The sequence below is a fragment of the Oenanthe melanoleuca genome, chromosome 6, assembly GCF_029582105.1.
Source record: "Oenanthe melanoleuca isolate GR-GAL-2019-014 chromosome 6, OMel1.0, whole genome shotgun sequence".
Taxonomy (NCBI): domain Eukaryota; kingdom Metazoa; phylum Chordata; class Aves; order Passeriformes; family Muscicapidae; genus Oenanthe; species Oenanthe melanoleuca.
Genome location: NC_079340.1, coordinates 9,070,549 through 9,197,585, shown reverse-complemented (window position 1 = coordinate 9,197,585; position 127,037 = coordinate 9,070,549). Strand labels below are relative to the sequence as shown.

The following is a 127,037-nucleotide window of genomic DNA, read 5'->3' as shown; positions in this document are numbered from 1 at the left end:
TCATCTAATATTTAAATCTGAGACCTAAAAACTTTAGAGCCCAGACTGAAAAACCACAACAAATGGTTCAGTCAGTTTTCAAAGGAGAGGCTTTGGGGGTTTTCCTAGGTAGACATTTCAAATACATGCTAAAACCCTTTTTTAATCCCTTTTTTTGGTCACCAAATAATCTATCAAGCTTTTCTCCCTCTCCAGTCTTACATAAGAGAAGTATTTTAATTACATCTGACACTTCCTGCAGAAAAGTTCATATGAGGAATGCCACATGGGTTATTTCTGTTCTCTTTGCTTTTTAAAACTTTGCCTCTAAGTGTCATAAGCTTCAGTAATATCCCTGACTTCTGTGAATAAACCTGCCATGGTAAAGAAGATGTGCTGCTGCATGTCTGAGGGACAGAAAAGTCAGTCCCAGTTTCCCACAGCTCCTTACTCTGTGCAGGTTAAATGTGAGGCAGCAGGGAAAGCCAGCAGCATGCTGGGCTGTGCCAACTGAAGCACAGCCAGGAGCTGGAGGGAAGCAATGCCTGCCCTTTCCTCAGACACAGGGGGAACCTGGAGGGAGGGAGTTCAGCAGGAAGACAGAGCCAGCAAAGCCAGGCACTTCACAGTGCTGCATGGCAGGAGGATAGATGGTGAAATAGAAATGGTTCAATCTAGACACAAGGAAAACATTGTTCACCCAGAGGATAAAAAACATCACAATGGAGACCCAGAAACATGATTCCATCTTTGGAGACATCTGGACCCAGCTGAACAAAGCCCTGGACAGCCTGGTGTGACTCCAGTGTTGATCCTGCTCTGAGCCCTGGATGACCTCCAAGCTTCCTTCCAACCTGACTGAAGCACCTGATTTGTACCAGTTTCACAACAGAAATCATGTCAAACCTAGGGGTAAGCAGAGCATCATTATTTGGTCAACAGACAAGTTCATATTGATAGTTTGAGCTGATAACAGCTATCTTGGGTTTACTTATTTTCTGCCCTAAAATTTCAGGCTATGATGCTCGGGAGAAAACAGGTACAAGTACAGAGTGTTTTATTGGAAGACCAGTAACACCCAAGACTTCTCCATGATTGATTCTGTCCAATAGATCATATCCAAGTGATTTTATTCTCCAAATATATTTCTGGATAGAATCAAACTGCAGGAGCCCATTTGTCTAGCCACAGATCTGTTAGAGAGAGACAAGCTAGACAATGGAGCTGATTGAAAATCAGGAAAACACAACTTCTACTTGGTGATTTCCTAAGTCTTTCCTAATAAATTAGCCCATTACAGCTACAAGAACAAAATCAACTGTTGCTGTAATTACTTCTTTGATACCTCACTGTATTTTCATTAAATTCTTAGAGTAAACAATTAACTACAGTATATACAAAGCAGCCAGTCAGTAAGATACGTAGGTTAAGGAGGAACTCTGGCATACAACATTTATTATAGCTGCCAAATAATGAATTCATGTGGAAATTAGCAAGAGCACTAAACTTAATTTGTCCCACTATTTTAATGGGAGGTTAGTACATTGGCAGGCAAAACAGCAAGAAGTCTTCCCACTAACTGTGGAAACAGATCACCACTGGCACTGCAAAAGAGCCTGCCAGCATTTGGCACAATGACAATGAGCAAAGTGCTGCCAACTGCCCTTTCCTCAACCAAGAAAGAATTGAAAATATCTTCTTCTTCTTCTATTTTACCAGTGGATTAGGAGAAAACTGCTAGAAAATTGTTTTCAGTATTTGCAGGTGTTTCATTAGAGAATTCTAACAAAAAAATTTTAAAAAAGAATTATTTTTGATAACTTTCTTTTGGCTTCATCTAAAACACACTGCATTTTGTCAGATTGTTGCTTTAGGTAACAAAATTTTAAGGTGCCCTAACTTCATCATTCTCAACTGGAAAATTATCCTCATCTCTTTAAAACTGTACCACTGGCTATGTTTTCCTCAGGAGGATCTATTTTTGATTTTTAATGCTATTTATCCAGATGAAGAAATGTGTAATTATCTTTCATTTGGAAGAAAATAAATAAGATAAGACAGTTCTCCATCAGCTAAAACTTCTGGGGTATCTGAGATTTACAGCTCTCACTAGGAGCAGGGTTTGCTAATGAAGCTTTTGAAGCCACAGTGGCAGTGTCTGATTGTAATTGCTGAAAGGTGACTCTTGAAGAGCTTTATTTGCACTAATCAACACCACGTTGTGCCTCAAAGCTAGAGTTCCCTTAGAAGCACTGTCCCTACTGAGTTATTCTGCAATAACTAAACAGACTTTTCTGTTTACTTCTGTTTTTCAGAAGTAAAAACTTATCTATGTTTTTCAATGGGATTCTTTGGAGCTGCACTCCAAACCTGTTGTGCAGTTAAAACTCCATAATTTCTTTCTGGCATTCCCAGCCCTTTCTCTTCCAGTGCCAGAGCCAAAGGAATCATCTGCAAAAGTATTGATGTACAATACCCAAGGGCTGAGAGGTGGCCGGGGAATATCAAACCTGCTAGATGTAGAGTCACAATAATTTCTTACTTTCCTGACAGGGGCCATTTGGAAACATTACATTCACGGTGATGAACTCAGCTGGACAGTATTAGAGAGTGATTCTGCTTCACAGCTGAAGCAGCTCTGTGCTTCCTTTAAGTTTAGTTGCCAGCAAACTGTTCAATTGTTTACCTGTGAAGAGGAAAGCCCTGTGAGGAACAGCTGAGGGAGCTGGGGTTGTTCAGCCTGGAGTAAAGGAGACTCAGGAGTGACCTTATCACTCTCTATGACTCCCTGAAAGGTGGCTGTAGTCAGGTGGGGTTGGTCTCTTTCACCAGGCAGCAACTGATAGAACCACCAGGACACAGCTTTAAGCTGCACCAAGGGAGATATAGGTTGGATATTAGGAAAAAGTTTTTTACAGAAAGAATAATAAAGTATTGGAATGCTTTGCCTGGGGAGGTGGTGGAGTCACCATCCCTGGATGTATTTAAAAAAAGACTGATGTGGCACTTAGTGCCATGGTTTAGTTGAGGTGTTAGGAGTTGGTTTTGATGATCTTGGAGGTCTCCTCCAACCCAGTGATATACTGTGATACTGTGAAACACCTGAACTGAGTAGATGTGTGAGCATCTCAGTTACCAAGGTGAGCTTACTGTTCATGCTTCATAAGGACACTTGATCCACTAGCAGCCACATCACCAAATATATTTCCAGAAAAATAATGCTGGTACCATAGAAAAAATGCAACAACTCACCCCAGACTTGCCCCCAGTATGTAGTTTTGGTCTTGTTTTATCATCTTGGAATAAACTGTTTTTACTCTCTCTAAATTCCTTTCAGAACAGTTTGCTGTGCAGTCCATGTCACAGGAAAACAGGAGAACCCCCTGTTTTACAAAGTCCTTACCCATGGATGCTGAGCTCACTGAATTGTTCTAATGCTTATGAACACGAGGCAGTAGTGGAGCTCAGCACACAGCACCGTAATGGTGTCTAGCACTCCAGTCTCTGCAGGCCACTTACCAGTGGATATCCGTGCTTGTGTCATGTATGTGAAAAGGGTATCTCTACAGCTCCATTTGAAGGATTTTGAGCTGCATGAAAGCCTGGTCTGATGAATCATAATATCTCAATGCACAGAACACTACATGAAGAACAGCATCATTAAGTGAAAGGCAGGACCCACAGTGAGATGACTTTTGGCTGTAATGATGCTAGGTTTGGAGTTTTAGTGCTATTGCTGTGACAGCCTAAGGCAATTACAGATGTTGCCTTAACAAACAGACCTTTCCTGCATAGACCCATTCCCTGGATGTGTATAGTGCCTGCGGGAGGCTGTCACTGAAGCCAATTATGGAAAAATATTGAAAAGTCTGTAAAGCTGTCTGGAAAGTGAGAAATAAATCCCACCTGTCATTTCTTACTCAATCCTGCTAGCAAATCATAATCCTCAGCCATCACTACCTCGGACCTTAGAGTGGGGAAGGATCTAGCTATGAAGAGCAAGGATTGCACGGCACTTTGGGGACTGCGATTAGCCCAAGTCTGAAGTAAATGAGTTTGGATCTGTCCGTTCAGCCAGTGCTGGCACAGGCTGCGACAGCGGCTTAGCGGCGGCGAGCCCCAGCCTGAATTACGGCTCCTCCCGCAGACAGGGCGAAGCTCTCGGGCGAGGCTGAGCGCACCGGCAGACGCTGCTGCAGGAGCCATCGACCCAGAACTCGAATAGAAGACAAGCACTTCAGTAAACAAAGAGGCTTTTGCGAGAAATTAACACCTTCTCGAGCGTGGGACAAAACACACACGGGTCCCAGCCACCAGGGCTGGATGTAGAGCAGCGTGTTTGCCCTCTGCCAGGAAAAGGTGCTGCCTGTGTGCTGAGCACTGCCTGAGCAAGGGATAAAGCACACTTACACAGATCCCTCACTTTTCCCTGGCTCGTTCTTTCCTTCAGCTCAATTCCCCCCACCTGGGCACATTATCAATACTCGGTTTTGGAAAGGTTTTAAGACACAAACCACCAATTACATTATGATACTTGGGCCACTAGTTGCTGTTTGTGTTTTGTCTCTCAGCCCTGGAGAAATATTAAGGAAGCAGAGAATACCTGGAGATCAGAATTCAAAATTAGATTTAATTCCCCTAAGACACAGTTCTGTCAGGTCATTGCCACATGAATTTTCAAAACAGCAAAGCCTTCCCTTACTCATTAAAGTATACAAATGCCTTATTTTGGTCATAGATTAGGCATTTCTCATGGGTACAATTTTACATTGGATTGTAACAAAAACCAGTCTCAGAGGCTCTCTGAAGGTCACATGTGATCAAGATTGGAGGCAAAAAGGAGATGTTTGTCTAAAGCAAAAAGAAATTTGATTTGCCTTGAAACCCTGCAAACTACTGGGGCCAAAGCCTTTGCTAGTAGGCAAAGAAGGTTCCTGATGTAAGTCAGGGTAACAAACCCCTTCCAAAACTGACATGCAGAAGGTGCAGGTTCATCTGAGTGTTTCTAGATCTCATGCCAATGACTGAAAACAATTTTAAGACTTCAAAAACTTTAGAACAAAACCAACCCCAAAAAAATCAGTTAAAAGACTTAGAGCCACAGATGCTGAAGCCATATTACTTCAGGAGGTATTACTTGTCATTAGAAACATCTCATCCACATGATTGCTCACAATCAAGTAGTCCAATTTCAGATAAGAAAAAAAAAACAAACTCCAAAACTATTGCATTTTAAATTCAATCTGCTAGGTTTGGCTGCTGGTTTTTGTGTACGTGGAATTGGCAGAATGAGGAAGGAGTGGACTCAATCAATCAGGAAGTCTTTTTTTTTTTTTTCTCCATCTGAATGCCCAGGGAATTGTCATCACCAACAGTAAAGTCTAAATGCCCCTTAGCTGAGATTTAAAATGTGGATGAATTAGTAACTTCTTTTTCTCAAAGATGTGGTATGTTCAACCCATGTCCAGAAGACACTGATTGTATTTTTTCTCAGCTTTCTCCTCAAAATGCGGAAGTTTTGATTTTCCACAGAATGTAAAATCAAGCATCCCTTCACTCCTGACCTACATTTGCTGCAGGTCATTTAATTATGAATGAAAATGCCACTTCGTTTATATGAGTTCAATTTATGACAGAGATTAAGTTATGAAATTTCTTCTCCTGGCATCTTATTAATACTGCTCTGCTGTAAAATTCCTCAGGCAACAGGCAAAATAATGACTTAAAACTGCAATGAGATAATTACCTAACAATGCAGGCATTTTGAAGATAGACATAATTCTGGACTTGAAAATACAATTTTTAGGACCTTATCCTTTATATAAAAGGGTGTGAAACACTTACAATTACCTTAATTTATTGTCATGACATTTTGGTTTAGACCAAATCAATTCCTAGTACATTAAAGAAAATTTTGTCATTATTCAATAACAGGATTTAGCTATTCACAGCAATTTTCTTAATCTTTAATTTTGAAAAGGTAAGTCTTCAAATCTTGGCAAAATTAACTTTGTGCCATGATGAAACACTTTGATCTATACTGTTCCTTTATTGCATCTGGTATGCCAAGATGCTTTGATGAATGACAAAAAAATGAGCAAATTCAGCACTTCCCATCAACTTCCAGCTGAAAGGCAGTTGTACATGTGCAGAGAGCCAAGTCTTCACTGATGCAAGGCCATGGAACAGGATTTTTCTGAAGCATCTCTAAAGCAGATGTCATAAACTACATCTAAATCTTAAGTGGACACAATTAATTAATTGATTTGATTTAGCTCCCTTCCCTTTCAAATGGAAGTAAAAAAACCCTTCTCTCTGCTTAGTGATAATTCACAGAGCTCAGGATCATGAACTTTCCTAAGTGTCCCTATATAGGCAACACCTGATGTAGAAATAGCACAAGAGATTAATACACAAAAGTGGAGTGACTTAAACTCCTGGGAAAAGATCTTTAATATAGTACTTTTCCCCCAGCCAGTTCTGCAAAACAACTTGAACCAACCAGGCAGCCTGCAGAAAAGTTTCCATATTTTTCTTATTTCAATTCTAAACTTGCAAGATTCTAGACATGTAAGGTGCTTAACTTTGTCATTTCTCCACACAGCTCCAGAACAGATATGACTTACTCAGACACTTATGGCCAGAGCTCACCAGATGGTGATGGTTGGTGTTTTCAGAGAAACATCACCCTTGTGTTTTTTCTCCCCCATAAGGAAAGCAGAACTACTATCAGGATCCAGTCAGGACAGTCTTTCACAAATGAAAAACATCAGTGAAACAGGCACCAAAGGAAAGCCATACAGGTGTATGGGTTTCTGCTTGGACACCAACATATGAGAGATGGCAACTCAGCAAATGGGAACACAGAAACAAAAATCAATTGCCCCTGAAAGTGTTTTCTGCCTTTTTTTTCAAAGGCTTGCAAACTTTGAAACTAAAGGCTAATTTGGAACATACATCCCTACCCCCCTTATAGATGGTCTTGATGATGATTTCTGAGAGAATCTAAGCATCACATTTAGAGAGCATGACTATAGAAGATCACTGTAATAAATTTGAAAACATTGAAGTTTGCCCCGATTGTCTTTCCTTTATTTTTTTAACAGATACTATTAGCAATTTCCAAGAATAAATAAATCAAAATAATTTTCTATCTCCATCAAGTGAGTGTAAAAGAAAGGTGAAAGCACCATCTTTGAGCAAGGAGATTGCAGTTTTCCCCTGCAGCCTCCCAGCACACTCCACCACCCTGAACATTTCAGATGCTCAAAAGCCATTACAGAACACATCCAGACAGGATTTACAGGGGTTTAATTCCTCATGCACTCTAGATGTTGTTCTGAGTGCAAATTAGAGTTTATAAAAGCTAGCAAACATTTTCCTTCCAGGCAAATACACCCATAATGCCCATAACGTTTACTAAGGTCAGAAATATTAAAGAAGTGATGACACGTGGATATATTAAAACAAACAGTTTGTAATTTGTCATTACTGCCTCCCTACAAAAATAGCCTTGGAATGAAAGTTCAGGATTTGCACAGAGACAGTGATTAGATGCTAACACACATACAGATGTCTTGGATCCAAACTAGTAACATCATGTGTGGCACCGCATTCTTGTTTCTTGATAACTCTAAAATTGAACTTTTAAAACAAACCTTTCTCACTGATCCTTTGTTCCCTTCCTATTTGGCAAATGCAGCTTTTATCTGTGCAGAATCTCACTTTGATAATATTAATTACAAAAGGGAGCAGCTGTAGTTGGTATAAAAATTCCAATAAGTTACAGAAGGCATCCCTAAAAAGCAAACAAAAAGAGAGATGTTACTGAGCTGGGCCTTCCAACTGAAAACAACTGAGAGCAGAGCAGACAAAGCCTCTGTTCTGCAGAAAGTTCTGTACAGAGAAAGTAGGTTCTTATCTGCTTGTTACATGAATTTTCCAAGAGGAGATTTACACAAAACAATTCTTATCACTTGGGCAAAAGGAGGTGAGGTCTATCAGTAACCTTTCCCCAACCAGGCATACTCTTACTGTTTTAGACCCAATGCAGAAATTGTATTCCATTTCTTTAAAAATTTGAACATCATAGTGGTCTTCTTAGCTATTCAACAATTAAAAATAAAGGGTAAAAAAGCTGCATATCTTTAAAATCACCTGTTCAATTTACTGTTAATTAATGAATAAAAACCACAGCACAAAAACTTGTCATTTTTAGGCACATCAGCTATGCAAAGAGTTTTCAGTTCAATCCATAGAGAGAGGACAGCTGACTGCAAAAGGCTGTGTGTGAACACAGCCAGCAATCACAGCCAGCTTGTAAAGACAGTGCAAGACTCTCTCTAGGCTCCTGTCCCCTGCTTCCCAGGTTTACAGCTGATAAGCTACATTAGCAATGATCCCCACTCCAGTAGTTCATGGCAGCTTCTTTAAAGCTGCTTCAACGTGTGTGCATGTACAGCACAGTGTGCACACATGCACACACATCCCAGTGTCCCACAGTGTCACCAGGAGGACTTGGAACACACCAGTGCCTCCTTTAACTGCAGACCGAGTGCCACTTACCAGGACCACGCAATGAAAGTCTGGCTGACAGCTCAGCTCTGCAGAAATTGATGGTATTGCTGTAATGGAGTTATCAGTGACAAATACCTCCTATGCAACTTCCAGGTCACACTCACTTAAGCAATGATAAATGAGCATGAAACACTGTTAGCACAAAACAAGATCATAAATACTCAATTCTGAGCTTAAAAAACCCAACCATTTCAGACAGCTGTTGGATCTTGCAGTCTCCATGATTTTATGGATGTTCTCACTCTTGTCAGAGAGGTGCCACAAAACAAAAGATTACTTATGCAGATATAAAAAAAAAAAGAAATTAAAAGAAAGAAAAAACCCAAGTCATCCATCCAGAGCATCACCCTACACTGGCTAATATACAATCACCTCAGTGAACCTGACAGAGTTTGTAACAGCTTTTGGAATCCCAAGGTATGACATCCATCTGCCCATCCTTCTGTCATAGAAAGCTGCTCAGGATGAGAGGGTGTAGATTATGAACATAAACATGTAAAGTTGTGAAATTCAGGTGTCTGAGATTCCTCTGTCCAAACACTGACATAGTGGGAAAACAATGGAGAAAACCAGGACAAGTCCATGGTGAAGCAACTCTTGCAATTGTGCTTTATCCTCAGGGTTATCTCCACAGGCTACAGTTGTTTTTCAGAATTAACAAAGTTCATTCCTGAGGGTGTTTGCTGATTACAGTGAGATCAGTGACAGCTTGGGACAGACTGGCAGCTGCTCTGAACTGCAGCAGACAATGGGAGCACCTTCTGCCTCCCCTGCACCTGGGATTTCCAAGGTACGATGCAAAGGGCATCAACCCTTCTGTCCCTTCCCAGCTGTCACGCAACCAAAGCCCACCACCCCTAGCTCATCCAGCACTCAGCCAAACACTGCTCGTGAAAATGGGATCCCTTTGGCTATTTCCAGGAGCAGAGTTATCTGGGAACAGTGCAGGAAGCTCCCTGCTCAGCCACAATCCACCTGCTCATTCCTGCTCCCCCAGTTGTGTCTGTCATCACCATCTTTGCTTCCATTGCTTCTCTTTGATGGATGAAATCCTTTAGTATCAACACATCAAACTTCATAAGCACAGCTACATATAAAACCTTAGAAGCAATCAAATTATATTTTTATCCCATTTTCCTGTAAGGCTAAAAAAATTAATTCCTTACTGGCTTAAAAGAACATTTTGAAAAAAGTCTGAAATGGTTTTATTTAGGAGGATCTCAACCCCACTCTTACAAACATAAAAACCCTTACGTAACATCTTCATTATTTATATATTTTTAGGGGTTATTTGCTTTTATTAAGTGACATTTCCTTCATGAAGTTCCATGAATAATCCAACACCTACTTGCTTACCAAAAGCCTGGGAATGTCAGAATATCTGCATATGGCCATACACATGGATGAAACCTCACACTCACACTGACACCCTTCCAATTTACAGTAGCTAATTACATTTTACATTGCAATGCAGACAGAAGCAACCACCACAATACTGTACAGGAAGAATTCTCAGCTCTGTGTTATGTGTCAATTTACTGCTAGAACCATCTGCAGTATTATGCCCTGTGCATTCAAATGTGCTGAAATTCTTTTGTCCTGGAAAGTATATTAAGTGACAAATTACACAACATGTCTTCAGTCAGAATTTTTTTATTGTATTCCTACAAAATTATGTAAACATTAGCATACAGGTCCAGAAAAATCAATACAATATAATGGTGCATAAACTGTAAGTTTAGAAGAATGTCAGGAACACTTCAACAGTTTATAAATTAATATATACAGTATTGGATACTCCTCATTGGATAAGGAAACCTCAAAACTGAGCAATTTAGGTGCAAGAGCTGTAGAACAACAGAAGTGCTCAGACCAAACTTGACTATGGAGGCAACATTGCAATCTACATGACTACCTGTTGTTTCATATTAAGCATTCGGTTTAGCTGCTAAAAAGTATAAAACAAAAATTTTGGTAGGAAGTTTATTTTTATTGGAAATCATATAGCAAACATCCCTAAAATAATAAAAAATCCCAAACACAGAATACTCCATCATCAGGTTCCTGGAAGAGTGAAACTGAAGTTTTCTAGGCTGCACAAGGAGATCACTGGCATCTCCATTCCACACTACTTCCCCCAGAGCACCAAAGGTATTGCCAGCTAAAGGAAACGTTTCAGGGAGTTTGGAAAAGGGGAGTGGTGGGTGGGGAGAAAAAGAATTGGGCTGATATGCAGCAATCTGGGCAGTTCACCTCTTTACTGAACTAGAACATCATGGGAATGTAACATCACTGTTAACGAATTCTGGGCTATTTTGCTTTAAAACAAAACAAAACAAAACAAAACAAAACAAAACAAAACAAAACAAAACAAAACAAAACAAAACAAACAACAAGAAAATAATCTTCAGCCTACCTGTGATCAAAATCATATTCAAAGCATTCTTACAATGTTGCCTTTTACAAGATCAGGAACAAATAATAGAATCCAGGCTATATCACTCTTTTTCAGACAACACATGAAATGGAAAAGGAGTTATTTTCCTTTGTCTGTCCATACAAGCATAATTCACAAGAGAAAAAAGTATGGTGAACATATTCTAATGAATGATCTCAAACAAAAGGCATTCTTCCCCATATTGGAAAACGCTCAGTATCACTGTGAAACTACAGACTGCATAAAAAGACTAGGATTATCCTGGAAGCACTTGACACTGCAAGAACTCTTCTAACTGCACACCTATAATATGATCATCAGAGAATCTCTTCAAAGTTGAATTTTTCTTTCTCTAGAGTTGAAGTAGAATTTCATTCCATCATATTTGGTACATTTTTCATACCTGACCAATCACTTCTCACAATGACAATATTGCACTAATGAGGAAGTATTTATATATAATAAAGGGGAGGTTATTTCTAGCCATCTAAAGCTTTTTGTTGTATTCTTTTCCAGTTGTTTAGGAATAAATTCTGTTCATCTCTTTTATATGAGACCCTGAGTAGTAACGTGAAAAAGGTTTGGCTGATAGCACCAGTATTCCATCACTTGCCATAATTCACAGGGTACATCTATTATCAGCAATGCATCTAGAAGCACTATCATACTTGAACCTAAATGCCCAAATAAGAGCTAATAAAACAATTATTCCTATTGCCAGAATCCGAGCCAACACTGAAACACCAGGAGCAGGAGAAAAGATTTCTGCTAAATCTGAGGACACAGGTTGCAAACACAGAAAAAAGCCTGAAATTCTAGCCAAAATCTTTTCCTTATAATGGATGGACGTGGAGAAAACTACAGCTGGTGGGAAGAACAGGAAGATAACTCTGTGTCCATCACTTCCCAAGTAACACACCTGCAAGCTGCCCACTTAGAATTAATGCCAAGGTACAGCAGCCTGAAGGTGTTGAAATGACCCAGACTCTTTTCTGTTGCTTCCCCCAGAGCAGATCAAGTAGTGATTTATTCTAAGCCAGACTGCCAACAGTTTCCAGCATTTAATTACCATAGTGTGTTTGAGGTTTGGAGAGTTTTATCTGACATAACTCAAAAGGATTCATTGATTAAGAAACTTAAGTCACTACATTTTCTGCTGCAGTATTCACTTGTATTGCTAACTTGTAATAGCAATGACAGACAAAAAAAAAAAAATCTAACACAGAAGAGGTTAAATTTAGGAATCTGGGCTGAAACTTAAACTGGGCTTAAACTACAAATAGACAAAAGTCTCACTGAATTTGCCCAGTACACAGACCTGAAAAAGTTTTATCACAGATGTATCTGCAGTTTTGTGTAAACTATTAATGTACTACACCAACACTAATTTGGTATTCACAGATAGTAAAAGCATGGGGTTTACATGTTTTGCCAACTCTTCGCTGTTATTCCCATGTCTAAAATGACACAGGCAGAAACTCCTAACAAGACCTCATGTTCTTAACTGTAGCCTGCAGACTTTCCTCCCACTGATATGTGATTTGTTTCAAACTCACATATCCCATGGGGATCTTATACTCACATATATGCATTCTGAGATAAGGGAGAACTGATATGACAGTATAAACACAACTAGCAGACCTTAACTCAAATATTGCCAGCAGCACTGAACCTTGAGAAACCTCCAATAGACTAATGTGTCCAAGACCTTGTTCAATGTGGTAACAGCACTAACAAAATGGTATTGAAGAGTTTAATGTGAAAATCTTTCCCTCTGCTTCCAGCTTTGGTAACATTCCTCATTTTCCCACTCTTGTTGTTTTTTCTCTACTTCTTTATGCTAATTTTTATGTCTAATTTGGTAAAGACCATGCAGTTGTGAAATGCATCCTTGGCTCCCCCAGAACTTCTCAATTTTTAACCATTTATTAAAAAATAAATTAGACCCAGGACATTTTAAGTTAAATGAATGAAAACTTTGGTGAGAACACCGATGCTACCTTGGCACTTTTAATTATTATGACAATTTTCAGTAAGAACAATCATCAAAATTCTTCTCTCTAACATCATCTGAGTAGTTACATGGCTGTCTGTACTCCAGCTCTAAGCCTCCATAAGAAATCTACGTAAGAGCTCTTAAAAATAAAGGCAAAGGAGTACAGGAAAATCTGAAGTTTTTCAGATATCTCAGTAAAATATACATGTGTACCAAAATATTCTACTTAACAAGGTATAATGCAAACCAGACTTACCAAAGAATTTTCTTCTGTACACACATGAACAAGGTTTTCATGTATGAAACCATCAAACAAATAAATCTCGTCTCTCAAAGGTGTTTGTGGGTTTTTTGTTTGGGCGTTATACATAACTACCAATGCATCAATATAAATTAAGCCAGCTCATTCATTATGTCCAGCAATTCACACAATATACCAGTGGGAGGATATAAACATAATTCTGATCAAATACATTTATTTTAATCTTCAAAACACACCCCTTTTTCTTCATCCTCATCATCAGTAGAATCTGCATAGGACTCAATGGTGTTGTATATGAAAGAGTACAGCTTGACATCTGGTCCTGAAGTAGAACAGTTTCTGCATTGTTCATTGTAGTATCTCAGCAACAGCCTATAAATGTCCCCTTCAAAAACCAAAAAGAAATCATTAAACACCATGTAAGAACAAGCCATATGAGCAATGTCTGATTGCAAAGGAAGGCTAGAAAGGCACATGCACACTGAGATAGTGGCTAGGAACATCTCTAAATGAGCAGTAAGAGAGGAGACAGATGAGAATGTCTGCAGGCTGCTCAGAACATAGGATGGGCTCCCTTAACTTCCTGCACAAGCTATCCTAACATTAGGCTTGCATACACATTACTTACAAATGTATTGCCAATTACTCAGCTTTGTTCTTCTGGCCCAGAAATTAAATTACAGTAGGACAATGGATACTGCTTTTTTTGTATTGCAACTGGACAACACGTCAGACCACATCTTGCAGAATCAAGACAGAACCACTAGAAGACAAATGTATATCAAGAATGCCTAAGCAGGTTTTCCCTTTTCAAAGCATTACTGAGTTATATCAAAAGCTTTTGCAAATCTTCTACGGACCACATGTATCTGCATTTTTCAAATTCTACAGTATAAATCCTAAGTGAATCAAAAAAGCATCTAAAGTCTTCTAACTGATTAGCACTGTGCAGTAGACCCTGAATCAGAAGAGTTCCCCATTCTGAAAACAGGTATAAATAAACTGAGACCCATTTGCTTGTGTTCAGGAGTTAGTGGCAAGAATTCATATTGGAGAATTTCTACTTCTAGAGATGGTTATGTCTCTTTTTGCACACAAAGATTTCTTTTTGCTCACCAATAGTTTGACCCTTCTCACAGAGAAAAGTATGCATGCTGTAAATGTCCCGCATCAGCTCCACATCTCCAAAGGTAAAATAAACAATATCACGTCCGGCCTCAGCAGCTGCCAGTATCTGAATTAAGGCTGAAACAACAAAAAAATATTACACATGAACACAGGATAAAATAATTTGCTGAAGAAAAAAAAAAAACCAGCTTAAGTTTACAGCAAACAACCATAGCATCTGTTTCCATGTGAATGCTGCAAAGCAGTACAAACAATGGGTAGATAAGTATTGCCTCAATTTTTTAAATAAAGTAAAGAACACTGCGCACTGCAGGTCAAGATGTTAAAGCATTCTGCTAGGGCTGTTAGTAACAGATAAACAATGTGCTTAAAAAAACTGAGAGGGGTTTATTTTGGTCTGTGTCTACTCCCAAGCAGCATGCAGCCATTAATTAGCCAATAAATGCCTGTGGCAGCATAAGGCAACAAAGCAGCACCTTCCATCCTGGCTTGTGCTGCCCATACAGCCACAGACAGCGGGGTAAAAACAACCCATGAGCACTTGGCAATTTCCATTCTGTGCCAGCTGTAAGAAGGAATGGAACCAATCCTTTCAATAGGTAAGCTTTGCAAAGTGAGAGCTGACCCAACTTTTAGCTCCAAGAGAAGAACTATGGTTCTGCAGTCTCTTCCTGCATAATTTAAGGTGCCCATCATATCTACAACAGAAGTATGCAGCATGGAATATGATGGCTTATTTTGACCTGTGAGGGGTGATATCAGCAATGCAATTCATGTTATTTAACTTCCAGCTTTCTGTCCAAGTCATTGCCCAAGCTGCATCCCAAGTTCTGCCAACAGCTAACATTACAATATAGACAGACTTGGTTCCTCTATATGCAAAAGAAAGAAAAATGTTTCCTATCTTGGACAGTTTTTTGAAAATTTACCTTGAGAAATCATCTGGACTACTGATTCAGCAGTGCTGCTGAGCCAAGCTAATGACCCACTGCAATTGGAGAAAGTAGCTCTGGTCCACTTCTCACCCAGCTCCTGATTTTTCTGCAGCTCTCTGGTGCTCATCAGATATCACTGTGCCAATTTCATTCACCAAACTGGCAGAAAAGTTATAGATGAAGAATAAAAACTAATTGTTTTCTGCTAGAATGGCAGTTGAATTGGCACAGTGAAGGGTTTGGTAAGAGGCAGAGCTGAGGCAAGAGAGGGCACCAGACCACAGAGCCAGAAACAACAAAGGGGAGAAGAAACAACAAAGGGGGAGAAGAAAAGCAGGACCCTTTTAGGCAGCACCAAACTTAGAAGAGTGCAGCTTTTTCACCAGCCAGCACTGCCAGGCTGGAGTGTCACAGAGGCGTGCAATCAATCACAGGTTCATTTCAGGGAACTACAACAGCCCAAACAATGGACCCCAGCAATTATTTCATCTGCTGCAGCCTGTCTTAATTCACAGCCTGTTGGTGCAGCTCTGATATTAATACTTCCTTTTTCTACCCAGTAAGTAGAGTTAGTTAAAATGTGATTAATATTGTCTTTGTAAAGATTAATTTTAAATAAAACAGTGTACATAGTGCATTACCACCTGCTAGTGAAAGCTAAATAGAAAGCTGTTCAGAGCTCAGCTCAAAGATCTTTCACATTTTTAAACACAAACCTATTAAAACACTGAATTCCTTAATGGAAAAAAACCCCTCCTCTTGTAAACCCATAGCCAAAATTATAAATTACATGATTCACATGTGAAATTAATCTCAATCTGGGAATGATATTTTAATTAAACTACTGAACCAGCTGTGGATTTAGTAAAGCTTCAGTAGTTCAGCTTTTAAAGAGTCTAATTAACTAGCTTGCATAGGGGAACAGAATCTAATGAATCTTATTATTCATCCCCCCAAAAAATGCAGTTTCACTTTATAAGATATTAAAAATATCCTATCATTTATTCTGAATTGCTAGAGATCTTATGAAACAAGGATCAAAATTTCTGTCAAGAATCAGACTTCACAATCTTCTGGACATTAATGATACACAATACTATGGGAAATTTCCATGCTACTGATACAGGAAGAAGCATCACAGGAAGAGCAACAGAGCCTGTGGTACTGGGGTCTGGAGGGATCTGAGCCCCTTGAACCTAGCTGATCCTACCTAACTTCTGGACTTGCATCTGAGGCAATGGATGTACTGACATCCCTTCTTCTACTTTAAAAAACATACATGGGATAGATATTACAGTTCAGATCCCAGATCTTATGCAAATTGAAGTATTTATTAAATCTTCCTAACACAAATCAAGTATGCTCAGATCCTACAGTAAATATTAGTCCTGATATTGATAAGATATGCATTTGGCAGCCTATTTTATATAATGGAAATTAAAAAAACCAACTGCCAGGAACTCAATGAGTATTGAGAAAAACATAAATGCTTTATGAATTAAACACATCAAGAAAGAAATGAAGCCTTATATCTGTCTCACTGTAGCTACCTACATCTATTTTGAAAAGCAAATTTTAAATACTCTCCAAATGCTTGGAAACAACAAAAAATGTAAATTCCTATTTAGGATTATATGAACCAGCATTTGAATTTATATGTCAGGATCCATCAGCTCCTAAATTGATGGAGAAGGTCTTGAATGTAGGCATGTAGTATCTGCTGCAGTATAAATATTCTAATTAAATATAAAAGAACATGAGAAAGTGAGTGATATAGCAGGCAAGTCAGGAAAGAAAGCAGCATGACTGAGTGAGTGGAAACCTCTCTGGCATACAGCAATATATTAAGAAGCAAAACCAAACATTAACCATTGCCAGCAAATTTGTGAAGACTTGCAAATTACCAGGTACTTTAAACAGCTTTGCTGAGATATGAATTTTTGGCAGAATCTAAAAAGTCTGCTGCAGAAAGGTCAACTGATTTATATGACTGACTGCAATGAACATGCTCTTTTGTGAACTAAAGCTGCATGTTTGTGTTTTGGAAGGTTTCAGTGCTACAAGTCCTTGCAAACCCAGCACTTCACCATCACCTGCTTGCCCCAAACTTTAAACTGAAAATAGCATAAAAGTCCAAAGCACAAAGAATAGAATTGAATGCCTTTTTATTGTTTAAGGCCATGTTACCTCACGGTCTAAAGATCAGCACTAATGAACCAATTCTATAGACTGCCACTTCTTGGCAAAAATGTATTAATTAGAACAAAAGCAAAAAATGTACTTGCATAAAAACATATGGCCCAGGATCAAAATGTAAGTTATTTGATTAATTTGAACATTAGCTAATTGCTACAATTCACCTTTTAATCGGGAGTCCCCTCCAAAGGCACCACATCCCCAGTTTCCTGTGGCTATTGCAGAGAGATGCTGAGGTGAAACGTTGGGTCGAGAGAAGCCACAGTAGGCCTGCATGCACACAAGAGTCAGAGATGGATTTGAGAGACAACCTGGTGCAATACTTTCAAACAATAAAATTATAACAAAAATCAGTATTGTCTTCTAGCAATAACAAATTCAAACTGCTTCAATACACCAACAATCTTCCTTTAAATTTAACATCAATAACCAAAAAATTGAAGGCAGGAAGACTTTTGCCTTATTTGGACCAAAGTTAAAAATTAAGATACAGGTCTTGAGTCCCAGGCATTTCATCACAGCTACAGGAAACTTTTCAGGATAGCCTGAACAGAAAATTAACTCAAGACTTGAAATTTTCTTTAAATACTATTCAGTCCTCATTAAAAAACATCAGCCAAACCAACATATTTATAAATCTTGAAGTGATCTACCATAATTCATTTTAAAAATCCAAACCAAATCAATACACTGAAAACCGTAGGCAGATCATAAATTCACTGATGTAAGTAATTAGAATTTTGTACTAAGATACCAGTGAAGTTTACAAACTGTACTTAACTGTCTTTTTTAGGGCTAATTTCATTACCAACCATGAAGAAACAAGCTGATGAATATGACTTTAGTCAAGATGCTAAGGTTTCACAACTAATTTAAATTAGTCCTTCAGTACTGTACATCATTTCAAGAGGGTGTATTCCCTTTCCAGCTGAGAATTAGGGCAGTATGTTCCCATGTTTGAATTTATTCTAAATGTATCCTACATTATTCTATACCCTCCTGTATTGCAGAAAGCAGGAGGCTTTAACAACAGTAGCACTGAGTTCTTATATTCAACACCCAAGCTAAAGCAGAGGTCCACTGCATCTGTAAACGTACAATCACACTAAGGAGACTCATCAGCACATTTTGATCCCAAAAACTAGCACACTAGCAGAGTATAAGTGAATAAGCATTCTTGTACTCCACTGCCCAGTAAAAACAGCACTGCCACTGCTAGAACAGGCCACACACCTCTCACTGCCTATGCCTTATGCTGGCCATGCAAGGCCCTAAGTCTGCCCCATTAACCTCCTTATTAACAGGAGAATCTGCTTTGTGTACTGGAGACTGATTCCAGACACAGCATGCCAGCAGATAAAATCTGTGCATAGGATAACAGCAAAGACTGGCACAGGTTGAAAGCTAAGGTCTCATAACCATAAACAGCTCACTGATGGCAATTAATACTCCCTGTAAAAGTACAACCTTAGAAGCAGGGAAAAGGCTGCTTTAGCTTCAACAAAAGAGCAGCAGCAAAACAAGAAGGAAAACAAGTGACAGGAGAACCTCGGCTATGCAGGTGATAAAGCACCTGTCACAGCTTGGGAAAGTAATCCAATGTTCCCAAACATTATGCAGCATGTAATCCAGGGCAGAGACCAAGGACTGGGAAATATCTCAAATATTTTACTTAAGGACAAGATCCCAAATTAGGGATGGCAGAGAAGAGAAAAAAATTATGTCCACCACAGTTCCAGCTTCCCTGTCAATGAGCTGTTCAGCCTGGCAACTTTGATGTGTGAGATTATCAAGGACCACAATCACTGAAAAGTGCAGCTTTGTACACTCACAGCTGACTTAAGCCAGGGTCAAGGACTGACAGCTTTGAATATATAATAATGATATAATGATAATGATTAATTATATGAAAAAATTATTAGTAGGAAGTGTGCTAGTTTTGAATGTCAGCCCAGAAGTTTTGTTTGAAGGATGAAAACTGGCCTGTATTGTCAGTCTTCTTGAAGACTGTAAGCTCTGACTGGCATGTATACACACTTGTATACATGTATACAACAGCCCTTACAACTATTATGAAAATAAAGGGGATTTATGAACAGCTGGATCTAAAGAAGACATAAATGCAGGAAAAGGTAAACTCCCAGGCAATATGTCAATACCCCAAGAGCAAAGAAGAAAGGTGGAAGAAAAGCAAATGGCACCACATTTATGCATATGTTGGAACATGAATCACCTCCTTTTCCACCTTGACTGCACAGCTGAGTAGGATTCAACAGCACAAATCATAGGGAAAAAACTTAGATTCGTCATTTAGAATAATAGAATAGCTTGAGTTGGAAGGGACCTTAAAGATGACCTCATTCCAACCTGCCTGCCATGGGCTGGGATGCCATTCACTAGCTCAGGCTGTTCAGGGCCCCATCCAGCCTGGGACTGGGGCATCCACAGCCTCCCTTGGCAACATGTTCCAGTGTCTCACCACCCTCACAATAAGGAATTTCCTCCTAATACCTAATTTAAACCTGTCCTCTGTCAGTTTAAAACCACTGCCCCTTGTACAGTCACTATCTGCCCATACTAAAAGTCCCCCTCACTTCTTTTTATAAGCCCCTTTAGGTACTGGATTAGTAGAATAAGGTCTCCTTGAAACCTTCTCTTGTCCATGGTGAGCAACCCCAACTCTCAGCCAGTCATTTGGAAGCAGGACAGGGAAGAGTTAACAAAATGTATACCCAACTTTCATTTGCATTTTTGAAAGTTATATAAAATGCACCTTTGAATAGCACATCAAAGGACAAGAAATATATTTGACAATCTTTTGCTTTAACATTGAACAGCAAAGGTCTGTCATATAAGACACAACTAAGCAAGAACTTCCTTAGATGAAGACAACATAAAAATATTTGAAAAGGTTCTATAAACATTAGACTGCAGGCTGTTGTAAGAAGTTACTGGCCTTGTTGAGCTCTCTTCTAATTTTCTCTGGACCAAACTGATCAAGGAAACGTCTGAAGTGAAATGCATCTATAGCAACAATTTCAGTGTAGCGTCTTTGCCATTCATCCCTAAAATTGGAGGGGGAAGAAAGTAGAAGACATTAGTTGTTTAATATCAGTCATATAACCCTGATTCAAAATTAGCAATTCCCTTCAGAGCTTCTCTGGTAGAAGCAGCTGAAAAGGTGAACTCAGACAATGGAATACTTTTTCTTTGTGGGTTGGGAATGAAAGCAGAATCAGAAATGAGACAGGCCTCCCCATAAATTTAGAAGTACTCTGGCTAGACTTTGGGCATGAACGTGAAATAAATCTAATTACACAGCACTATTTATCAAGTATGTAAGAACACTGCAAGGTCAGTGTTTCTCTGTCTTCCTCCAACATTTAAATGAGAGTACACTGTGTATGTTTCTATACCAAATGAGTAATTTTGTGTATACACTCTAATGACATTGCTGGAGAAATAAATTCAAGAGCTCAGAGCTTCCTACTCAGATTCATGGTAATGATTCTTATTTAGCCACAAATCAGCTGCACTGTAGCATCTGAGGTATCGTTATCAAACTTCTTGTGACTTTGCAAACCACAGTTCAGTCAGTATCTTAACAAAAATGTGCATTAAATATGCATATCTCTAAACTGCAAGAGATGTTGATCTAAGAACCAACATAAGGGCAGGTACCACTTATTAGCGTTACTATGGCATTAGCAATATGGCATCACTTTGTTTGTTTGCTCTACTGAAGAGAGCAACATCAAGCAAATATCCTATTAAGGCAAATGCTAGGAAATACTTAAAAGTTTTCAAATTTCTAACATTTACTTCTTCCTTCACTTAAAATACTTATGTGGAACTTTACCTAGGGGTCTTATCTTCGTGGCTCCTTGCCCAGCGGTAAGTCTCTGCATAGCCTGTGTACTCACTGTACTGCTCAGTACCTGAAAAAAATTATTTTCCACGTTACATGTAAAATATATACATATTTTTTTCACTTGGCAAATCTTTGATAGGAATCACTGCTTCTCCAAATGAACATTCAGCTCTCAGAAGCAATGGGAAACATGGAATTTGTATTTGTACCATGAGTACAAGATTTCCTTGCAAAGCTCCCTTGCCACAGGTGATGAGCAGCACCCACCACAGAACATGAGCGCAGATCTATGTATGCTGCCCAGTATATGATGAGAAGTGGTCAGCACCAACAAACCACCTCTGTAAAAGAACAAAGACCCAAAGAACCACAGTCCGGAACATATTTGGCTGCTTTTGAAAAGGTCCAGCAAGGTATCTTGGCAAGTACTAAAGGCTGTCAGAAAGCAGATCCTTAAGGCCACCAGTAATTTTAGCTACCTTGCTCTCCTATACCAACTCCCTTTCAAAGGTTTATCCCAAGACAGAGTGTATCTTATCTGAGACAAGGATCATAGCCTTTCTAAAAGGCTGTCTTTCACCTCATTTAATAGACCTTCAGGACCTTGCTTCAAAACCTGGGCATTGCACAAATGCTTTAGAGAAATACCCCTGAAGTAATGCCACAAAATCACACCTTTTCTGCCTGTTCTGAGCTCACATCTGAGTTTCAGAAGTAATCACAGAATAGTCTGGGTTGGAAGGAACGCACAAGGATCACCAAGTCCAACTCTTCAGTGAATTTGCGACCTTGGCATTATTGGCACCATGCTCTGATCAGCTGAGCTGACTTGTTTGGTGGTTCAGGCAGGTATAGTTTGGCACAATTATAAACAGTAAGTGTAAGAAGAGAACTGTTAAGCAATTCCTTAATTTGTGATACCAGCTATGCCCATAAAGAGAACAGTGAAAAATAGGTTTTAAAGAAATGCAAGCTGACAGCACAAAGCATCTGATTACTAAGACAAGAATACTCCCTAACACAGATCAGTAATACCCTCAGAATACAAATGTTTAAATTTAATCTGAGTTTTCCAATCCCTAAATAAAAATGTAACTGAAGTTGAACAATCAAAAACATAAAACTATTAACTTTAAATCTCACTGACAAGGAAATCTGAATGTTTTCAAGCATAGGAAACAAGCTGTTAAAAACTGTTTACAATGATGCATATACGTCAAGATACCTTCCCCATTTACCCATATTAATTTTAACTGACAAGACTTATCAATGCTCATTTAATTCATCTGCCCTGTTACCCATTATTTAGTCTAGCAGATTAATCATTCTGAGGGCACACAAATCTCACTCAAGGCTATTTTGAAAAGTTGCTATGCAAAATGAGCGGGATGTTAAGAGATTGCTCACCAAGTTCACTTCCTGATAAAAAAATCATCTGAAAAATGTGGATAACAAAATATGCCTATGGATTCACACACATCCATGCCCTCAGACAAAGGATAACCACAGCAGCTTCCAAATTCAGAAATCAGTCTTCTAATTGAATTGCAGGCTATCAGCCTTCACTAAGACTTTTCCTGACATGAGTAAAATTCAGTTCTCTTGATATGCTTGGTAAAAGTGTCTAAGCACAGAGCAAGAAAAGACAGATAAGGGAAGTATGTGACTCTTGAGGGCTCTCTTTAGGGGACAACCTAGCAAACCTTCCAGCTTTGAAAAGGAAGCATTTCCTTTGGTGTCTAAGATGGGGAAAGAGAAGTCTAGGTCATCGAGAGATTGTACCAGGGAGATAAAATGATAAAGTGTTACGATGGCTTTTTCAAGGTTCATTGTTTTCATTAATTTTTATGGAAGTGTAGTGTCTGAGGACAAAAGCACCAGGAAACAAACAAACAAGCAAATATATCCATATACACACATGTATCTATATAAAAAAATCAATACTGGAGAAACTCAAGGAAATCACACAGACTCTAAAGCCATGTCCCAGAAACCCGAAATTAATGAAAATCAATGAGTTTTCGTAAGTGAAGCTCTGGAAATTTCTCAGACAAAAATGATTATTTGACTGGCAATACTTCTGCCTGTGAACTACTGGGATATAAACTTCTATTGCTGGGAAAATAGAAGCAGTATGGGATAAAGTTAGATATGTTAATGCTTCTGGTGAATCTTTTTTTTTTTCCTATTAAAAAAAAGAGGTAAAAAAGGGCAAACCACAATAAAGTTCCAACAGGATTTTAAAAACGAGCTACAAAACCTAGAAAAGCCCACCTAAAGTCAAAAGAATGTATCTACAAGTACCATTCAAAAATTTATCCTTTGTGAGACTTGTAAAAGTTATAGCATCAGACAAAAAGTGAAATCGCCAAGTGTCGGTGTTTATGGGACCTCACCAACTTAGATTTGCAATTATTACTAAAAATAAATATACCTTTTTCAGTCTCCACAGTCCAGCTTTACATTTGCATATGATCTGTACAGCATTATAACAGTTCTAGGGATTAGGAAAAAAACTGTACCTCTAGTATTTCTAATGAGCTAGAAATTATACCACTGAAGAGGCAGGACCACTAGCACTAAATAAAAAGTAGATGTGAAAGTTGCAAGAGTTTAGTTTTGTAGTCACCAACATAAAGGCACATTTAGTGCCCTAAGTGAGAGCAAGGTCCTTCTTTCCATTTCAATCAGTTCTCCCAATCCTTATCTTGTACCACCATTAGTCTTTGGCTCTCCCAACACTGGCACAATCAGCCTGCTAAATCTAGCTGAAAACCAATTTTCCTCTGAGTAAATTTCCAGCCAAACCAATTATCTCATCTCCTCTCATCTCATTTGCTGCATGGCTAATGTGGTCAGAAGTCTCCAAAACTGCCCTGCTAAGATGTAGTCCCGACTGACCATTGAGAGATCTGTAGATTTGAAGCAAACAAGGAAACAGCTTCATCTGCTCTCAGCACTGCCTGAGAATATCTGAGCTGAAACAGGAGGGAAAAAATAAATAAAGAAAAAATCTGAATGAAAACCACTCACACTTATTCACAGCTCTACTAGAAATGCAGCTGTGGCCATCTCTGGTGTTGCTGCTGACATTTCTGTAGGTAGATGTCTGTGTTGAAGAACTCGACTGTTTGCATGACCAGTTTCATAGTCATTACAGCAGTGATCTTAACCAGATGCTGTGAAATCACAACAAATTTAATTTATCTCCCAATTTCTTGGGCTCCTCTGCAAATTTAAGCTACACAGTTACACGCATTAGGCCGTCGAGTCAAGATGCATCACAAAGAATGCAATTTATCAAGAGGATCGTGACACAGAGGAGACTTGGCTAAGAACCAAGATGGAAAAGCTCCAGGGATTAAATAAAAATGATGGAATGGATATTTCCATTAGAGAAGAACTCCATATTCCAAATACTAATTGCAAAATACTGAGAGATAAAATACCAAGAAAGATAAAATGTTGCTGCAGTGAAAAAAAACATTCTCACCTTTATTTGTCCATGCCAAATCTCCATTTTTGTTTGCAGGGGAATGGAAGGTCTTTCAAAACACTAATTTAGTGTTTCCCCCCATCAGTTATTACCCAGACTGATAGCTGTGCTCTGTTTTTACCCTTCCTAAAGAAGACTCTCTCAGAGGAGTGCTTAAAATATGTTTATATAGTATCATATCCAAAATACAGAAGTCTCTGATGGCCAAGAACTTTTTTTCTGGCTTATTTTTTAAAAATGCAATCACAAAAGCCAATTTATCAAAAACTTTTCACAGAAAAAGCATTAATTCTGGCAGAGTGGAAAAACAAAATAAAACACTGTCTTAAAAAGATTACCAAGCATAAGACTTAAAACAAAAGATGCTCTGCCCAGTACAATCAATAACTCAGGACAAAGTAAGACCTGCAAGACTTAAGCTCAAATTTCTACTGTGTATGAATGTGAGAGAAAGAAGTGCTATTGATGGATTTTTCCAAGAAATGTCTTCTAATACCTACAGAAATTCTTGACTTTTGAGAGATTTCAGATAACTAAACTTGACATTTTTGCTACAGCAAACTGAAAAATATAAACATAGTCTATTGTAATATTTACCCAGAGAGGACCTCTCTCATAATATATTTTTTCTTTTCCATTGCTCTTTAGTGTAAATAAGGTAGTATTATAGCATCATTTTATTTCTTCAGTTGTGAAAAATGGTCAGTCATGTATAGAACTGAGACATGCAAGCATGACCTGGGCTACTCCAGTTCTTAACAGTGACATTTGATTTTTCATGTTGTTTGAATCCAATGGATAATAAAACAATCCAAGCTTCATGACAGAGTGGGAAGGAAAAGAAAAAACCCTTTCAGCTAAGCTATGGACAGACAAGACAGCTCCATTCACAACCCCTCAGCAACATACTGGAGAAGCAGGTTGTTTTTGACATAATTAGGAACCCATAACTAACCTACAAGTAACATAAACATGTATGTGAAACCTACAAGATCAAAATCCTCCAGAGACAGTTCCTAGCCTTCTACCCTTTTCTAATGGATGCAGATTTTCTACTCTTCCACTTTCTCCCCTTTTAGTTAATCAGAAGGTAGCTGCTCTTCTTAAGAGTGTTCAATCCCAGTGATCACATCAAATGTTACAAATTTAGGAGAGGAACAAAACCCTAAATCCTTTAACATATGAGAAATAGTATCACCTAATAGCTGGAAATTGTGGCTGTTACCTATATTGCCCATCAGCATTCTTTCTTGTCAGCTAAAGACACCAAGTCCTCAAACACATCTACAGAGGATAAAATAAGTTCTTCTGCTTTCTGTCACTTATTTTTTTCTCCTTTCACAAAACATCTGTGGAACAGTGTCCCTTGTGGTGTTAGGTGGGATGAAGTAGGAGGCTCTTTGTCAAATGAGTACCAACATTTTTTTTCCTTTCTTTTTTTAATCCTTACAGCACTTAAACATACTAAACTTCAACTTGAAGTTGTACATATAGAACCAGAATTTGATGTGAAACATTTTCTGCAAAGACTAACCTGTGATGATAAGACATTCATTGTGATCCAAGACTTCAGTGATGAGCCTTGCTACAATCAGTTCTGGATTGATTAAAAATCGAATTTCTTCTTGCACTAGTCCTGCCCCGGTCACACCACCTCCAACAAAACGGTTTGCAAAATCAACCTACCAAAAATACATTCAAGAGGATTATGACAGGATATAAAAAAAAAAAAATCCTTTCATTACCAAAGTAAATAAAGTCCTGCACAAATTTCAATTACTGTGTTGAAATCTGCTGCTGCCATTTAAAACAACAAGCAGACAGACTGATAAACATGATCATGCCTCTCTCTTTTTTTCCATTCAACTTCTCAGAAAACTTACGACAAAAGAGACATTACACAGCAAAAGAAATTTTGCATCTCAAACACTCCAAATCCAAGTTGTGTGGGTTTCCCTTGAAGAGGCATAGATTTCAGAATAAAACACATTTCAGTAAATGTGAAAGATGAAAATAGGGACATTGAAAAATCATTAGCTTGACCTTTGGAAAGCATTCTGCCCCAACTGTCTTCACTGAAGTATCTTTAGATTAGCACTGCCCCTGTAAGACTTCTATACCCAAAAAACCCTCTAACAAATTCTTCATGTACTAAATGTACTAACTACCTCTTATGAATTGTCCTTGAAATGCACTTGAACAAGGCAAATAATTTTTACTATAAAGGTTTCTGCTTGAAATAGAGAAGCTCTGGACTATTTTTTGCTGCAATAGTACATACTTTGCAAATTACATTTTCATACAGACAAAAGTTTTAAAAGTTTAAACAGTTTTTGTTTATTCAATAAAGTAATTACTATTCACTCAAATTAACTGCTCATATAAATTTATAATTTTTAAAAGTTACTTCATCTTTCAAATGCTATTAGCTTCTTACTGGTTTTTACTTAGGTAGCTGATGAAAGTACAGGTACAGGAAGGGGACATGAACACCTGTGTAGATTCTGACCCAGGAGGCAGAGCCCAAAGCACACCAAGAGCCAGCCACTACAGCAGCATGTGTTCCTTTAGTCTTTTCTGGAAATACCAACACATTTCAGATGCTTAAGATTTGCTAAACTTGACTATGATAAAAAAAGTTATATGAAAACCACTCATGTGCAGTGTGCCAGGGCCCCAAGCACTGTAACTGTGCTGAGCAGCCTCCCCTGGGGCCCCAACCTTGTCCTGCACAAACACCTGCCCTGTCCTGGGCCACACCTGAGACACTTCACCTGTGGGCTTAGGCCCAGCCCTGTGCTCACCAGACATCTCTCACTGTCCTTGGTGCCCTGATTCACCACCTTGCCTTTGTCTGATGGCCACCAACCCTGCCCACTGAAGCTGGGGTCACTGTGGACTCCTGAATTGTCCTGCCTCAGTCACCTGCTCCCTGCTGGAGTGACTGCTCTTCATCTGAGCAGACCCATTTTCTTTGGTAAGACTTGAAATAGCCAAGAGGAAAAATATCACATCCTAGCCAATACTCCCTTATACAGAGTGCAACACTAGAAAAATGGTCATTATTGAGCAATTGCTGAGTTCTTGATAATTTCAGCACACATTTGACTGCTCAAGTTTCATAAAGTTATGAGACATCTAAAATCTAAGCAAAAAGCATTGCAGAAAAAAATTATCCTCATCTCCTTCCTTCTCTTCCAATCAAGTACTTGTCCATTCTAGAAGGCAGAATCTTTTTTTTTTTTTTTTTTTTTTAGAAAAGCAGAAAGCAAAAAACTAATTTGAAAACTCAGACGTGTTCCTTTCTATAGATATGGACAGGACATCCTCCTTAGGACTTTCTTTTGCTGACTGCCTCCCAGACTGAAACAGTGGTGCTGGCAGCAGCATGAAAGTCTCCCAGGTCACTGACCTGGTCACTGTCTGGGGCACAAGAATAATTTTTTTAAAATAAACTGAAACCCTTGACAAGTCATCAAGATTGCAGCCTGAATCTTTTGTCTTGTCAGTCTCTGATCCTGGCTTGAACCAGAAGACCTGAAGCTGTCCAGGACTTGTGATTTTCTGTCAGCCCTTTCTGTAACAGGTACATGTGGTACCTAGATGAGCTGGGGAGCATTGACAGTACTAAGACTGCCCATGGAATTAATCTTGATGAGTTTTTTTATGCTGCATAACATCTTGTCATTTAAGTCAATTGAGGATAAACAAGTAACTTTGTTAAGCTGGCAGACCATGAAAGTATGACAAAGACATGAAAGCCACAAGAACTGTTATATGCACTTACCTGTAGCATACCTTGTCCATTGCTTTCAATGGTGCCTTCATAAGTGACATGCAGTCTAGATAGCTTTTTCTGAGATCTACCATTGAGGAAAAGTATTGTACAGAAAGCATCATTTCAGAACCCCCACAAAAAACCATTAATTTTAAAACAAAATTCACCCAAACTGCTTACACACCTTAAACATACAGTGGTTAAAAAAAAATAATTAAAAACCCTGACAGATTAAGGAAAACATGTTTACCTTGCAGAAACAATGTGGAAAAATTTGACAGTCATTTGTTCAGTTTCTCCACCTTTTACCATAAAACCCCAAATCTGAAGTTCTACATTTTTTTTGTTCCCCAGCAATGAAGCTGCAATACTTGTGCTCATGCTGGTCATCACCCATACTTCATTAGATTTCCTTCCATTTCTTAAATCAAGCCATCCCTCTCTTTTTTCCCCCACTCAAGCAACAGCACCAAAGATACGCTACTGTTTTAAAACATCAACTAAGACTTGTTTGCTTTACAGATAAACATATGGGAAAACTCAGGACACAAACTACTTGTGTCAATTCACCACTGCCCTCTGTATTTCTTTCTGCAACAGTCCATAGCAAAGATTGTTTTCTGTAATACTTCTAGACCTGAATCAATTCCAAATGAATGACATTCAGTTATTGTGGACTCAAGAAATTTCTTATATTAACAGGATGTTTGACTTACCTCTCCCAATCTGGAAACTCCTGGAGACACTGCCTTGTAAACGTCACCAATCCCGTAGGTTCTACAGGCAAACCAACCCCAAAGGAAAATGTATTAAGTGTGGGAGCTTAGCCCTTAGATTATTTTAACTGGCAAACTCTGAAAACTACAAACATTCTTGGTAGACACAAAGAGCTTAACTTTCCTCAAGAAAGACTCTGATTTTTTTCCCCTGACAGCCCATGCTCTAATTGAAGACAATTGAAGACAAAATATGACTTCTCTTCCCACTTTGCAGCTTGAGTATTTTAGTTTTTCCAGACCTAGGAAAAACTATTTCTTAAGCAATTTCCACTTTAACAATACTAAATACTACTAGAAAGACCCAGTAGTTGAAGTAAAATGTGCTGCTTTAGAGCAAAACAGATGGTAAACATCTAAAATCAACCACTGTTCAGTGTCAACAGACAATCCAGAGAGCATTCAACCTATAGAGGAAGGAAACAGCAGCTCATATTTCCATGGAAGTCCACCTATGTCAATAAGCATGCAGTGTTAGCAGATTCCAAATCAAGCAGTTTTTAACCCAGCCAGGATGCAAGTGAAATTCACTGTATTCCAACTGAGAAAAGACTCCTGCCCTTGAGGGAACAAGAGGAGCTGTTGCTCATTGCAGGTAGGATGCAGTATCATTGTTTCTCCTTATTTCATTCAAAACAGTTCAGTTTTGCAACAGGAAGAAAACATCAACTTTTTATTAGGTGATATCATCTTAATAAAAACTTCAATTAAGACTTACTTTTCTGCTACAGTAAGTCTATTGGGATTTGTGAAAACATTGAGAACACTATGTAAAGCACAAATGTATCCTTCTAAAAAAGCCTTAAGTGGTCCTAACCTTTGCTTTAAAATTTAGGTTTAAAAAAGGGTTACTTTGTCTGAAAAAAATGCATAGCTCTCAAGCATAGCAATCAAGTTCTCTTTCACAAGGGAATTCTGGTATCAGCTGTGGTATTCTTCAAATGAAGCACTCAGTCTTTGAGGACAAATTCTTCAGTATCCCGTGTGTTCATTTACAGAGAACTCAATTATTATTTACAATAAAAGGAGCTGCAAAATTATTACTGTAATTTATAGGGCTAGATTACTTCAGCCTTACTAATTCCTGGGCCAAAAAAGAGAATAAGAAATGGGGTATTTTAAAGGTATGATAGGAATTTTAAATTCAAGAAAAGAACATCCAAGAATCTCATTAAGTATTATTTAAAGTTATAATGTTAGGAAATCTAATATAGTACTTTCATAAAGCGTGTTCCCATCAGAATTCACATGCTCAGGGGCTCAGGGACAGCTGCCTAAATTTAGGATTTGGTTTGCACAAAACCATTATTATTTTAATACTCGAGTATTAAAAAAGCTGGTACACCATATCTCTTCTTGCTCCCACATATAGTTCACAAGTTACTTTTTACCTCTGAGATTTAGTTCTATTGATATTGCCTAAAGTCTGACAGCAGAAATAGGATATAGCTGCATTTATTTTGTGTTGAATTAAAATGAAGAAGATGATCAGAACCAAGCAACGGGCTTTTATATTTAATAGTTTAAATCTGTCTTTCTTTTAAAACAAACCCTTCTGAGAAAGTATGAAGTTAAGAGTAAAGTGCTGACCATATAAACAAAAAGTTCTTTAAAAAAGGACTATTGTAAGGGTATTGCTGCAGATCTTATGTATGCTACTAAAGTAAAACTTCCTCCACCCCAAAAATGCAATATATAAGCTATGGTAGTTATCACAAAAATAAATCTGTTTTTGAAAGCTTATGCAAATGTTCAAATCTGTGGTAATAACAGATGATCTGACTATACACTAAATTCTCCAAGAGCAGGAGATATCTCATGTCTTGCTATCATTTGTTTTATATGAACTGGGCAAACTTAAAAACAGCTTTGCTTTAGAACCATAGAAGGGAAAAACCTGAAATACCAACACAAGTAGGGGAAAATACCTCAGAACTACAAACATTATAGTCAAGACTAAATATGCACTCTGCAGGAAAAGTGAAGCTTGACTCAAAATCTTTAAGCCTGTGATTTTAATGACTGTATGGTGCCAAGTTCCCTCTTCATCCTCACTTTGATGTGGTGAGGCAAGTGGTTGCATATATTACTAGCATTATATAAATATATATATTTATATCTACACATCTACACACACATTATATATATATATATATATATATATATATACACAGGGGACTAAAAATGTATTTCTGTATTTTATACAAATCCCATATATATATATATATATATATATATATATATATATATATATGTATATATTTATTTATTTATTTATTTATCAGAAAAAATAAAACAGAATGAGCTCTGGGCAAATAATTTGCTTGCATGCATCATACAAATGGTAAGAAGTGCCAATAGTATGAATATCAGTATACTTTGCAAGCTGTCTTTTATTGAATACTTCCATCATGGCTGTGTAGCCATTTCTAAATTTAATGGGATTAAATTTTTCATCTATCTGCTTAGCAACTCAAAAAAAGAATAAAGGATATACTTTTTTCTGTGACTCTTCTAAAATAGCAGAAAAGGGTCTTAAGTTTCTCAGGCTTTCTTGGTGACCTCCCTTCAAACAACCTGAAAAACAGGAAGTAAAAGCAAACAATTAGATTACAGGGATACAGTGCAGAGCAATTAGTGCTACCTACTAATTGTAGTTTGATTTTTTTGCAGTTATTATGGACACATTTCATTAGCCTTGCATTTAAATACTGTAGAAAGAACTCTCTAGACAGCCCCTCTGTAATTCAAGATTTTAGGACTAATGAGTTTATTGACTTGCCATATTTCTGATGAAGATGCCAAGTGAATGCTTCTCTCACTTGCACCAATTTTCTAACACCAAAAAGTGTCATTTCAATATAAACATTTTGGAAAGCTACTAGTTTTATTTGCAACAAATTGAAATGTTTAACAGGCCATTAAGTGACCAAGGGGTGAAAACATATATGTTGAGTACTCCAAGATCCAAATGTCACCCTCCTTTCAGCTCAGTGAGTTGCTCAGAAGAATTAATGCAATCTTGCTGCTTTCAAGAGATGCACTGCACCAGCAGCATTTCTTAAAAAAAAGTACTTTCCCCCAATAGAAATGGCTCCATCCACTGGGCAGTTACAGCCATTCTAAAAGGCATTTGTTAAAAACCTAGGCATTAAAAGGAAGGATCCTATTTTTAGCCATTAAGTGAATGTATTCTTTTAAGGTTAGCTGAAATACTTTTACTGCATCATCTATCTTCCAGAAATGGAGCACGCATTACTTAATTTCACTTCCAGCAGAGTGACAAGGCATTGTTATTGGCAACACATAATGGAATTTATCTGGAAGGAAGAACACCAGTGACTTCAGAAATAATACCCTTTGAATAGGAAGTTTACTAAAAGATGTCTGATCCACTGAAAGCCCTGAGGATACGAGATTCGCCCCCAATAAACAGTCTAAGTAAAGCAATGACACAACATTATTCATTTGTTTCTGTGTAGTGGAATGACAATCTGCCTTTAAAACCAGAATGCTGACATGTGAATTGAACTAGATTCAACAAGGAAGTGAACTAGATTATTTTCAGCATTTAAAAATCTTTATGATATTTATAGGCTGAAGAAATCAATTGCATCCGAAATCTATATTAAGTCACAGAAGTAATTTTATTAGCACATTATTCCTTGAACAGGGAACCAGGACTTTAGGAAGGTAAACTCCAGATATTTACAGTCTATTCTAAAATAGGCCTATATGCAAGCTCTATCAAGGCCTTGAGCTTGCACAGGTAAAAGGAGGTTTATAAAATGAGTTAATGTGTGCATGTGTGTGCAGATATTGCCTAAATTACTCCAACCCCTTATCTGGAAGTCTCATTTCACATGAAGCCTTTAAACTGGTTAATTTATCTGTTAGCCTGATCATGCCTTTACTAATTATTTTGCCTCTTCATATCAAAGTGACATCTTGCTTACGTTGCAATCTCTTGGGAGAGAGTTCTTCATGTTACAAAGGCAGTATGTGATTTAGTATAAAGAGCAGGCTGGGCAGGAAAGGTGCAGAACTATGCCTGAAGTAAGTCAGATCAAGCTAAAACCAGTCACATTTGTGAATGCAACAGGAAAAGCAAGTGATATTTAAGTGATTTAAAAATGGCCTGGTTCTAGCCCATCAAATTAAATGAGGACAGCACATAGCTAAGTTACAAAACTTGTAACCTTGAACCGTATTTCTGAAATAATCAATTAGACAAAATTATGAAAATTTCATTTTTGAAGCAAATATTTTAAAGAATAAAGCTATATGAAGGCATCACTAAGATACTAAGTAACATTATTCTTCAAGTGCTGAGACACAGATCCTACTAAAAATCCACCCAAATCTCTAAGTGGAAACCACATAATTTCCTGACAGAACCGCCTAGGGCCAAAACCCATTAATTTCAATTAAAGAACTCATCCAAATAAAATGCACTGTAAATCAAATGCAAAGCACTGCAAGTCCCCTTTCAGGTGAAGTAATTGAAATCTTACTGGCAACTGCATATGTAAGCTTTGTCCAGAACATTCACACTGTCATGCAGTAACTTCAATTTCTCAGCTACAGGAGCTGAGAAAGCCTCCAGGACTGATTAGCAAATTCACCTCTGGCTGCAGAAAAGCCAGGGAAGCAGCAGTATTAATCAAACAGAAGATCTCCACAGATACATTTAAGTATTTGAGGCCAGAGATTTTAAAACATAAGAAAGTAGATGTGTAAACTTTGTGTTAATGACAAAGTCATTGTGGCTAAATGAAAAATCTTTCCTAGCAAATATTCAGACATTTAATTTTTCTGAAGAGAAATCCAATACAGGAGAAATAAAATACTAAAAATAGTAAGAACTAATATTGAGAAAATGTAAAACAACTGTGAGTAAACATAAGCAAAGTTACAAGAAAACAGTTCATACCATTTCAACAATTATTACAAAAATATGCAAGTATTTTTGCATGAGCCCTTTCCTAAAAATTTTGGGGTGGAAAAAGAACCATTTAAAAAGTGCAATCAATATTCAGGTTTTTGCAGTCTTGACTGCCAATTCAAAATTATCATTTTCACAACTAACATTTCCATCTTCTAAAGCTGGAGTCAAAAGCCCAAAGAACCTACTCCCAACTCCTGCCACTGCTGAGGCAAGTGGACTTCAAACCTGCAAGGAACTTCAAAGGGTGCATTGAAAACAACGCAAGAGAAAAATTATTTAAGAACATTAACAGCTTCATAAAAGTGACCTTAGCTTGCATGGGGTTTATTGGGGAGAATTTGAACCAGCTTAAGTAAACATCTCCCAAATACATCGTTTCTGATTAAAGTAAAATTAAAATACAGTATTTACCTGTAAAATTTAATTTCCAAGGAGTTAAATTGTTCCCCTGATGTTACTCTAAGGACTGGCTCCAGCAGGAGCCATTACAATCATGTGATTTAATCTCCCAGTTCAGTAATTTCATAATGATATTTCTATACCCAGCCTGGGCTTCCTTTGAATGTTTGTTCTCAGAGAATAATCATGTCTTTACATGGAAGTTGGAATCTAGTGTAAGCCCCAGAAAGGTGTACACACTGTAATAACATGCAAAAATTTGCTGTATGGATCATACTTCAAAGAATAATTCCCATTCATAAACTCATGGCATTCCATGGCTCCTTTTTGTGGAAGTGTGGATACACAATTTTGTACTTGTGATCCCTACAATTAACCATGTGTTCTCTTTCCTCCACTACTCCACAGGCACTAAAAAGTGTCTTTGTCTTTACTACTGAACTTGAAGAAACACTTGTGCTGTTTCTTGTATTTTAGTATGATCTCACTAAAGATAACAGAACATCTGAACAAGTGCAGAACATTTTACCAAAGCCTGATATTCTCCTACAAATAAAAGTCAAAGAAGGACTTACATGGAAGTCATATGGATAAATGAATTTAACCCAGTAAAGGGACTGAGCAGGGGAAAAGATGGAAAATTAAGGCAGAAATGAAAATACTGGATAGACGTTTCATTCCACCTCAAGAACAGAGCTAGTCACCAAACAGTTTTAGTCTAAGGTACTAGATGATAAAACACTTGGAAAAGGGAATAAACCAAATAAATCTTGCTTCTTCTATCTTGCTGCATTCCAAGCCTATGCTTATCTGATGTATATATATATATATATATATATATATATATATATATATATATCTGATGTATATATATATATATATATATATATATATATATATATATATATGTAGGGGTGGAAATAATATGCTTAAGTATGTTACTGTTAAACTTGTACTGCCCTCCACACAATTGAGGGCTATTTTGATTATGTGGCTGCACATCTTCAGTTGCTGAGCGTCCTCACCACTGAAATTTCAGGCTGATACACAGCACCCTAAAGGAAAAACTAGTAAAGTGTTGAATGGTCCAATAACCTCATCATTTAGGATTGCATTAGTTGCACTGGGGAGCACACAAGAAGCATCTCTTCCATCTTTCTCCTGCAATTCCCAACCTCTTGAAATAAAAAAGTGGAGTCCCAGGAGCAAACGAGAAATATAAAACACTCCCTTTTTCAAAACCAGTATCATATTCCCAATGAAGTATTTTTCAAGCTTTGACTTCCAATACTAAGCACAGCTTATCAAAACAGTTTCAAAAGGATACTCTCTCAGTATGATTTGATATTTTTTATTCAATTGTGCTCAAGGCAGTCTTAGTCACATCCACATTAAGGATTGCCTATAGATATTAGTGTATCAAAGATAAAGCAAAGCTGTGTGCATTAATGTGCACAGAGAGAGAAGCCCACCATGTAAGATTTGGAATGTGTCTATAATTATATGTGCTTATCACACAACTGCATGGGACAGACAACCATTTCATTCTCTAAATATATGAAAGCAAACCTGTTTACCATATAGGATTAACTCAAATTACATTAATTACTATATCCTTTGCCTTATGTGTTTTCTGAGAATGCTGTTTGGTTGATTATTTATTGGGTGGAGTTCCCCCATCCAGAAACACATATCTGCCTTTTAAAATGGAGTTTTAAATCTCTAAAGCTTCACTTCAGTGAAAAGGACAGGAGATAGGACCAGTCAAGGACTTTTCCTGAAGAATGAAGCTGCAACAACTGTTTCATTGCTGTAATTTATGCTTCCCTTCCCAAGGGAAACAAACTACACTCTATTTTGTGAACAGCAATACCCTAGACCCACTCTGGTCTCCAAAGCACCCCAGGGGGTGTGCAAGACAATTCACTAGGCTGCAGAAAGAATATACTTTTGTCCCATTCATTAAATAAAAAACATTTTGAAGTAGTGGTTATTTCATCTCTATCTCATCCTTTCTAAATTTTTTGCATGTTTTGTAACACAATATATTAGTAAAGTAGCATGTATATGTAATTCCTAAGTAAATAAATACAAATTCATCAGGGGTCCATGCTCAAAAGTGTTTTACTGATAGGTATGTGTGATCAAAAAAGTTTGGAGACCACTGCCCTAGACAGCTTTAAATGTAAATACTTTGACACCAATTAAGTAATGCAACAGGAGGAAACCTTAGCAAATTTAAAATGGGACATTCTTATAACCAATATAAACCCTTACTAGAAAGTTTTGCAGTCACAGAAAATATTTTTAAGTGAGAATTAGAAGGAAAGCTATTCAGCATATTACAACTTTACTTTATGAAATTTGGACTTAACGGAAATCAAAAGCAGAATAATTCAAATGAGAGATGAATGGCAGCAAATTGACCATCCTTCTGACAAAACAAAAGGAACAAAAGGTAATGCAACTGTCCACATCTTGCATTTCCTGATAGAAAAACAGAGCACAACCTCACACAAGTCAGGTACAGCAACCTCAGTTCTGCTTTTCTGGAGCCTGGTGCGTGCCTCTTCCACTCAATATGAATTCTATCTTTCTGTATTAAAACTGCCTTCCTTCCCTCAGCTTATAAAAGATGTAATTTTAGAGTTTTCTAATTTCCTTCATATCAAGCAGGAGAAAAAGAAAACATTCAGCCTCATGGGCAATTTCGTATTTCCTGTGATGTGTCATAGGTACAAGCTGTCGTCATCTAAGAAGTTATTTAAGAACAGTGCACTATTCAACAACCTTATGTTGAATTAGAATTTCATTTCTAGATTAAATAATGGCTTTTAAGATGTCTGTAAAGAAAAAAAAATGGAGCAATGTAATTTTGTTGGGAAATCTAGTTGCAAAAAACTATCTTTCACTTCAGACACTCCTGTATACTCACATCTCCCTGCTCTGTGCTTTTTTTGTAGTTCTGTTTATTGTGGCAAGTAACTTGGTGCATTATAAATCTGTTTTAAGAAAAGGTTTTGGTGATTTATGAGTCTTAAAATACATCAGGTTGATATCTGAAATGGTAAGATGCTAACTGCAAGTACTTAACACCAGATAATAGCAGGTTAAAATGTTTTATCCTGGGAATCTAAAACAAAGGACAATCAAGAGCATGGTACAACTAAGTTCTGGACTACATTACTATATTTACTAAGCTAAAAAATATTCAGATTCAGTACTGTTTTAATCACTACAGCACTACAGCCAGGTTCATAAAAATAGTGTCCTTTGAAGCTGTCTATTTAAAGAGTGTTTCCACATTTACCAAACACAAATGTTGATTTAAATATTTTGCAGAAAATTATATTATATGAAATTATATAATCCATTATATTCAATTATATAATCCATCCATAGCTAGTCAGTTCACATGCCCAAAGCAGGCACAACAGAATGAGTTTTGTAGGATCAGTGTCCTTTAACTTAGAAAATCTAGAACCACTTATCAGAGGAGCAATACATCTCAGTCCAAACCAAGTTCTCTCAAAGTCATTAGATAATTTATTCCCCAAAGAATATTCATTAGTGTTGTGAAATTGATGTTCTTTATGGAGAGATAATTGCATTACTGGTAAATTAGATTTCAATTCTCCTGCATAAATGTACCATACAGTTTCCCATTTCCTTTCATATATTATATATTCCATAAAAGAAATATATCTTAACTAGTGTGTTTTTCTCCTCATTCCCAATCACTTGAAATTACTTTAAAGGTTTGTTTGATAAAGATGAAGAAATTCAGTCCTAGTGGGATACTGGTGGTTTCAGACCAGAGCATGCACTAATAAATGTGCCAGAAGATCTACCAGGCTGATGCTGTTAGATTTACTGCCTTCAGTTCTGAATTCAACCCCAGTAGCTTTAATGGGAGCTATTACATCTCCAGTTGAACAGTTGAGTTTCTGAACAAGGAAAATGGAGGAGTTCCTCTAAGTTAACAAAACAGCTAAAACAGATCTGTGGCAGGTCAAAGACACAGCAGAAGCAGAGCAGGTCCTTGACAAACCTGTGTCCTTTCCAGAACACTGATTCAATATTGCAGACCTTTGTCCTCACATTTTGCTTTCACATATAACCAAAAAGTTGCCTAAATTACCAAATTCTATAGTATCTATAGTGTAATTGCAACCATCACCACAATCACCTATTTTAAACTCTGCAACCAACATCATAAATGCAGTGAGTCAATGCAATTCAGGCTCTACATTCAACCAGAATGTCACTTCCAAGAAAAATACATCAATAAGATAAATAAAATGGCCAATTCAATTATTTCTTTCTTTTGTGATGAGTTATTTTGGAATAAAGCTGCCCAATCTATTGTCATCTTATAAATATATATATACTAGTATACATATATAGAGTAGTGTTTTTTAAAAATAAAAATTGAACACTCTAAATTTAGAAAAGAAGCAATATTTTATGCTATTTGGTATGATCTAATGTTTGGCCACTAAATGGATGTCATTCTACCTACTCAAATACATAAATATTGAAGCTCTTAAACTATGAATCCTTTTTATCAACTACATTTGAAATGAATTATGTTGTTAATGACTTAAGACTCATAATAGGCTCATCCCTACCAAGCAAGAAAGGGAAGAATTCAATTAAATTACTGAGTATTTACTTATACACAGGTGACTTTCAGTCTGTAGCAAGATAAGGAATCAAAATGGAGAGTCAGTGTCACAACACACCATTAAACCAAGTGCCTCCGCGTCAAAAGAGGAACGGCCACATTGATTCTCCTCTCATTTGGCAAGACTAACAGCAGGAGAGGAGAGGCAAAGCATAGATGATGTATGCTTATACTAACACATACAACAGCCTTCCTCCCAATCAGCTGCACTTATGTTTCTATGAGTCTTAAATTTTAATCCATCTTGCAGTGACTGTCTCGTTTTGTCAAATAGATTTGTACCTTGAGGGGACTAGGGGTGAACTTACAATATGGTGGTTAATAGCACATAAAAACCTAAAGCAGGGAGAAGACTGGGAGGAAAGAAGGAACATATCAGCATTTAAATGTAAAAATTGTAACTATTTTATAGTGGATAAAAAAGTACTAATGTTTAAGTCTGCATAAAGTGACCTGATAAAAGACTGCTGTGTAAACCTAAAAACACAAGAAAACTCTCACAGTTGTGTTTCTAACTTAGAAGTTGCAAATTTCAGTTTTTCATTCTCAGAGATTTGAGGGGAGAAGTGGGAGCCTTTTGCATGAATGTAGACAGAGCATGGATAAAGGAATTGAGGAACACCACCTTTGTAAAGAAAAACCCTGCAAATGCATCCACACACTCGGTAATTTGGCTTTGTTAGGGAACGACAGCAGATTATTTTTGATACCTTAAGAACAAAGTCATTCATTCACAGTCATGCAGCAAATGAATTCTGCTGAGGAAAGAACTAAGTCTGAAAAAAGCTACAGACCATAATACTGTGGGGACAAAAGGTTGGTGTGTGAACAATCTGTTATGCCCATCCCTAAGCAGACAGAGCAGAGCAGCAGTCTCCGAAGACTTTACATCAAAACATTTTTATAAGCAGAAAAGAGAGTCACAAATATTTTAACTTCAGTCATTGCCTACTGCCTTTTGAGTACATCCAGCTTCCCAAAAAGCTTTTTTTTTTTTTAAAGCTGAAAACACACATTGCAGTGAACCAAATCCTGTCATCTTTACAAGTCTGAAACATCAGCTGAAAACATGACAGTTTACTCTGTCCGTGCTACTAAAGAAGTAACTTTGCAGGGCAGAAAAACACAGGTGACAGGGAAAAAAAAAAAAGACTTAAGATACTCTCTATCCTCCTTCTCCCCCCTCATTTTAGATTTCAACTAAGTCAGGTTATATATAGTAGCAGAAAACTGTACAGTCTTGCAGGACTCTCTCCACAACTCTTCCTTTTGCTTTTATCCTATCAGTCTCACTCTCACTGACACATTCTCTCAAATTTTATCCACTGCCTGCCACACTTTGTATTCTAACTCACTAATCTGCTTATTATCAAATTTAAAATACAGGAGGTGTAGGAGTGTGGATTTGGTGCAACAAATGGTTAAGTAAAACAAAGGAATGGAAAAGGAAACTGTACTTATCTAATAAATGCATAAATTGGCAAACACTGAGGAAGAGCCACTTTTAATCCTCAATAACCAGAGGACATTAGCTTCCCTTCTTTTCTTCAGTTTGGCAACAATATTGTTGTTCGTGCACAAATAAAAATGGCTTTCTATCCTATGTGACTTAAAGCTGAGCATTACCTCATTCATAATGCAAAAGGAAGTCCTGAAGGTTGTCTGGTCTTTTCTCCTTCTAAATAACACTGTGGGACCTTACTATGATAGCACCAGGCAGCCAAGTCAGAAAACAACATTGGACTGACCAGAACAGAGCAGAAAATTCTGAATGCTTAATACTTTTTACTGGTCATTCTTTCAGTTCACAGTAGTAAAATATTTACCTAATAATTTGCCAAGGTTTTTTATTTAGAAGTAGTTTGCAATATTATGCCCTGAGTCAACCACAAGTAGTGCATTGTAATACTATCACCTTACATTGTTCTGCAATTTTCATAGAGGAGCATATGAATTTACTCCAGTTACATAACAGCATTTAATTCTGTAGATTCTTGGTAAGAAATCATCCAGCTTGCAAAATATAACTGCTTGATCTATAAAATGTTTAAAATACAACAAAAAACAGCAGTCTAAAGTCCTTTAAAAATACCACAAAATACAGCCAGAAGTGTGCAGTCAAAGAAACTCCTTCCAGACCTTTCCCTCTCCTCTTTCAATGCTCTGAACATCAGTATTTTTAAATGCACCAGTGGTACTTCTCATGTATTTGTTCTTAGGAGTCACTGGTAGGAAAACTTATTGAATTGTATGGCATAATAATGTCCACCCACATTTCTCTTCTGTAACCCACTGAAGTCTTGGGATAACAACCAAGTCAGTGACCCTGATCTCTCTTCTGAAATACACAATATGGACAAACCTGTGATAGCCCTTAAGACAGCAGCCACCAAAACCATCATTAGTTCATTGGCATGCCTGACATTTATTCTGGGAAGTCCTAGTCTAATGCAGCTCCCATAATACACACATCCAAGTGTGCTGGATCACCGACAACACTGGTTTTATATTTCATGTCAGCTGTCAGAGCACATACACTACACCCGTTAACAGTGAGGAATAAGAAAAACTCTAGATCAATAATCTATCCAAGCTTCAGCCTATAAAATTAAGGTTGATCTACACTCATATGGACATGCCACAAAATGATGCATTCATATTTCTAATCTACAAGTCCATGTAGACTAGCAGCAGAAAATGTCCCCATCTACTTTCCTCATTTAAGATTGAGATAAGCATATTTAAATTATAAAAAAAGTGTAAAGAAAAATTTCTAATCAAATCTGTTTGTAAGTTAGCACTAAGGAAAGAAAGAAATGGTTGCTTAGACATTGGAATATCTTTAAGTAAATTCTTTTCATGGCTTTCTTAGGCTAACTTGCAGCAGAAAAGGGTAATTTTAAGATGCAGCTCTACAACTGCTTTAAAATAATGGTATGGTTGCTGAAGAATGAAGTCCTATTGATCTGACTTAATGTGCAGATCCCCACAGGAGACAACAGAAACGTGGCCAGGGAAACGCCAACCTTTAAGTACACACAGAACACTTGAAGCACAACTAAAATATACCATTTGCAGATGATTAGCTTATGAGGAGGCAGGGAATTGTATCAACCTAATTATGCCAGAGCAAGAGTGTGTCTGTGCATGCTCATGCACAAAAAAATTTGGAATATTAATCATATCTTCCTGTGCACAAGATCCTTGCTTACACAAGCACAGTTTTCTTGTCCCTTACAGGTAATAGGAAAAAAGACAAAAAGCAAACCAGCAAATTTATTGACAGAAATATGCAACAAACGAGTTCCTCCCCTAAAGGACAACAATATTTTCATGGCAGGGTTATCAGGTTCATTTACTGCTTAGTGCCATACCTGTTGAAGTTAATGTCTGGGTAACTGGAATACTCAGACTTCATCTTTGCATTGCGACGTGGAAAAGTACAGAAGAAAGCATTGGCCAGGAAACTGGCAATCTGTTCCTGTGACATTGTGATGGAGTGATTCATCTTTTGTTTCAGCAGAGGTATTGGCTACCAACAAAAGAAATGAGGGGGAGGAAGGGGCAGGGGAGAAAGGAGGGAAGGAGAGAGAAGAATAATTAGCTCACCCTTTTTGAAAGAAAAAACAGAGGCACAAAATTACATTTGTTATATTAGAGCAAGAGTAATTTAGGCCATTGGTAAAGCCTTTAATCAGCAGCACCGCTAAAGTCAAGAGCAGTTTATTCAAAACAATTCAGAAAGGGCTTGACTGGTAAACTGCAGATTTCTAATCAATAATAAAAAGATCAGGAAAACACAACTTATCAAACAAAACCATCAGGAATGCAGACGGGAAAAAATAGATTGGCTGTTGCAAATTCTGGGCAATGCTAAAAAACGGAAATAAAAATCCACTTTCAATAGCTGTAGAGTTGAGAACCCTTAGGGAATGCTTTCAGCTACAATAACCATGCTCTGAACTTTACAGAGAGACAAGGAAGACATACCACAGATCATAACTCTATGACTTGCTTAAAATTTTTTTTCTATCCTACTTGAAGAAATAACACTGATGGTATTTGTAGAAAGTGTGTAATTATTCATTCTTTTATAATCAGAATGAACAAAAAGCTCAACTTCACTTCGGTCTTCAGTTTGAAGTTTTATTTTTCTCTGGTCAGAGTTTCCTTAATATAAAAAGAAATAAAGGGGCAGAGGAAAAAAAGAATTCTCCAACTTGAAGTATTATACATCTTTCATTTTATCAGGCATTACCCTTCTGATTCTGAGCTTTGGCACACAACATTAATGGTATTTTATTGTTTTAATTATGTGATAATATGGAGCAGGGGTACATCATTCTGACTGCTAAGTCCAGTAACCATTACGATAAACCCACCTGATAGGAGAAAGAGAACACAGTTTTCACCTGCTTACAACATTCTCAGCCATCATCATTAGCCTAGCTCCTACACAGCTACATTTTTATCCTTCTAGTTGTGAACACAGAAACTGCTGTGGATTTAGGCTGCTGAATACACAGCTCTATTTAGTCCAGAAAACAAACAAGTTTTCCTTCATTCTTATAACCACTACATTCACATTCACAGAACTCATTCTATCTTCTGGCTATTTAATGAACAAGCTACATCATTATGTCTGAAGTCACACAGCTAGACAGGGGAAAAAGCCTCAGAAGCTAATAAGTTCTACAAAACTTTAAAAATAGAGTATTTGGGATAGTGTTAGAACAAATTTATCCTTATATTGGACCAAAAAAATGAGTCTGACACAATTTACATTGCCTAGCAGTATGTGATCTTATGCTTGTGCTCAGAAACTTCATAGCATTTTCAAACAATTTCCCTCATTGAGTTACCAGCAAAAAAAAAGGGAAGAAATAGTCACAGCTTGAAATTATGTATCTACTTCAGGACCCTTGCAGTATAAAAGAGTAGGGAAAGATTTTTCCCTGCTTATTCCAAACAGAATCAATTTAGAAAATGGTAATAAAAGAGTTTACAAATTGTTGTCACCCTACTAATAAGTTGCCTACTATATATCCTCACTTGAGCAGCCCTACTCACTTTTATCAGCTTTACTCCTTACAGAATTAATTCCCATAGCATTAATACTTAATTAGTTAAGGTTTGTTTGTAGTAGTAGTAGTAGTAGTAGTAGTAGTTTGCAACTACTTCATTCTCTAAACAGAATAAAATATGTTTCCAAGTAAACAAAAGCTTTATGTAAATACCACTTCTAAGATTAAAAAAATTCTAAAATAAAAAATTGAATCGGATTATTCAATTGTTCCAGTTTCTAAGTGTGTTTTTACAACCTGATTTGTTGCGTGGTCAATTCATTTAAGAAACGCAAGAAGCAACTTCAGCATACAGAAAATGTTACCGAAGTTCAGGCTAAAACTATAACAGTGAGATTTACCTTTTTTCACATTCTATTACATAATTCCACATGTGTATTGTCCATTGTGCTCCCTAGGTCTCATCTGCCTTCAGCACAAAAATTACAGCTTTTATTAAGAATATAACATGACCCTTTTGACCTTAGCCTCAGGTGCAATTTGCAGAGAAGTGCTCTGCCACACAGCACTCACTAGCTGGGTTTGCTTACCTGAGTGCAGATGCTAGGGAGACAGAGTGCCAGCTTGACCATATCAGGAAGAATGGACTGGAACAGATGTTGAGCCTCTGCATCTTCAAGAACCTGTTAAAAAGGAAAAAAAAAAAGTCTTACCTCAGAAACAATGATTGAATTAAAAGTTTGTGAAAACAGGACCCATGCAAAAGAAATAAAAAAAACAAGTCCACTTAGCTTCATGCCAAATCTGTTAACACTTTCACAGTAGTGCCTCACTGAATTTACCTTGTAATAATCACTGACTGAGATACAGAAACAAGTCTCAAAAGTTGCAGTTGAGAAAACATGTCACCAAATGCCCTTTAAAGAAAGCCTGAATAAGTTACTCTTTCCAAGGCAATGAACCAAATATTAATTTGAAAAATCACTACCTAACCACAGAAGTACTGGAATGATTTACTCAAATTTCATATTCAGGTCAGAGTCCAAGACAAGTACTGTGACATCCTCCTTTTAAGGACAGATAAAATGCAACCCTGGCTCAGTAGATCCCTGCAGCAGCAACAGGAAATCCCATGCAAGAGGATGTAATCTGGGCATTTTCTGCTGTCTATCCCTACCACGTTCCCTCAAGAATTACAGCCACTGTTACATAGCAGGTGCAGCCTGCCAGGACCCACATATTGAAGTTGCAATCTTTTCAGTCTCTTCCTATAGGACACCTGGTACTACCAACTATTTCAGCTGCCTCAGCCTCTCTTCTAACATACTTCCTGAGAAGGGGAGACCAGAATTAACAACACTGAAAACAAATGGGCACACCAATGTTTCACAAGGCCTCTCAAAGCTTTTAGACCAAGAACAAGTCACATCAAACCTTTCTTGTCCCGTTCTCAGTTCTCCTGACGCTGTCTGGCCCACTGCTGACGTGTTTGGCTGCCAAAGCCAATCAAGCCAATATATTCAGAGCAAGTCCAGGATCTCCCTTCCACTTGCAAGTGCCAGCTCTAAGCACAACATCCCACACTCAGGGTTTAGATGAACCCACCCACATTCATGTATCACACACCTATTTTTCAAAGATGCAAAAATTTAAGGTGGGCAATGCTCTTCTAAGAAAAGCTAGGATAGGAGGCTATAAAAAGAAATGTAACATAAAGTGGCACAGTTGCAATAGGTGAAGCAGCACAACAGCCTCAAAACTCTCATAGTCTGCTGAACGAGCAGGCTGAAGGGAGATGCAGAGAAAAGCACATTTCTATGCTGTGGAAATTTTTCCTTTTGTCTGTAGATCAGATAATGGCATCAGATGTGAGTGGCTGTTAGATTTGCATGCTGCATTCAAGGCAAAAAGCAGAGACAAGAGAACATACAACTTGAACTACAGCTGGGGAACAAAAGACAAAGGTCACAGCTCAGTTGTCTGCCTCCCTCCTTCCCCTGCATCCAGGGAATCTGTATTTGAGACCACTACTTTCTACCGGTTTCTAGACTAAAATCCTCAAAATTCTGAAATGGTGGCTTTAAAACTACACAATATAATTTCTCAGATAACACTTAAAAAGTTGATTTGCTACCAGTTTTGCACAAAACCAGGTGCAGACAGAATGGATGAAACAGCATGAAGGTATTATCAACTTTAGTCTCTACATTACTTAAGACTAATTATACAATCACAGGAAGAGATCTTTTTAGTCATATTTTCAGGGCTTTGTAATTCACATTTCAATGGAAAGTTTCACACAGACTTCAGAATATAAAAGAGACACTGGCAATTATCTTGAGAAGAGGAAAACACGGTGCCTCTGACTCAAGACACACTGATCCTCATAAACACTGAAAATATTGTTTGAAGGCTAACAACTTCTTCTCTTCCAAGATCATTAAAATAACTACAGAAATATCTTGGCTCTGTTGTCTCCTGCTCCAAGTAATATAAAGGGATAAGAATACTCAGGAAGTTAAAAACCGAAACAAACAAATGCTCAAAGCACAAACAACTTCTGTTTGGGGAAAGGGGGAAAATACAACAAAACCAAGCTACACAGTTACTTTCTATGCATTATGTATGCTGCTTGTGGAGGCATAAAAATAAGGGTTTAATATAAAGTTTTAAAATTAAACAAGAACTTACAAAGAACAGCAAGCCCAGGAAACATGAAAATCATTTGATATGAGGAAGAATCCAAGCAATATACAAATTACTTCTGAAAGTAAATTTATTTTTAAGATGGGAAATGAGCAAGACAATCTCTCTCTCTCTCTCCTGTGCCTGGCTGCATATGCACCAACATATTTACACAGCATAAGTCAAACCTGAAAACTATGACCTAACCTTTAACATTATCTGCTCTAGCAGAAAACTTTGTCTGTTCTTAGGCACAATGTTTTTAAGTGCCATAAAGTAACCAAATGAGCATTTAGAGCCTGGAATTTCAGATTTCAACCCATAAAATGAATACGTAAGTTACAGCTATTCAAAAACTGACATTTAACCTCAGATGTCTACCAGGCTGTCAAATTCTGATATTCTCTTCCCTTCGGGTAACACTTCCTCTCTTTTAAAGCTGACATATAAATAGTGGCTGCTGTGCTTTGCTGACTGCCACAGACTATACAGTATCACTTATCTGGTGACACATTATGGCACCGGACTTTGTCACAGCTGTCAAGACTTCAACCTTTTCTTTATGCTTCTTTGAAAACAACATAATGATAGCGAGAGACAATTTCTCCCCAAAACAGAGACAGACCAGCAATTGCACAGCTCAGCTCTGATGCAGAATACTTAACTATAAAGGTCACTTCTTGTACTCTGAAACCCTACTTTTCCTTCTTCTTACCTTCCTAATGATGTACCAGAGTATGCTTTCTTTTCTATAGTATTTCTATGCATTAGTTCTACTAGATCTCCACTAATGAAAAACAACAACATTTAGAGGTGATAATGCCCAAAAGTGTTCACATTGACTTCTGATTATTTTTACATGAAAATGAAATGAATTTTTAAAAGAGTTTTGAGTGCCAGAGGACCCCACAGCTCCAAATATATGATCTGTGTGTTCACAGACCTTGTCAAGAAACTCCTAATTCAGCATTGCTGTCTATCATATGGCCACATCCATGTAACTAAAGCTTACCCTGACTGCCCATACACTCTTCCTGTACTGGTAACATTCCTTTGAGGTTTCTATGGAAAAGAACACCTGCAAATCCCTGGCTGCTTGGCCCTCACAGCCTCTTTTGACCACTCTCCCAGCACACCATCACAGGGGCAGGTTTGCAGACCCACCACTGTCACTGCATATTCTCAGCTATGCTGAGTGCAACACAGAGCCTGGTGTTACCTGCGACAGTCTTTTCAGGCTTTGAAAGCACCAAAAAAGGAACACTCAGTCATGGAAAGTAAAAGTGGAGTGCTGACAACACAGCTACATCTGGCAGACATCCCATGATGCAAATGCCAACCTGAAGAACCTAGTTATCAGCAGAGAGAACACCTGGTCACAGAACTGAGGGAAGATTTATTTAGAAGGCAACTCTCTTCAGGAAGCAGTGACTTGTACTGATGTATAAAATCCAGCATATTTCGAGTGACATTGCATATTCTGCATATTTGATGCCGCTGAAAGAGGGATGTGTTCATTCTATCCCCTCAAACACACACACCTCCCCACACACCACACTTCATCAGTTCCCATGTTCATCTGACAGTTTTCTGAGATCCTTCACCTTGCTGATTCTACAGAAAAATAACCTAGAGGTAGGGATAGTCTGCCCATGCAGTAATAAGTTGGAGCAGCCTACCAAAAAGTCACACATTATTGGATTTGTGCAGAGTGGGTGATATGTGAGAAAGAATCAGTCATGACCTTTGTCAATGGGTTAAAAAGGCAGATTTCAGTTGCAACTCTTCTGACTGAAAAAGCAGGAATGTTCTAGTCAGAATGAAGTTGTTAAAACAAGCACCTCACTTGGAAGTAAATCTGCTAGTGCAGGCATGCCTGTATGAATTCACTAATGTGCTTTTGATTGTGTACAACTTTTTCAAGGCTACAACTCTGCAAACATTAAGAGAAAGGACTGAGTTTCTATGGCTGTCAACAAGTTTTCATAAAGGAAAACACATTTAAGTACCATAGCAATTTTGGTTTTAAACCATTGATCAGTTTCTCCTTTCCTTATTATGCACTATTTTCCTTCATAGCTTCCTTCAGTATTTGAAACAAAAACATAAATACAGTGTTGACTTTATTCAGTGCTCCAATCAGTCAAAATATGTGGGAATTAAATACATGCAGGGGTTATATCCTGAGGGAAAAGTATATGGAGTCAGAGTTGCAAAAGCATGACTTGCTTTTTACCAAAGAAATAATTTGGCAATTCCATCACTATTTTCACTGGAGTGACTGATTAAATGAACAGGACTTAAGGCTCCAATTCCTAAGATGCAAATGGCTCAGTGAGCCGTAGCAGAGGTATGAGCTCTTGGCTAAACCTGCATTGCAATTTAGCAAAATGAACATTTATCCTGCAGCAAAGAGGCCTGACTAAACACAGCTGTAAGTAATGGCCTCTTGTCACTATAAACCAGTCCTCCAAAATGCAGCGGACGAATATGCCTGACAGGCCTAATAAGAAGGATCTGAGGTAGCATGGGGTGACAGTGATAGTAGAGCATTTAAATCTAAATCTGACAGCTCATCAAAGCAAACAAACTGCATGTAGGGTACACAAATTTGGACAGCTCCATCTATCACACAGAAAGGTACAGCCATCATGCCAACAGGCATACTAAGACAGCAATGGCTTAATGCTTCCAATCTGTTTGGTTTTACATCCCCATATTAACTTCTGTGGCAGGACAAGGACCAATTGAATCATGTTGCTGAAGAGGAAAACCATAGTGCTTCCTTCAGACTGTGTCTCTTATTTCCTAATTCTAACAGATTTTGACCTTCTTTTTCCTTCACAGCTGCCATAATGCCTCATGCTGTCAGTGCTCTGAACCATCTACAGTTACTACACTGAACTTTCCAGCAAGTTTCCAAATTATTCTAATGTAAGATATCATATGGTTAGAGGTGATAATACTGAACTAAATAACTGGACAAGCCAAATAACTTGTATGTACTCTATTTACAGTTCATTCTCCTAATTTCAGGAACAAGGTTGTTGTTTTTTTTTTTTTATTCTTCCTTCTTCACTATCTCCATTTTTTTACAAATAAAGTATCTCTTTTTGTTTTTATTTGTATTTTGAGGCACATTAAATATTTCAAAGGTATAAACACCATCCTTGAAGGTATTTTAAAAATGTGTGGATGTGGTGCTTAGGGACATGGTTTAGTGGTGGACTTGGCAGTGCTGGGTTAATGTTGAATTCTAAGAACTTCAGGGTCCTTATGAGGCTAAATGATTTTGTGATTTTGAGACATTAAATATCTGAGTGTGCCCAAACAATCACAACATGTGGCTGCTCCTTTATTGCACTGTTTTCATTTTCTCTTCCTCCCAGAGCAGTCTGTACTTATTTACTTGTTCTCCTGTCCCATCCAGAAGTCCCGTGCTTTTTGCATACACTTAAATATGTTGAAGTCTAAATCCATGACTAGAACTCTGCAGTGCCAATAAAGCAATTGTCACTGGTTATGACATTCAAGTCTTTTACATGAAAGTAACTAACCTCAGACTGGCAATCTGTACAACTATCAGCGTATTCATACCCAGACAGAGACACCAGGCTGCCACCCAGTAACTCATACACCTCTGTAAAACAGACTCATCATAATGTCAAATACTGTACATATTAACAAGACTGAAACATAGAAGAAATGTGGGGTGGGGGGTGTGGCGTGCATTTCCATTTTATCATGTCAATGAACTTCCAAAACTGCAGGAAAGAATACTCTCATCTGGCTCTTCTGGTTCTCTTGCAATACTAATTCAGCAGGAAACACACTTAGATGTCAAATCCATCCCATTTATTGAGCACTTGTCTGATTAGAAACAAAAGGAAGGACAAAGTAATCTTTGGAGGAAAGAAGGAAGAAAGCGTAACACTGGATTATGCAGAGAAGAATCTTATTTGAGAACAAGAATGCTTCTGACATTTATCAAAATCACAAACTGACACTTCAAAAGGAAAAAAGACGACAGCTTACAAGGCAGAGGTTAATTTGGTTTTGTTTAATTTTTTTCCCCCCGAAGCATCATTCATGTCTTCTGCCAATCTAACCCTGGAATAATCTCTCAGGTGTATCATCCTTAACAACTGCTGCTTTGTTCTCAAAGCTTTTAAACATTCTAAATAAAATCTGAGAGAAGAATGAGTGTTTGTTTTTCAATCTTCTCTTAATGGTTTTAAAAGCCCAGTTTATACTTCCAAGGAACTGGAAATCTAACCGCAGTCACTTTCACTACCCTTCAGGCCACCAATAGCTTCTACCTCTATGCTCACCAATAGCTTCTACCTCTATGCTCCTGCAGAGTGGTTCTGTCATGAGTAGAAGCATCATAGCCATTTTCAAAGCAGTGGCAGAGTCCTGGGATGAAAAGTCAAATACGACTTTCTAAGTACTTTCAAGTTATTCTAGGGAAGTAGAACAGTGAAGAGGACAGTGACCTTGTCTCTACTGAAGAGCTGTAACATGAGAGAAAGATAAAGTACCTTTCACCTGCCAATCTAAATACATTCTGCAACCACTTTTGAAACCTTGGCACAAAAAGCTTCACAAAACAACACAGCCGTTACCCTTACGAAAACTGTATTTTATTTAAACATGCCAAAAAACCAAACCAAACCAAAAAAGTCAAGCACAGGAAAGAAAAAAAGGGAAAAAAGGATCAAGTAAAGATAAAACTATACCATTGCAGACTTTAACCAATCTATAGACCATTTTTTGCTTGACTGTCAATATTACATATGCTGAAAATGACCAATAATTAAATAAAAATATCAAGTAATTAATATGTTATTGGCCAAATAAGACCCTCAGACCATCTTGAGGACGCACACCTGGCCACCTTCATAAACCTGCTCTTCAAAGAATGCATGGCAGGAGTAACAAACTCTCCAAGGAAGCCATATAAACAAATTCAGTTTTTCAGATGAAAAGGAAGGAGAAGGAGAAGAAAAGCCAGGAATATAGTTACAAGCTACTTCATTTATACTTCATAGTCATCCTCAAAAATGGCAATGTGTCTTTATCACTTCCCTACCCACATGTTCACCTTTTCAGGGAGGATTTCTCTTGAAAGGTTTGACCATCAGGGTTTGTTTCATGGGACTTTCGTATTCTAACAGCTCAATATATTATAAATAAAATATTTTAAAAATATCCAAAAGCACTAAGCAGCTAAGGAAAGGCCCCCCACACAACAACAAAGCTTTTCTTAGTCATTTCAGATACATAGGTGAAGAGATAAATGATGATTTACACATAATCCAATGGAAGTAAAGAAATCTATTCAACAGTCCTCTGATGCCAAATATCAGAAGGCAACCTTCAAACCCAGAATTTTATTTTTATTACTAGGGCTTTTTTCTTTCGTTTTTCAAACAAAAATGTTTTCAATACAGTGAAAAACTATGAAAGAGACTCTCAGAATGTGTCTTTACATAGAACTTTATGAAAGCATTGAGCATCCAGGAGCACTTGGGACACAGTATAGTTATATCTCTGCACCTGCTATGTGCAGTTATCCCTGCTCTGATAATTCCAACTCAACAGTCACTGCAACAGTGCTTATAAAACACCACTTAAAAAATACTTGACTGTTCTGCCAAGACAGCACAGAAAACTAAGAATAAGCCTGTAATTCAATGCTCTTTCTCTAAAATGTTTAGTTTCTAATGTTTCTGAATGTATACAAGATGCATATTCCCCCCACCACAGGAAAGCTCACCTTTTGTTCATTATGGGAATAAATTCCTTTCTGCTGCTGTGAAAAGAAAACCCTTCATTGCACACTCAAAAGACCTTTTCAGTTTAGATTTTAAAAAGGTAATCTGATGTAATGAAAATTGCTTGGAAACATCTGGACTAAAGTAAAATCCAACAAGGAGCAATGGATAGGCTATTTTCAGCCTTGGGACATTCTGTTTCTCGCTTAAAAGCCTACATTTGTAGTGCTGACATCTCTGTACAATGCACACTTCTGTTAGTACTGTCCAGACAATTATAAAAATTATTTATCAAAAACCCAGTCACCGGAAAATTTTGGTACTTCAAAATTCCTTCTATTCCAGTTTCACTGATTACAGCAATCACTTTTTCAAGCAGGTCATTCAAACCACAAAACAAACAGGAAAGACTGTCATGGTTCACAAGACCTACAAGGAGACAGGAGTGGGGTGAAACTTTATTAGAACATAAAGATTTCCCAAGATATGCACATACTTAACTTAGCAGTGTTCTGAGTTTGGTCTTTTTCAAATTAAAATCTAGAGCTCAACCATAATCCAATTAAATTACACTGCATTTGCATCATCTTCAGATGTTGCATTTACAGTGATTTCTTTTAGATGAAAGTTTAAAAAAATGGAAAAAAAAATGGAACCATAATTTCCAAAATTACCCAGGTAATTTGAAATTTTTCTCAAGTTAATTTTGAGGTTATTAGAGATAAAACTATGCACCCACAATGGCTGTGTGGTTCTGTGGCTGTCTGCAATTCTGCAATTGAAGTAGAGTATTTCATTGACAATAAAGTTCTTAATTTTATTCAGTTATTTCAAAATGCAACCAATTCTTCTTAGAGAGGAAGCAGACATCCTGCCAATATTTGCATGTCTGATTGTTTTGCTCAGTTCTCTATCATTCACTATGCTCTATCTTAACTCAATTACTTGTATGTGACATTTTCTGAAAGTAACAAGTTCAGGCCAAACATGCTAGTATGCTAGGTAGTAGCATGCATTTAAATGAGAAACTACACTTTGGCCAAAATGCACAAAGCACATTCTGTAGATATTATCCCAGGTTTTACAGGTTGCACCACAATCAGCAACATACATGTGCTAGGTGCTCCAGTGAACTACATTAGTGTTCTTCTATTCACTTTAATTATTCTTAAATGCAAAGCACCGACTAACAAGACTCATTGTAATAAGCTCCTTTACTCCTCACTTTCAGAATATTCTCTCATATTTTGGAATCTGCATGCAACACCTGCAGTAGAAAAAGTGGTATTTTAGAAAGTGTGTATGCACACACCTATACAAATACTGCTAGGCCAAAATTAAAATGGCAAGGATTTGTAAAAACAAAAACCAGTACAACTAGTACAACTAAAACTACTACAAGAGTTAACTGCAATTTTGCAAGAAAAGGAAACCAGACTTTTGGAAGACCAAAACACACATTATATGGATGTGTGGCATTTGTGGAAAATAGAAAAAGTTGTATTTATAGATCAATTTCTTTACATATTTATTTTATTACTTAGTTTATGTGTTTTTAAATTACATTTATGGAAAATTTTAAAATAGCATTAAGTGAAGTTCTAAAAACTTACAAATGGAGACTAGCATGTAAAAGCAGACAGTAACAAAGTCTCACATGCCAGCTGTTCTGGACTTCTAAAAGGATCCAGCATGCAGTAGCATCCATGATATAAGTTTTAGTGGAAAGAAGTGAGAAATGGAACTCCTTTTATCAAAACTAATTACAGCTGTAATTCTGAGACAACTATTTTTAAAGGGTGCAGAAAAATAACAATATATTCCTTCAGTTTGACAAGTGACTTTGTTTTCTTGCTACATAACTTTTAATCAGATTTTAGAATAAGCTGAGATTTGTGCCACAAAAAACCCCCAACTGCTAACAGTCAGTTTTGAGGCTAAAACCAGTGAACTCACACTTGACTAGAAAGGAGAAAGAGGAGGACAGAGAAAGCAGTCTGGCAAATTCTTCCTTTATGCTGGACATTCTTTTCTGTAATTAAGTATAAAGAAGGAAGAGATTGGTCTTTTTAGACACCATCATAATTTTTCTTTCAATCTCATAGAAAAATCCAAAGTTAAAAGTTATACAGCTTCTTTCATAATGTAAAAGGATTTCCTGAATGCTGAATTTACACGGGAATCAACAGCATATATGCAATTACTGGCCATTAAATAGACTGATTGGCTTCAAACAGCTTTCCCAAAAGACAAAAAGACCACAAGGCACCCATACACAGGCACTGCAGACACAGACATGTTTTTTTCTACACTAGAAGCAAATCTAACAGTTGGAAACTGAGTATTACACAGTGGAGAATGTCTTTGTAAAGATACTGATAGCTTATCCCCTTTAAGTATTCCTACTTGAGTCAAGTAGGCACCAAGGGTTTAAAGAGAACCTGGAAAAGCAAATTTTGAAAGGCATAAGTGCCTTAAGTGATTCAAGCATTTAAAATGTCAATGGCTTTTAGTATTTTTGCCTCTTAAAAAAGTCTATTGTATAAATGCTATACCTTTCTGTCAGCAATATCTCATACTGCACACTATGCAGCAACAGACCCTGCATGACAAGGCCACTTGTCTCAACTCTCAGCTTCAATCCAGCCAAGCCATAAGAATGTAAAAATGGACAATAGTTCCATGTACAACAGAAAAACAGTACAATGAAAGCACATCTGCAAAGGATTCCTAGAGAAGTCTAACAGAAAGAAGCACAAGTAATCAGCAGTACTTCCTTATTTGCAGTAATCAGTACCAGAAATTCCAGAGTCCACCAAAATATCTCTGTGAGTGCCAGTGAGATCTTTGTAACAGCAATTTCTCCATATTCCTTCAAAATCTGATGTAAGGCCATAGCATCCCCTAGCTCCCGACAATGGGTTCCACAGCCCTCTATTCAGTATCTCAATAATTATTTTTGTCTTGTGTTGAAATCCTTACCTGCTAAGAACACTCATCTGGTGTCCCTTAACTCCTGTACTAGAAGAATGGACAGTCATTTCCTCTTCACCCACCCTTATATTTATTTTGGCCAGCACTGTTATACCCATCACTCATGTCCCTCAACTAAGATGAAAAGGTGAAATGATCCTAACTTATTTAGACATTGCTCATATGGAAACTATTACATACCTTTGTATTACTCCTGACTCCTCTCCCTGTATCTTCTCCATTTCCTGAACTTTCCACCAAGATGAACAAAGACTCCAAACAAACAAAATATAGTTATGGATTCACTGTACTGTACCTGCAAGATGTACTGTGATCCATTTTTCCTGACCACTTGCAGAAGCTCAGAGACAATCACTGCCTATGCCACACAAATTTACCTAAACTCAATCTTCAGTCTGTGCCACTTTCAGATTTAAATACTCCTCTGTTCCTGAAAGGGCAGGACAGATACAAACAATAAGAGGAAGAGCTCATTGACAAGGATGATGCTTAAGCTCTAAGAGACTTTAAAGTAATATAATAAAAACAAGGCATGTCCAGCATAAGAAGGCTCAATCTAAAGCAGCAGACCACACGATTCTCTTAAATGATAGAGCCCTACTTTTTGCTTTAGATAAAGTTGCTGCTGTCACAGATCAATCTAAAGCATAAGCCCTGAATGACCAAACTAGACTTTTTATTTCCACACACTTGGGAAAAAGAAATATAACTTGGTTTTGCCTGGAAGTGGAATGGCAAATCTAGAAGAAAGAAAAATAAAAACTGCTGCAGTACATAGCACTGCCGAGCAAAAGCATGTAATTAATACCCAGCCCACCATTATTCCCTGAAATAATGCTGATCTAAAACATATTGTGGGTTCCAATACAGCTCCATCCATAGTGGTTTCCTCACATTTCCTTTTCTACTTGTTGCTTACTCTTTCCTAGTTTCTAAGTAAGTTCTAGGAAAAGAGATGCAAGGATCACTTCCAAGTGACAAGAATTTTGCATGTACAAAGAAAAATATTAGCACTAATAACTTTCATCCACTAAGTAATAAAGTGAAGAAATCCTAGGCATGTATGCCAATATCAACAGACAGATGGCAAAATAAATTAACACAAGACTGTGGAAATTCTGTAGAGAACAGCAAAAGTGTCAGATATCTGAAGTAAACAGACACCAAGATCTTTATATACATTGTTCTATGAACAAGTTCCATGTCCTATGTACAAGTTCTATGAAATTGTCAAAAGAAACAGAAAAGAATCCGAACTTCCCAATTTACTTCACTGTACAAAGAGGAATTATACTTTCACACATTAACTGACATTCAAGAGAATCCTTTGAAAAGTGTGAGGGCTCCCTCTTCTGACAACACTTTGACCAAACTACAGAACTTGTAGGTCCTGAAAAAAAATCTTGGCTCACATACATGATATTTATTTCCTATTATTTAAGAAAGCTGAGAGTGTTTTAATCTTAAGGGAAAATAAACCTAAGCCAAATAAACTGGTAACTATTGTTATTATAAGAAAATTGACTTGAATCTTACAAAGTAGTGTTTAAAAAGAATTTTGTATTTTGATAGTATAACTTGCAAGGAACTACCTAAAATAGGAAGCCCAGCAGAAGACTGATATGACAGCATTTAAGAGATTAATAGGTGAGGTGAGCTCTGTCCATAATCAGAAGATAAAACAACTAACAGCATATAACCAAACACACACCTATTGAAGTAGTATCTGACCAATCCTCAAAACAGACTTAACTAGATTTACAGACACAGCTCCCTTCTAAATCAGACTGCAAAATCCCTGGTTAAGCAGGCACTGAAAGTAAATAGTGCCCAACGATATAAATATATATCTGACAATCACAGACTGTTTTAATATTTATTTGTGACCACATCTCCTTCTGTTGAGCTGCTGCCACTCCCTTTGGGCTGACTACCCAGGCCAGCTTTCCTTTTAACCAACATCCTCAACCTTGGCTGGGCAAACCTGAAACAGCTCCTCTGTACCCTCAAAATCATAGGATAAACAAGAAAATACATAGGCCAGTGGTAAGCCCTTAATCATTAACTCACAAATACAATAAATTCAAAAGCACTACAGTTCATTACAGCCAGTATATTTAGGTCATTTCCACAGAGGATGTCAACTTCACACAAGACCTGCTCACTTGTTTGAAAGCTTTTGTAAATTAATCAGATGCCTTGTTAATTTACAAAACTTGGAAAGTTCACACATCCCTTTAAAATACAAAAATTCAAGCATTTCTCTGCAAAATCTATCCCCTCCACATGTCCTGTTCACTAAACACAATACATTCAACAAAGCAAGCCAGGGCTTGCTTTTGCTTCTGTGGTTTACAAAAGGCGACTGTCACAAGCTCTTCACTGTTTCTTATTTAAGATACTGATCCACACTCTTTTAACTTGGTCAAAAATCTGTGTATGAAACAGATCTCCTCCCTTCATCTGAGAACCACACAAATAAACCATCACTCCCAGGATACAGAAATTTCCTTTTCATCCTCATGCAAGATTGATGCCCGATCCCTAGTTTATTTCCCTATTGTTCCCTCTCCTCTGGAGACAGCTGATATTACTTACGCTCTCTGGCTGATGATCTCTGAATCTAATCACCCACAATTTCCAGAATCCCAAATGCACAGTGCAAACACATCAAGACAAGCTCAGTTGTGCTTGTAGCATTTTGACGCAAATCTGGTACGTTCCTGAGTCAGATTTTTAACTGAACAGCACTCATACTTTAAAACATTCTAATTTAAGTATGTATGCTTCAGTAACACACCAAGTTAATTTCACTTAGAAGGAGAGTCAATAGGAGCAGAGACTGACTGTCCACAGCTTCCACCATGGAGCCATGTCAGTGATCCCATAGATGAGAGAGGGGAGCACTAAATCTGCAAGATGGGTGAGCAGAGCAGCTCTCACCACCAGGATTTTTATAGGTGCCTCTTGTCAGCAGTAATAATATTGTGCTCCAAGCAAAAGCAAATTAATTCTGTGAAAGAGCCCTCCCCACATGCAATGGAGACAGGCAACAGAGAGAATAGAACAGCTCCTCTGATCGCATGGCCCAGACAGACATCTATTTGCATACGTAACAAATAAAATTCACTTCAAATCAAATTTAGTTTCCACTGAGTCTTAATGGAGCTTAGCAAGTCCCTCCCAAGAAAACAAGTACGTGTGTTTTAGAAGTACTTCTCAAATGTTGAAGAAAAATACAACAATTTCTAATGTATCTCATTTAATCTTTTATTATGCTTCAGTTAACATACTTTCTGATTGTCAATCAGGATGTACATTAATTATAGTCCAACTTGCATTTGAGACCTACTTTTCCATCTTCCCCATGAAAGTACTAATACCTAATACTTGAAGCTATAAAACCCACCCCAAGTCTTTCAAAGGCTCTACAGTTTAAATTCACCATCTCACCAAATTGCAGAATTTTCCAGCTATGCCAGCACAGCACAGTCTATGCAAACACCGCTGCAACATAACATTGAAGTTTTACAAGAAAGGCAAAAAAGACCAACTCTCCTTAAAACAAAAAAAAAAAAAACACTACACTGGAACGGTTAATACAATTTCTTAATAAATCTGGTTGCCACAAAACAGGAAAAGGGCATTTCTACCACCTTATCTTCAGGAGGCTTAGATATTACTGAAGAACCCAAATTACATGTATAAAATTTAAAATTTAGCCACTTTATAAAGTATAATTATTGTTTCAACTGAAACTACAATCTAAATAGCTGCTTACATAGATATCTGACAACTGGAAACATTTACTCTGGAAAATGGAAATAAAGCTAAAAGCATTGAAACATATAGGTAAAACAGTCACTTTTGTATTACATTTCTTCTTGTTTTAAAACAACTTGGTTTACCTTTTCACAGAAGTCAGTAAGAGCTGTGAAGTCCCATTTCTTAGAATAAGCAACATTGTACCTCAATATGGCCTCCTAGGAAGAAGCACAACAAAATAGGGGTTATGGATCATTATTAATGGAAAAAAAATCATTTTATGAAATTTCCTTGTTGAAGCAGCAGCACCATCTGGTGGTTAAAACCTGCCACAGAGCCTACCAAAATCCATAACACTTAATTTACTCTATTAATATAGAGCAAATCCTTGATACTGAGCACTCTGTTTTGGCTTCAGTCTATGGGGTTTTTTTTCTCCTAAAACATAACAAGGCAAGGCATATCTCCCAACAAACAACATAAATGCTCCCCATCCCATGCCTGCTATTGCTAACAGTACCAATAAAAGGTATTTAAGGTATAAAAGCAATATAGCAGAAGTTGTACCAGTTTAGGAACTTAAAGAATCAGACCCACAGCAAAATTAAATAGATGCTTTACAACACCACCACCCTTAAAAATTTCACAAGAAAAAAATACCAAATAAAATAACATCAAGGGAAGTTTCTCAGTTTTGCTGGGGAAGCTCTATTTGTTCACTTAAAGTTTATCTATGGCTTTTGCATCCTCCTCCTTCCCTGTCTTTAAGATATAGCTTAAATTACATTATTCTTCACCAAAAAACATAATAGTAACTCTAAGCAGCTCCAAATAATATTCATGCTACTCTAAGACTTTGTGCCAACACAACTGTAAGAATTATCAAAAGAGCAATTAGTCCCCAAAATCTGCAGATTTTTGTCAGCAGCTTGACTTGTGATTTTAGTGGAGTGAAGTGATGCGAAGAGTTACTATTTCCAACTCTCTTGCCTGTGCATCCCCAACCATCTGGCTACACAAAACCCTCACGCTATGTTTACCACAGACTAGTATATACTGCTGGACAAACACAGCTTTGGGTAGACTATAAAATGGCAACTCATTTAAATTATCTGAATAAATAGTACTCATTAAGAACCTTCATTCTTTAGGAAATTCCTTGAACAGCATACTTTTTCATAATTTATTTTTCTAAGTTACTAAATAAATAGAACCAAGCCAGAATCACTGGCAGTATACAGACATACTGAATGTATTCATATGCATATAGACTTGATTTCAAACTGACAGGCTTACCTTCAAATCATGTGAGCAAGTAAATTTGTTAAGTAAGGCAGTTTGGATTAGTTCCCATCGACTTCCAGCAGTTCTATCTCCATTCTTTAAAGTAAAACCCCAAAATAAAGTCAAATTAAGGTATTCAAAACATAAAGACACATTTACTGTCACCTGTAAAACTAGTTAGTGAAAAGACTGAGTATTTAACAGAGGCTGTAAGAATTTGTTTCTGAGTGGAATATCAATAATCATTATAGAGATTTTACTATAGGACACACTTGCTGATTATATTCACCCTAGTCTGAAGTATTTCAGTGGGTATGTTTAATTCTCAAGCAGTGACAAGAAATGCCAGACTAACAAACCATGCAGGGATAATATCTGCAATTGTTTTAGCAGAATATAGGTCAAGTACACCTCAATGTCAGCAACACCTAACAGAGCATTATAATCAAACTGTGCTTACAAATTCATTCACATCTGTTGAAATTGCAAATTGCTTCACACAAAATATATAACATATAAATACATAAGCAAACAAATACATCATGTATAAGAAGTTCAAGTTTATACTCCATATAAATATAGAAATATATATATTATCAAATCATTGGCTAAGCAAAATAATTACCAGGATAAAAAAGTCTTCTGCTCTGTCAGAAGCATCATGACCCAAAATCCAGTTTTTCAGACTTGATTTTTTAATTCCATAGTCAGTCTGACAATTGAGCAAATGCAGTAAACTGAAAACTCATCTATGTGGAAACAAACTTATTTGATAACACAACTGTAAATACTTAGTCTTACCTCATCCTCTACAGGGTATAAATTTTGTTCTGAGCAGGGCATTTTAACATGCTTGTTGTCCCACAAATCTTTGTAGTGAGTTGGAAAAGGTTTAGGTACTTCTCCTTCCCTTAGAAGATCTACCTGTAACACAGAAGAACAGGGGGAAAAAAAATCAGACTCTACTTTCAAGTTTTTAAATGGAAGAAATGAAAAGTGAGCAAAAATAAAGTTTAAAAAGCTCTCATCTACAGCTATCCTTTTTGGAAAGGGGAAAGCTACAAATGGACCACATGATAGCTACTCAGAGGAAAACCCATCTGTTAATCTTACATTATACTTGTTAAAAAGAATGCCACCTTAACTTCAAATAAAGGTAATATATTCAATCACTATATATCAAATCACCAGCTGAAGATTTCCTCATTTATCAATTTAAGTACCTACATATTTTCATCAAAGTATTTTCAAAATGTAGCTACAAATGTAACCATACTCATGGGCAGAAATAGTATTTTTAAGCTAACCCTGAAAGGGATGAGGAATCATAGATAGAGCAATATCTCAAGTTTACTTCACAGAATATCAGAAAAGTAAAAAAAAAAGGAACACCACATTCTTAAAGACTTAATTTGCTAATCAGCCCTTTAGCAGCACTAAGTCTCTCAGAATACGTATTTAAACTCAATATGCCTTTCTTTTGGTTGGGATTTATCCATCACCCCATAGTTTTCCAGTCAAGCTTTGTTTCAACAATAATTGGATTGCATACTACTCCAAAGGATTAAAGGAAAACTTACTAGATTTGATGTAAAATGCAATGGTAAAATTGCAAGAAACTCTGCTTCATTATTTGTCTTTTGACTATCTTGAGCCTTTTGTATGTCTTGAACCCAAACCACAATCACATTAAAATGAAAACACAGCATGAAAATGCTGGAAGTACCAATTTCACTTGTAGACATATTTAAATTCCCAGGCTTTACAACTCAGTCAAGGAAGCACTCACAACCTCTCACAAAACAAAAATACTTGCACTTGACAAGACAGAGGCAGCAAAACCATTATTATGTTTCTTCTGGATCTTAATATCCTAATTCTATGCACCAGAATAGCCAATTTTCAGGAAAATCAGTTGCCCCAGTTCATTTGCAAGGAATGGCAAGAAATAGTACAAGAAGGATGTCAAAATGTAAGAGTGGCAAGTGGCATTTCACACTGCTGTACACTTGGGCAGAACTGTGACTGAGGCAATGCAGTGCACTACTGTACCCTGACGGTCACGGTGTGGTTGGCTGAGGGTCGCAGGTGAGGCAGACGCGCCCCACACGCCGGCGTCCTTCTCATCTCCTCAATCGGGGTTCCAAACCACTTCTTGTTGGTTGGCAGAGCAGGTGGTGTGTATTTAGCAATCTTCCTTCCTGGCCTCTGGTATTTGAATTCACACTTTTCTTTCCTGCTGTTAAAATACAATGCATTGAAACATTTTGTTTCCACTGAAAAACTGATAGGCAAATACACAAACTTCCACCCCAGGGTTACAATAACAGCAGACAGCTTACTTGCCAGACTTTGCTGCAGCCTCAGGCCAAAGCTTTATTTGGGGAGAACTCCCACCATCACCAACCTTCCCCTCCCCAAGGCACACAAGTCCATGTCTACCAAAACACTCTCCTCTACAGGCTGACAAAACCCTTCACAGAACTGCAGTGGGTTAGCAAAGCAGGATATTTCTATGCAGAGCCATGCTCCTTCCCAACAGAATCTGTTTATCCAAGGACAATGCCCCAGGTAATGATGTGCAAAACTACTTTCCTGCCCTACTTGAAGGACTTAAGTCAAAGAATTGCATTTTATATCAAAATACAATGTCCTTTTGTTTCTGTTCACTCCTTAGATGCTTATTCACTTTCTCAGCTCCCACTGAAATCAGAGGTCTTCAGAGCAGAGATTATCCTTTTGTCCTTCCACAACACCTGGCATGCAGACTCCTGCATCATGCTCAAGGCTCCTGTTTCTATTGCCACAGTATAATCACCAGTCCCTCTCTCTCCCAAATTATGAATAGAGCCAAACAAAACAAACCAAAAAAACCCACCCAAACAAAAAAACATCAGCAAAAATCCCCAAACATCTCTACAACTGCTCTCAAAAGTGAATTTTTCCATGTCTATTTCAATTAAAGCATCAATAGCATTGAGTTTCACAAAACAGATTCACTATTTTTGACAGATCAAACTAGTAAGAATTCTAAGAATTGCACTGGACAAAGACATCCTTCAAAAACCCCATTAAAAGTAAGTTATTTCCATCTTACATCAGTTGCCTTTGTATCTTAAAATACATTTTGCAAAGCTCTTTATGCAATCCAGCCTCTGAAATTCTATCACCAAAGAGGAAATTTCCAAGCATGAAAAGAACAGATGAAGAGGCAAACACAACACTACCTTTTATCTTCAACTTTAGGTATCCTCATGAAGTGAGAAGTGATTTTGGAGTCTCTCTTCACACCCTGTTTTGCACCTTTGCTTTCTGATGATGGCGCAGGAGAGATCCCAGGTGCCTTTGCATGCAGACTGTCCTCTTTAACAGAATTATCTACTTCCTCAAAGCTTCCACAGCCCCTGGCAGGAAAACGTGATTTCCTTGACTCCAATTCAGCATCCCCATACTGAAGTCTAAAAGATTTGTTTATGGGTTTGGACATATTAACCTCCTCTCGTTCATCCAGAAATGAACTTGTTTCTTCATCGGCCTCTGACCCATGACAACTATTTTTAGAATTATCCACATCCATCGGTGATTCTGGTTCACTTTCTTTCTCAAAAGCAGGCGAGTCCCCTGAACTGCTTTGACATTTGCTCAGTTTCCCAGGACCTCCAAGATCAGACATACAGGCATCACAACCAGCATCTGAAAGTGGACTTTCTGGAACTACATCCCCTTCCTCTTGCTCACCCATTAAACAGACAGAATTGCAACTCTTCAGCTTCTGTGAATTGCATGAAGCCACTTGTCCATCTGTCTCGACCTCTTTTGAAGAAGGTTTTGAATTCCCTGTTTTTGAAGCCCGGCCTGCTGCTGTTAACTTACTCTGAGTCCAAGTGGCACTGCTTTCTTCACAGCCTCTCTGCTTGCCAGTTTTGTGCATCTGATCAATGTTGGCATTTTTAAACAGGTCTGCAGACTGCGGCCCTTGCACGGGATCTGTATCTAAGGCTGCATCTTTTTCCTCAGCCTCCCAGTTACACACGCTGCCTGTCTGAGGCAAATTTACTTGCTTTGCACCAACTTCCACAGATATTTTTGCATAACTTTGCTGACAAGTATTCTCTAGTTTTTTCACATCATGATCACAAAAGTTCTCTTTTTTAATGGAAGTCATCTTAGGATTTACTTCAGTATTGTTATTAATTTTGCTTTGTAAGCTGTGGAAGAGAAGGGAATTCAATGTCTTATTTCCAAATGAAATTTCTGTGCATAACTTTTTAAGGAACAATGATAAACAAACAACAGAAAGTATAGATTTTTATTCATTCTACTCTGTAAGTGAGCACTACCAGAAGCAACAGGTTTTACTGCACTGGGGACTATAGTTCACCATAAACTATTTCCATTTAAAGGCTCCAAAGGATGATCAATCACCTGCTTACCTTAGGAATCTATTCCAGTCATTCATTATCCTTGTTTTAAAATCTAAACATTATGATTCTATTATTTAGCTATTTTCTCCAGATCAAAAAATAATAAATTGGAAGGTGTGATAAAGTTCTCCATAACTTTCATTTTTATCCATTAAATACAATGAGCAAGGATATCAATGGTTTTATGGCCATACCCTCAGAACTACAAATTCATCAAAAAAGAGGGCACAGTAGTCCATAGTCTCCTATTACTCCCTTACTTTTATAAACAGCCTATGACTCAAAAAAAAACTCCATACAAAAGTTCAAGTGTAAAATGTATTTCAAATTGATAATAAAAACTAGAAGATACATTAAATCAGGAGGTTTTTAAGAGAAAAATAACCAGATTTATCATCATGTAAGGCAGAGCAAAATAGAAACACATCCTTATGGTTACACAGGGAAATGAATGTGAGTTTTGTGAGTTCTGACCAGACGTCAGACAGTCATTTCATATTTACATACTAATTTATGTGTCAGTGTACTGATAAAGAAAATTACTTAGAGGACACATGAGTATTAAGAAAAAACCCTGACTAGTCATGGTGAATACACCACACTGAACAATATCTTTTCCTGAACGTATTGTTACAATGCTGTACACTCCCAATGCAAACTGACCACACTAAACTCTGTATGGCTGATCACTGCCCAGCTTCCCATTTATACTAAATTTATACTAAATATTTATACTAAATAAGAATATACAATTACCACCTAAATATACCATCCTAAATTCAGCCACTAAACATTTTAATAGACTACAGATTCCTGAAGGCATTAGCTTTCTCCACGAATGGTAACAGATCCTCTTCTAAAAGACCACTCAGGATAAAGAGAGATGACAGCTTGGAACTTCATTGACATGATGATTATTTGAAAACAAAAGTATCTTAGAGGGCTTTATTTCATGATAATTTAACTTCCTGTGTATGCATTTATTCCTGCAAATTTTGATGAACAAAAACAATAGTTACAATACTGCTGCCGTCTCAATGACTCATTAAAGGTACTGACAATACCTGCTGCACTCTTGAAAAATTAAATCTAACACAAAGACAAATTTAAATGAAATTTGGAATGTTAACTACAATAGAAAAGCACATGAAATGTTTGCACAACAAATCTGCTTATTAAATTTGCCTAGGCTCTAATCTGTCAGCTGGGATGTAGAAGGGCATAGAAGAGCAATACTCTAATGGGAATTTGAAAAAAATTAAATAATTCATTCCCTCCTTAAGAATCCTCTTTACATCCTTGATTTAGTGGAAGCTCTAAGCCTTTAATTAGCCCTGCATACTTCTGTATTAATCATTATCACAATTTTTAGCCCTGCTATGGACTTCAATCTCTATTTATTAGCAAATATCAAAGAAAAATAAACCAGCACATTTACAACTGCAACGACAGAAAAATAGTATCTGATAGTCCTCTGCACCAGACAGTTACACTCTTTGGAGTATAACTTTAAGGCAGTCATGCAATCACTGCTCCTGACAGACCACATTAGACAAAAACTGCCTGATACCATTTAGCAGCGAAAACTTGTAACATCTTTCATGAAAAAAACCTCAATGCACATTTGAGCACCTGTAAATTTTGGCTGTAATGTTTAAGCAACAACTGGAGTCTAATCACACAAACCAAATCAGATTTTTGTCTGTAAATTGACAATAAAACAGTGAGTTGGTCACAGGGCTCTCAGAGCAAATCTGCAACTGTAAGCACCCTATGTCAAACAAAAATGAAAGAGAACCTGACCAAAGACATAGTCTGATATTACAACTATCCAGTTCAATATCCAGTGTTTGGCTGCCACTGGAATTAACACTCTCACTTTGCCTTCCCTTGCTCCAGGTTCCCATCTTTTGCTTTGCAAGAGCAGATGTATTTATTCACCTAAACAGTGACGTGCTTCAGGAATCTATGTCAGCAATAAGTTTGGGCTTGGGTGTTTAGAGAGGATGGGTGGGGGACTAGTTTAGCTGTTTGTAAGTGAAAGTATCTGTTACTCAAGAGGATGTGCCAAGGTAAGGAAAGCAGCAGAAATGGGGCTGCCTCCATTTATCCAGCTGTACTGGCAACCTGCACTTCTAGCTCCCACCAGGCCTCCTCAAAGAACAGAACTTTTCAACAGTTTTATGTTGTGCTTTTTACCTTCTGGACTCCGTTGTCTTGGATCCTTTATTCTCCAACCAACTGGTAATTGTCCTCTGTTTGCAAACTGAAAAACCACAGTCCATTGTTATTACATGAAACATGACAAAACTGCAATATCATTGTATATGAAAAAGATAACTTGTACTGGGTGAAGATAAAAACACCACCAATTAAGCCCACATTAGCATCTCTACTGCAGGGCGCATCCAGACATTAGCAGTATCAAAACTACATGTGATGCAATACTTAATTTGCATCAACCAGCAGCTGTAGGTTTTGTAATAATCTTTATAAATTCGAGGTATGGTGTGTGGTGGGATTTGTTCCATCCAACCTTTTTTTTTTTAAATATAGTTAAAAGGTTAAAAATACACAGTGAATGTGTAGAATTAAAAAAAAAACAAAAAAACAAACAAACAAACAAAAAACAAACAAAGGAACTTGAACTTTCTAGCTCTCATCATTACCTTTAATCACCACTACAGTGAGCCCCAAAAGTTTCTGATGAATTTTGGAATAAAGAGGCAACATGACATAACTTAAAATCAAAAAAAGAACAAACAAGGCATCTTTGAGGACCCATCCAAGAACTTTATTAGTATGTAGCATACTGTGAACATAAGGCTCAATATAAGCATAGCACACACTAGAAGTGACAAGCACTCAGAAATAGACTTTTTCCTTTCTCCTCCATCCATGAACAGTTTGAACAGCTTTTCAGTGCTTACACCCTTAAACAGCAACAAAATGAAGGACATAATTTCTTCAGATTTACTACCAACAACACAGTTCCAGTCTTACCTATGTGTTGCTGCAGCTCAGACAAGCTTTCAATACAACAGCAACATGTAAACTAATTACGGAAAGACCTGGCGGGAGAATAGGGAGAAAAAATTCAAAGTAATTCTTTCAAAACTGGAAAGCAGCCTTTATTAGTATAAGGGGTGTCCAGTCTTGTTGCTGTTATTTAAAGATATTCTACAAATTTGGCAACTAGCTTCAATTCCCTCTTTCCATTTGCCAAGAGAAAGCATCCCCCTGCCACTGCTGACTGCGCAAGGTTTGCTCACTGCTTTCAGCTAGGTAAGGATCAGCTGGAGTACCTTATTGTAACAACAGTTTTACAGAAAAAACACTAAATCAGATCTGGCTCTTCTCATCCTGAGCATGGGAAGTCTCAGCAGAGCTCTGCAAATGGAGGTAGTGTAACTTGTAACAAAGATTGCTTAGGCCATAGTAACTTAAGAGACATTGTTTCATAAACACTTTCCCTAACATTCAAGGCTTTGAATACTTTTTTCACAGCTGTTTATCAAATACCCTCATCAGAGGATACCACAATTTTTAGAATGAGGAGTAATCTCCAGAAAACACTAAAATAATTTTCAGTTATTCTGTAATGGCATGAACAACAGTGCAAAACTGCCACTATGTGACTGGGTTACCAGGGAGCAGTGCCAAGCTGGATGTAGGCTACAAGCACAAGAGTATCTGGGCCATCATCAGCCATTCAGACACTCAGCTTCACCCCACTCACACACAAAAACAGACTGACATTTCATGAACTAAAATCTTTTTATTTCCAAAGATTCACTAAATTTAAATCTAGCAGTCATTCTGATTAGCAAATTTCACCGTCTTTTAACACTTGAAGAGTTAATCCAAATTGCCTACAGATAAATAACCAGTGGAAAAAAAAACAAAAACAAAAAACAAACACAAAAATCTGAAGAGGCATGTTAAAACAGGACAAATAAACCTCTTCAAAGGCACCTGACTACCTCTTGAGGTGTAAACTTGTGCTGACGAAGAAATACTTATTCATTAGCATAATAAATAGAAACGATGCCAGCAGCACCAGAACAGAACAAAAAGGGTTTAGTCTGAACTTCAATATCTGTGCAGCCATATAAGCCCTCCAATCAACACAGCACACATCACTTTCATACTTTCAGCACGGCTTTTTGTAACAGATAAGGTGGTGAAAACAAGAGCCAACAAAAAGACAACGCATGCTTATTCTCAGTGTAAACAACAGAACCTGACTTTGCTGCCATTTTTTTTAATGGAATCTTTATTTCTACTCAAGAGTCCCCAAACCATTCCCATTAAACAAATCATCCCCTACAATCTACCTTTCAGGAAAACACCCTAATTTGCAGAAGATTCTCATCTACTCTGTAGGAGTGTACATCTCTAACTCCAAACTATCATCTACTCAAAACTGCCTTTTAGTTAGGGGTTAGTGAGTTTAACTCATCAGCTGCAGATGACAGGAAATCTGTTTGGGATCTTCTTCCCTTTCCATGCATTCCTTTCGATTCCCAAAAGCAGTGCATTAAATTTTTATTTTCACAGCGTTAGTTGCAAATATAAAACAAAACTAAGGAAGCCACGAGGGAACTTCGTCTACAGAGCTTTGTTAGGCTAAAGGAGGAGCGGCCTCCCCACCCAGCGGGGCCAGCAGCGCTCCAAGCTGGGAGCCACGTGCTCCTGCGAGCTCCTGTCATTACTCCTGGATCTCTCTGTGTGACAGCCTGGCACAACCACCGCTGAAAGCCTTTTTTCCCGCAATAAATATTTGCCCCTCTCTTGCGGAGAGCCTTGAGCGGCTCACACCGCTCGCTCTTCAATGATTTGCACTATTAGTGGAAACTTGCAAAGAATCAGGCACAAAACCAGTATGAAGATCCTGCACGCAAAGCCGTCTCCAAGGGGAAGCGGCGCGCACTGACCACACCACCGGGCTGGGATGCGGGGGACACGCTGGCAGCGGGAAGCGAAGTTAGAGACAATTCCAGCCCGGCGAGGAGGGGCAGCTCCAGGGAGGCTCCGTGCACAGGCACACGCCGTCCAGCGCTGCCCAGGCCGGCAGCAGCACGGCAGAGATGCGCTGGGCGGCAGAGAGGGACCCTGGAGCCTCCGGCCCGGTCGCCTCCTCCTCCGCCCGCCCAGTCCCAGGCGGACCACGGGCGGGTCGGGCTGGCGGGGGGCGCCGAGCAGCGCTCCCGGCCCGGGCCAGTTCAGCGCTGCCCGGGCTCCGCAGGCACCGCCGGCCAGTCCCGCACCCGGCAGCGAGCAGGCGGCCGCAGGAGACGGGGGTGGGGGCGGCACGGACCCAGCGAGCCCCGCTCCGCGCGCGGGGCCGATACAAACCTTTATTCCCCACGGCGGTGGCGGAGCTGCTGCCCCCGGGCCGCTCCTGCCGCTCTCCCGGGGAACCGCCGCCGGGGCTGCCGGGGCCGGGCCGGGCTCTCTTCTGCGGGGGTTCCCGCCCGCAGCCCGCGCTCATCCTCGGCGGGGCCGCCCTGCCCGCCGGGGCCGGCCAGCACCCGCCCCCCGGGGACGGCGCGACGCTGCGGCAAGGACTGCGCCCGTCCGCATCCTCCGTCCCGCACGCCGGGCTCTTCCCAAGGCGCGGGGGCGCGGCGGGGCCGGGAACGAGCGGCGTCCGGCCAGCGGGGCCCGGCGCTCACAGCAAGATGGCGCCCGGCGCGCCTCACCCCGTCGCCATGGCGACCCGCAAAGCAGCGGGGCCGGGCGGCACTTTGCGGCGCTTTACGGTGGCGCTTTGCGGCAGCCGTTGGTGGTGGCGAGGCCGGCGGGCACGGGGCCGCCATGGAGGGCGGCGGGAATTCCAAGGGCACCGGGCTCGGCGGCCTCTTCGGCGCCGGCGGGCTCGGCTACTCGCACGCCGACCTGGCCGGGGTGCCGCGTGAGTACCGGGGCGGTGGGCGGGGCCGGCCCGTGGGGGCAGTGTCCGCGCACCGGCCGCTGCAGGGCCGGGCGGCCGGCACCGGTGCCGGGGTCGCGCGGCCCGAGGGCTCCGCCGCCGCCCGCGGGGGCGATCCCGGCCGCTCCGGGGGGGCGCGGGGGTGCCGGGCCTCGGCGGGGCCGCGTGTGGCGGCGGGCGCTGGTCTCAGGGACATCGTGTTCCCCTCATCCCAGGGCCCCGTTCGCTTCCTGGGAAGGGCGAGCTGTCGGCCCGTGCCGCCTTTTAAGGAATTGGGCAGCTAACTTCTCGGCGGAATTTTCCCTGCTGCCACGCGCGAGATCTGCCCCTTTTTGCCTTACATAATGTGGATTGTTACTACGGAAATTGGTGTTAATGTGTTCCGTATTTTTTCCTTTTAGTAACTGGGATGAGCCCTTTGTCACCGTATTTAAACTTGGACCCCAAGTACCTAGTACAGGTGAGAAGCTAGCTTGTATTTATTGTGTTGATTTCAGTGTTTGCATGATTCTACATGAACGCCTCAAACCTCCTGCAGTGCCGGGCACTGTGCAGTGAACTGAAAAACAGTGGAAAGAAGCAATCATTGTTTTTAAGGAAGTCTTTTTTTCTAAGTATTGTTTCTAAGGAAACAATATTTATTGTTCCTAATAAATCTTGAAGTGCTGTGACATCTAGAAGAAAGTGAACACTGATAATGTAGAGGATAGGTAGGGCTGTTGTGTCAGTACAAGCCTGCTGCTGTTGGAAAGAGATCACCCTCTCTGCCTTGAAGCAGACAGCCCAACACCACCACACACAAGTTCTGGCACTGCTCAAACCTCCATTGAGCCTTTTCAATCAGTAAGAGCAGCCAGAATATCTCTCCTTTTTTCATGGATGAGTTTTCTGAACTATGACGAGTTTTATCAGTTTACTGAGGTGTTCAGCCGAGCTCCAGACCTGGTAACAGGCTTTGTCATCACAGCAGCTTCAAATCTCACATCACTGTCCTTACATAATTTCCCAGCTGAAGGGAGACCATAGTGAAGTCCAACTTCGCCTTTTATTCTATAGTATAATGTAGCTGTCACACTTGCTCATCTTAACATCAGTTAGTATAAAACAAGACCATCATAAGGAAAAGAAAAATTTTAAATCAAATAATGTTTTCCTTTTTCATAAATATTAACTGTAGCTGAAAATGTTTAAGTTAATCCAATTAAGATGCGTGTCAGTGATTTTATTTAGTTAGTGTTTTTCTACATATATGGCTCATATTGTGTGAGAACATGAAGTTTTGTAGAATTAGTGCTTAAAGGCCAATGGTTGCATAGTATCTGCTATCCTCTGTGCCTTGTTTCCTGGGAGGCTGGGTCACTGTTTCTTTTGTAAGTGGAAGCTCTGCATGCAGTTCTGGCGCCTAGAAGCTGTTGTAGTCCAAATTACAATGTAACATTCCTAGGAGGATAGAAAACTAAGGCTATGCCTCTGGTGGAAGTGGGTTCGGTCCTGTGGCTGCTTTTGTTGAGTGGTCAGAAAAAAAATGAGATTATTCAGACTTTCTCAAAAGCATTCTCTAAAATAGTTTTGTTTGGTTAGTACAGTTTGTCTGAGAACATGGTGACGTTAAAAACGGTATAGCAGGGATTTTGGAATAAAGTGTGTGTGTACTAATAGATTTTAGAAACAAAAGAGACGTTTGCTTTAAATGCAAAGGTGGCATTAATGTCATGATGCAGTTCTAAAAATACCTATTAATGTAACACTAGAGGCTGCAGTCTGTGTTGTAACACTTCACTGCCTTGCATGTTTAGTAATAGTGCATTGAAGTAATAGCAAAGTGCATTGAAATAAAAGGGAATTCAGTTGGTTTGTTGTTTTGTTTTACCAGAACAAGTTGCCCTTACAAGCTGTGAGGTCTCCTTCCTTAGAGAATCACAAGACATGGAATGACTCTGAGTGCCCAGCACTAACTAACCCTTCTTTTAACAATGGGGGTTGCACTAAGCAGTCTCCACAGGTTCCTAGGATTCTAAATACTGAAGGAAAAAGACATAGCTAATATTTTGGGATATAAGAACTTAAATTATTAGCCTTTAAATTTGGGGTTTTTGTGTAGGTGCATGTGGAGCAGTGAGGGTCTCCTTGTCTTTAAAGACCAACTGTTTGTTTCCAGAATGCAGCAGGAAAGTCAGCCATATGTTGAGAATCTTACATTTTTGTTCAGGTATTCCCATAATAACAGATTGTCCACTGGTACTTGTTGCTTTAAACCCCACATTTTTGGTTGGTCTGTGAATGCAGGCATAGAACAAGATATTTTCTGAAATGCTGTTGCCTGCAGCAGGTAACGGGTGTTACAAATTTGTGTGTCAGCCTTTGGCAGAAGCCTTGAGGATGGGCTTTTGAGGTTGTCTCTAGAAACTTAGATGTTATGTAGGCAAGGATTACTTCATCTTTGTCTTTTGAGAAAGTAGTGAAAACTGTTAGAAACTACTAACTCATATAAACACTGAATTTCTCCAACTGCCTAAGGAAGATAGAAACCATATTATAAGTTCATTTTATTTATAACACTTCACAGTTTCAGGAGCTATTTTTTACTGTGTTGCCATTCACATTCAGTGTCAAGTGTGGGCCAGTAAAGCCCTTTAGAATGAATTTCCTTGAGCCTGCAGCTGTTGGAGTCAGTCACGTGTCAGGTAAGTAGGGGTGGATAATACTGTGACTGGAAAGCACAGAAGAAGCTTAACAGAGATCTGCTGCTTTAGCACCTTATCAACAACAGTCTCCTTCCGAAGAAGTGCCTTGGCACACCTTATCTCTGCACATATATCAGTTTCTCTAGGCAATTTCTCTAGCTTTTTAGACCACTGATTAGTAAGAGCACAAGTGTCTCCCTGTGGGAGAAAGATGGACAAGCAAAAAAATTAACCAAGCTCACATATTTCATGCCTGATCATCTCTAGTTTTGAGTGTATTCTTTGCATTTTTCACATCCTTAAAATAGGTCACTTACTTCAGTGCAAGAAAATACCTCTTTCATAAAAAAAACAGTTTTTATTTAGTATCAGAGTAGTGGGAAACTTAATGCATTATTGTATGGGTTGCTCAGTGAGGAAACAGTGCTATGTAATCAGACAATAGGAATGTTTTTGGAAGGCTTGTATTGCTTGTTGCAAGATGTAACTAATAATTAAGCAAATAGTCATTAAAAACAAAAACAACCCACAGCAAAACTACAAACAACTAAAAAACAACCCACACAAAATTATTTCCTTGGCTGACTGATGTAATTTATAAAAAGTTAGCACAGCTAGAGGAAGAAAAAAACCACTCAGTCAATTGAACTTTTTACACTCCTTTTTCATGCTTAATATAATATGTACCTAGTATATTCCATCTCTGTGCTACTGTAGGCAGGAATTTTCCAGAAATACTCATCCATCTTTAGTTTATTGCATTGATTAAATTAAAAAATGAAGATGGCTTACATTTTGAACTAGACTTGGAAGATGCAAAAGCATTTGTTTTTGTTTTCCCCCAGGACACAGATGAGTTTATCTTGCCCACAGGAGCCAACAAAACTCGAGGCAGATTTGAGCTGGCTTTTTTTACCATTGGAGGATGTTGTATGACAGGTAGGTGATTGTGGATTTTACTTTTCCCAGCTGTCCAGGTAATACCTATACACTACAGTGATTGATGAGACTGTAAATGTCTTGTTCTGCAAGACATTGTCTGTTCTAGTCTTAAGTTAAGAGATACTTGATTTTGGTTTATGCACTGAATTCTATTCTCAGTATTTGCTTCTAGTATTATTTATTCTTTTGCTTCTTAAAAAGTAATAAATGATATTATTCCAACTAGGGGCAGCATTTGGTGCACTGAATGGTTTGAGACTTGGCTTGAAGGAGACACAGAATATGGCATGGTCAAAACCTAGAAATGTACAGTAAGTGTTCCATCAAAAAAACCCAAAAAACTTCTTTGTGAGAGTTGTTTCTTCCAGTTTATACAAGGTTAGATCTGAATATACTGCAAAAATAAATGTTTTGGTGCTTTTTTTCTTTAGTGGGGACAAAAGGGAGTCAGTATTTGTCTTGATCAAGTTTTTAGTTACAGTGATGTTCAGTTCAACCCTTTTGTTTTTTAGTCACAATTTAGAATTGGTGTGTCCCGTGACTTACCTTAAATATTAAGAGCTAATTACTGCTTTGATGTTCATTAAAAATCTACTTCAAAGTCAAAGCAGTGTTTTTATATGTAGAAATATTCCCAGAAGCAGCAGTGTTTGCTTTGAGCTATTTTTTGCTGTAATTTATCTGAGCACAAGTCTCCCTTCTTTCCCAAGCTTTTCACAACCAGGAAAAGATTCAAATGCAGAGCTGTGCCTGCCTGGATTTGCATTAGGGATGACATTGGTGCGTGCTGCTGAGCAGGCATTGCAGAGAGAGCTTTTCTGGATTGTGGCATCCATGAGCATCCATGACATTGCCATATTTTTGCCTTACCTGATTGAAGGAACACGGCAAAGACAGAAGCATTTGTTTCAACAGAATGCCTCTTCTTAAAATAATGGTAGCTTAGACATAGCTATAAGAAAACCTAAGTGAAAGAGACTTTTGAAACCAGAGGAACAGACTGAGGGAAAACATGGGAAAAATTCATTCCCAGAATGCTTTGGAACAAGGGAGTTTTAGAAGAGGAATTTAATATTTCCTGGTACAGTTTATATTGGCTCTGCTCCTTTTTAAATAGTTTCTGTATTCATCCCCTTTATAAAAATATTCACCATTATTATTCTGACTCTTTCATAATGCTCAAGATGAACAGCATTGTATTTTAGGGTTTGGAATGAGCAGAATTGGACAAAGCCTTGATGTTAAGCACAAACTTTGACAGGTCAAGCCCAGGAGGTGGCAGTCAGTGCACATGCTGCTTTTATCATGGCTCTGCAAGGCAAAGGTCTGCTGAAGGTCATCACCTTCCAACAGTCCATAAAGTTCTGTTTTTCCCTCATCAGGTGCAGAGAGCAGACTTGCTTAGCTAGATTTCCTCCAAATTTATCCTTATGTACACAAATTTCTTGCTGAATTTTAATTTTGCTGTGATTCACTTGTCATCAAATACCTCACAGTATGCCATGGTTGTTAGAATTACTGATTCTCTTATCAATTCAGGATGAATATAAAGTTAAAAAGTGGGGGTTGTAATTAAAGAGATGTTATCAATACCCTAGCCTCTTAGATTTTTTCCCTCTTTTTTCAAAAAGAAATGTTCCATTATTGTTTAGTTCATTGCCTAACCATATTCAGTAATGACCTGTGTCCTTAAAGGACACAGGAACATAAAGCAATGGAAGTGTCTGACATTAAATTCTGAACTAAGTTCCAGTGGTAGTCAGCTGTCCAGAGCAATACTATGCCTGTGACAGTGTTACACTGCTGGAAGATAAAGATCAGTCATTTCCTCTGGCTGCAGTTGTCACCATTCTGGAAACAGCTGGTGCCAGCAAGAAGTGGCATTGTGCTTCCCTGAGAGCGCACTAAAGGTTCTCTTCTCCTCTTTAGTGCTAGTCTGGAAGCCTACACGCAACCCATACACACAGCCACACCGCTTGGCCTTTTGCTGGGTGCTGAGTGGATAGAGGGGATTGTAAGGGACTGTCTCTTTCCTTCCAGACTTGCTTTATTGCCCACACCATTTGTTCAGGCATCCCCACACTCTCTGACACATGGACCTTGTAGAGGAGCACTGAGGCTTTGGAGACCTTTTACTCAGCTAAGTCTGCATAAGTGTATCAGTTATTCCAGGAGCTGTGTGTAGTCACCATGTAAGGAAGGACCTGGGTTAGAAAGTCGTTTGAAGGGAAGAGATTTGAGTTTTGGGGAGGGTCAAGTTTGCCTTGAAAAGAGAGAAAGGTTTTCTTAAGACTTGACAGGACTGAATATTTGCTTTCAGAAGCTTTTAGTTCACCATTGCAGTTTTATTAACCACATATTTAGTGTAAACACACCAGCCTTACTGTCATAAACACTGCCTTGATGTAAACACAGAGTGCTAAAGGTTTTAATATGTCTTTAACTTCTTTATAGAATTCTAAATATGGTGACAAGGCAAGGAGCGTTATGGGCTAACACTCTGGGATCACTGGGTGAGTAAAGTCATTCCTTAATAGGGAAACCAATTTAAAAGTGTAATTGTTGGGAAAATGTATTTGTGTATTATCTGAACAAGAGTATTCTCTAAATTATCATTATTAAATCCATCAGGAAAAAGTGCAGGTTTTTTTTCTTTGGGGGCTTGAGGGTATTTCAGTAGACATGAAAAAGGAAATTAAAGGCTAAAATAGGATTTGCAGCATAAGGAGCCAAAAGCCTTTAATTAAATCAAATTTTTTTACTGTATTATAAACAAACTCCAGGTATATCAGAAATAACTAGAAATTACAGGTAATGTGTACTTGTTAATACATTCCAGTTAAATTACAACTAAAGGCAAAAAATATAACTTAATATTTCTGAATTAACTTTAGTAGCCTACATTGAGACTCTGTGGTCATGTGATCAACTGCCCAATGTTTGCTTCCTGTTAGAGTCAACAAAACGCTTATGTGAAGAAATGTGATAATACAAAGATTTATCCTTTAAATGATGGTACATTAGCTAGAAAAATCACACATGATACCACTGACTCTAAGCCTAAATATTGCTGGTAACTAATGTGGGTTAGAAAAAAAGAGAAAAGAAATTGAACAATAGCCTGATGTATGAGAAAAAACTTCTATGAGCTGCGGTGTGGGTGGGAGGGTGCTGTGAAATAAAAAAACAGGATTACTTCATAAAAGTCAGTGAAATAACTAATGCCCTAGAAATTAGAAATTTTTTTACCTTCCCCCAGTCCTCCTCAATCTTAAAAAATGAAAACCAATGCAGTAACTTTAAAAGGAGAAATCCAAATTACTTTGAAGAAAAATAATGATGGAACTTGTTGTCCTACAAAATTGTAGTAGAAGTTAGCAATATTTAAATCAGAGACTACATCTTGTTATAACCCAGTCTACATTTTTTGAAAAATGCATCAAAGCATAGGCTAAGTTGCATCTATGACATTTTGTTTCAGTCTTATTTCTGAGGAGCAGATTAGCTGTCTTTTAATTTAGGCAATAGCTTTTGAGTCATAGTGTAGAGGGCACGGTTAGAGGTAGGATTCTGAGCTACAGCAAGAAAGCCACTTTTTCTATAAGAAATGCTTACAAGAATCTTATTTCTTTAAGAAATGTTGCCTGCTGAGTGTTACTGGGCTATTTTTTGTTTGGATTTTTGTCTTTTTTTTTTTTGTTCCAAGTCTAACAAAAACATGTCTGAGAACTGAGATGCAGGCCCACTGCAGTTCAAGGTTTCAGTTTAAGTGACACATTAACAGGTTTTTTTCAGCTGTGTTTGAAGAAAGATTACTCAAGAAAATGTTTGTGCATTCCAGTAACAAATTGTTATTTTTCTGTACAAATACGGCCTCCAAAATCACAGAGTTAAGCAGAACTTTATATTTGGGATTCTGGTAGACCTCTGTCTTGTCCTAGTTACCACAGAAATTCCTTTCAAGGAGCTGAATTATTACTTCACCTTGTGCAGCCTTTCTGTACCTCAGAGATTCTTTTTGTCACTACTGACAATTTTTTGTCATTCTGTTCCTGAACAGAGGCAACATCTGTATGGAACTGTTTCAAAAAATTGTGTTAAATTCAGCTTTTCATTCCCTCATTGTTAATCTACTTGCTGCTAAGACAAGCTAAAATACCCTTGCCTGTGCTGAATGGAGAATGATGCTGCTGTTAACTCATTGACATTATTATGGTTGGTTATGAAGAATTTACTGCCTTTTAGCAGAAGGAAAGATTTCAAATTCTTGGAGGGCAAGGATCAAATTAAATGGCATTGTCTTTATCACTTCAGAATTATGACATTCCTTGCCAGCTTGAAATATGTGTGTATATTATGAGGAGTGAGGATGAGGGGGAGTGTTTTCCTTCATTGGAATTCATAAATGATTCACGCATCCGTGCTAAAAAGCCCATGCATTTCTCTTTCCAGTCCTTTCCAGGACAGCCTCTAAAGTTATCCCAAAGCAAAAGGTCCTCTGGGGATAAAGATTTAATGCAAAAGCAGAGGTAAAACAGCTGTAAATGTCAAATCCCAAGCATTCTTAATAGTCATTTTTAGAAGAAACATAGCCCATTGTACTCCAGCTGTTGGTAGCGTGATCTGAATACTGTACTTAACTCACATTTCACCACTGTCACACATGGATAGCAATTTTCTCTGCCTAGAAGGTGCTGGGTTTAGTGTCATGTCATCCACAGAAGACAGTATGAAACTTCCAGTATAAATTTAAACCCTGAGTTTTCAAACAAATTCAAACTAGCAAAATAGGCTTAAACTTCAGTCAGTGCTTTATAGCATACATTATCATGAAGAATGCTACTTTATAACCAAATTATCGCTCAAGAAAGAAGAAATAGCTATACAGATAGAGATTTGGAAAAGAAACACCAAAGATGGGATTTTGCAGAGAATTCCCTTCAAGCAGAAAATCTGTTCTTCAGAAGTGTGGTCTGAATAGCTACACCAAGCCTGGACTCTAAGTTTTGTGCCTCAGACCACAGAAGTTTTTCTAAATCTTCTTTTTATTTTTTTCCCCCAGCTCTGCTTTACAGTGCATTTGGAGTCATCATTGAAAAAACACGAGGTGCAGAAGATGACCTGAACACTGTAGCTGCTGGAACCTTGACAGGAATGCTATACAAAAGCACTGGTAGAGTAGCAAAATATTTCTCCTTTTCTTTCTCTTGTGCTTATCCTAGTTATTAGGATTCTCATTACTTTTACTAAATTCTGTCATGCTCTGAAAATTGACAGTGTAAAAATGGCTATTAGCTCAATGTCCTCTAACCCACAGTGTTTTTCACCCAACTAAGGCTACTTAAGGAAAACTTGCACTAAAAAAAAAAATCCTGCTGAATTAAATTTGATTCTTTGCAACTGCACAGGACTGACAGTAACCATGAAAGCTGTTATGACTGTTGTACATATATATTGAGGAAACAGTCATTTATTTCCTCAGATATATAGTAAGGTTGGATAAAATACATACCCACCTCATTCCTAGCCATGTTTTTAGCAATAGCATGAATAAAACGAGTTGTTTCTCAACTCCATGAATGGATGCAGGTAAATGAGAACTACCTTCTAAAGTGAATGGGGACAGCGAAGGAAAGCTCAGAACACAGAGCTTGATTGCATGAAGAAGAAACTTGCTGCAAGTGATCCATGTGATAGTAAATCACGTGATAGTGGTACCTGGAGCTGCAAAGGCCCTACTCACAGAGAAATTTATGAAATTTTTACTTAGGTATTCATGAAACTCTTGTCTTGTGGTAGGATTCTTGTTTTTGCCTAGTAGTCAAAACCAAAAACAAGGTTATTTGAGAACAGCATAGATTTAAGGTGAGTTTGCTGGTGCAAACTGAATTGTTTGCAGGACAGAGGGTCTGAGCTTCAACAGCAGAATGGGTGTCAGCACTTCTTTCAAGCTTAACAATTGGAGGTACCATCCTCTTTAGAGGATTGGGAGCCACAGATTGACATAAGCACATGGAAAAAAGTGTTATGTTTTAAGTAACTCAGTAAATGTTTGGCTGCATGACACACCTGCATTTTATGGAGGAGATAATGCGAGAATTAACCTATGTACTTTTGCATATCTTACTGAGCCTCAGTGTCTTAACAGTGTTCCTGATGGCCTGCTCTATGTATGGGGCAAAACAGTTTGAATAACTCTCTTTTCCTCATGGCTTAGACTACCTGAAGCCAAAAATAATTGGTTGGAGCAGTCTTCATAAATATGAGACTCTTAACTTTGCAAGGACACATAGCTCTCCTGTAATCCATTTCTTCCTTGGGATTTCATGAATGATACGACAGTATACCAAGAACAGCTGAAAAAGGTAGCATATAGAAGCCTAGTATTTTTTGTAGGAGTTTATTAATAAGGAGAGCTATCATCTAATACTCCAGCAGAAGCATCCCCCTTACCTTTCAGAAGTATAGAGCATTATGTATAATCTTTTTTTGGCACAGTGCAACCACAGATAACTGCTCCAGTCACATGCAAGTCATCTGACACTACTAAGGTTTTTATTACCAGAGTACAGCGGTACATTTGTTTTGTAACACAAAGTCTACAGAGCTAATGGCAGCCCTGATAAAGGCAAATGAAGTCAGTTAATCTCTATTCATTATAGTGTTGTGTTTCAAGTGTGTGTTGTGCCTATGAACCATAGTGCAGAGAAACTGCTGCTTCTCCTGTCACCTTATGCCAGAACACCCTTTCTTATTCTGTATGGTAAAACTTGTAAGTTCTGCCTTTAGACTTCATCAGTGTGTATATTTACTTTAAAACCTTGAATATTTAAATCATTACACCATGCAAAGGATCAGCACATATCTGACATATCAAGACTGTAATAATTACCTGTATTGCATGGAATGCCATGACATGTTAGCATTAAGAAAAGGAAAATGTAAAAGCTGTCAAGGGCGCTGAGTTCTAAATCTCCCTGTTTTAGTGTCAGCTGGAAGCTCACACAAACATTCCATTGCAAATCAAGGCTGCTCTGTAATCCACAAGGGTTAGTGAAGGCAGTGCTGTTCAAACACTCTGATTTCCCCCCTCCATCATTCCTGCTTTGTAAAGAGATCAGGAACTACTTAAGAAGAAATGGGATAATGTATGGCAGGTCTTTTATTATAATTTCATGCTTAACCACATGTGGAATCACATTAGCAGTCCTGCTGCACTGAAAAACACTCCTGTGGACTCTGCAAAATCTAGTTTGAATTTCTGAAACCAATGATTAAGCATTTGGTGAGTGGACAGGAAAAAATATAGTGGAAAGACTTTGTGAAGGCTGAAATTTGTTTCCCCAAACTGGTCCCAGTTTTCACAATTTGTCCTTGTAGAAGTGTTAATCATTACCAAAATGGCAGCAGTCAAACAGAACGTGCACGTTCTAAAGCCATTGATTGTGGGCAGTTGTGTAAAGCTACTTGACACAGCTTGTGTGGGACAAGGTAAGAGAGGATTGAACAGTCTGCAAGTGAGGACAGTGGCAATTCAGCCCCCTCCCTGCATTCAGTGGCAGTGCCATCACTCATTGAAGCTTCCCACTGAAGTGACTGAAGCAGTTCAATCCCTGTTAAAAGCAGGTGATAGCTGGGCTCCCTCTCAGCAGTACTGCATGCCTTAGGAAAGAGACATCTCTTGAGTGGGAGTGGAAAACTGATGTGAGGAGTTGTTTCAAAACTCTGCTTGGTTCATCTGACCAAAGTGATCTCCAGCTTTCACATTTATTTAAATTTAAAGCCACAATTACTGACTAGATTTTAGCCCAAATGCATCAATAAGAGTACATATTAATTTGTTACGCTGGTCTTACAACTTCATGGGAGCAATTTTTGGAGTTCACCACTGAACTTCTACCCAGAACATTCAGTTTGGGTAACAGTTAGAAGAAAACCGTTTGTGTTCCTCTGCCAGTGGCATGTGCAATAGACATGTTACAGCAACAGTTATCAGTTACTCAGTCAATTCAGGTTTTGATAAAAGGGGATCTGTTACCATTCTAAGTCCACAAGGATAGCTTTCCCATTTAATAAAATGTCATTCTTTAGTCTTCAATTTTAAGCAAAGGCAGCAATTAGCATCAGTTATGCCATGTTTTTTCTAATAAATGTTACAAAGGAAGAACATATCTTATAACAAATGTTTAGCCTCCTTGCAGGTTTTCAACCTCTTTTCCAAACTGACCATCTTTATTTCGTTTTCCTATATTAGTCATGAAAGTAACCAAAAAACCACCAAACAAAAAATGATTGTCACTTTGCACTATCTTGCTGTTATACCCTCCCACCATGAAAATGCATGTTTCCAGTTGTCACCAAGGTACAGCTGGCTGAGGCTCCTGCATTCCTCCTTAAGCATGCAGGATTGGTCACTCAAGAAAAGATACTGAGCTAGGTGGGACTTTGGCCTGACCTGGTGAGACAGCAATTAATTTCTCACTGGAATTACTGACGGACTTCAGTAAGCAAAAAAGTTAACCGACCTTTACCTCTTATCTGAGGGGTACACAGGCTGTAGATGTTCTTTTTCTTGGATAATTTTTTTCCTCTCTGAGGGTTAGGGATAACAGCAAACAAAAGCAAACTAATTCTTTGAATAGACTAAATTCCTTTGTTTACTTTTTGCAGTAGGAACCTGATCCTAGCTACAGCATCTCATGGCTTTGGAGCAATAGATGTTAAATAATTTGGTACAGAATATGGTGTGTGTCAGAAAAGAAGGGAATTGCATGCTAGCAATAGCTGAAGGTAGTAATTGTCATTTTAAGACCTCAGAACACAACCCTGAAAAGTCAATATGTTATGAATTAGGAAGAGTTAAATGTTTTATTGCCAGCAGTAAAATCTGGCTGGAGCTAAAGATCAGTTTTGTGACATCCAGTGGGTAGTTCAGGGCAGCTGTGTTAGCTGACAACTTGAGCTGTAAAAAGCCTGTTCTCTGAGCCCAACCCATGTTTTTCTTTGGGCCAGACAGGGCTGTTTTCGTTTCTCTTGGCTAGGAAGGGGGAAAGAAGAGCTTTTGGGGAACTGCTGCAGGTACAGGCCTGGGATATCTTACTTTTCTGCAGTATTTTGAAAAAAAGTTAAGAACTTGCTTGTCATCACTTAAGTTTACGGCTGTCAGGCATTTCAGAAATTTAGGAATCCCTTTTAACATAAGTCTATATGATTATCAATCAAATGGTGTTCAGAGAAAAGATTTTTTTAAAAAGCTGAAATAAGGAAGAGGTAAGGCCAATGTACAAGCAGCATTACAGGTAATGGCTTGTTGAGGCTTTCTTAGTTTCCTGAGGACTGATGTCTAGGAATATGTGTGGCCACTGAGAGCAGTGCTGCCTTCAGTGCTGCCCAGCTCTTCTAGTCAGGAGCAGTGAATTCAGAGCTGCAGGGATTTAAAGGTACCATTTACAGTAGCTGAAGTAGTCTCCTGTCAGGTGCTGCTGCTTTCACTCAGTGAGAAGACAGCAAATTTTAATCATGTTTACAAAGTAACTTCAACAGCTCTAGGACTTCTAAACCAGTAAATTAAATTGTATATTCCTCCTGTTTTTCTAATTTAGCCTTAATAATGCAGTAGCTTTGTTATTTCTGAATTCTAAGTACAATACTGCTTTAGCTGCAGCTATATGATAATAGAAGATGCTTTTCTGGAATGTATCTTGCTCCCAAATAGAACTTTATCAGTTTCCTCAGTAATTTCTGTATCCAGACTTTGCCCACTGCTTACAAGATTTCATTAATTGAATCTCATGGAGCAGCAGAAGGAAACTCTTGATATTTTCTAATGACATCAGGCCACCCACAGATGTTCAAACAAATGACTTCTTGATGGTTCAGATGGTCTGGTTACTGAGCTTGAATTTGGAGCAAAACTGAGATTGCCTTGTACACTTGAGTTGAGCCCTTTATTTTAAAGTATTTTTATTCCTGAAGGTGTGGAAGGAAGAAAAGCTGTTTTCATTCAGAATATCAGAGATTGGGAGACAGAAAACTAATCACAATTTAAAGATTGTTCTTCTTTTGTTTAGCTTAAGTATGTGGGTCTGAGGTTTTGCTGAATGTGTTTGTGATGTTTGCTATTGGATGGTTCTTGCTTTAAACATTTCAGGAACTATCCCAGGACATTGGGAATAACATTCTGAAAATAGAGAAAGTAAGTTCCTAAAGGGAACTCATGGTTTTACCTACTGGACAAGTGCAGCCCAGTGTTAGGAGTGGTTCCATGCTGGAGTGCAGAGCTGTACTGTTGGAATGCTGAGCTGTGCCATGGCACAGATGGAACCTATTGAAATGAATAGAGGAGGGACAATATTGGTGGTGAAAGGGTGCAGCAGCTGAAGCCAGAGAACTAATTTCCCATTTAGAAAGCATCAGATCTATCTTTGGAAACTCACAGCAGTTCTCAACTCTTGTGCAAGGTGTCTAATCTCAAAATACCTGCTTCCAGAAGTGTCTGTCAGCTGGAACCTTTATCTTACTGGGACATGCAAGATTAGGGACTCATGGCCATGTTTCTGCAGGGCTTGTCAGGGCAGACTTGGTATCAAAGGCTTGCACAGAATGATTGCAGAGGAGGGGTGGGAACATGTTTTATCATGCAAACACAGCTGGGATGGGAGTGGAGAATTTATTTTTTATTTTAGTTAACTAGTTAATTTTCTAAGAGGCCCTAAGATTTTCTGCCCAGCAACGGGGCTGCATTCTAAAGTGCATTACTGTTTGAAGTCTGCCACAGACCTGGACATATTTACTCAAACACAAATCTGACCAGTTAGGGAAAGTTTTCTTTTCCTTTTATTTTTGGTAATAGTTCAGAAACCAGGAGCAACTGCTACAAAAGAAAAAGGAAAAAAAAAACAAAACCCCAACATTTAGTAGGAAAAGCATAGTATAGAAATACTGGTAAAGAAACACTTATTGCATGTTTTCTTGAATATTTTCTCTCTCAGTCATGCACCTATACCAACTGCACAAGTTTAGTAGCCTGTTCATGAAGCATCTCCAGCAATGTCCCTAAGTTGTCTGCAGGCCTACAGATGGCTTTAGGCTCTGTGGTTGATTTTTGCCAGTGGATTCAGAGCTGCCAACCTTACCTTGCTGCCTCAGCACATGGGAACACCAGTATTTGTTGTGGTAGGAGCAGCACATCTAAAGTCCTCATAGGTGGATGCTAGAAAACAGCTCAGCAATTCAAATTAAAGATTTTCTTGTATAACCCTGACTTCACAGAATATGGAGCCAGGCTTCATCATCCTTCAACTATGTTGAAGGAACAATAGGATTTTAAGGGAAAAGGAGAGGAATTGAACCTGGGGGGGTGAGAAAAGAGCCTACTACAGGAATAGTCATAATTCTGTAGTGCATTGCATTCTGTGGGGATTTTTCACATTTCCTTGTACACCTGGTGGTCATGAGCTCCCTTTGAGGGTTCCTGCTGTGATATCTTGAATCCTGATATGAACAGCAGAAAATTGGGCTCTAATATTGTATTCATTTAACCCAGTAGGAATGAGGAGTCAGTATTTTTACAGATTATCTCAAATTCTTGTTTTGCACAAAGTGTCCTTTAAATTTCACCAGTGGCTTTTTGCCAAACACTGCTTGCACATGGTTAGTTTTGTGTACCCAGCTGCAAGCCCTTCATATGAAAAGCTTTTTGTGCAACAAATTCAGGATCAATTAGCAAACACAGACATTTACATTTGCTTTCCTAAATGCTGATTTAGGCACATAAATCAAACTCAGCCTTATACCTCAGAAAACTCTCAAATTGTCACAGCTGGTCTGGCAATGAAATTTCTAGAAAATATGGCTAGACATGGCTTCTAATATCAAGTCCCACTTCTGCAGCTTCTTGGTTTCATTTGCATGTCTGGGCAGTAAAGCGAGGTCTAACAGCTCCAGTGAATCCCATTTAACCTTGCAGCACAGGTAACAGTGTCTGTCTAGCTGATGGCAACAGCTTCTTGCCTCACTGAAAGCCTAAAGGCAATTCTGTGAGACAACTTTATGGCTCATAATAGAAAGAAAAAAAACCACAATCACTCTCATTACTGAGATACATTTTAAGTTTGGAGAACCTGAACTACACTGCTGGTTTCACCAATAAAGCAGGCAGGGTTTTTTCTTGCTGTCAGCAGAAACTGGCCTTGTTCTATACACTGTACACATTATCTAGCTTAGTTCAGCTGCAATGATAAACATTGCAGAATCAAATTCCCCAAAGTTTTCCTAGCATTGAGGGTCATACTCCCAGGTGTTCTCTGCACCTATAGTGCATTCTTGGAGCTCTGCCGAGGCACAGAAGTGTTTTGCTGTTTAGTAGAAGCAACAGAAGTCTCTACTTGTGCCCCTGTACAGCCCAGTGCTCATGTGGATGGAGTGGAGGTAGGATGCTACCTGACTCCCAGCTGCAGCCAGGGACACTGCCTGCAGGCAGTTGCCAAACTTGCCCTCTATTTCTGCCTTACACTAAGGTGCTCACCAGTACCATACGACTTTAATCACCTGTGACTCTATTTTTACCATTGCAAGGAGATAATTCTGATTATTAATAAAAGAATAAAGAAAGCTGTTCAGTGTATACCATAGTAAATACCTGCCAGTTAATCCCTTTCATCTACTTCCTATTTTTTTAATCGAAAAGTTTTAAAATTCCAAAGACACAAAAGCAGTGATAGGTTTTGCATGATGGCCCTAATGAATCTCTGGAGCCCAATATCATGTCCATATCAGCTGTTGTTTTGTTAACTTATTTCCCTCCTGCCCTTTTTTCTTCTGCCCAGAGCTAGTTATAATAATTGAAAATTGGAGGAGATTTTATAATGGAAGGAGAACATGTCTAACTGTAAAAACAAATGTAATAAGAACAGATAGAATAGATTAAGGACTTGGGAAAAGCCATCTTAACTTCCAGTGCTCCACAGTGGTTCCCTGAAGCAGTACTGCTAACACAGTTTGAGAGGAAGTCATTCCAGCAGAATTGGTGTCAGGATCAGGAATGAGTGACCAGGAGCCTGGCATCAGATTGGAGAGGAAGGTAGAAAAAGCACAGGGACTCTTTCTGGAGAGTTACTCAAGAAACTACTGTTCATTAAGATGCCTCTGTATTTAAACACCTTCTTGGAAGTTGCTGTTCACTGACCATTTCCTGAAAGTAGCACTAACGAGCTGCGATGTGTTTTGTTTTTTGCAGGTGGAGTGCGCGGGATAGCGCGAGGTGGGATCGCGGGTCTGACGCTGACTGGCCTCTACGCCCTGTACAACAACTGGGAGCACATGAAGGGCTCCCTAGCCCGGCAGTCCCTGTGAGCAGGGCAGAGGACACGCTTGCTTAGTCACCTATCAAATCAGTTGTGAGATCTATCTGGTGCCCCTTGCTATTTTATTTACAATTAGTGTGAAACTGATGGAAGCTGTGCGGGGAGGAACCTCTTGACACTGTGTAGCTGGACTGGCCCTTCCCACCAGCCAATTGCTGGAGAGGCAACAATATTTGTTGGACCTGCAAGTGAACAGAGTGGCCACTGAGACAAAGTCTCCCTGCCATGCTCCCCAAGCAGCCCTGGTCAGAGCTGCTGGGCGTGCTGGGCCCCCATAGCTGCTCCTGCTCGCTGCCAGGTTTGTTGGGTGCCTGTAAGGTCTGTGTCCATGGAGTATTCCCTGCAGTCCCAGCAGCCATGGCACAGTCAGGGCTTGCTATTCTGGCAGCACAAGGCAAGCTAGCAAAAGGGACATCATCAGAATAAAAAGGGTGGTACTTGCTCAATACCATTTCTATCCTTTGCTCTTCCTGCTGCAGAAGTATGCTGTATCCAGTGACCTATTTATGGATTCATTTTAAAGGACCAGTGTGATGAAATCACATTTGGTGGGATTCGGTGGGTGAGGGGAAGTGGACAGGCAGGCTGATTATCTCCTGATGGGTGGTTATGGTAAGGCATAGTAGGGCTTGACTTCAGTCCCTTATTTCCTCTAACAAATAAGGACCTGGTTGGTTATGGATGAAATACAGTTGCTGTTGCAGAACAGCTGCCAGGGGATTATCAAAACATTTGGGTGCTCCAATAGCTCAGAACTCATTTACCCAACAATTAGAAACCAAACAGTATAAAGACTACACTCATTACCTATTACAGGACTTTTAATTAGCAAGAAACTTTTTGCCTGAAGTACCATTTGTAGATTATTGGCAGAACGAAGACTGTGATGAACCTATACATTCTCCAGTGTTAAAATTAAACCATGTACCAAGCATCTTGCAGATATATTCAACAGTAAGTTGATAATTAGTTCAGTCATTAGAGTTACTGTATAACAACTCCTTCCTTTCACATTTAAATAATTAAATAGGTGAATTATTAAAGAGTCCGAAGACAGGGAAGGCAGAGCAAGGAGAAAACAGGGAACTTACTGGTCAGCAGACAACATAATGCAAATCAAGTTTACATTCGAGTTTTTGCTACTGAAACAGCTCTTAACAATTGCATACACAAAAAGCAGTAAAGGGAAGGTGGTAGCTCTTCCCTCAAGTGGAAATGCCACTTTGCTAAGAAGCCTCATTAGCAGCAAATAACCAGAGACCAGCTTTTTATACAGCAAGTGCTCCAGCTAATGAGCCCTCACAGGTGAACTCAATTAGCTTTGCTTGTATACCAGGTCAGATTAGATGCTTTATGCCAGCACTTAAAGCAGCATAAAGGAAGCAAGCCTTTTCTCACCCCCTGTGTCAATACTGGCTTTTGTTAAGCCTTATGTTCCACAATTCCATAGTGCTCTGCATGTTGCTGTTGTGGTGTGAGAGCTGGACTTCCTTCCTAGCATGCATTTTTTGAGGGCTGTACCACCAAAGAAATTGTCCCCCGCTTGCAGGTTGCAGAGGGATGGTGAGGGCTTAATCTGCACAGCACTGTCACATGGGACATCAGGAAAACACCTGCACTTTCTTCTGAGCTTTTTCTCTCCTCACTGGCATCAGTGAGTTCCTCCCCTGCATGTTTCCTGATCACCATTGCTTGGACTTGTGTTCTTGCACCCTTGACCACACTGGATACAAGATTGAGAACTGCTTTGGGGGTTGTTGGAGACGGGTGGATTTTTAAATGTCAGGAACTTTGCAATATATCTTAGGTTTTCTAAAGACTTTTTCAGGACTAAAATGTGACCCAGGAACTGTCTGCCCTGATGAAGTGGGTAAACCATGAAGCTTAACAAATGTATTTGCTTCTTTAGGTGCACTGGAGATAATATAGAAACAAGCCTTTTCAGGTTTAAGGTTAGCACAACTTGAAGGCTAGGCTGACTCTTGAAAAACTTAGCATGTTACCTGGTCTGCAGTGTGCTCAGATTTCCTGGAACTTCTCACTTCAAGGGCAGAGCTGGGAGCATTTTTCTGAAATAGCTGTGTTACAGCTGTTAAAAGTTTTGGTTCATAATCTTTGTATATGGAGTAATCTGTAGCTTGAGCTATGAAACACAACCAGCACAGAGGCAGCAGTGAGGGAGAATACAAGAGAATGTGTTTACAATATTCTGTATCATGACATACTGTGTTCATGGTTTACTGGCAGTCAGTACAAAGTTGCTACTTTAAATGTGACCAAAAATATATCCAAGTTCAGTAGGAATACAAGGATGTAAAATCAAGTTGAAAACAAGATTGGCTCAAGTTAGAGCCCTCCCATGCAGCGTTACATAAATGTGAGCATGGGAGACCTTGACTGTCGTGGTATCTTTGCTGATAGATCCAAGGCAGCTTTCCATGCTCTGGCACCAAGTGAAGAAGCTGAGACAGCAGGTGTAATGGAAGGGTTTTGAGTCTTGTGAAGCTGGGTCTGCTTAGTCTTTGGAACAGAAAGGCAAATCCATTACTCCATTCCTTGTCAGCAGGTGATTTCTCTTACAGTTGGAGAAATTTGTTGAAAAATCACTACTCAGGGTGGAAATCTCTGGGCACCCTGAAGCAGAAGCAGCTTTTGAAAACAGTTGGCAAAATGTATGTTAGGGCAGAAAAACAATCCCATGTTCATAGTCTGTTTCCTGTGATCTAATCTGGGACTTCAAAAGGAGGGAGGCAGTCCTTTTGTACGGCTTAACAGAAGGTTACCCCTGTGCTTAATAAATTCTAGATAGGAAACTGGTATGCTTTAAGTGGAGCTTTGTGCACTCTGTGAGTATTGGTCTGTGCTGTTCCATGCCAGACAGTGCAGGGACACCAGAGGGTACGCCAATCCTTTCTGCTACTTTCCCAGCATGATTAATACCTACTCTGTGTTCCTCACAGGTATTTCCCCCTGTCAGCCCCCCTCTCTCCCTGCCCTGTGGGAAGAACAGCTGCCCCACTCACTCATAGCTGCTCTGAGGACAAGGTGAAGGGGCTGGTGCCCCAGGAGCCTGTGGCCACCCTGCTCCAGGAAGCTGTGGCAGGGAAGGAAGCATTCCTCAGTACAGGGCATCCATCTCTCAGCTCAGCTTCAAAAAAAGTTCTCCAGCCATTTGAGAACCCATAAATAGCATTCTCTTCTGCTACTCTGTCCTCCTTGCCTTGGGATAAGTTAGAAGTACTTTTTCCCTGTCTTTAAAAGCTAAACATTCAGGATGCACATTCATGTGACTCCTAACAAGGGCCTTCCAGTCCACTTTAAAAAAAGCATGCACACCCCCACATGAAAGGTATCATGGTTGAAAGGCTGCCAGGCCCAGCTGTAAATGTTCTGCTAATGAACAATGCAGGCTGCAATTTAAATACTGGAAAATACTCAGTGGAGGAACCAAGCATGCAGGGAGTCTGACGCTCAAACACCAAGGAGACAGAGGAACTTGCTCCAAGTGCACAGCCAGACCACAGATACTCTTCAGCCATGGGAGAAGAGGACCAAATGCTACTAAAATCCATGAATCCTCACTAAGTATTCAAGAGTGGTAAGAAGCAAATGGGTTATTTTGTTCAAGTCTATTTCTTCCAACAGCTGAGCAAAGCCTAGGTGGCTGAGACAGACCAGCTGCCTGTCCAGGGAGTGACCCTGCAAGGCAGTACCTGACAGGAATTTCCCATTACATGTGTAGGAGTGTGCCAGCTCCCAGAGTTTCCCTGCTCTGGAGCTCAGTGCAGCTCCAGGCAGTGGTGAAATGAACTAAAGCATGTGAATCCCATCTGGATGGAAGCACAACTGCAGCAGCTTCCAGAGGCAAATTGGACATGTGTCACAGCAGTTTTTGTTGAACATCTTGTAAATGAGACTTAACACAGACTTTGGTTGCAATTATTTTTTAATGGAAAAGACTAATCAATGTTTTACATAAATATCCATTAGTAACAACAGGTCAGTTGAGTAAAGGAATACATACCCCCAAGTTTTAAAGGCTCATAATGAATGACAAAGTAGCACACAATGACGACTACATGGAATTAATTGGAAGAGGTGGGCTGCACATCAATCCCCTTCATCAAGTTCAACTGAATTACATCAGGCTGTTACTGGAGTTAGTCACAATGCAGTCTTCCCATGCAGCAACAAGGACACATGAAGGGGAAAGTGAACTCCTAAAACACCTCTCTGCCTCCAGCAGAAAGCCCTGGCTATGAAAGTACAAAAGCCTCAAGTGTCTTGCTGATGTTAAGCCCTTTCAGGGTCTGGTTTCAGATGTGCAGTCTCCCCTTCTCAGACTAAAAACTTACTTTTAAATGACTGCACAGGATTGATCAGACAGGAATGTGTTCACTGCAAAGTGACATCAAGATGAGATCTTAATAATAATTTCTTTTCTCCAGGGCTGTGAAGAACTCAAATCAACTTTATTCCCAGGCAGGCTGCAGGGATGGGGAGAAAGTGGGGCCTATTTTCATAGTCATCAAAAGCAATTTGTTAAGTGAGTAGAAGCTGCACCAGAAACTATGGAACGTCACAGTTTTTCCATGGAGCCTGACAGGCATGATCCACATTTCCATATAACATCTTTGCACTCATTCCTACAGGCTCAAAAGGCTAAATATCTGAAGAGGTATTGCTCACAATATGTCCACAGCTTCAGGAAGATCCAAGTTACTGAACCCCACTTTCAGATACATAATCACATGGAAACCACAGATTAAATACCTTTAAACTGCACCAGTGGGAGCCACAGTTTGCCAAGTCAGTGTTTCCCAGTTAGCATGACATCAACCTGCAGCAGGCACCTAATTCCCCAAATATTACCTTTAAATATTATGTGGCTAAGATGCCTGCTTTACAGTGGTTTAGTTGATAAAAATTCATTATGAATTATCTAGAACTAACAGAAACACAAATTTCATTTTACAGCTTTTTCAGTGACATTCAAATAGTTTGTAAATTCTGGGGACCAGTGATTTACTGGTGCATTATTAAAATTAACCTCCTACCCTGTTTTCTGAAAGGCTCAAAATTCACAAGAGTTTTGTTTTAGAAGTAAGCTACCAATTCTCCTGTCACATGTTAGGTCCCATAAATCCATGTATTTTTCAATGTTTAGCTGGGAAACGCACCAACACAAGATGCAAATGAAACCTCCAAAGTGAGCAATTGCTCCATAAAACAAATTGCTTGCAAGTATAGCCCAAGTAAGCTGGAACCCAATGCATGACAAAATTGTAGCAGCTGAAAGGAACAGCAGCACTTCTGAAGTCTCTGTCAAAGGTGGTTTATTGTTCCTTTGTTCCACAGCACCAGGAAGATTTTGCTTTATACCTGCACTGGCTTCAACATACTTGCAAGAGACAACCCATTAAAGATCCGTGTGTTCCAATAACAGATACAAATTTGCTAATACCTCTAAAGCATCAGATTGCTTATGGCCAGTGGGTTTACATTTCAGAATTAATGACAACAGAAAGGGATCTTCTGCACCATAACTCTGTTAGATAAGGAATCTTTCTTTTTGTTATAATTTTAGAAGAGAAAGCAGACGACCAAACACAAAACACAAGCACTCAGCTGGCTGCAGTCACTCAGTGTGATGTGCGACGGATAGCAGGAAGGGGATGATTTTGACACTTCCAGTTCTTCACATCTAAACAAATTTAAAATAGGGTTATTCTCTTTGACAAAAAGCAACATTTTGGGAAAAAAACAACTAAAAGATACTCATTTCTAGGAGGAATGTTAATATCACTTTTTTTCAAGGGTATCCTGCCTTTTAGGGTTTGAAGTAATCCTGCAAAGTTCCACTTTCATTAATTTCAAAATCAATGACAAAGAGTTATCAGCAGAAAGGAAAAACATAATGTCAGCTGTAAATACACTACTAAGATAAGAAAGAAGTGCTTGGAGATTGACACATAAATTAATCATATCTTAGTTACAGAGTTACCAAGTGTCAATCAGCTGAGAGATTTACACAAGAACAGAAGTAATTCTCTCCCTGGCCTGTGATCAAAAGAGGAGGAATAATAAAGGAGAATGGTCCAAGCTGTTAAAAAGGTCTATGGGGAGGAAAGTACTACATTGAAAGAAGTGAAGATGGCCATTAGCTGTTGGTGTCTGTTCTGTACCCCCAAGTTATGATTAGGCTCAGCTGATCTAATACATTCTCTATCCTACCTGTAAAGGAGACCGATAGAGCCATTTCTCGTTATCTCCACTGAGTTTCATACAGGCAAAAAGGTCGCAAACTGTAGGAAGGCCAAAGTCCTGAAAGAGAAGTCACCTTAATTACCAACCCAAACATAAATACGTTCTGATGTATCTTCAAATTCTGTAAAGTGTTCAAAGCAAAAACCCATTTCTGAGTCTTTGAGATTAATGCTTTCTTCATGTAGTAATACATATTAACTTGTTTAGTGCTAAGTAACTAATAATTGTGAAAACATTGAAAGAGCCAAGAAACCTAAAAACTTTCAGTCATTATGATCCAGAAGAGCAATGACTTAGGAAGAGGATGAAGTCATTAAATTCAGCAAAGCAATAAACCTATCACATAAGACACAAAGTATCAAATTATGCTCACTTGTGCTTTCTTGCGCAGAAGCCATTTATCTTCCACTGGAGGCGGGTTTGCATTTTCTACGTCATTTGAAGTCAACACCCAACTGTTTACATTTAAGGGGAGGTGGAATGGAGCCAAGAGGTCTAGGAAAGGACTCTTGAAACTCTTGTCTGCTTTTTCCCGACGCTCCTTTTCTTCTGTGCTTTCTGCTTTGTGCTCAGCCTTGGCCAGCCAGCTTGTCAGAGGCCTCTCGAGCAATGCTTTCCAGGGTTCTGCAATCTCTGCTGAATAATCTGCTTTCTCTGCACTCACGGGTTCCCCTGGGAGCCGCTGTGCAGGGCTAAGCCAGGAACTGGCAGCAAATTTGGTCTTAGCATGCTCAGGGTCTGGTACATCTCTCTGGCTGACCGGAACTCCATTTTTGTCCTTCCCATCTTTCTTCAGAAGCCATTTGCAAAGAGCTTCTTTTCCACAGTTTTCATCACACACACATTCTGAAAAGCTGGTGCACAGATCATTAGCTTTGCACACATCTTCCACTTTAAAGGGGGCCTGAGGATGCTGAAGAAGCCAAGCACTTACAGCAGGTGTAGCGGGTGATTTCTTTCCATCAAGATGCTCATTCAGGCACTTCAGATTTCCCAGGTTCTCAATTTCCACACTTCTGCTCTGGCTGCCACGACAACTGGTACATGTTTCAGCTTTGAGGAGCCAATCATTCAAATTGCATTCTTCCCTGAAAGGTTTAAATTCATTCTTCCATTTCTCATCTGAAGCAATACTTCCATTTTCTGTGTCAGGAGTAAGCAGCCAGTCAGAAAGGTCCATCTCTTCTTGTCCAAGGGATTCTAATTCCTCCACCTTTTCAATAGTGGAAAAGGATGAGCTGAGAGTAGAGGTGGAGTCCTTGCGACCAGGGGAATCTGTCTTCCCAGCAACATCACGTTGCTGATTGTGCAGGAGCCAGTTCTCCAAATCCTTCAGATTTCCCCAGGCTTGCTCAAAATAGCAGACTTTGGAAGAATTCAAATCCTAGTAAAGACACATTGAAATACATCTATTAAAACTAAAAGGCAATGCTCAGTAACTGTTTCCACAGTTAGAGCTTAGAGCATTCAGCTAGTAAGTGCCAAAGCATCAGCTGAACATGAGGCAGAATGAACTGTACTACAGAAGGTTTCATTCCCACCATTTTCTGTGTGCAATCAGATACTGTGTTCAAAACTAGGTTAGTGCACCAAAGGTTTACCTGGCTGGGCTCTAACACACACTTCTGGGTAATCCATTCCTCAAGATTGGTGCTGGGAACATAGGGAGCCTGGCGCACACCCACAGGCCTGCTTCCGAGTAACCAGTCAGCCAGAGAGGCACTCACTGTCCCACACAGTGTCTGCTGCTGAGAGAGAAGGAATGCCCTTGGTTAGGAGAGTCACTGCTGAGCCAGTCTGTGCTGAGCATCAACACAGGCATTCAGCAGGCATCAGTATTTCTGCACCAAAAGGAAAAACAGTGCCCTCTAATTACAAAAAAATCCCATATGAATTGGCTAGTTCCAACATCAAGGAACACTCAATTAAAAAATCCTGTCAGTCACACCCCACAAACACTTTCATACTGTTCTTGCCTGTCTTTTCCTGGAACACCTATAATATCACATCACTCTGCTCACCACAGCCACTGTTACTGGCTACTCTTGCACCTTAACAAACAAACACAAGCCATTACTCAAGCTCACATAATGTGCTTGAGTTCTCCTCTTCCCTCTAATGCAATTAAATACACAGAGGTCAATCTTACCTGCTCACAGTTCATTAGGGCACAATTCTGGCTTGGGAACCAGGGAGAAGCATTCTCTCTCTCTGAGGTTTGCTGAAAAAAAGGTAAAAACTAATTTAAATCTCCATTTTGTCCAGTTTCTAGGAAAAATTCTTCAATAAAGAAGAAGCACAGTTAAAAATGCTCAGTGCTTTATGGCTAACAATGTTCTCAACATTTAAAAATGTTAGAATGGAGAAAAATTGACTATAAAAATACTACCTTGAGTCTGCTTCCTTTAACAGAATTGTCTCCAATAATACAGGAAATATGTTGCTTACATAAGAATCCCAAAATACTTTTATTAAACAAAGCATTTATAATGTTTTAACTATTGCTATCTAAAGAAAACAGTAACAAATTTTCATTTGCTAGAATAGAGTAAAAATGCAGTAGTCATTCCCTCAGCCTCTGCCAAAATACATTAAAATAACACATACATAATTAAACTCAGTGAAAACTACATGCAATAATTAGTAAACCACTGTGTATTTATTATGCAGCTAAAACTATATGACTCATGCACAGGATCCATTCAAGCTATCACTAAAAGCAAAAATATCACTTGCAATTTATTGCACTACTGAAAAAATCTTAGAGGCAAGTATTCCAATTCAGGGGAGTCCTGGTGCTCACCATCGTTTTAATGGAACCAAATGAGGTAATAGCTTGGCGAAGGTAAGATGTGTCAGCCTCAAAATTCAGGATGGAAGACTCTTCAGGTTTAAGTGTAAGACTTTCCAGTCTGAAAGAGTAAGGTGATAGGAAAAAAAAAATTACAATCTTCTACATTCGTCCTGTTTTGGAAGTCAGTCCATTACTTCCTAACAGCTTTCAAGCTACTTGGCAGTAATTAGGTAACAAAGACTTCTGATAGGGCACACAAGAAAGGAATGGCTATCTACAAACCAAGAACAGAACAAATTGCCAGCAAAACACAAGTTTCACCTTCTTACTTCAACTGCCATTAACAACTAATACTTGAAATAAGCGGCATACATAAGTACCTCTCCTGCTCATTATAGTCCTGGTTTATCACCTCAGACTGCTTTAAAATTCTTATTTCTAGGCACTACTAAAAAAGTATGAACAGAGAGATCTATTATTAGTTCTATTAGAATAAAAAATCAGATTAAATTCGCAGGTTAAAATAAACCCAACTGTGGTAACTTGCATTATAAAATATATTTACCTCTCCAGGCAAATTGAAATCTGGTTTGCCAGTTCGTTAGTGTAGGAGCGTTCCAGCTGATGAATAAGGCAATTGAACTGTCCCAAGTACTGCATGGAAGACAAAATACATGTTATTGTTTCGGCTTCCAGGATTAAAATTGAGCCAGTACTTGCAGGGACAAGGTTTGCTTGAAAATGCCAGTGCAGGGACTGACAACCAAAGCTCACCCAGTAGAGCTGCTGTGCCTGCTGCTGCAAGGCCTCCTCCTTGAGCTGCTGGATGAGATCCACCTGCTCGAAGAGCCACACCTCACGGCTGCGCAGGCATTCCAGCTGCCGGCTGATGTGGCTGTGGATCTTGGCCTTGACCTGTCAGGGAACACACACCATTTCTACATCTGCCAAGCAGAAGGAACATACATGTGCTGCACTGATGACAAACTACTGTTTGTCAGTGGCAAGTGGAATTTTTGGAGTGACTTATTTCTCAAAAATTAATCACAGTCACCCGCAGCACCACACAGCTCAGGTCAGTAACAGTTCCATGGCTACCTTTAAAGAGGTATCAAAGAATAATGCTATTTGTAATCTGTCTCTCTATTCTGATGTTTCAGTCAGCAGCTTTTGGAAATTCTGAGTGCCTAAGATAGTAATACAGGAATACCTTTATATATATATATATATATATAGTATAGCCAAATGACACAGCAATGTGTTTGCAAATTGCTAGGAAAATTTCAGACCACCATGATAATAGTAAATATTCTGGAATAATAAAAACTTTAATTGAAGTCATGTTAGTTATTAAAAAAATCTTTAAGAAGTAATTTAAAATTACCTCCCGCCAGTTTTCTTTAATCTGCTGTTCAGCTTTGACAATTCCAGATATAGCTGTTTCCAAGTCCTTCTTTGCTTGAAGGCACTTTGCCAGAGTCTCACTGCTGCAGGAATTTCTATTTCTGTCTTGTGGTGGACTCATTCTTGAAGTGTTCCTAAAACACAGTGGAAAAAACGATTTCTTACTAGTTTCTATTCCTCTTTAAGAGAAGAGGAAGGGCATCATATGAAGAACCATCTGCTCTACTTCACTATAAAGGTGAACAAAAAACGCCTAAGACCCTACACAGATGCAAGTTTTCTAAACATAGATAGAGCTCTCCTCCAGAAGCAACAATGGTCTCTCAAATACTTCAGCCCACAGAGTTTGCACAATCACAGGAAAACCAACAGATATTTGACAACAGCTTCAACCACAAAGTTTAGGCAATCCTCCTCTGCTAGTCACCTTCCTCCAGCTTTTATACCTAGGCAGCAAACTCCAGAGCTGAGGGGCTGATTCAGGGAAGGTTCAGCTGGGGGAGAATAGCCTGACCAGGGGTAGGAAATAGTTCAACCACCTTTTTTTTCTCTGCATTTAAATGAGCTGGTTCCCATAAATGAGAAAATCCCCATACAGTTTCATTAACTGAAAACCCACATGTTGCTACAAAGATCCCTCTTTACTAGGCTGCAAAGGCCAGAACTTTTAACAGCTACCCATTCTTTTGTCCTGGTCACAGCTGTGGTAACTTAGCTTCAGCACAGTCTCAAGTAAAAGGGGCTCAAATACAAAATTTCTACAGAAATTCTACTGGTAAGGATTCTGCAAGTAAGGGAAAAAAGAAAGCATGGATTTTTAGGAAAAATGGGAAGGATCAGTGTAAGCCCTTTTCCTAAACGGTGGGTAATTTTGTTCCTGAGAGTTTGAATTCTCCTGCCAGTTTAATGAGATTCCTGAAGCACTAAACATTCACAGTATTTCTGCTATTTAAAACAAGTCCTCAAGCAATGACAGTTATGGAAATACCCAGCAGATTTAAAGCGTACCAATCTAAACCTCTAAATGTAATGTGCCAATCTAAAATGTCACAGATTTTACCACTACTCTGGAGGGAACTGAAAGTGGTTTTGGGGACAACTAAGAACTTGTGTTACTGAGCAGCTCTTTAGTCAGCAATTTCCAAACCCCATGATCGCATAAACTGCGACCCAAAAGCCCTTCTACAGCCAAGATCTACAAGACAAGTATAAAAGTGTGTGTCTCACACAGGAGAGGGCTAAGAGTGGCTTGCAAGTGCAAGGTGACAGAAAAAGCAATGCTCACCATGGAGCAGGAGCAGAGACTGCACCTCCCTCAACACCATGGGCTTCCTGTCTCTCCAGCGTCTCCTGACACAAGATATAGACTAGGCACAGAAGCCACTTTATCACGCTCTATATTAGCGACTTCAATTCAATGGTACAATTGAATTTAAGAAGCTTACACACACTTCTGTAATAATCTCTGAAACTACTGTTTGTTGCTTTTCCTTTTTTCCACGATTACAAGAGACTCATTCGACGATGTACAGAGAATGAATGCTGCCTTCCTCCAGCCAGCCAGCTCCTGTTAAAATGGCTGTTCTTAGGCTTTGTTGCAAATAAGCCAGTAAAACTCACATGTTGAGCATGAGAGCCAACTCACCCTTCTTTTCAATTTCCACAAGCCTCTAACAGAACTGAGGGCAAGCAACTATTTCCTCGCTTCCCAGTTATTCCCAAATAGCACGGAGAATTTAAGCCGTTTTCAGGTCACATGCTCTGAAACACCCGTGATCATACACTTAAGCTCATGAGTAGCACATACAATTACTTCTACAAGAAGATACACGGCTGCAGCACACCGTCACCTGCAGTGGCCATTTCCGTGCCATCAAACAGTTTCCAAGCACACGGGGGTCCCCACCAGTCCTCGCTATGTGCCTCACGGGATGCACACCCCCAACAGAGGAGCTCCCACTTACTTTCCGAGCTCAGGAAGCAATCCCGCAATGCCCTGTTTATAACGCGGCTCCCATTCCCAAGCACGGCCTCTGGAATGCTTTCCGGAAGGCTCCCAGCCCTGCAAATTCCGCTCCAACCCTCGGCCTGCAGGAGCGGCCCCGCTCCTTATCGGGGCGGCCCAGCCCGCGCCCCGCCCCGGCCGGGCCGCACGTCGGCAGCGCCGGGCGGGGACCGGGCCGAGCCCCGTCCGCTCTGCCCGCCTGCCTCCGCTCAGCCGAAACACCCAGTGCCTCCAAACATCCAACTACCCGTTCAAACCGCGAAACCTCAACGTTTTGCAACAAAGCCGCGATTTCTTGCAACTTCAGAATTGTGGCAATCTGCTTTCTTTATGCAACCACAATGCAGAGCCGAGCGCTGAGGCATCCAGAGCCGCGAGTCGAACCCAGGTGCCGAGCTCAGCCTTTCATCCCAGGCCATGCACAGCCCAGCAGTGAGGCTCCCCATCCAGCACGGAGCCTGCGACGTGCCAGAAATCCTGACACCGAGCCGCTCGCATGCAAGTTAGCTCCTGGAAGGACCAAAATGACTCGTATAGATACACAATTCTTGTCACATCTACTCTCGCTTCCACAATTTCACACACACAGCTGAGGAAAGGACACAGAATGGCCTCGGCTGGAAAGGACCTTGAAGATCATCTTGTTCTGACGCCTCTGCCATAGGCAGGGACACCCCTTACCAGACCAGGGTGCCCAGCGCCCCATCCAGCCTGGAGCACTCCCAGGGATGACCACGCCCGTGTCCTCGCCAGCATGTAATCAGTAAAAATGTTATAGCCATGAAACCAAAAGAGCTACCTAAATGATGAGGATGATAATATTATTGTTCCTAATAGTAAAATAACTACCAGTTTTTACACGTAGACTTTTGGCTCGCTGGAGAGGTGTCACCACAACACGCTGCAGCTACAATTCGGGGTCACAGGTGCTCCAGTGCAGCCTCCTGGCTGCCTACATTCCACCCCTGAGATGTTAAATCCCACAGGACAGAAGCAGCTGGACAAAAATAATTTTAAACTCTTAATAAAGTATCTGGCGGCTGGGGAGCAGAGGGGGAAGGAGGCAACCCAGCCTCTTCTGCCCAGTCTGCAAACAGGCCGGCAGGAAACTGGTTCTACCAGCTTTTCACTCTCAGCACAACCATCCCCGATGCCCTTGGGAAGAGCATTGTTTTCCATCTCAAATGGGTGTGGAAAAATCACCTCAAAAACAGGGCTGTGCAGAGCCTTTGTTAGGGAAAAGCTTCTGAAGGGAATGAAGCCTCCCACTGAACAGGCTCTATTTTTAAATGTGGAATGATTTCTTCCATTTGGCAGGACAAGGCTGCTCCAAAGGCCTCACTGACCTGTCTTTATGTGGCTTTAAACCAGCTGACTTGTTTGAACTGAAATCCCTGTGGATTTCCATCTAACCCCACCAAAAAACAGTAGTTCCTCTTAAGAAGCTCTCCCAAATTAGGTAGATGGCAGCTGTGGTCAGGGAGTGAAGTACTCTAAGTACAGAGCTGAATCTGGGAACTTCCCATTTACATCCAAGCATAACAAGCACTTTGTACAGTGCAGCATCAGCATTACGTGCCAGTATCTGCATGGAGCTCCAGCTAGGGCAATTATTTTACTCCAAAACAAGTATATAACATCCTATTTTTCAAATTACAGGCCATGTGAAGAAAAATAAAATACCCTTTAAAAGTTTCAAGTAAGGGAAAAAGCGAAATAAACACCTTTAGAAATAGTAACAGAAGTTCCAGGTATTACATTTCCTAAAATTCAGGTAGTTTTCACCTGTCTACACAGTATATGGTCTGTGCCACAAACCTGAACATGTGTGACTACCTTTTTTGCCTGTTTTAGCTCCAAAACAGCCTGGCCAGTGTACAAAGCACTTGTACTGAGACACCCTCACAAGAGCTGGGCTCTGAACAGTCACAAGTCACTAATGCAGCTGTGAAGAAGTCTGACCACCATTTTATTCCATCTATCACAAATATATATTTCATGCACAACAAGCTTATAACTGAAATCACAAAGTACCTAAGCATGAAGGCCTGGAATCTCTATGTTATAATTACTGACAATACCAAAGAAGATACCCTAGGGTGGGGTAGACAGGCACTTATTTTAATACAGATTGCACATTACAATGCATCTTCCAGACTATGGCACTTTAAAACGCTTCAGAAAACGAGTGCCAGACCCTGGTTCTGCCTGCAGCACACGGCCCCAAGGATCCCAGGCCATGCTCTCTGCACATCGAGCCATGTTCTGCACTCGCAGCGCGATCAGCAGCGGTTTTTACATGGCTGACAGCTTTTTCCGCTACCCTGACTGCACACCTCACCCAAAGTCTGCGGGAGGGCAACCTTATTTCTCTGTCAGCCTTTTTCTTTAATCCCAGCCATAGACACCGAGTTCAAAGCTGTCAGAATGCTTAGCAAACCCCCGGAAGCTCTGGATCTCACCATTTACCAGCATCGAACAACACCGGGCTGACAAACTTCAAACCCGATGTGGCACAACCCCGGCCATTCCTAACCCAGCATTTACTGCTTATATAACCTCTGAGAAGCGCAGCTGCCAACAAAAGACTTCGCCTTTGCAATTAGGAACGTGGCTTTAGGAGCGCTCGCAGCACAACCTCTCCAGGACACGGAGGGTGAGATCAGTACAAAACCCCGTCTCCGTGTGAGCCCTGCGCCGCGCAGCGTCCATTTCCCGACCGACCCGAACGAGCCAGGCCGGGTGTCTGGGCACTTCCCGCAGCGCGGCACGGGGATGCCTCACGGGATGCCTGACGGGATTCCTTACGGGATTCCTCACGGGATTGCTCTCGATCCCCCCCCCGGTGTCTCCCCCGCCGCCCCTCACCGCCGTCCGCGCGCCGCTCCCTCAGCCCCGCGCCGTCCGTCCGTCCGCCCGCCGCCCCGCGCGCTCTCGCGAGACCGCCGGCCCGCGCGCCCCCTGCCGGCGCGGCGGAGCAGCGGCCGCGGCGCTGAGGGAGCCGCTCCTCACGGCGGCCAAACCCCGGGAATCTCGGCTGACCCGGCACGGCAGATCCTCGCACAGAACGTGTATCATGGGGCGAGACACCGGTCTGGGTCTTTTGCGTGTCCACCGGAAATTTCCCAGAGTACGTGTCTCGGTTTGGCTTTCCGCGGTACAGGTTTTGGGTTTTCCTTTCCGCAGGTGTGAAGCACGGCAGAGCACCTGCCAGTACCGCCTTCCCGCTTTCCAGCTGGGAAAAGGATCCAGTTACTGCCCCTCGCCTGCGCGCTTTGGCTGTCGGGGGCGAGGAGCTCACCTCAGCAGGTCAGTGTGGCACCGGCCACCCTGAGGCCGCAGGTTCGATCCCCGCCGGGACCACTCAGGAGCTGGACTCGATGGCCCTTGTGGGTCCTTCCCAGCACAAACTATTTATTCTGTGAGATTTCAGCCTTTCCGTGATCACCCAGCCAGCACATTTATGAAGTGCTGCCTTTTGTAGGTGTCTGCACAGCACTTAAGGTTTAACAGAGAATGTACGGGGGCTTCAAACAGAAAAGACTCCAAATGGAAATCTAAGTAGCTGGGTACATGTGGTAGCTGAGTCATAATTTGCTACACATTTCCTCGTCTGGGCCCAGACCAAGGAGCCCAGGTCTTCTGAACAGGACCTTACTCGCAGTTACAAGTACAAATTATTCCGTGCTGACATAAGAGAAAGTAGGAGTCAGCCACATAATCCCAGATGTGCTGTTACCTTAGGAACAAGCGTTTCAGGTATTTGGCTTCCTTGTCTAAACACGTAAGAGACACAGGGTGTGTTATATAATCCTCCTCTGTGTACTTGGATGTAAGAGGAAAAATAATACCAAGCCTGCCTGACCTTGGAAAACCAGGAGTGCTCATACACCTGTTGTGTCGCCCATGCAGTTACCCAGCAGGACTCTCCCGAGGAAGGAAAGCTGCCTCTCCTGGGCAAGCAGGCACAGTGGACAATGACAGGTTTCTGTCATGTCTTCCACAGGCTTGATCAAGGCAATATCACAATCCAGATGGTTCTGAGAGGTGGTTTTGTTGGTAGAGTTGCTTCACAGTACACTTTCTGTGTGGATTCATTGTGGTTAAGGTCATGTCTGCCTAAGAGGATTTGCTCTTTGGATACATCTTGCATCTTACCCCTAAAGGAATATCAAGGGTAAGGAACCACATGGATCTTTTAATGGTCTCTTTCCTCCCTCCTCTCATGGTAGTACACACTGCTCCTCCCTCAGCCATACCCTTTGCCATGCCAGATGTGCCTTTTTACACAAACCTGCATAGGGATCAGAAAAACAAATTTAAAATTACATCAGCTTAAGCAAAAGGCAAATTGGCGATCTTCTAAAATGGAGGCAAAATGTTGGGTAGAGATGCAGTTTTATGGGAAAACAAACAGTATCATCTGCTCATGTTAAAACAGCAGCAAAGATGGAGATCTAGTGGGCAGTTCCTCAGCACTGGATGAAACTGGGTATCGGTGACCACAACAAGTCTCCAACCAGAGTACGAAGAAAAGCATTTTGGATGCCTAAAAGGGATCTAAATACACATCAGTAATAGTTAATGAGGATAAAAGCCTGCAGCTTTTTCCTTCAGAAGTGTGTGACACCACATAATCTACACCTATACCCAAGATGCAGTGCTATTTCTTGCTGAATTGGAATCCCACTTACAGTTCTGCAGCATAAAGCCCATCCTTCCTTTATTTGGCAGAACTGTGTAATGATTCCCTTGTCACACTCAAAGACATTTTTTCTTGCTCATGTGCAGTGTGAGAATGAAGACCAGGGAGAGATTAATCCCTTCCCATCCCCTGGAAACATGAGGTTTGATAGAGAACTGGAAGCTTTTTCTGCATTTCTTAGGTATGGGCCTGCAAAACTGTACTACTGGGCACCACTCAAACCACAAAGAGCTTGAGGAATATTCTCTGGTGCAATGGCTCTAGAGCAAATTTTATGTGGTTTAAAGAATGTTTGTTTTCTGTTCAGATTGTTCCTCTTTCAACAACTGCAATAATGTAGTTGAAGGGCATCAGCTGTGTTAACTTCTCTGTTGAATGCCCCAGAATGTGATTTCCCGGTTCTGCAATGCCAGCACACAGTGAGCAGTGCATCCCTGCCTCGGGAAGGGGAATAAGGGAGCCCAGCAAGCCCGGCACAGCTGCGGGTGCAGCCGGACTCCAAGGCAGAGCAAGCTGCCGGCTGCTCCCGTCAGAAGCAGCAGGAGTCCAAGGCACAGTATGAAATTCCAGAAGAGTCGTCACTGTAGCCGTCAGGAACCCTCATGCAGCTCCCGCGGGAATGGCCAGTTTCCTCCAGCTCTGCCGCTGGAAAGGGGCTGGTTTCCCTTGGTTCCTGCCAGCCCGAGTGCATGACCCTCCCTCGCACGTATCCTCTCTGACGTGTGTCCTTGGTCCCCTTCCAGGCAGGCCGTGACCTGGCACTGGGTCCGCAGCTGAGCGCCAGATCCATCCCAGCCTTCCCGCAGGGCCCGTCCCGCTCAGCCCCCCGCCCGCCCAAGGAGCCCAGTGGAGCAGCCGCCACTCGTGCTGAAGTTCAAAGGCTTCGCTGCCCTGCAGGGCACTTTCAAAGCTCTCTGCACTGTATTTACTCACCTTGAATCTTTGCTGTTTGTGTCGAGCTACCTCAGTGCCAGAGAGGAACGAAATGTTTTTGAACTCCCACACAAACAGTCTCATATATAGACTGTAAACAGATGTTTAGCTTTTCCCTGCACACCACAGCCTGCCTTTTTCCTTTCTCTAGTTCAGGGATTTCTCATTTCTCCATGCTTTTTAATTACTGTCTTTTCTTCTATCCCACTTCACATTGTACAAAAGTACCAACTACACCTAACTCCACACTCATCTTTCATTTAAAGTGGTTCTCAGGAAAGTCTTCTGTAGCTTCTCCACACAGCCTAATCAAAGGCAGAACTTCTGGAAGCAATGGGTTGCTTTTGTGAATTAGGGTTCCAGCACAGACATGAACACATCTCTTACTTGTTGTGGCCCAAAACTATTGATGCAAAAAATAACAGGCACAGCACCAAAGGACTCACACTAGAAGGAGGGAGGCACATAAACACTGTATAAACAAATTTAACTAAACTAAAACTGTTTTTACAAAGCTTCAATCTGCTTCAGCAAAGTTCTGTCACAAACGTAGATTGTGCCTGCAGCAAAACAGCATTGTGATTTTGGTCACTAAATGTTTTGCAGCTCCTCCCAGCATATACATATACACACATATATTCCAGTCAAAACTGGAGCAGGAAAGGGCTAGTAGTGCAGACTTGGAACACAGGAGCTCTGTTACAGCTCCAGGGTTTGCTCTCATGAGTGTGGGGAGCAGGCTATTGAACAACATGCATCACACAATCGAAACAGGTCTCTTCTGCTTTCTCAGAAACACTTATCTTTTCCCAAGATCCTTTTTAAGAAAGCAGTTACGGCAACATGACAGTAAATTAGCCCCTCATTCTATTGTTAAGAGTGAGGTTGATGGTGAAAAAAAACATGACATTTAGAAAGCACAGATGTGAACAAGGAAGAAATTGCAACATAACAAATTATAACATCACTTCGTGAATTTAAATCAATGTAAAAACTTTTCTAAAATTAGGCAGTGGCATCTGCAGGATTTTCCAGACAATGTGAACACAAGACAGCATTCAAATAACCTGCACACAGGAATTTCTGCACAATCCCAATCTGGAGTGCATCAGTTTGTACTACAACCAGCACCAGAGGCAGTATAAGCAAATTACCTGCAGAAAGCCATCAGAGGAGGGGGATGCATGTTGTGTCTGTGTCAGGAGAAGGACCAGTAACTCCAGCTCCTGTTGGAGTTGCTTTAAGGGCAGTACAGCACAGGTCAGGTGCTGGCACTCAGGCCTGGACACTTCTGTGTGCTTCCTGCACCACAAAAAGCTGCCTGTCAGCAGGTCTGCTGGGAAGTACAAACAAAAGGGTGTTTGGGCAGGATTCACTGCACCCAAGCTGTGACCCCATCTCTGCTTTACCGTAAAAATTGTCAGAGGTGAGCAGAGACCAGAAGATGTCAGAGGGGAAAAGCGGATCTGTCCTGTGGAGCTGTGTGCCAGCACTGAGCACCAGGTGGAGCTTGGAGATGTAATCCTGGCCAGAAGGAGTGCACGGGAACAGGAATGCCTGACCCACATTCCTCATGTCCTGTTACCTTGAGAGACAAAATCTCCCCTTCATCACACGTGTGACACCATTGTTACTGGAGTTGTCTTTAGTGCCTGTAGGTGAGCAGGAGGTGGCTGAGGGGGATGGAAGTCTGCAGCATCATTTCCTTGCCTGTGTCTCTCCCCTTTGTTTTCTAAGCTTCTTTCACATGCCATCTGAGTGGCATAGCCTTAGTATACTGAAAGCCTGATAATAAGACAGATGACATCTGTTTAGGTCACATATTAGAAAGGATTAATGCTTCCAAAGACTTACAAGCTACAGCTTAGTACTCTGCTATCTGAACACATTGGCCCTGGTACATGTGATGGCTGTCAGCACTTCTACAGCTCAAGAAAGATGGAAGCCAGAAATCCAAGCAACCATGACAAAGGATATGCACCATTCCCTTCACAGATGCAGTAAAAGCCACAAGCAACTGTGTGCCAAGTCTAGTGAAAGAGTTCCAGGGGAAAGAAACAACTTCATGACACTGGTTTTGCCTGTGGCAGGGTGCTGCCCACAGAAAATGGACAGCTCATTCCAACTGGCAGAGGTGAAAAGGGAACACAACCATTTTTGTATGGGACAGAACTTCAGTCTGCAAGTTGCTTTCTGAGCAAGAAAAAAAAGAAAAATTCTCACTAATCCACATCACCCACAAAGCTTACCCATCTCTTTCCCTTTAAAACCACATGGCTCTGTAGAATTGCTCCTGTAAGAGGGGCAGGGGAGTGGGATGACTTGGGCTATAGCATCAACAGAAAGCACCACAGCTCCCTTTCTCAGCAGGCATGAGGGGCTTTCAGGGCACCCAGTACTTGTGGACAAGGCAGTACTTGCAGACATGAGCAGCCCAGAGCTCTGCACACAGGTTCACAAGCATTAGATTTCCCTGTTTGAACGAGAGTCAGCTGGATCTTGTGGCCTGTGTAAATAACAATGCTTTGGAAGGAAGCTGGATAGAACATTGTATTCTCCATTTCAGATCCATAGTTCTCAATGGATAGAAAAGAAATAAAATTTAGAAATTAGTCCTAGACCCTAAAGTCCCCTGAAGGGGAATTCAAAAGAGACTGACGCTGCAAGTTCCACAAAGTTATTTATCTGGTACCATGAGAGTTGATTAGAATTATTTATTTCCAACTCATAAACCCACATGCTGCTTCTTTCTCTCTTGCCAATTAACAGTATTACTTAGCACTAATAAACTGCTTTCATTTTCAGGGGGATTAAGAAGACAAATTAATGACCTCAACATGTCTGAAAGGAACAGATGGCAATGAAGTATTAACATTGCAATTTCACAGTTGGAAAATCTCCTGAGAGAGGAGGCAGTACCAGTGTCTGGAGGACACCTATCCCTGTTCCCTCTGTCAAGCCAAGGTCTCTTGATCTCCCCTTCACTCTCAGCTTCTGCTTTAACCCATACTCACCACACATTAGTTCTCCTAGAGCAAAGCTACACCGTTTTTCTTATTCAGTCTTTAATAGTGAGTTACATCCTTCTAGAAGGCCTCTTACCTCAGCACATTTGCAGACAGGTTGTTACTGCTTTGGATTTAAAAGACTAAATGTCTATCCAATAATGCAATTAGTCCAGCCTGTCATTATTCTTACTGGCTATAAGCAAAGAAGTGATCAGGAAGAAATATATTGCTCTGTCCATCCAGTGGAGATGCTCTTTTTCCTTGGAACATCTTTGTTACATTTCAGTACAGAACAGCTGACTGCCTTTTCCTTTTCTCACTCGCCCCTCTCTCAGAGGACTGTGCAGAAGTGTTGCTCTGTGGGGCCTTTTGGGTCAGCTGTACAACACAAAGTTTCTTAAGCTACATCTTGAAGGAAGATAGGCTTTCTGTGAGAACAGGGGTTTGTTCCTAAAGCAAAACACTTTCCAGTGAGGACCAAACAAATAAATACAATGATTTTAATAGTAACTGATGTGACAACGACTAAGCAACTGTTTAGTGTGTTGTTTTGGCTTGTTTTTTAAGAACTGATTTAACTATGGAAGGTTTTTATTTAAAGCATTGATATAATACCCTCTATTTCAGTATTTAACCCCAGTCAAAGATTATCTCAAACTGAAACTGCAATGAAAATAGTCAGTGTCAAATGTGTGACAGGTGTTAGCCTCTCCTCTAGGAATGGTAACAGTAAATACTGATTCAGAATGAAATTAATTTGAATTATTCTAACACCTTTTCTGGACTGATATTTGCATAAATTGCCTTCAATCTCTGCTGAGCCCTGAGCTAAGCATCTCAGCCCATTATCAATCTCAGCCATCCAGTATCAATGTACTATGTACAATGAAATCCTTCTAGAGACATTAGTGTCTAGGGACAACATAACATATCCAAAATACTGCATTAACTGGGGCTATTCCTGTATGTTAAAGTAAAGAAGGGACACTGAGACAAAAGGCTTAAGCACCCAGTGTGCCTGTGCATCCCTCCCTTCAAATTCCTGGGAAAGGCAGCCCCAGTCTGCTCAGCTGGAACTGGTACTTGAGCATACAGCATGGGGAGCAGAGGCAGCATGATGCAGTGCAAAGTGCTTTTCAAATGGGCTTGAGAAAATAATATACCCTGATTTCACCCTAGCTTGACAAGCATCTGTGTTCAGCATTGACCCACTCAGTTATAAATCTAGTGTGAATTTTCCTGCTTCTTTATTTATATTTAAGAGTAGAATGTAATGAATTTGGATTTTCCTAAGTTAGAAAACATTAAAAAACAGAATTCTTACATTTACAAGAATAATACTTCAACAGAAAATACTTAATATACAAAATGGCTGCATTTGATTTTTTTAAAGAATTGAACCCAAATACCAAATGAATCCAAATAACCCTTTTTAAGACTTTGATTGTACAAGTAAAACAACTTGTTTTATCCCTGTAACTAATATTCAGATGAATGTTTGTTGTTAGGTTTTTTCCTCAGATTTCCATTATATTCTTATACTTTAAACCATTCCAAAAGTGTAGAAGTCCTCAAACATAAACACTATATTTTGTAAATAACAGCAACCCTGATTAATAACATAAAGATTCAGAACACCCACAATCAGGGAGCATCTGTTTTTCTGAACTTGCAAATCATTGGTATCCTTTGCCTTTACTTGTAATTTATTTTTATCATCCAGGAATGATAACCAGTGTTTAGGACTGTAGTAGCAAGTTATACCAATGCATAAACCATAAATAATTGACACATAAGAACTGTATGAAACACATTAATTTTCCCAGGTTTTATAGTACAACAAACAAAGAATTCAAGGGACTTTGCCATATTATTCCAGTCCCTTCTGCAAATTCTCTCTTTCTGACCAGTTTGATACTGGTCTTATTGTATCATCTTCCTACAGCTGAAGGATTAATTTTGGAGTGGTGCTTGGAATGGCAGAGGTGGGAAGGAGAATACAGATTTTCCACGTCAAATAAAGTATGAACTACAATGGCTGTGGGAGGAAGGTATTTTTGCTATTTAGAGCTTTAGTTTGACTATCTTTAATACTCCTTCACACCCGAGGACAGGCTAACAGACAGCATAAGGTCTTAGACCACTATGCTTAAAATTCTCAAAGTGTAATGTTTGAAGAAAGGGAAAAATCAGTGTTCAATATTCTGGGCCATAAAATAAGCCTGCATAGAAACTGCTTAGCTAAACTCTAAATAACAGCTGAGTAATTTTATGTAGTTACTCATTACTTCCTTACTCCTATTAAAGCTTTAATAAAAGGAATTTTAGCATCCAGAATCATTACCAGAACTTAGATGTTTACAGCTATAGAGGCATCCTGGGTAAGGCATTATATTCCAGTGGTGTCACACTTGGTTTGTATAAAACTCATTTTGAGCTCAGACTTCTTTGAGGCTAAAGTCCCAGCGTCTGAATGAAGCCTCCTGAAAACAAGGTGAATTTCACTGGAGCCAGCTCTGTTAAATCCTACTGTTAAATTTTCACTTGAGTGAACAACTCTACATCATTTAATTAATGCATCACAGAACATTCCAGTTAGGAGATCCTACATTTAAGGGTTTTCTAGATGAAAGTTTAAAGCTGTCCTAATTGCCAGGGGTTCCTCTTGATATACAAATATCAGGTGAACATTATGGAGACCATCTGCTAACTTACTGGAATAAAAACCAAACCAAACCAACAAAGCACAACCACAGACATTTGAAGTAAGAGTGGGTAATTCCACAGCAGTAAGTTCTCAGACACTGCAAATTTTCCTGAGACAGAAATGAATGTTTTTCTTCTCTCTCTTGAAAAAAAGCATTGCACGTCATCTCACCAGGAATCTTAGGCATTCACCAAAGGCACATATGACACTGGAAGTAGTATTCTCAGCTTCCTTGACAAACCTTTCACTTCAAACAGGCCCTGCACTATGGCTGCATTACACTCTCATAACACATTTCTCTCTGACAATTTGTTTGCAAAGTTGTTTTTAGAAGAAAATAAATCTTTAAGCTGCCCAAATGACCAAGACACCCAGAATAACCTTAGGACTGTCCTTTGGGGAAGACACAAGGTCTCACTTTCAGCAGATGCCTGACGTCAGACCAGAGAGGGAACGCAAAACAGGCAAAGGTTACGTGCAAACTGTCCCCTGTGGCTTATGCAAGAGCCAAATAACCACTGCTCAGGACAGATGCACATAAAAAGAACTCACTGGAAATTACTTTTAATATAAGCAAACCAAAACTGCTCGTGAGTTGCAGGGTATGGTGGTGCCACAGACTAATCCGGACAGCTTCTGTTTCAGGTCTCTAAGACAAGCATTCAGTAAGTAATTCACATTATATCAGTCATCTTTGATAAGACTGTACATTTGTGTCAATCACTTGGTGAACATAAGTTCTGGATATTTAGAGTGTAATACATCATAACTACAGACTAATTGCAAAGTTGATGGAGTGTCCTCCAACTGTACATGAGCTTGCTAAGGGAAGAGTTCAGACTAGCAACACTGAAATTACTTCATAGTTAAGTAGAAAAAAGTTACAATTCGTTGTCATAGAACATGACACTAGTTTATTATTTTGTCTACAGTTAAAGTGGGTTTATAGTCAGGATTATTAAATTAACAGCAAAACAGCTGCCAAAACAATTTAAGGGAATGTGATTGAAAGCTAAGAACTTTGATTAAAGCATAATTTTTAAACTTTGCTTTCTAACCCTAAATTATTAAAATACAGAAAAAGTCATAATTATTTCAAAAAATGTATCATTAAAAAAAAGTTCCATTCTTTACAATACAGTTTAAAACTAACATAAAAGAAAACAGTGCTACACTAAATACAGCCAAGAGCATTCGGATGGCATTATTTAAGTATAATCTCATGTTCTCTGTTATATGGTCCAGCCATGGACTTTTCCCTGCTTTAATGTATTGATTATGATTTGATGATCATTGAACTTTTCCCACTCATCCTGATGTGGGCTGTCCACAAACACTTAAGTCAGCATTTATGCCAAATTTAAAAGCAGCACAGCTATCCTACACCCTACACTTGTGCTCACTCCACCGCAGAACTGGAGCGAGCACAACAGCTTGGATATCTCAGGGAATGCATCATTGTTCTGAAAGGCCTTTTTTTCTCATTACTTTTCCCAGCTGCCCCAGCAGGCTCTGTCTGGAACTGCTCTATTTGAAACTCAAGATGTTTTTGAATGGCTACCCCGAGGACTTCGGGATCCACAGATGCCCCATACACTTCCCACGTCATTCCTTCATCATCCCATCTGACTTCACGAACTGGAGATTTGGGGCCCTCCAAGTCTTGCTCCAGGTTCACCTCTGGGAACACATGTGAGTGACCTTCCGCTGCAGCTGCTGGGCTTGTTGCCACCGATTTGCATTCCATGGTTGGAAGGGTCTGTACCTCGGCATCTCTATGCTCCAGAGCTGGTTTCAGGCCTTTGGTTATGTCATTCATAGAGGTCATAGTCCACATATCCTTAGTTGTCACTACCATGTCTGCACCTTGCTGGCTGCTCAGGGCAACACGGGCAGCCTTAGCTTCTGGAGGAGCTCTCTCCTGCTGAGCAGGTTGTTCTCCAGGAACATTGCAGCACTTCAGGATTTTCTTGGCATCCAGGCCTGTTTCACTTACTGAAGACACCAGCTTAGGATATGTCAGAATGTCTGAAGCAGAAAAGGAATTAAAGTAGCCAGGTACTGCCTGCTCTTTTCCTGTCTCACTGACGGAGCACACCAACCGTGGGACGAGCTGTATGGATGGGATGGGCAAGGAGTGGCAATAGGCTGGGATGGTGGCATCTGCCTTCAGGGGTTCCTGCCTGAGACTGCAGGGCCCCACAGAGTTGTTGTGAACTGTCATCACCATGGGGGAGTATGCAGAGTTTGGAATATTACCATAAGTCAGACCACCATGAATAATCCCAGGGGCTTGACTGAACATTGTCCTGTTTGGGAAACTATTTCCAGGCATATGGGGTCCTAGAACAGCAGTGTGAAATGTGCCAGGATCTGTGTAAACAGTAGTGTTATGTGGAATACTGCCACTATCAAAGGTATTTGTGGGTACTTGTTGGTCTCTAGGTAGGACTGGAAGATGAGTCACAATGTTTTGATAGTGAGATACATTTTCATTTCTTTCTGATCCATATCTCTGTGTCGGGAAAGACATCCTAGCCACTGGCGGACCATGCCTGCAGCCAGAAGAGCTTAGGTTGGAGTGGGTAGCACTGGGTTCTGTGTGTGTGACATAAGTCTGCTGTTTGCAGCTGCAAGTTAGGTCTGAGTGGCTTCTCTGAAGGGCAGCTCCTGATTCTTCCATTTTACACGTGCCTTGCTGGTGAACAAAGCAGGCTGAAGAAACATTCTCAACAGTGCTGCTCTTTACACACGTTTTAGTGTCCCCCACTCCCCAGGATGCTGAGGACTGTTCAGTGACAAGAACATGGTTTGTATTCTTAGTTCTGCCTTCTGAATGGTCATTGGCTGACTGGTCATTTATAGATTGGACCTCTGATCCAAGTCCCATCATCCCAGGCTGCGAGGAGGACCATCCAGGATTCTGCACATTCCTTGCATCACTCCTGTTTTCCAGGATATGGCAGATGGTGCTGCTATGGCTTTTCTTCAGCTCCTGCTTGTTTTGCCTTTCCTCTAAACTCCTTGTGTGCCCAATACAGGCCAGATTTGAGGAGCTCTTGGATAGGGGTTGACTGTTGACATTCAAGAGACTGTGACAAGTAGAACTTAGTGAGTCCTGGTGGGAATGGGTGATCAGTTGGTGTCTGTCAGATGACATGGCAAAAAAGAAAGACCTGCAAGAAATGGTGGAAAAGAAAAAGAAGCAATTTAAGTAGGAAATAAATGTACTGGAAGCTATAATCTCTACTGACCTTCTGCTTGGGCTTCTTGCCTTTCACAGTTTGCAAGTAGCAGTACTCTAGTCTAAATGTACTCAGACCAGTCAGTTTCCATTTTCGCTTTTCCCAAAGAGTTTTTCCCTAAATTAGATGCAGGATTTTTTTTGAAATTCTGTTGTTTTTTCCCCAATTCATAAAACACAAAAGAAAAAAATCCTCCACGTTTCTACATTTTAACAATATTATCAATGTTACCAAGTATCATCTCCCCAAGTTCATTGGAGCCATTTTTGGAACATCCAGAGATGTCATGTAACTTAAGCAAAGACAGAAGTATTTTCAAATTAGATAGCTTTTCACCATGGTGGTCATTAAGCCAATGATATGAACTGTATTGTCAAAACAACAACAACAAAAAAAAGCTTAGTTTTTAGTCTCTTGATATTGTAATTTCAGAAGTTATCCAGCCACTGATGGAGCTTTTAAGCCTTAAAGCCGCAACAACTGAACAAGTTCTCCCTTTTCCCCATACCTTTCCTTACAAGCTTCTTGATATTTGATGTTACAAGAAGGTCACTCTTTTAGTCCACTGTTTTCCCCGTGCCCACACAAGTGTATAGTAGGTATGGACAAAGCTGTTTTCACCCCCTGTGCAGAGATGACATGAAACTCAAGGAAATGACCTCTGCCAGGCCAGTGCAGGGTCACTGCCTGTACTCCCAGAACAAATAATGCTGGGCAGCATTCCAGCTTGTGCTCACCTCTGGCACCACAGGAGGTGGCTGCAGAGATGGATCCAGTGAAAAGCTGGAGGTGAAATTCCCCTCTCCGTGTAAGGAGAATCTGCCCCTCAGCACTGCCTCTGCTAAGAGTGCATGCTCTGGACTCTTGGGCCACTCACCTTTGCAAACCCACAAATTCATATTGGCTGTGGAAGGTGCACACTCATGGTCATGGCACCAGAGGCAGGGTACAAATGAAACAAGAAAATCTTCAGCCAAAGTCTTGAAGTTCTTCTGTCATTTTTTATAGTGCACTCAGTCATTTCTAGTTTTAGAAAACCCTTGTTTCTACTAGTTGGTGCAGTACCCCATTAACATTCATGTTAGCAGTTTCACATCTAAGGGAAGTTGTGATGGAAGATTTTGAATCTCACCTGATTTAGCGATCCATTTTTGCTTATTGACTCAGATATTACACTGATTGACTATACATAATTGCCTCGGTGTCACAGAGGTGTTGCAACATTTGTACAACTAAAGTTATTTTAATACACTTATATATCCATATCTACCCACACAAATACATATATGTCTTTTCTACAAGAACTCACTGCATTGAACAGAAATATCCAGAGTATTTTTGCAATGCTTCCAGCCAAGTGCTACCAGATATTTTGTTGTGCAGGTGTAGAGTGTGAAAGACAGAATTTCTCATTTTAGACAACTTTCCCTCAAATACACTATTCCCTCTGCCTCCTTAGGAGTCTCTGACAGAAGCCTGCACAATTTCTTGTGCACTGTATCACTAAATAAAAATGAATGTATGGAGCAGGAAAGGTACATACACATGGTGAACAAAAGCATTCTGCAAACATAACAGGGAAGTTCGTTCTTACCATCAAGGACAGTGGCTACAAGGGCTCACATTCAACCCTCCCAGTGAGAAGCTTCTCATTTGTGATCCTTTTAATGTGGCATTTAGAGGCTTCAAGAGTCATGTACTAACATAAATGATAAGAACATGCCTTTCACTCCTTCTGCCAACCAAGAGATCTACATCTGATCCAGGCAGCTTGTAATTCCATTTCCGTTGTTAACTTTGGTAGGCAAACAGGTTTGCAATTCTCCCATCACCTGAAATCCACTTGTGTTAGCTGTTTTCCATAACGAAATTAAATTGAGCATGACAACATTAAAAAATAATAATATTTGCAATCACATTCTTAGGAAAATTCTCATTGTGGGTTGTGTAGCAAGGACTTATGACCAGGAGCAATATCCTCTACCATAGGGTTTGCTCCAACTTGAACTGCATGCAGAAAAAAGGTGATTTCCCATCCTTCATTTATGTTACCTCTCCTGCAGCCACTTCCACACATGAAGATAGTCTGATACACAAGGTTCAAAGGAATCAAGAGGATTAAACACCAGAGCAATAGCTGCCTACAAGGTGAAAACCTTACATTTAATCTCTTTAAGAGATAACACCTGCAAAGGCTCTCACACACACCTGGATGAAACCACATTTATTAATGGAAATCCTCAGACAAAAATGTTGCAACTCAGGGAAAGGCAGCTTCAAACATATTCTGTTCCAAGGCTGTGAGAAGTTTGAAGGGCTCTATTACAAAGTTTACAACATTCAAATGAATACATGTACACAGAAACCAAGGCCTCTATTTGCTTTCTTTATGTAGCAATGGACATTGCTCCAGAAGCCTCTGTAACTGTAAGAAGTGATGCATTTGAAACTGATTTGTCATACAACACTTTCAGGTGGATGAAACAGACTAAATACAGTGACTTCACTGAAAGCAACGGGCAGGGTGATGCTGGCAAGGAAACCTCCAAAGAAAACTCAGCAGAAATTTATTTTTGCCCCACTGCAGGTGAAACCATGACCAAGCATGGGCCGATGTGAGATACATTACACATGTGCGTGTAGAATATTCTAACCAGCTACTCCCAACAGCATCTGAACATCGTTGCTCAGACACAGCAGTGTTCCACGCTAGCACAATTGTAACAATTCTCCTGTGGCCTTGAGCCTTCCCAAACAGCATTTCATGCATGCTCTGCTGGCACTGATTGCTCAGGGTGCACAAAAATCCCCTGAGGGGAGACTGAACAGTGCACACACACCTCCCGAGGAGCCAGACTGAGCCCGGTGTGCAGCCCAGGCTTCTGGGAAAGGCTGGGAGCACAAGGGTCTGGATGGTCCTTCTGACACCTCTGCCAGCGAGGGGCTGCGTCACGTCTGGAGAATGAGGTGCCAAACTTCTTAAAAATCCAACCCCAAAACACTGAACCTCGTCAGCGTCACAGCCATGCGATGCCTTTGTATTTTGTGAATCAGCTAATCAGGAATGGACACAAAACACGGATAGAAACACACATTTTGTAGCTACATAGGCACCCAAACCAACTTTCTTTGTGCGTGAGCAGACTGCTTGGCTTAACTTTCATTTCTAAAATGTAAAAATATAATTTATAGGAAAGGAATTTTACTCAAATATATCTACTCTAAGTTTTGAGTCTGTCTGAAAGATTTTGATTTGAAATTTCAAAGGAAATTCACACCTGAACACACAAATAAGAAAGTACGATTTTTTGAGGTAGATACTCTGCTATGAATAAATAGAAAATTGTTAGACAAGCAGAGAAAGGATTAGGATAGAAATGGAATTAACATCCACTATTTTTGGCTTAGCTTCAGATAGCTTATGAGGGGATCTAGGCTGATTTCACTAATTCCACTGAACTACTTTAAAGCAACAAATGTGTATTTTGCTATGACTTATGATTAAAGTTTTGACCTATTTAATGCACCAGTAAATTTAGTCTCAAAATATTAAATATAATGTACACTATCAATTGCAAGGCATTCACTGTAAATGAAATATGATTCTAAAATCCTTTGGTATTTTTGTATTCCACACATGTACTTAATTGAAATTTTGTCAACACTCTCATCTTTTAGTTTGAAACTGTTCCCCCTTGTGCTATCTGCCCATGTAAAAAGTCCTTTTCCCTCTTTTTTAAGAACCCCCTTTTAGTACTTTGTTACAATGGTAAGTTAACAGCAAGGCAGTGAGAACCATCTGACACGTTGAACAACACAAGTTAGTTGCAGAATTAGGGAAGAGTCAGAGAAATTTAATACTATTTACTAGAAACATGCATGCAATGCCAGAGACTTCTCTAAATCTTGCAGTTATTTTTTTTTGTTTATATAACTCTGATGGTCAACCCACAAGTCAAGAAAATTTGTAATAACAACTGCAGCTGTTTCACCCATCTTCACTTGGCTGATCATACAATAAAATTCTTTTCTTAATTTTTTGTTATCAAAACCAGCATTTGACTGCAAAATAAGTTATAAAATCAAAGCAAGTTTCAGGGGTGAGAGCACTAATATGCAAATGTGGAATTGAATAAAACTAAGCAATCTGACCCACACCAATGTTTTTGGATGATTGTTTTTTTGGATGCTGATCAAGACCCTCCATGGCAGCACTAGCCCTTTCAGAGAAGACACTTTCTGAGAAGTGCTAGGGGGTTGCAAGGTCTTTGTCCTGAATTTGCTCCTTCATTTGCATCATTCTGTCCTGCTATGCAATAATCTGCTCCACAAAGCAAATACAGAATTTCTGCAACAACACCAAACTCTAAGACAAACACAATTATATTTTATACAAGAAGAATAGTGTAATTTTAATTAATTTTAAAAATTCACTTGAATAGAAGGCTGCTAGATAGAGGCTCTTTATTTAATCTTGTTAAAAACACCATGATTATAAATTTGAAAGTTAAGAGCAGCTTATGGCTAAAATGTCAGAACTTTAATTACATCCTGAGGGGCAGCAGTCATTTAGCCATAAACATTGCTGACCCCTGCCTGGGGCACAAGACAGCACAAACAGGAAAATCTGCATTTCTGCCCAAACAGCCAAGCTCCCTCAGGTACTAGGAAGCAATTCAGTATATTCACACTGGGTTCTCTTCAGGCCTGGTATTTTATAAGCCATGTGGCTTCCTTACTGCAATCCATGACTAAACCTCTAAGATACATGTTTAATGTACTAAAATGACATAAAAAGGAACATCATCTAATATGGCATTCATTTCTTTTAGAGCTGTACTAATTTTAAAGAAACTTACATCGTCAAAATAAAAAAAATAGGAGTGTGCTTATGTCTAAAAATTGTCCATTGTCCACATGGAGAACTACTTGCAGAAGATAAGAAAGATCTGTTTTGCTTTAGACAAAGATTGGCATGATAGCTTCTGATGGCCTCTCCTAACTACTACTACTACTGAAGGAAAGAGTTCATTAACAGTAATCACTAATATATACTTCAGGGGGGAGTCAAACCACTTGAAAGGCATTGGCAAAACAGGATTAGCCATGGTAAAAAGCTTAGAGCTTCAAGTGTCTGGGATTAGGAGTTTTGTTGTTGCTGTTTTTAATTGTTATTTTATTTTGGTGAGGTGTAAGTGAAAGGAAGAAATAGAGGAGTTACAGTAGGAGAAAAGGTATCACCTGTCAGGGAACATAAAAAGAATTTCTCTAAATTCTATCAATACAAAAAATAATTTATCTAAATTCTGTCAACTAGATTAATAAAGACTTAGGTTGAGACCCCAATCACTTAACCTTTAATCCATCATCTTTCTGTAGGCTTTCCATTTTGGAATAGCATTATAAACAAACTACGCTTTGTTCAATTTAATCAGCTAATGCCCTTTTGTAAATATTTTCTATCATCTTAAATATTTCCAAGTATCAATCAAATCTACAGGACAGGCTGGTATGGGCATCTAGAGATAACCACAGACAAACACAACAGACAAGTGCACACTTTGTATGCAAAGGATGGGGTTGATTTCCAGTTCTGCACTGTGAGAAGCACTGGGGACAGTGGGGCCATGTCTCTGGGACCATAACTCACGAGGGGGAGCACACTTGACAGGAAAACATGAGAGCAGGAGAGCTGTGACCCTCAGTGCTCAGCACTGCCAAAGCAGAGCCCTTGTGCCTGGTGCCCTTACAAGGCCACTGGTCACATCCTCTTGGTTTCTGCTAATTACCACTTTGGCTGCCAGGCTTTCTGAAAAGATTTTGTCTTTTCCCCATCCTGTGCTGAGCACACTGGGCAGGTGTCTCTGTGCAGTGATTGGTGACAAGACTGAGAGTGAGGAGCCCCCTTCACCCTGAGTGTTGATGAACCTCAGCTCTCCTTCCTGAGGGCCCTAGCAGAGATCTCTTCCCCAAACACTGAGGGTGCCACGGGTGCCCTGGTCACAGTGGCCTCAGAGGAGATAACAAATGAGTTACCACACCAGAAAATTAATAGATTCCAACATTTGCCAATGCATCCACCTCAGTGTGGAACGACAAGGCCACTGGTCACAGTGCCCACAGTTATCCCAACAGTTTAGCAGAGCCATGCAGGAAGGTCAGCATCCTCTTTTAAGGACCAGGGACATCCCACAGCCTGGGCACATCTGAGCCAGCAAAGCAGAGCTGGCAACTCAATTCTAAAACTGAGCAAGGCTAAAATGAAAGTGCCATGAGAGAGGAGCCTGATAGGGATGAACCAAAGGAGACCATTTCAGTGACACCTTCAGCTGAATTCCCAGGATGGACAAATCACATGGCTGTAAATAAATTATTGGGAAACCAGAGAGAGGTGCCCTCTGTCACAAGCCAGGCATGTGTTGGGACATTGTCCTGACACCACCACGTGATTTACTACTGCAACATGTGGCATCTTCTTTGCCACCTTTTTTATTTAATCATCTCTCCTAGAAACAACTTCAAAAATCTCTTGGACTTCATCTTTTTTTAGAAGAATTTTATGAGCAAAACATTTCTCCCACTATATCTCCACGTGGAGATCTGCCTCAGCATACAAACTACCCTACAATATACCCAACAGAGCTAAAACATGAGATACAGTACAGTCATATTTGATGCTCACTTTTACTGTTTGACAGCTCAGTTCTTTAAAACTCATCTCTTCAGTTGGAAGACTTAAAACTTTAATTACAAATTAAATATGATGACATGGTCACGTAATCAGCTGTTTTCACCAGCTGGGACTTAAAAAAAATCAAATATAATGACAGCAGGCAAGACTGACCTAGAATCATGCTTACAGTGCTTAGTGCATGCCTAAAGAAATGATATATTAATATAATTGTCTTTCTAGCTTAAGCAGAATAGAATTAAGCAAAATGAAACTGTTAATTCAGATGCCAGGATTATGGTCCTAAGAACTGATGGCTAGTGATATCCACTAGTATTGCCAAAGTCCTGTGACAAAAATATTTGATAGATTTTTTTAGAAATTCATCTTTAATGCAGAAAATACACAGTGGCCTATCCACATTTGGATTTACTTCAGGGAGACAGACATTGGTGAACATTTTCCTCTTCACAGCGGGGGATCAAATCCTATTCCTTCACATGTTCCTTCACATGTTAGAGGAGACAGGATTGGTCTGGTGTTGAGCAGCTCATGCTTCTCAGAGCCCCACTTTTGTACCCACTCTTCAGTCCTGAGCAGACCAGCTCCAAAGCAGCCCCACTGATCTGGAACTCTGCAAAAACACATGGCCATAGCTTTGCTCAGTAAGCCTCTGCCTGTCAGAGGCCCAAGCCTGCCAACTGTGTGAACCACAACCGTGGGCAGCAGCATGAACTTAAAAATCATACAGAGAAACAAGAAGCTTGCTTACAGCCTCCTTCCAACCTCAGAGTACAGCTGGGTATCAGTGCAACCTGCACAAGGGGCCAGCAGTTTGCACACCCTACTTGTAAATTCATGTGTTTGAGTAGAAATGTGATAGTTGAATCTCTTTCCTACCTAAAAAAACCTGGCAACTTAACTAGCAAAACCTAGAAACATACCTTCACTGCTTGTTCCCTTGTTTTCCACTGTGATTGAACACTATACAAGGGCCACAAAATCCCCTTCAATTCTTTATTTAAATATCAGCATTTATAAACTATATGCAAAACAAGAATTCAAGAAAACAAGAATTCAAAACCACAATCCATCTACCTCTAGAAGCTGCTCTCAGTGGTGGCAGAGAAAAGACTGACTTCAACATTATGGACTGACAGAAAACTGACTTCCAGAACTTAAAAAACATTTTCTCAGAAATTAGAAGGAGGAAACAATTGCTTTCTAATTCTGTCTGTGCTCATTGACATAGTGTATGACCTTGAGCAAGTCATTCCCTTTGTGACTCAGTTTACTCTTCTGTGACTCACAGATTAGATGCAGAAGGCCCTAATGTAGGTACTTAAAGGCTTAATTCATGATTGCAGAGAACTCTCAAATCCAGAATAAAAGGTATTAAATATAAGATGCTAAAGATAATGTATCCTGGCCCTTCTTTTGAAATATTTGGATTGGAAGGAATAAATACACATCTCTACAGGAAGTTCTTGTTGCACTTGCAGAAAACTTGCAGTAAAGTTCAGACACTATCTGTGCCTCTGAAGCAGATGTTTAAAGCACCCCCTGCAACTTTCCAGCATTGTGAGCATAAGTAATCTCAAGGCTTTCAAATACTCAAACTCAGCAGAGTTTCTCAGATTTGGTGTTGTATGTATATACTCTCTATGCAATATGCATGCTGACAACATGTATATCAGAATACATGTATGGTATATTAAGTATGCAATGGTATATTAAGTAGCATGGTATATTAAGTAGCAATGACTAATTATTATAAGCAGCTTCATTAAACTTTCTAAGCAGAACTGTCACAACTGCAGACCATGTTGTCTTGCAGTGCCACATGCACTTGTAGGCTTTTATTTCCTGTGATGAACTTCTCGTGAAAAAGAGATTCTGTGACTAATTTAAGCCTTCAGTTCACACTGCAAACTATCTTTTGTATATCCTTAAGCTGGAAAAGAGCTGGCAACCTCTATCCAAGGGGCTGAGTATTGAAAAGAACTATAAAGGGGACTAGCTAATCGTGTTTCATAGCATTAAAAGTTGCCATTGTAGTATGAGGCAGCTTTGAATCTATTTAAACAAGGAATATGGGAAGAGGAAGTTTTCATTTCAAACTTGGTATTTTGTCATAAAACACATTATGTCAAAGTGCCATGTCTGTCCCTCAGAAAAGCAACTGTTCTAATTCATCTGTGGTCAAATGAAACCTATGTGGGGAACTATTATCTAAAGTTTTCAGAGAACATCTGAAATGGATGAAAGGGAGCATTTTGCTACTCTCAGGACTGAGAGAAGAAAAACATTAGAGCTTGGCTAGAGAAGAGCCCCTGCCTCCCAAGGCTTGACACCAAAGACCACAGGGAGAAAAAACCCAAGACAAGAGTAACAGTCCAGAGCAGCAGACTAAAGTTTGCAAATACTTTGGCAAATCCAAGTATGTGAAGGACTTCCTCTAGAACTAATGTTTACACCTTACTCTATGTAAGCAAACAAATTTCCCCTCCTCTTGGTTAATCTCAATCACAAACCAAGCTGCAAGTCTACACTTCCTTGTTAACACATAAAAATGTCAGAATCACAAAGTTTTGAGGTATAAATTTGGAACAACTCAAGAACCACAAGGCAATTCAGTTCCTGTCATCACTCAGATAGAGGAAGATCCCACCTGTGTGACATGGACAACAAGAGAATAACTCTTCAGGCATCTGCTGTTAACTGCTAGCAACAAGATACTGATTATAAAGAATGAAGGCTCTGCTACAGGAATTCTTTGCTTTGCAAACATTGGTTTGACCATATTCAAAACTCAGGCAGACAGAACCCTAAGGAAACTGATCTGACCTCACAGCTGTCTCTGCTTTGAGCAGGAGGCTGGAATAGATGAATTTGCAAGGTCCCTCCAAAAATTTCTTTTTTAAAATTCTTTTCATAAGTATGTGCTTTTATCCATCAGTGCCAATGAACGTCATGTACCTTCTTAATCTGAGAAGCTGAAATATGAGGCCATTTTGCAATACTGAACTACTCTTAATTGATCAGTGAAACCTGTATATTTTACTGAAACCTTAGTACCTTTTACTGAGACAGTAAAATGAATGACTTTGGAAAGGAAGCACAAAGGTGATCCCCATATACTATACAAAAGGTGATCTATAGGAAGGAGGCAGTGACTCCAAAAGTTTCTTTTCAATCCATTAGCAGCTCTTTTTTTACTAAATCAACAAAATCACTCCACCCCTTTCACAGTTTAGAGGCCATTGAGAACCAAATAAGACTGTCATAACAGGATGCATATTTTTCCTTGATATTTCAAGAAGTACTGATCTACCCTGCTCAGTCATAAAAACTGAGCTTTCCCAGCAGATTCTCTGCAGAGAGTAATAATTTTCAGTCTTTAAAAAAGCCTGACAAAAAAAAAAAAATCCAGTTTATGAGAGCTAGGGCGGCTTTGCGCATTCCTCATCTCTCCAATTTCCAGGTTTGCTTAGCTTGAGCTGAAAAGGAGTCATATCTTTCACTTCAGCTCAGATGAACTGGTTTCTGTCAGTCTTCTGTGCTGTTGACTGGAGTAAAGCTCTGCAAGCCAAATGAAGGTCTTACAACTGCTCAATCCCATTAACCTTCATTTGCACACTCAGGTGTGCCCTTGCTAAAGCTTAATTAGAAAATATTCTGCAGATGGACAAAGACTCCTGCTCCTTTCTCTGCTTTGTATTAAATCCACACTGCACACAAGTAAAGCCATCATTTTGCAAGAACTTCCCCACACAGGGACAGGCAAGTTTAAAGGTGATCTTTCTTTCTTTTCTTTGGTGCAGAATGGTGCTTGGCTATAACTCACATGCTTAATGCTCACACACCAAGCTAGGAAAGACCTGGCTGATGGCACGTTCATTTAGTTGGCCTGACCCAATTCCCATGCTCTGAGTGCATCTACCTAAGCAGCCTCAAAGTGATTTTTTCTTTTTTGTGGTTCCTGTTGCTAAAGATAATTTCTCAGAGTGGAATTTTATTCTGGAGAACTTTAACAGCTTTTCTAAATGGAAGAGGCCATCTTCTTCACAACAGTCTCCTAAGCAATCAGAGACTACTCCTAAAGGGGAATTCTTAACATATAGATGAACTACTGCCTGCACAGCTATAGATTAATTCAATTGCTATAAAGTATCTGTAGGAAATATTGCATCAAATTATCTTAACAAGAGAAAAGCTCAGCAGTATATTTCAGTTCACTGCCTGCTCATTGTATCCCTCATGCAGATATTCCTGACCACTGTACTCCAACATTTATTTTCATTCTCCTGCTCATTTTGCTTTTACAGAAAAGATATCTCTCTCACCACTGAACCACTGCCCTCAACACTCCCTCCTCCCTGAAAAAAAAAAAAAGCTACTCAAATTTGGATAATTCACATCTTCCAGAATCTTAGTATCCCACAGAGATATTGTGTATGCATACAATTTTGCTTTTTACACCAGTTAAAAACCTCTTATTTCTGTACAATGAAGCTGCAAGAATTAACTAAAAGGCCTGTTCCTGCCATGGGAAATGATTTATATTAATTAAAAAAAAAAAAAAAAAGAAGAGAGAGAGAGTTCAAGGCTGACAAGGAACATCATTTGCAGCCTGTGATTCTTGATATGCTGTTGCTCTTGGGTCAAAATGGTTTGAGACTAGAAGCAATGAAATATCACACACCTGCCAAAGATACTTGTTGCAACAAAAATATTGTTATGATAAGGAAAATAAGATTTTTTTCCCCCGATTAATTGGAAAAAAATATGTGCAGAACGAATACTATTTACAGGTCTCTTTCAAGTCTCTAGCCTTGGAAAGCATCATTCCTAGGCTGCATTCTCCTGCAAACTGTGTAACATCCTGCAATATCCAAATATAAGGGACTAGTGAAGCACAGTCATTAAAATCCTCATTAAAATCACTGACTCCAG

General features: G+C 39.6%; 4 protein-coding genes and 1 non-coding gene across 9 annotated transcripts; 2 read left to right on the top strand and 3 right to left on the bottom strand.

Annotated features, from left to right (window-relative positions):
- Positions 1 to 10,193: 10,193 nt before the first annotated feature.
- Positions 10,194 to 70,929, bottom strand: PARG (poly(ADP-ribose) glycohydrolase). 2 transcript variants are annotated; one of them, XM_056494935.1, is made up of 18 exons: positions 70,777 to 70,929; positions 67,618 to 67,684; positions 64,222 to 65,202; positions 63,047 to 63,233; positions 61,796 to 61,918; positions 61,007 to 61,090; positions 59,854 to 59,928; positions 45,080 to 45,172; positions 42,840 to 42,997; positions 31,929 to 32,008; positions 29,372 to 29,432; positions 28,665 to 28,740; positions 26,412 to 26,559; positions 21,370 to 21,448; positions 20,467 to 20,575; positions 17,675 to 17,780; positions 14,368 to 14,496; positions 10,194 to 13,636 (listed from the first exon to the last, which is right to left on the bottom strand). In XM_056494935.1, the coding sequence occupies exons 1-18, from the start codon at positions 70,910 to 70,912 to the stop codon at positions 13,470 to 13,472; spliced, it is 2,859 nt and encodes a 952-aa protein (XP_056350910.1). In that variant the 5' UTR covers positions 70,913 to 70,929; the 3' UTR covers positions 10,194 to 13,469. The 2 variants fall into 2 exon arrangements, with proteins under 2 accessions (XP_056350910.1, XP_056350911.1); XM_056494936.1 differs by having other exon boundaries at positions 63,047 to 63,230.
- Positions 70,930 to 71,199: 270 nt separating this feature from the next.
- On the top strand, positions 71,200 to 88,791 carry LOC130254877 (mitochondrial import inner membrane translocase subunit Tim23). The gene is made up of 7 exons (XM_056494937.1): positions 71,200 to 71,335; positions 71,755 to 71,813; positions 74,883 to 74,976; positions 75,206 to 75,290; positions 77,434 to 77,492; positions 80,042 to 80,152; positions 88,217 to 88,791. Exons 1-7 carry the CDS (start codon positions 71,239 to 71,241, stop codon positions 88,330 to 88,332), a joined length of 621 nt encoding a protein of 206 aa, XP_056350912.1. The 5' UTR covers positions 71,200 to 71,238; the 3' UTR covers positions 88,333 to 88,791.
- Positions 76,728 to 76,930, top strand: LOC130255242 (small nucleolar RNA SNORA74). Its single transcript, XR_008840881.1, has one exon. It is a non-coding gene; the product is annotated as a small nucleolar RNA SNORA74 (small nucleolar RNA).
- A 3,480-nt stretch (positions 88,792 to 92,271) lies between the features above and the next one.
- Positions 92,272 to 103,762, bottom strand: NCOA4 (nuclear receptor coactivator 4). 4 transcript variants are annotated; one of them, XM_056494929.1, is made up of 10 exons: positions 103,682 to 103,762; positions 98,789 to 98,942; positions 98,179 to 98,319; positions 97,970 to 98,058; positions 97,414 to 97,522; positions 96,760 to 96,831; positions 96,212 to 96,358; positions 94,984 to 95,994; positions 94,578 to 94,667; positions 92,272 to 94,047 (listed from the first exon to the last, which is right to left on the bottom strand). In XM_056494929.1, exons 2-10 carry the CDS (start codon positions 98,927 to 98,929, stop codon positions 94,042 to 94,044), a joined length of 1,806 nt encoding a protein of 601 aa, XP_056350904.1. In that variant the 5' UTR covers positions 98,930 to 98,942; positions 103,682 to 103,762; the 3' UTR covers positions 92,272 to 94,041. The 4 variants fall into 4 exon arrangements, with proteins under 4 accessions (XP_056350904.1, XP_056350906.1, XP_056350907.1 ...); XM_056494931.1 differs by having other exon boundaries at positions 96,212 to 96,355; XM_056494932.1 differs by lacking the exon at positions 103,682 to 103,762 and adding an exon at positions 100,773 to 101,002 and having other exon boundaries at positions 96,212 to 96,355.
- Positions 103,763 to 113,109: 9,347 nt separating this feature from the next.
- GPRIN2 (G protein regulated inducer of neurite outgrowth 2) lies at positions 113,110 to 116,642 on the bottom strand. Its single transcript, XM_056494934.1, has one exon. It carries the CDS (start codon positions 115,324 to 115,326, stop codon positions 113,566 to 113,568), a length of 1,761 nt encoding a protein of 586 aa, XP_056350909.1. The 5' UTR covers positions 115,327 to 116,642; the 3' UTR covers positions 113,110 to 113,565.
- Between the last annotated feature and the right edge of the window lie 10,395 nt (positions 116,643 to 127,037).

Bases quoted from the DNA above. Each gene is read 5' to 3' on its own strand.
- PARG (XM_056494935.1), bottom strand. From the start codon at position 70,912: ATGAGCGCGGGCTGCGGGCGGGAACCCCCGCAGAAGAGAGCCCGGCCC. The intron at 59,929-61,006 runs GTAAGCCTGTCA...GCTTCTTCCTAG, and splicing joins CTTGCTCACATGATTTGAAG to GAGGCCATATTGAGGTACAA. The intron at 28,741-29,371 runs GTAAGTCAAACA...CCTCAATGGTAG, and splicing joins GAGTTTCCAGATTGGGAGAG to ATCTCAGAAAAAGCTATCTA.
- LOC130254877 (XM_056494937.1), top strand. From the start codon at position 71,239: ATGGAGGGCGGCGGGAATTCCAAGGGCACCGGGCTCGGCGGCCTCTTC. The intron at 75,291-77,433 runs GTAAGTGTTCCA...ACTTCTTTATAG, and splicing joins TCAAAACCTAGAAATGTACA to AATTCTAAATATGGTGACAA. The intron at 77,493-80,041 runs GTGAGTAAAGTC...TTTTTCCCCCAG, and splicing joins TAACACTCTGGGATCACTGG to CTCTGCTTTACAGTGCATTT.
- NCOA4 (XM_056494929.1), bottom strand. From the start codon at position 98,929: ATGAGTCCACCACAAGACAGAAATAGAAATTCCTGCAGCAGTGAGACT. The intron at 98,320-98,788 runs GTAATTTTAAAT...GTTCCCTGACAG, and splicing joins TTAAAGAAAACTGGCGGGAG to GTCAAGGCCAAGATCCACAG. The intron at 96,832-97,413 runs GTGAGCACCAGG...CCTTTTTTTCAG, and splicing joins TTGGTTCCATTAAAACGATG to CAAACCTCAGAGAGAGAGAA.
- GPRIN2 (XM_056494934.1), bottom strand. From the start codon at position 115,326: ATGTCATCTGACAGACACCAACTGATCACCCATTCCCACCAGGACTCA.